The sequence below is a fragment of the Primulina tabacum genome, chromosome 12 (assembly GCF_025594145.1).
Source record: "Primulina tabacum isolate GXHZ01 chromosome 12, ASM2559414v2, whole genome shotgun sequence".
Taxonomy (NCBI): Eukaryota; Viridiplantae; Streptophyta; class Magnoliopsida; order Lamiales; family Gesneriaceae; genus Primulina; species Primulina tabacum.
Genome location: NC_134561.1, coordinates 11,279,387 through 11,423,565, shown reverse-complemented (window position 1 = coordinate 11,423,565; position 144,179 = coordinate 11,279,387). Strand labels below are relative to the sequence as shown.

Below are 144,179 nucleotides of genomic sequence, written 5' to 3'. Positions count from 1 at the left end.
TCATAAGTAAATTCTCATTTCGGTGGACAAGCATGACTGTTACGTCTAAGTTATGAAAAATTAAGTGCATGTAATCATGTTAGCATGTGCAGCAGTGTCCCCAAGCGGACCCAAATGAATCCCTCAACGCCATGTAAGTATGTTCGACGTGCAAAAGAAAATTTTTTATGTTTTTTAGGAATGCTAAATGTTTTGTGACCAATTATGAACGGGTTTGGAAGTCGGTGAATGTGGCCGAGGACCTCTCCACCTCGGTAAGCATGACCGAGTTTAGATCAGTATTGGAAAGCGGTAAAGCATGACCAGGGACCAATCCACCCGGTAAAGCATGACTGGGGATCTCAAGTATGTGGTAGTGGATTCTCCCTACCAGACCAGTACTGTAGTTTAGTCTGATCAAGCGCACTTATGTATGGGTTACTTGCTTTGAAACATATCTCTGCGCAAAATGATGAAGTTTATGCATGTTCATGAATGTATGATGCAATCATGTTTATGAAAAGTTTTATGATGATGGCATGTCTATGTTTATGTTATCACATTCAAGTTTTAGTATGTACGTTTTACTATAAAAATGCATGTGGTTTTATTATATATTACTTGTTATCTCCAGTTTATACATGTTGTGTCTTTAGACTCACTAGACTTGATCAATGCAGGTGAGGAAAAGTATGAGGAGACAAGGGGTGGTGACCAATGAGTCGGCTCGGTCTGCATAGGAGGCTAAACCCGAGGACCGCCTATGTTTTAAGAACTTTATGCATGTTGTTTCAAATACTCTGATTTTTTACGAGATCGTTTACGTCGTTTAAACGTTTATCTTTTTACAAACTTCGATTGTAATTGTTGTTATTACAAATATTTTTAGACGAGCGGTTTATTTTTACGCAATTTGAATGATTAGTATTTATTTAAGAAAATTTTTATTTTTTTGCAAATTTCAAGTAGTTTAAAAAGTACGGTATGTTACTGTTACTTCGGCACTAGCTTGATAGTTAAAGGATTTGAAGATTTTGTTAGTAATTCTATTAGAGATTTTATGATTTCATTCGAAGTTAATTTGGTTCATATTAAAGGTAGAAGTTAAATTTTGATAATTAATGATGTAGGGATTTTTTTATGCACTTGAGATTTTAAATTGTTAAATTAGGCGATTTATGGAAATATTAAGTTATTTTGATTAATGAAAATGTTAATTTAGTCGAATTGTGATTTTTGAAGTTTAAGTTAAAAATATGTACCAGAATTTTAAAGTTAAAAGCGAGGGACATTTCAATTAATACTAAAAGACATGTTGCATGTTTGGTTTAAAAAAATGATTTTTATATGCTTTAATTTTTATAAGTGATGGAAATATGAAAAGTTGAAGGAAGTGAAGTGATTGCGACTAATACGATGATTATGATTGTGGGTCCTTAGCTCATAATCGTTATTACAATGCAATTTGATTAGGGTTAATTAATTACAGCGAAAAACGAGTTTAAATTTTCTTTACAATTAACCAAAAACATATTATTTGAATACTAAAAATAGTATTTCATCTCACGTTATAAAACATTCCCGCACATAATCAAATCCAAATACAGACAAACAATTATATTCTCTGGACATGCTCCGGTATATAGATACATATACATATATACTGTGATAGACCACGAAACCTCAAATCAATCATGACTCCCTCCAGAAGTATCATCTCCGGTCTCTTGATAACCTGAAGTACCTGTAATTGTCAACATACAAAGACAACAACAGCCCCCTCTAGTGGACCAAAGCTCAGTCTGAAGCAACCACAATATATACCACAGATATATAAACAATGATATATGATATGCGATTCATGTATGTCGTGGATGTATCAGGTCAAATGCCCATCCACTGAGCACAAGTCTGAATCAGATGAATCGCTATCAAATCAATGCTCGATGGCACACCGACCTCAATCAGGGATACTCGTATAATAACGTCGACAAAGCGCTATCAAATCCCAAATCTCAATCAATCAGCGGGGCCACTAATGACTATGTTTTAGGGGCCACATAATGCCAAACATAGCATCGTGTTCACAAACCCCAGAATCAAATCCAATCATATCAGGGTATCCAAGGATCATAGCTCAACGTGCATGTCATGTATGCCACATAAACTCAACAAATAAGGCATATAGACATGTATTCTCAATCCAATCATTCAAACATATATCATATGATACAGATACCTGTCTTATGTTACCAAGTCGCAACATACCTCAATTCTTCATTAAAAGTCAATGTAGCTTGAAAATACCAGTATAATACTCTATCTACATCAATAACATATTAATTTCAATCAACGTCATTCAAATTCAATAATATAAGTTTCAAATATCTTTTGAAACTTTGAAAATTCATATCAAATCAAAATCATAACATAATTCAATTTCGACTTCAAAACTTAGTTTTTTATCGGTTAGTCTACCACATATATAATCAAAATTAATAATAACTAAGAAACAATTCTTCAATCTCAATCCAACGATAAAAATTTCCTAATTAAAATAAATTAGGAATAATTCAAAACAACATCACTATAATCTTCTCTATTTCGTTAAAATCATACACTACTCAACAATCTTCAATTTATGTATGATTTAGCAATTTATTGGATTTATTCCAAAAATCAATGAATTTCAAACATCACTAAAAATATAAAATTTATACCTCAAATCGAAGATCTCGTGTCAATGATCTCAGAACTGAAGTCGGTTCGTTGATTAGATAAACCTCTTAAGTCGCAACATCGAAAAAAAATTATCAACTTTATTTCTCCCTCTGTTCAAACTTTCGGTGAATGAACATTTGTTCACGGAAGTTTGAAATTTATCCTTTTCTTTTTTTTTTATTTTTTTTAATATTATATTAATATATATTATTTAACATTTTAACATTGGTATATCCCTTTGGACCAGTCAAACGATCAAATTTTCAAAAACTCAAAACATGTAACTTCTATATCTTTGAGTTTTCTACGTCATATCCAAATCTCAAATCATTTGGACTTCATATGACCAAGATATATCACTAATTACCATTTTGCCATTAAAATTAATTCATTATTTTTCCACTTATTTACGAAAATACCATCAAAATAAATTGAATATTTTTCAACTTATTTACAAAAATGCCATGAATACTATTTTATTTTCGGGGTTTCACATTTCTCCTCAACTTAAAAGATTTCATCCTCGAAATATCAAACATCTCTATATACATAACATTGGCAAACATATAATATGTCACCAGTCATAGTACATATCAAAACTAAAATCAGTAAATGGATCACTATACATTGAATACAATGGAACAGGTGGAATAAAATCAAACAAGTGCGGATATGATTCTCGCATCTTGCTTTCCAATTCCCACGTTGACTCCTCCACACCATGTTGTGTTCATTGCACTCGAACTAGCGGAATCAATTTATTACGCAATACTTTCTCCTTCCGATCCATAATACAAACAGGTTGTTCAAAATAGGAAAGAGAAGGATCAAGTTCAACCTCATCAGGTGCAAGTACATGTGATGGATCTGGTTCATACTTTCTCAACATAGAAACATGAAATACATCGTGAATGGAAGATAGAGCTGGTGGCAATGCCAACCGATACACAAGATCCCCAACTCGATCAAGGATTTCATATGGACCAACATATCGAGGAGATAATTTCCCTCGAATGCCGAATCGAACAGTGCATCTAAAGGGAGATATTTTCAATAACAATTTATCACCTTTCTGGAATTCTAAGAGTCGTCTTCGTTTATTCTCATAACTCGTTTGACGATCCTGAACAGCTTTCATCCGCTATCGAATTAACTGAACCTTATCATTCATTTCATGTGTCATTCCAGGTCCAGTCAATTGTCTTTCACCAATTTCATCCCAAAATAACGGTGACCTACATCGTCTCCCGTATAAGGCTTCAAACGATGTCATACCAATACTCGTTTGGAAGCTATTATTGTAAGAAAATTCCATCAATTGTAAAATATCTTGCCATCCCATTCTGAAATCCATCACAATCGCACGCAACATATCTTCTAACGTTTGAATTGTACGCTCAGTCTGGCCATCAGTTTGAGAATGATAAGCATTACTCACAGCCAACCGCGTACCCATAGCTTCTTGGAAACTACCCCAGAATTTAGAAGCAAACCTGGGATCACGATCAGATACAATTGAGAATGGAACACCGTGCAGTCTCACAATATTCTCGATGTATAAACGGGTCATTCTCTTATAAGGATAAGTCCGCTCATACAGAATGAAATGTGCAAATTTCGAAAGCCGATCAATAATAATCCAAATAGCATCGCAGCCCTTGGGCTAACGAGGTAAATGAGTCACAAAATCCATAGCAATATGTTCCCAGTTTAATTTCGTAATTTCAAGACGGTGGAGTAATCCTCCCGGTTTCATTCTATCGGCTTTCACTTGCTGGCAGACAAGACATTTCAAAATAAATTCAGCGATATCCTTCTTCATACGTCTCTACCAGAATTGAGGTCTCAATGTAAAATACATCTTTCGACCTCCAGGGTGAATACTGTATTTGCTACAATGTGCTTCACGAAAAAGGGAAGATTTCAAATCAGAATCATCAGGAACTAACAGCCGACCATTAAGTCATAAAGAACCATCAGAAGAAATCTGAAATCAAGACTGATGTCCTGCATATACAAGTTCTTTCGACTTTTGGATCTGAACATCGCTTCGTTGGGCCTTTCGTATTTTAGATATCAAATTCGGCTCAATTTGCAATGTTGAGACAGTGACAGAATTCCAATTTGAGTGACAAGTCCAACCATAAGTACATATATCCTCATGTACTTTGGCGACACTGATAGCAGCTAAAACAGAATCATGAACTTTTCGACTAAGGGCATCCGCAGTAACGTTCACCGATCCAGGGTGATACTGAATCTCACAATCAAAGTCCTTCAGGAGATCCATCCACCTGCGTTACCTCATATTCAAATCAAATTGAGAAAATAGATATTTCAGACTCTTATAGTCCGAATAAATAACAAACTTTTCTCCGTACAAATAATGGTGCCATATCTTCAAATCAAACACAATGGCGGCCAATTCCAGATCATGAACATGATAACGAGTTTTATGAGATTTCAATTGGCAAGACGCATAAGCAATCATCTTTTCATGTTGCATCAGAACACAGCCCAAACCTTTACCAAATGTGTAACGACCCGAAAATCAGACTACGTATAAGCCATGCATAATTATTACTATTTAAATTTAAAAATGATTTATATATATATATATGAAGGGTCTAATTCATTTTTATATTTGACAAGTCATAACTATTTATTTTAAATGCAAAAGTTTAGTTTTATCTTTTCAGTTAAATACGCGAGGAAGGACCGGAGTTTGAAGATTAGAGATAAGATTAATAATAAGAAAGACATTCCTAAATTTAATTTAAGTCAAGGAAAAAATTAATTTAAAGAAATAGAATGTTTTAGAATTCATTTAATTAATTAGAGCTAAGTTGGTAAATAAATTCTTTTAGGTTCAATATTTAATTAAAGCTTAAATTAAAATATGAAAACAAGAGAGAATGAATTAATCTAAGTATGAAGTATTCAAGAAATTAAACATAGTATTTAAATGCTTAAAGTTAAATCCATGCAATGCCATGCAAGAGGTCATTATAAATTAAGGTGTAAATTCATTAAAATGTAGAATGGGTATTTAAAACCTTAAGCAATTAACATACAAGATGTAAACAATAAAACACCATGCAAATAAGTAATAATTTTGGGTCCAACATTTAAAATATTCAAAGGTGGATAACTCTCCATTCCAACAATTTCTAATTACAATTCATGGGGTATTCATTTCTCATTTTAATTATCTAATGGGTAGTAAATTTAAATGCAATAACATACCTCATTTCTACTCAACCTATTAGACAACAAAACCGTGTAAATGCAGCAGGAAATAAGGAACAAACCAACGGCAATAAGGGGATTCAGAAACAATTCAAAACCCTTCACCTCCTTCACTTGTAACTCTCATTTTAATGTATATTATGGACCCTTTAACACCATTATTAACATTCCTCTTCCTTACCTACATGTCCTACATTCATATGCTCAAAAAATCAGTAAGAAACATTTGAGAAAAATCGTGAATTAGCTGACAAGACACTCTCTCGGCTTTCACTTGCTGGCAGACAAGACATTTCAAAATAAATTCGGCGATGTCCTTCTTCATACGTCTCCACCAGAATTGAGGTCTCAATGTCAAATACATCTTTCGGCCTCCAGGGTGAATACTATATTTGCTACAATGTGCTTCACGAAGAAAGTCAGATTTCAAATCATAATTATCAAGAACTATCATCCGACCATTAAGTCGTAAAGAACCATCAAAAGAAATCTGAAATCCAGACTGATGTACTACAGATACAAGTTCTTTCGACTTTTGGTCTGAGCATCGCTTCGTTGGGTCTTTCTTATTTTAGATATCAAGTTCGGCTCAATTTGCAATGCTGAGACAGTGAGAGAATTCAAATTCGAGTGAAAAGTCCAACCAAACATACATATATCCTCATGTACCTTGGCGACACAAACCGAAGCTAAAATAGAATCATGCACCTTACGACTAAGGGCATCCGCAGTAGCATTCACCGATCCAGGGTGATACTGAATCTCACAATCAAAATCCTTCAGGAAATCCATCCACCTGCATTGCCTCATATTCAAATCAAATTGAGAAAAGAGATATTTCAGACTTTTATGATCTGAATAAATAATAAACTTCTCTCTATACAAGTAATGGCGCCAAATCTTCTAAGCAAATACAATGGAGGCCAATTCAAGATCATGAACAGGATAACGTGTTTCATTAGATTTCAATTGACGAGACGCATAAGCAACCACTTTGCCATGTTGAATCAGAACACATCCCAAACCTTTACCAGACGCATCTGTACATACCACAAATCCTCCGGTACCTGAAGGAATAGTAAGCACAGGTGTTGTGGTCTATCTCGTCTTCAATTCAAGAAAACTAGCTTCACATTCATCTGACCAAACGAATCTCTGATTTTTCTGTGTCAGTTGAGTAATAGGTTTAGCTATTTTTGAAAATCCTTTAATAAAACGACGATGATAACCAGCTAAACCCATGAAACTACGGATCTCAGGAACATTCGTAGGTCTTGGCCAATTTAATACAACTTCAACCTTCGCAGGATCAACAGATATGCCATGTCTCGAAATGACGTGGCCCAAAAATACAACTCTATCCATCCAAAATTCACATTTAGACAATTTAGCATATAAATGCCTATTACGAAGAGTTTGAAGTACCAGTCTCAAATGTTCAGCATGCTATTTTTTCGATTTCGAATACACAAAAATATGATCAATAAATACAATAACGAATCGATCAAGATAATCTCGGAAGACACGATTCATTAAATCCATAAAAACAGCAGGAGCATTCGTGAGACCAAAAGGCATAACCAAGAACTCTTAGTGGCCATACCTTGTACAGAAAGCAGTTTTAGGAATATCTTCGTCTCGAACTCGTACTTGATGATATCCAGAACGAATATCAATCTTAGAGTAAAAAGAAGTACCCTAAAGCTGATCAAATAAATCATCAATACGAGGAAGTGGATACTTGTTTTTCACAGTAGCCCGATTTAATTGCCTATAATCAATACACGTTCGCATAGCACCATCTTTCTTTCGAATAAATAAAACTGGAGCTCTCCCAGTTGATACACTCGGTCGAATATATCCCTTATCGAGTAGTTCCTGTAATTGTTCTTTCAATTCTTTCAATTCCAGAGGTGTCATGCGATAAGGAGCTTTAGAAATAGGTGCAGTCCCTGGCACAAGATCAATACTAAACTCAACTTCTCGATGAGGAGGAAAATCAAGAATCTCATCGAGAAATACATCCAGGAATTATTTCGCAACAGGAATCTCAGATAAAAAAGGCTCCTTCTTAGAGATATCAATAACGTAGATAAGATAACCCTCATCGCCGCTAAATAAAAATCGGGACACTTCCAAAGAGGTTACCAATGGAATTTTGGCTTGGTAACCCTTGCCATAAAAATTTCATTTGGGTCCATCAATAGGTCGAAATCGAACCACTCCATGAAAACAATCAACAGTAGCTCGATTTGTCGTCAAGATATCCATGTCAACAATACAATCAAAGTCGTGCATTGGAAGGACAATCAAATTAAGAAATATCACATTGTCCTCATATATCATTACACAATTATGCACAACTTGCTCAGACAAAATAATCTTTCTTGCTGGCGTGGCGATCGACAAAGTATCATACAACGAAGTACACATAATATCATGGGATGCAACAAATGCATGAGATATGAATGAGTGAGATGCTCATGTATCAAATAAAACACGTGCAGGATAATCGAAAACCATGCAAATAACTGCAATCACACCACCAGGAGTTTCTTTCTCCTGATCCTCAGTCATAGCATACACTCGAACTTGAGGAGGGACTTGAGCAGTCTGACCACCTGGTCCTCGATATTGTGGATCATTCGACTGCTGAAAAGAGGGAATAGGAACAGAAGGACTCATCATATTGGGGCCACCTCTAAATCCTGGCTGGGATTGAGAAGAATTCATACCCCTATTCGGACATATTCGAGAGAAATGACATTCCTATCCACACTGATAACAAGTGACAAACATACCTCGACACTGCTCGATAGTATGTTTGCCTCCACAATAACTACAATAAGGAGCAATCACGGGACTCTTTCTCTGGGATCCACTCAAACTCAAAGAAGATGAAGAAGCAGAACCAGTCTTCTTGAACTTCTTACCTCTTGGACGCAAAGTAGGCTGCTGAGCTGACACTGGAGGTGAAGGAGCGTACTGAGGACCTCCTCGCCTTAGTCTAGCTTCGGCAGCCTTGGCTCTTTCTACTACCTCTGCGTAGCTCGTAGGCAAACCAGAAATGACAAAAGTATATATAGCAGGATGTAAACTATTTACAAACCTGTTATATTTTGCTTTTGCATTCGCAGTTACGTGAGGTGCATATTTCAATAAATAGAAAACTTCGAGGCATATTCTGCAACAGTCATCGTTCTCTGCTGCAGAATATTGAATTCATTCTCTTGGGCAGTATAATAAGAAAGAGGGGAATACTGCTTCAAAAACTGGGCCTTGAAGACATTCCATGTGACTTCAGTCACGGCTTCTTTCAATCCAATCTCAGCGGCTTCCCACCAAGATTTTGCTCGGTCTTTGAATTAATAAAGGGCAAGCTTCATTCGTCGAGCCTTGGAATATTCAACGATATTAAACAAGTGCTCGATATCTTTCAACCAGGCCTCTGCTCTTTCTACACTCTCAGTGCCAAAGAACCTCGGTGGTTTCAAGTCCTGGAATCGAGCCATCACTAATCCATGGACAATCCTTCAAATTGTCCAAATATCATCTCAATACTCCTACTCGCAGTTTCATTCATGGGATCCATCTACAAATCATTGGATGAAGATCACAAATCAATATCAATTTCACATCATCATCATCTCATATCATCTATCTCATCAATAACTTACTCAAACTAAATCAAGTAGAAGGAAGTAATACAAATAAATCAAAAACATACGCACAATTCATTTGTGCCTATTCAAGTGTACACAAGACTCAATCGAGCATTCCCAGCTATGCTCTGATACCACTCTGTGTGGGGCCCTTAGCTTCTAATCGTTATTACAATGCAATTTGATTATGGTTAATTAATTACAGCGGAAAACGAGTTTTCATTTTCTTTACAATGAGCCCAAAACATATTATTTGAATGCTAAAAATAGTATTTCATCTCACGTCATAAAACATGCCCACACATAATCAAACCCAAATACAGACAAACAATTATATCCTCGGGACATGCTCCGGTATACAGATACATATACATATATACTGTGATAGACAACGAAACTTCAAATCAATCATGAATCCCTCTATATGTACCATCTCCGGTCTCCTGATAACCTGAAGTACCAGTCATTGTCAACATACAAAGACAACAACAGCCCCCTCTAGGTGAGCAAAACTCAGTCTGAAGCAACCACAATATATGCCACAGATATCTAAACAATGATATATGATAAGCAATGCATGTATGTCGTGGAGGTATCAGGTCAAATGCCCATCCACTGAGCACATGTCTGAATCAGACGAATCGCTATCAAATCAATGCTCGAGCTGGCACACCGACCTCAATCAGGGATACTCGTATAATAATGTCAGCAAAGCGCTATCAAATTCCAAATCTCAATCAATCAGCGGGGCCACTAATGACTATGTTTTAAGGGCCACATAATGCCAAACATAGCATCGTGTTCACAAACCCCAGAATCAAATCCAATCATATCAGGGTATCCAAGGATCATAGCTCAACGTGCATGTCATGTATGCCACATAAACTCAACAAATAAGGCATATAGACATGTATTCTCAATCTAATCATTCAAACATATATCATATGATACAGATACCTGTCGTTTGTTACCCGGTCGCAACATACCTCAATTCTTCGTTTCCAGTCGAAATCATAACATAATTCAATTCCGACTTCAAAACTTAGTTTCTTGTCGGTTAGTCTACCACATATATAATCAGAATTAATAATAACTGAGAAACAATTCTTCAATCTCAATCCAACGATTAAAATCCCCTAATTATAATAAATTAGGAATAATTCAAAACAACATCACTATAATCTTCTCTATTTCGTTAAAATCATACACTACTCAACAATCTTCAATTTCTGTATAATTTAGCAATTTATCGAATTTCTTCCAAAAATCGATGAATTTCAAACTTCACCAAAAATATAAAATTTATATCTCAAATTGAAGATCTCGTGTTAACGATCTCAGAACTGAAGTCGGTTTGTCGATTGGATAAACCGATAAGTCGCAACATCGAAAAGAAATTAACAACTCTATTTCTCCCCCTGTTTAATCCTTTTCTTTTTTTATTTAATTTTTTTTAATATTATATTATAAATATAATATAATATATATTATTTAACATTTTAATATCGATATATCCTTTTGGACCGATCAAATTTTTCAAAACTCAAAACATGAAACTTCTATATCTTTTAGTTTTCTACGTCATATCCAAATCTCTAATCATTTAGACTTCATATGACCAAGATATGTCACTAATTACCATTTTACCCTTAAAATTAATTCATTATTTTTCAACCTATTTACGAAAATGCCATGAAAATATATTGAATATTTTTCAACTTATTTACAAAAATGCCATCAATACTATTTTATTTTCGGGGTCTCACAATGATGATACGATGATATATAAAGCCAAGGCTCAGTTGACAGGTTAGAGTATCGTTGATATCCCCGCCGTCCAGTACTGTAGTTACAGGTAGATAGATCCATCAACCTTCAGCTGATACGAAAGTCGCAATTAAAAATCCAAATTCAATAAAAAGAATACGTATACGTATATGATTAAAATTGAAAACATATATAATGGAAGGAAAAATTTTTAATCTATCACTAAACAAAAGGCTAAAGACAACGATGAAAAACCGTTGTCATATGTCTTGTAAAACCGTTGTTAAAAGCCATGTGGTTAAAGGGTGCGCTCAATTACAACGGTAAAAAACTATTGTCGTAGACATCTAAAGACGACGGTGAAAAATTGTTGTCATAGGTTTTGTAAAACCGTTGTTAAAGTCCCTGTGGTTAAAGACTGTGCTCGTGAAATGTCTACTCGTTTTTAAAAGTGCGGAATATTTTTTTTTAAAAAAAACTTAAACTCACCCAAAATCATACGTAAACATAAACGAAAAAAATATTAAAATCATCAGTTCTAAAAACATTCATCTCCTTTCAATTTCATAAATTATAATGCGGAAAACATGCGGTTATCGGGTCGTGTCGCCTCACCAGGCCTGCCTACTCAGAGTTCGGTACCTCCAGTCTCCTCATCATGAAGCTCACCAGCATCACACATGCCTAGTGAGTCTAAGGACTCAACACACCTGTACCAGTAATAACAAGTACATATACATAGCACACAGCAGTGAAAAATATCATACTCAACATATATTTCATGAACTTAAAATCATAACGTAAACGTGTTGTGTAAAATCATATCGTGTCAAAGCATGTCATCATATTCGTAAATGTGTCGTATAAAATCATGTCGTGTCAAATCATGTCATCTCATATCATCATATACGTGTCAAGACAGCTCATCGTGTCATCATAAACTTAAAACATTTTATTTTAATTAAATTCATTTCATTAGTTGTGAGTTTAATATCAGCTCTATCGTATCAGCTCTATTCGATGGATCCATCTCGTATAACCAATTCACATCCTTCAAAAATAACATCATTTTCATCACTTAATAAAAACATGCATAAATTTAATTTTTCCTTCAAATCAAGCATGCAACATATTTATCATAATTGCTTAAAAATTATAAAAATGATGCATGACCATTTAAAATATTATATATTTGTGCTCAGGGCGCTGCCATGACCAAAATCTCACCCTGGGTGCAAAATGACCATTTTGCCCCTAGAAACCCAAAAATTATCATTTCACCCCTGGACTTTTAAAATTGACCCGAAGCTTATCAAACTCCTTAAATCATCTCAAAACATAATTATAAGCATTCTTAGACATAAACTCGACTCAAATCACAACTTAATCGATTCGTTTTAAAACTTAGACCAGGGTCTCGATTTTTAACCCGAAACGAACCGAAACTTAACCAAAATTTTCCCAACTTTTACCATAACTTAACAAGTCATTCTAACCCATTTATCTAAAGGCCCGTATTTCGTACTCGTAATTTTGCGGAATTATTTAAAATTTTTCTCTTTAAATAAATAACATGCATCATTCATAAAATAAACTGGTAAATAGATTTAACTTTAAAGTAGCAGCGGAAGTAAATATTGTGTTTCAAAACAACCACTTAAAAATAATTCAACATAATAAAACTGAGTTTGAACATAAAAAGGTGAATAAACTGAAACATGAGGTCCTCGGGTTCCTACTACTGCTGACCCAAGCTAGCTCACTGGTCCCCGCCCTTAGTCTCGACCTCATCAGTACCTACAACAATCAAGTCTAGTGAGTCTAAAGACTCAGTATGCATACATCGTGAATAACAAGTAAATATATCATAAAACTTTATGTAATCGTAAAAATGTCGGATCGTAAAGCGTAAGGTGAAAATCGTGTCATTAGTAATTATAAATACGTGCATATCTTAAAATAGTACGTAAAAGATTTGCTCGATGGAGCCCTGTCATAAAATATCATAATGAGATTTTTCTGGTAGAGATAATGTTTCTACGCAAGTGGCCCATAACATAACGTGAGTGTCTGATCAGACTAAACCATAGTATACTGGGCGGTAGAGATCACCACAGCCCTTGGACTGGATGTCCGTACCCATACATAATCGTAAACCGGTCGTAAGTCACCGGTGGAAAGATCTCATAAGCGTGAGGTGGCCACAAGACATATCGCATATATCTAAAAAATAAATATTTTATATTTTATGCACGTAATATAATTATAACCCTGTTTTTACCGAATGAGTTTGATCGTTCCCAGGCTTGCTGCGACCTAATTCTAACATGAGAAACAAGCAAATAATTTCAACTTGGGAAAAAAACTTCGTAATCGAACCACAAATGAGACAAACGCGACCAACAAACTAATTTTTCAACCATGACTCCGTAACAACCCGAACCAACATCGACCCATCGTTTAGTCATGATTAAAATACACATAACACGATGGAATATTATTCATAAGGACTGTCCTAACTCATTGAGATACTTTCCAGTCCAAGGCCATAGGCTAAAAGTCGACCAAGAACTCGCACAAGACCCCTGCACCAAAACCGTGCTGCTGTCAATTGCGCGATGGCAGCAGCTGCGCTTGCTATGCTTCTTTTACGAGGCTAATGGCCATTGGGGCTTGAACCACCGACCACAGTCTCTTTCCAACATTCTAAGGTGAGGCTTGAACCATGGCTAAGGGCCTAGGCCAACCACAATCAAAGCAAACACCTGGGACAACACAAAGCTTCGACCGAGAGCATCAAAATTCTATGTTGTGCGATTATTTGAATTATCTTGCTGTCTTGCATCGTTCCAGTGGCCATATGATCGACCATGGCTCAATCTAGACTTGATGAAGTGTTGTGTGAACCATGGCTAAGGGCTAATATCCAGCAAAGATCCACCCAACACCCCCAAAGCCGAAACCATCCCATACAAAAAAATCAGAAAATGAAACCGTGGGGCACTTGTCTTGTTGTTTAAAAATCTTGATGGATTCGTGTACCAAGCCTTGAAAGGCTGTCTTGGTCACGTCCTAGACATGCTAAGGGAGGGTTCCAACTGTGGTTACAGGCCTTGGACCAACCATGATTCGAACACTCACCTTAGACAACAAACAATCAAAAACCGAGACTCAAAATTGCAACTATGGAAGAGTTGCTGTCAAGCCTTCCTCTGGCGTGCATGGACTAGAACTAATGAACCGACATTACTCTAACCCACTCTAGTACATGACTAGATGCAGCCTTGAGCACCTGGAACCGAGCCAACCTCCTGAAATCACAAAAACACCCAAACTGTGAAGCATAGATGAACGACCGAGAAGTTCTTGCACAGAATTTTTGAAAAATCTTGATGTCGAATTCATTGCTGCTTAAATCGTGAACATATGATGTTTTAAAATATCTATAGGACTTGATTGAAGAGAAAAGAACAGTATATACATGCCTGAAATTTGTTTTTGAAAGAAACAAATCACTACGACAAACACGGCGCGGCGGAGACAGAGTTGTATTTTTCTTCCTTGTTTTCTTACTGCTAGTTCCAATTTCTAGCTAGTGTTTTCTCTGAAATTTTCGAAGGTAAGATAAGAAAATGGCTAGGTAATGGAGGTGAAGTTTCCAATTAAATGGGGAGTTTGAATGGCAATTAAAAATCTTTCTATCCTTGTTGCTTGTGAGATATGGAATGATGTGTGATATGGTTGGATTGATCTAGGGAGGGGGCCGAAATTCTCTAACAAAAACAAGGTAAGAATATTTCTTAAATCATGAATTATAAATTCTTAAAGTCTTATATATCCATTATGTATTTTACTAATTTAATAAATTAAATTAGGGTAATAAATTTCTTGCATGGCATGGCTTGGTCCATAGAATTAATTATTAAAATGATTTCTTGAATATTTTAGGCCTAGATTAATTTATCCCCATTGGTTACACATTTTAATTTAGGCTTTTAATTAACTATTGAACATAGAAGAACTTATTTAATAACTTTTATCCAATTAATTTAAATAAATCTTAAAAACATTATTTAACATTAAAATAAATTATTCATTGGCTTAAATTAAATTTAGGAATATTTTCTTATTATAAATTTAATCTCAATTTTCCATCTCCAGTCCGGCCTCGCGTATTTATCCGAAATGGTAAAACTAAACTCCTGCGATTAAAATAATTAATCTTGACTTAGCAAATTTTAAAATGCCTTAAACACTCCATAAATATAAAAGAAATCATTTTTAATTTAAATAATAGTAATTATGCATGGCTATACGTAATCTGATTTATCGGGTTCTACAACTCTCCCCCCTTAAAAGAAATTTTGTCCTCGAAATTAAAACTTACCGAATAACTCGGGATATCGACTCTTCATCTCTGGCTCAAATTCCTACGTAACTTCCTCCTCCGAATAATTAAGCCATTTGACCTTCACTAGCTTAACCAGTTTGTTCCGAAGCTTCTTTTACTGTCTGTCTAAGATTTGCACTGGTCTTTCTTCAAAAGACAGGTTTGGAGTGAGCTGCAACGGCTCAAAGTTCAAGAAATGCGAAGGATTTGCCATATGAGCCATCACTGCGACTTTCCTGCACAATGCATCCGCAACTACAATAGCTTTGCCAGGGTGGTAGCTAATGTCACAGTCATAGTCCTTCACTAGCTCCAACCAACGCCTCTGACGCATATTCAACTCTTTCTGCATAAAGAAGTAATTGAGGCTCTTATGGTCGGTAAAGATCTGGCACTTCTCTCCATACAAATAATGCCTCCAAATCTTCAAGGCAAATACTACGGCTGCCAACTTTAGATCATGGGTAGGGTAATTCTTCTCATGGATCTTCAACTGACGAGAAGCATATGCTATCACCTTCCCATGCTGCATCAACACTGCGCCCAAACCGAGTTTCGAAGCATCAGTATACAAAACGAAATCTCCGGGTCCTAAAGGCATAGCCAATACTGGTGCTGAAATAAGAGCTTGTTTCAAAGTATCGAAGCTCTTCTGACACTCATCGCTCCACACATACTTAGCATTCTTCTTTGTCAACGACGTGAGTGGAACTGCGATAGAGGAGAATTCCGGAATAAACTTCCGATAATATCCTGCTAGCCCAAGGAAACTTCGGATCTCTGATGCATTCTGTGGCACAACCCAATATCTGACTGCTGCAACTTTCGCTAGGTCTACCTCAATACCGCTGCTAGAAACAATGTGGCCTAAGAACGCCACCTTCTCTAACCAGAACTCGCACTTACTGAACTTTGAGAATTACTTGTACTTTTGCAAGGTCTGCAATACTTAGGTGATCAGATGTCTGCTGTGCTCCTCATGATTCTTTGAGTAGACGAGAATATCGTCTATGAATACTATCACGAACGGATCAAGATACGGCTGAAATAGGCGATTCATGAGATCCATGAAGATCGCTGGCGCATTCGTCAAACCGAACGGCATCACAAGGAACTCGAAGTGGCCATAACGAGTCCTAAAAGCAGTCTTGAGAACATCGGAGTCTTTCACCCTCAACTGGTGATAACCAGAACGCAGATCAAACTTTGAGAATACTGAAGCTCCCTGCAACTGATCAAATAAATCTTCAATCCACGGAAGTGGGTAATTGTTCTTCACTGTAACTCTGTTCAATTCCCGGTAATCAATGCAGAGCCTCATCGAACCATCCTTCTTCTTCACAAATAAGACTGGCGCGCCCCATGGTGAAAAACTCGGGCGAATGAACTATTTGTCAAGAAGTTCCTGAATTTGCTTCTTGAATTCTGCCATCTCTGTCGGTGCTAGTCGGTACGGTGCTTTTGAGATCGGTGCGGTACCTGTCATAAGCTCAATAGAAAACTCCACCTCCCGCACATGTGGCATACCAGAGACGTTCTCAGGAAAAACGTCTAGAAAGTCCCTAACAATTGGGATATCAGAGGCTGACTGACGGGGTGCTTCGAGAACATATACAAAAGTTGCTATAAACGCTCGACACCCTTTATGTATGAGCTTCCTAACCTGGACACAAGATATCATACGCGGTAAAGGAAAGTACATGTCTGGTTCGAATAAGAACTGCTCTCTCCCAAGAGGTCGGACTAGAACAGATCTCCGCTGGAAGTCAATCAAAACTCTGTTCCTTAATAGCCAGTCCATACCCAGAATGATATCAAATTCTGGCATCGGCAATACGATAAGATCCACATAAACAAGATTACCATGAAGTTCGAGATCTATGTCCCGGATCACATTAGTAGCTGTCATCTTCTCTCCAGAAGGCAGTACTACTGAATACGCTATATCTAGCCCAATGGTCTTGACCTTGAGGAAATTCACAAAGGTCTCCGAAATGAACGAATGAGTAGCCCCTGAATCTATCAAGGCATTTGTAGCTGAACCAGCTATAAAAATTCTCCCTGAAAGTTTGAAACATCATGCTAAACCAATGATTTTGAAAGTTATAAACATGCGAAGGTCAAAGTTCTTCTACTCTAAATTCCCGAAAGTAACACTGATTAGAACATGCAATCCTATCACCAATTCTATGTTCAAGATCTTAACCCAGACTCCCAAAACATTAAATCTAAAATATGAACTTAAAGCTTTAAGATACCTGTCAAGAGCATCGTCTCCGGGTTTGTCTCAGCTGCATGGAGAGCAAAAACTCTGCCTTGGGTTGGCAGACTCCCCTGAGGGCAATTCTTCAGTAAGTGGTCAGGACTACCAAACTTGTAGCACTTCCTTGAGCCATACATACAAGCTCCATCATTACGACGTGTGCACTTAGCACAGACTGGATACTCTGAGGTCCTCGGGACTACCCGTCCCTGCTGCTGTTGTCCTCTGTTCCTGGATGGGCCGTGGAAAGGTTTCTTACTTTGATGCTGCTGGTGAGGAGGGCGGTGCGGCGCTTGGACTGGTCGCTTGCCCTGGCGATCTCTCTCAATATCATTCTGATCCTGCTCTGCAGCTAGAGCCCTGGAGACCGCGACATCATAGGTAGTAGGGCCAGCCACCCTAACATCGCGGCGCAAGATCGGCCGCAGACCTTCCATGAATTGCTTGAATTTGGCTCCAGCAACATTTGCAATCAGTGGTATGAAATGGCAACCCCTCGCAAACTTACGAATAAACTCCGTAACAGTCATGTCTCCCAGCGTCAGGGTCATAAATTCCCTGGTCAACCTGGAACGCACCTCGTCAGTAAAATATTTAGATTAGAATACCTCTGTAAAGCGCGTCCAGCTCAGAGTGGCCAAATTCAGGGCTACAGATGCTCCTTCCCACCACAAGCGAGCGTCTCCTCCAAACAGATAGGTCACACAACGAACCATATCCTCATCTCCAAGCTCCATGAATTCGAAGATAACGTCAAGGGACTTAATCCAGCCCTCGGCAATCATATGATATGTCGTCCCTGGGAACTCCTTCTGTAACGTCCCGAAAATCAGAAAGTCCACGTGAACTACATGCATGCAAATTATTAAATTTCTTTGGTATTTTATTAAATTCTTTTAAACCATAAAATGCATGTTTATTTTATTAATTTGTGTTTAATTATTTTTATGCATAATTCATTAATGATAGAATTTATTTAACGAAATTTTAAAGGATCATGCATTAAAGATTTTTAAGTTTCATTTCGTGTTCGAATGAGGAACGAAGACCGAAGAATTTTCAAGAAAATTATTTTTATTACATTATTCATTTTTTATTAATTAATATAAGATGTTTTAAAGGTAATTTTCAAGAAATGGATTTTTATTGGGTATTTTTACTCGCATGATTTTAATTTTTAACGGTACGTAAATTTTATCGAATCGGGGGACTTTTTGAGGTTTCGGCTAATATTTTCAAAATCTTTCCAACACGAAATATTTTTCTGAAGTATGTTTGGATTTAATGGACCTACTTTTAAGCTTATTGGACTTAAAACCCTTTTTATTTTAATTGAGGCCCATTAGTGTACATTTTAATTAACTTAAACTACACTTAAACTAAACTTAAACCTACCCTACACCTATTAAAACTTCTACCCAACCATCCGACAACCCCTCACCCCTTCATTATGTTGTGGGTTCAGCACACTTCTTCTCTTGAAAGCAGCTGGGTGCCTCGTTTTCTTTTGTTCTTGGAAATGAAAAGTTCTCTCGGGTTCCTCACATCGTTGTTGCTCTCCAAACATCTTAAGGCACGCATTGTACTTTCGTTTCTGCATCTCTCACGCTGTATACATGCTGTATGATGTCTGCTGATATGTGTGTCATTCATGTATTGCTCGGCTCATGCATAGTTTTTACGGGTATGCTTCGGTTGGTGCATGAAATTTGTATTTTCTTTACATCCAACTCACGTTTTTGTGGTCCTTATGTAAAGGGGGCTGTCCTGGGGTGTGTTGAGGTTTGGAATTATCAAGAAGCAGATGAACAGTAGGCTGGAACCGAAGGCTGCTTGTGATAAGAGGGCCGAGATTTGTAGCGGCTATGGTTTTCTCGTTTTCTTTGTCTAGATCGGTGGGTAGGTAAAGACCGGTGGTGCAAGGGCGACTCCAGACCTTGGACCAGACTCTGGTGGGTCTTAACCATGGTCTGGAAATCTGCAAACGCTGCTGGTTCTGTCCTAGAAGCCGCAAGGGAGAGTTGGGCGAGGTTGGTTCGACTTGTGTGTTTTTGGGAGAGTAGCGAGCGTGCGCGTCTTGTAGGTTGCATGAGGCTGTGACCACGGCTCAAGAGGCTCCAGTAGGGTCTGTTCTAGGTGTAGGACAAGCTGGTTAGTGACCGGTACCGTCGGCTGTAGGCTAGCATCAAAATTCTTGGATGGTGGCCACACTAGAGGTCGAGTAAGGAGATGTGCTGATTTCCAGCAACTTGTAAGGTTTGTTCGTAATGTTTAAGGGACGGGTACAGGTGCTTTAAGGGCTGTAATGTGTATATTAGGTGTGGACAAAAGTTGGGAGAAATTTGGTTAAGTGTTGGCTCGATTCGGGTTAAAATCGGGACACCGGTTTAAGTTTTAAAACAATTCGGTTAAGTTATGAAATGGGCTCAAGTTTATGTTTAGGGATGCTTTTAAATATGTTTTGGGACATTTTAAGGAGTTTGGTAAGCTTCAGATCAAAATAATGAGTTTTAGAATTATTCAGGATTTAATCGCCGCATTAATGTTAATTAAAGGATTAATTGAAACGCCTAGATTTAAGTTTAATAAAATTATGGAAAATTATATTTAAGCTCAAATAATTATTAGAAGTCTAAGTTTTTAATTTGGGAATTTTATGCTAAGATTTGGTTTAATTCGGAATTAAAACGCATTAATATGTTATATTTAAGGATTAATTTAAAAGTCATCGATTTAGGCTAAATAAAAATATGGGAAAATTCATGTAAGCTTAAATATTTATTTGGGATATGTTAGAGTAAATGGAATAAAGAAAAGATCAAAAACGTGAAATTTTACGTCTAGAAGCAAAACGGAAATTTTTGGGTTTATAGGGGCAAAAATGGACATTTTGCACCCGAGGTGAGATTTTGGTCTTGGCAGCGTCCTGAGCACAAATTTATGATATTTTAAATGTTTATGCATCATGTTTATGATTTTTATGAAATTATGATAAATACGATGTATGCTTGGTTTAAAAGAAAAGTTACATATATGCATGTTTTTATTAAGTGATGATTATGATGCTATTTTTGAAGGATGTTGTAATGCCCGAGATGTGAGCTGGTAATCAGCAATTATCAATGCATGATTTGATGTATTTATCAAAGACCGAACAAGAGACGTTGTGTGGGGACCCGGACGCTAATCCAATTCTTAATCATCATTAGGATCAATTTACTAATCAAGTAATTTGGGTCATAAAAAAAAATTTTCTTTAAATGCGGAACGTAATGGAATGAACTAATATACATATTCGTATAAAATAAAGTACAAGTCCTGCACAGTCTGCATTCAATAAAAACTAAGGTTTAACAACTAATTATCAGGTGTTCAAACCATATCTTTAATCCAAGTCCGTAGTCTCCACTCTAATCATGATCTCTCTCTCTTCTTGTCTTGACCCTGATCCTGTCCCACCTGTTGTCATGCACACATACAAACAAGACAACAGCCGGATAACTCCGCTGAGAATTATATTCCGAGTATAAATCATGTATACATGCTTTTCATATAAACAATATAAAAGCATGAAATAAATATTCATAACATGTATCAAAATCAGAACATGAATCAAATATTCATCACATGTATTATAATCCTAAACATGAATCAATATCAAGAATAAATTATATTCTAAACATGTACCATCATCAGGAACATAATTCCATATCAAGCAATGAATCACTCTCCGTGATTCTAAGACTCGGACTCGACTCAGTCCTAATCTAGGGATCCCGATCGGAATAAGAACATACACCCACATACACTCCCGATCGGGGTGGTGGTATGTTCTTATTCACGGACTTTGGCTCTTTCCATATCGAACACCAGTAATAGAAGAAACTGCAATTCTATCCACTCCGATATAGCCAAACGTCCGGTGTCTTGACCTAACCGTCACAGACTTTGGCATTTTCACCAATATCCTATCCTGTGACAATGTGCAATGTGCCAGTGACGATTCCATCACTATCTGGCACTACTGTCACAAGATTACTCGTTTACGACTAGGCGTATCCGCTAATGACTCAATTCATAAATCAATAAATCAGAGGTATCAACCTCATACAATTGCAAATATCGATGCAATAAAGTAAAATATGTGATTTTGGGAAACTCAAGTCAATTGGACTCGAGTTGTGCAATCCCACATCAACATAAACTTATACCATTGTCTTCGCAGTCTGACGAAGTCGAAGTCTCGAAGTCAAATCTGTCCATATCAATCTGAAATGCAGTATCGCATAGGCACAATCTCAATATGCAACTAAATTCAAAATCTATTCTGATCAATACTCAAATCAAACATAAGCTGATCAATATCGAATCAAGATACAATCTAATCCATATCGACGATATCACGATATTATCGAAGTCACTACTGAATCTGATCAATATCAACCCACTAATATTTCGACGGTATAACAATACAGTATCAATAACCCCGTCAATCTCAACATCACAGATATAATACCCGAATTCATAATCAATATCGGTACAACTTATAATCCATAACAATACAATCCTGATATCGAATCTCAATCAAATCAACTCCAAAAATCATAATAAATACATACACAGTCTGTTCTTCAATCTGACTTCAATTATACGATGTCTACGATATCAGAAACACCATATATGATTCATATTCAATTCTGACAATATCATAATTTCAAATCGTATCTAAACGTAACAACACTTACGTTCAGTTGTAGCTGTCGTCGCTAGGAACTCGATACTGAAGTCAGATTTCAAATCAGATGACCAGATCATAAATTAGAACTTGAGCTTTCCTCGGCAGCTCGTTTCTCTTCCTTTTTCATTCTTAAGGCTAAGGATTGATATGTATAAATATATATATACACACGTTGCATGCAAGGGCAAGTGGCTTATCTTTGGTGCAACACGTCTCGCGCATATGCGCGACATCACTCGGCGCATATGCGCGAGACACAATTTCTCAGCGTGTGTCTCGGCAGCTCGCGCATATGCGCGACTTCACCCCGCGCATGTGCGCCCAACTCTCTGCCTACCTCGCGCATGTGCGCGGCTCACGTCGCGCATGTGCGCGCAATGTTCTGTTATAGCTCCTTGGCTATTGGACACCTCGCGCATATGCGCGCCCTCACGCCGCGCATATGCGCGGGGTCTTCTGCCAAACCCGCGCATGTGTGCGCGCCAGATCGCGCATGTGCGCGGATGGCATCTCCCTCGCACATATTTCGCGTCTTTTCTCGTCTTTCCCGGTCTGATTCATTCCGTCTATAATCACATCAATTAATCACTAAATCATTTCAGATTAACAGGATAAATTTCTAGGGCCTTACATGTTGCGATTCGATTTTAGTTACAAAATATATTGTTGGGACAGCACAGACAGTGCACCCGCGGTTCAAAAGACAGGGCACCCGCGGTGGTTCATAGGAAATTTTGGAAGAGATACAGAACGGTCACCGCACCCGCGCCATAAAATCTACCGCACGCGCGGTGTTGATACAGTAGAGGCACCGCACCCGCGGTCGTTCTTTCTGAAATGTTTGTAGTGATCTAGTATGCTCAGCGCACCCGCAGTCCAAAGTGTAGCGCACCCGCGGTGAGACGTGTTTTATGAAAAATAAACCACTTGTCCGGAGCATTCAATATATATATATAAACAAACGTCATTCTCCTCAGAAGAAAGGAAAAGGGGGAAACGAAAATTCAGAGGAATGCTTTGATCCTTGATACTAGAATTCGATTCGCGAGAAATCCGCCCATTTGATTTTGAATCAGATTTCGGTGCTGTGTTCCTATCGACGCCGACTACAACTGGACGTAAGTAGTGTTATGTTTTGATAGGTTTTGAAATTTTGATGTTGTTGGAATCGAATACACTTCATATATGATGTTCTTGGCATGTTAGACATCATAGAATCGAAGTCAGATTGAGAAACAGATTGATTATGGAATTGTTATGATTTTCTGATCATATTGATTTGAAATCGGACATATTTGGATTATGAATGAATTATAGATTGTATCGGATATGAGTTATGATTTGTAATTAATGTCTGTTGATTTGGTATTGACGGGGATACTGAGATTGTGCCGTTATGCTGTTGATTTGACTTAAATCCAGATTAATCAGATTCAGTGTTGAATTGAGAATAGAACATTGATATTATGATTCTCGATATGTCGTTTCAGATTTACAGAGACAGTCTTGAGTTCAGAACTGATATTGCATCAGACCGATACTACAAACGGAAGGTATAAGTCAATGTGGTATTGGGACATCGACTCAAGTGGGATATACTTGAGTTTCCCTAAATCACATACTTCTTATTATTATGTTCATTGATTTGACTTGATATTCTTGTTCTATGGATGTATAGAAAGCAGGTATTAGTCGAGTAATCTTGTGACAGAAGTGCCTGATAGTGGTGGGATCGCCACAGGCACATTGCACGATGTCACAAGAGAGTGTAATGGCAATAGTGCCACATTCTGTGACGGATAGGTCAAGACACTGGATGTTTGGTTATATCGACGTGGATAGAATCGGAGTTTCTTCTATTACTGTTGGTCGATATAGGAACGCCAACGTTTGGAAACCGGGATCCCTAGACTAGGATTGAGTCTAGTCTGAGCCGTGGACTCACGAGTCAGATTTACGATTTCATCTTGATTATGTTTCAGATTTTGATATATGTTACTGATATTTGTTACATGCTTTTACATTGTTTATATGATTGCATGTTCGTTGATTTATACTGAGATTTTATTCTCACCGGAGTTATGCGGCTGTTGTCGTGTTTGTATGTGTGGATGACAACAGGTGGGACCGGTTCAGGGTCGAGGAGATGAAGATAGATCGTGATTAGAGTAGAGAATACGGACTTGGATTAGAGATAGGGTTTGGACACTTGACATTTAGTTGTTAAACCTTAGTTGAATGATTGTATATATAGTACAAGACTTGTACTTTAATACTGATATGTATATTAGATTGAATCCATTACATTCCGCATTTAAAAAAAAAAATTAGACCCTGTTTATTATAATTGATTAAATTGTCCTAATGATGATTAAGAGCATGATTAGCGTCCGGGTCCGCACAACAGGTGGTATCAGAGCGATAGATCCTTTAGATTGAGATAGGAGCTAATGAGCGGGGTAGAATGTGTGTTCTTTCCTGCTTTTGAATGCTAGCATGTCTTACTGCTTTAATACATGTTACTTGCTTATATGATTTGATATGGTAATATGTTTTATTGAGAATGAATCAGCACCGATTCTGGATCAGCAGTAAGATGATCGGAGGAGGACTGAAATAGAATTCTTGTTTGGGGTCACTAATCCTTTTGATTATCAGATATGCCTCCGAGAAGAATACCAGAACAGGGTAGTACTTCGAATCCTCCGATGGACGTTACAACCACTCCTATGGAGACATTATTGAAAAGGTTTCAGTCGTTCCATCCACCAACTCTGAAGGGTACTGAGAATTCAGTGGATTGCGAGAGTTGGCTAGACGATATTGAGATGCTGTTTGAGTCCCTAGATTATACTGATGAGAGGAGAGTGAAACTGATAGGGCACCAGTTGCATGATGTGGCAAAGAATTGGTGGATTACGATGAAGAGAGCACTGGAGCATCGAGGTACGACTATTACTTGGAATGTATTTAAAGCTGAGTTTTATCAAAGATTCTTTCTAGTGTTGTATAGAAAGGACAAGGGAGCGGAGTTTGCAAACTTGAGACAGGGCCAGCTGAATATTGATGAATATGTGACAAAGTTTTCTACTTTATTGCGATTTGCTCCACACGTGGCCGAGAATGAAGAAGCTATTGCTGATCAGTTCATCAATGGTTTGAATCCTGAGATTTTTACATTTGTTGAACACAGGGCGACCGAATAATTTTACTGATGCCCTGAGGGAGCCGAAGCAGGTCTGATGAGACAGAGAGGAGCTTCATTTGTGCCTCCAGCACCGAGACCAGAACAACCACCTCCTCGATTCGAGAGTGGCGGTGGTAGTGGAAAGAAAGACTTCCTGAAGGCTAGGGGAAAGCAGTTCAAGAAGTCTGCCAGCAGTTCTTCAAGTTCTAGTGGCTCGAGACAGACTGGTCAGAGCCAGAGTTATACAGGACCCTATTACAGCACCTATGGAGGGAAGCATTCCACTTAGCAGTGCCGAGGAGTGTTCGGCAGTTGCCGTATTTGTAGGCAGCAGGGACATTTTGCTCGAGTTTGTCCTCAGAGAGATTCTCAGAGATCACAGGGTGCAGAGTCATCTGGATCAATGGCTCAGACAGGGAGACGACCATCTGCTGTTCATTCTTTCCAGCAAGCACCGTCTACTCAATCACAGCAGAGGCCAGGAGGAAGCCAGACAGTGAGCCAGCCTCCGAGACAGCAGGCCAGAGTGTTCGTTTTGACTGAGGAGCAGGCTCAGGATGCACTTGATGATGTTGTTGCAGGTAACTGTTTTATTTCTGGGTATCCTGCATATGTATTGATTGATACTGGTGCATCACATACATTTATATCTGAACGATTTGCATTGAGTCATGCATTGCCTATTGAGTCATTATCTGCTGTAGTGTCTGTCTCTTCTCCGTTGGGGACATGTTTGATATCAGTGAAGTCTGTTAAATCTTGTATACTGCAGTATGATGGGCATGAGATTGAGTTAGACTGTATTGTGCTTGGGATATCTGACTTTGATTGTATTATCGGTATCGATATGTTAACCAAGTACAGGGCTACAGTCGATTGTTTCCACAAGATTGTGAGATTCAGTCGATTATTCTCACCGGAGTTATCCGGCTGTTGTCGTGTTTGTAAATGTGCATGACAACAGGTGGGACAGGTTCAGGGTCGAGGAGATGAAGATAGATCGTGATTAGAGTGGATACTACGGACGGGTTTGGAAACTTGACATTTAGTTGTTAAACCTTAGTTGAATGATTGTATATATAGTACAAGACTTGTACTTTAATACTGATATGTATATTAGATTGAATCCCATTACATTTCGCATTTAAAAAAAAAATTTAGACCCTGTTTATTATAATTGATTAAATTGTCCTAATGATGATTAAGAGCATGATTAGCGTCCGGGTCCCCACAGATGTGATTTGGTTGTGACTGACGATGTATATGTATACGATGATATGAGATTTGATGAGCTGAGGCCCGGGCTCAGTGAACGGGTAATGCTGTCGCTGATGTCCCTCGCCGCCGGGTGTTACGGTTACATGTAGATGGATCCATCGATAGAGCTGATACGAAAGTCACAACTAATGAACTGAATTCAATTAAAAAGAAAATGTATACGTATATGATGACATGAGATGACATGCTTTAATACTCTATGATTTAACACGACACGTTTACGTATATGATGACATGAGATGACATGCTTCGACATGATGAGTTGTTTTGACACGTATATGATGATATAAGATGACATGAATCGACACGACATGATTTTATACGACACGTTTATGTTCATGTTTTAAAGTTCATGAAAGGTATGTTGGCATTAAGTTTTTTTAAGTTCATGAAAGATATGTTGAGTATGATATTTTTCACTGCTGTGTGCTATGTATATGTACTTGTTATTCCTGGTACAGGTGTGTTGAGTCTTTAGACTCACTAGGCTTGTGTGATGCAGGTGAGCTTAATGATGAGGAGACTGGAGGTGTCGAACTCTGAGTAGGCACTGGTGCAGTGACACGACCCGAGGACCACATGTTTTCCGCATTACGATTTATGAGATTGAGAGGAGATAATATTTTCATACGTCTGTTCTTTCGAAAAGTGCGAGCTTTAATTTAAAAAAAAAATATTCCGCATTTTTTTAAAAATTAGTAGACGTTACAGTTGGTATCAGAGCAAGGGTCCTGTATAGGGTTGTGCCACCGCCAGCTTCTGCCGCTTAGTCTTCAAGCCTCAAGTCTGTAACCTTTTATGATTTAAATGATTTACTCTTATCACCTGTATGTTAACATGATTTACGCTTTATGACGAACTACTGTATATGTTTAACTGCTTTTATGATTTAAGGATTTACAGTTTAAAAAAAAAACAGATTAAATTGCATGTTGGTTACGTTTGGAATTGGACGTGTCTAAGAATTTGAATATTGGGCTTTAGGAGAGGTTGATAATGATTTGACTATATTGATTTGTAGATTAGTAGTATTGATGTGCTCCTTATGGGTCATAAGTTAATCTTGAAAATTATGAATTCTTTTGGGACTTGTAGAATTTCTAAGAAATTATTGATAGTTCGTAGTTGCTAGTTGAATTAATTTTTGAAGAATCCATATAAGGATTAATGATTCGAAAACTACGACGATCTTTGGAAGTATAAAAACGTAGAATTTATTTAGGATGCATGCTCTACCTAATGGGACCTAAGGATTGAATTGAATGGATTGAGAATTTAAAGGACCTAATTGTAATAACCAATAATTGAGGACCTAAGTGCAACAATAAAATTCTAAGGGACTATTTTGAATTTACCAAACTTTGGGATTAAATTTTTAGTTTTGAGAATTTTAAGGTTTAATTAGGCCAAGTCGAAAATTTTATGAAAAAAATGCAAATTTCAAGGAGTTATAAGGCCAAAATTGTAATCTTTGAGAATTTTAAGGACCAAATTGCAAATCTTGAAATTTTGAGGATTAAATTTCGAACTTTTGAGGAACACTTGGATAAAATCAGTAATTTTCGTGGTTATGAGAATTGATCTTGGGTGTAATAAAATTAAGATTATTGAATTTTATGTTACGAGAAACCTATAAAATGGGATTAGGAATGCCAAGAACTTATGGGTAATTGTTGGATTCTCGAGATTAAGGACAAATTCGGATAATATTCGAGGAAAGTAAGAACTAATTTTGAAATTTTTAAGAAATTTGGGGATTTGTTTAGCAGTAACTAAAAATTGAATGGTTTAAATGATAAGACTTTTCGGTGATATGAGCTTGAAGAGATAATTAGAACTTGGTTATATCTGGATTATAATGTAATAAGGAAGGACAATCAAGGACATTGTAGGATGATTCAATATTGGGCTTGAAAATCTAAATGTTAATGGAATAAGACAATGGAAAAAAAAATAAGAATTTAGAATGATAACAATTTAAGGTAAAGTGATCATTTAGTCAAGTTACAAGATTAGACATTAAGTTAACTTATTTTTGGGAACTTAAGTTTGATGTGTCATAAGTTTTAGTCATGATCTTAACAATTAAGATTATACATTTGTTGGAATTTAAATTTTTCTAGAAAGTTGGGTATGATTAATGGTTAGATTACTTGATAGACGCATGTAAAAAGTGAGGTAGACATCTTGTCTTGAGGAATTCTTGGAAGTCATTAAGAAACTTGGGAACAAGCGATTATGTGTATGAGAATTATGTTATCTATTATCATTTGAAATGCGTAAGTTTGAATTTTAAGTTTATGGAATACGTGTTCATACGGAAATTTTGGTTGAAAAAAAAAATAATAAAAAAAGAGAATTAGTTGTGTTCAACATAAGTTATCAATTAATGAATATTAAGATTTTTATCGAGTGAGAAAAATCTAAAAAGCTTGATATGAGTATTCTAGAACTCTATGGAGTATAAGTGAAGTTGATTTATTAGAGTTAGTCTAAGGCTCCCATGGGATGAATTAATAAGTTTTATATGCTAGTATGTATGAGGCATTGAGGATACATAGGAATGCAACATTCATTTCAATGAGGAAAGTCCAAGGGCCTTAAGCCTCAACTAAATTGTAATTGGGAAGAAAATAGTTTAAGCATGTGATTGATGAAAGAAGGGTTTTATTAATTAGGTAGAAGTTCGATAGTTTTATGGATTAACGCTACTCAAATTTAAAGATTTGCAACAATTTAATATTTGGAATGTACTTGTAAATAATTAAGTTACGTAAGTGTTATGCTATAAGATAAAGATTCGATCCAAGGATCTTAGGCTAATATTATTATGGGATTGAGATAAATTTTAACTTTTAAGTATTTTATCCACGATAGAAGTCGATTAGAAAAATTTGGTGCTAAGATCTACTAAGTCGAACTGCATGAATGTCAATACTTGTATTTGAAGCTTTAACATATCTTGAGTTCAATAAATTTAAGAAAGGATGATGTTAAAATTTCAATATTGGAATATAATAGGTCAATAAACATCTTGGGTATATTTTAAGGAAAGTAAGATGCGATAAGTTTGGACTGTCATTTCTAATATTGGGAATTGCGAAAAAAAAAGAGTCAAAATTCGAAGACATAGTAGAATAAAACTAAGTCACTATAAATCGTCTTAAGTTGTGATTCACAAACGAAGATTTTTACAGGCAAAATAATTAGGATCGAGGAGACATAAGGACATCTTAAGATTTATTATTTTATCAGAGTAGCGCCGCGGAAGCGTGAACCATTGGGATGTTAGAACTAAGTCTAAATTTTTTGATTTTCAAGGATAAGCGAATTTCGGGGACGAAATTCAATTTAAGGGGGGGAGATTGTAACGTCCCGAAAATCAGAAAGTCCACGTGAACTACATGCATACAAATTATTAAATTTCTTTAGTATTTTATTAAATTCTTTTAAACCATAAAATGCATGTTTATTTTATTAATTTGTGTTTAATTATTTTTATGCATAATTCATGCATGATAGAATTTATTTAACGAAATTATAAAGGGTCATGCATTAAAGATTTTAAAGTTTCATTTCGTGTTCGAACGAGGAACGGAGACCGGAAAATTTTCAAGAAAATTATTTTTATTACATGATTCATTTTTTATTAATTAATATAAGATGTTTTAAAGTTATTTTTCAAGAAATGGATTTTTATTGGGTATTTTTACTCGCATGATTTTAATTTTTAACGGTACGTAAATTTTATCGAATCGGGGGACTTTTTGAGGGTTCGGCTAATATTTTCAAAATCTTTCCAACACGAAATATTTTTCAGGAGTATGTTTGGATTTGATGGGCCTACTTTTAAGCTTATTGGACTTAAAACCCTTTTTATTTTAATTGAGGCTCATTAGTGTACATTTTAATTAACTTAAACTACACTTAAACTAAACTTAAACCTACCCTACACCTATTAAAACTTCTACCCAACCATCCGACAACCCCTCACCCCTTCATTATGTTGTGGGTTCAGCACACTTCTTCTCTTGAAAGCAGCTGGGTGCCTCGTTTTCTTTTGTTCTTGGAAATGAAAAGTTCTCTCGGGTTCCTCACATCGTTGTTGCTCTCCAAACATCTTAAGGCACGCATTGTACTTTCGTTTCTGCATCTCTCACGCTGTATACATGCTGTATGATGTCTGCTGATATGTGTGTCATTCATGTATTGCTCGGCTCATGCATAGTTTTTACTGGTATGCTTCGGTTGGTGCATGAAATTTGTATTTTCTTTACATCCAACTCACGTTTTTGTGGTCCTTATGTAAAGGGGGCTGTCCTGGGGTGTGTTGAGGTTTGGAATTATCAAGAAGCAGATGAACAGTAGGCTGGAACCGAAGGCTGCTTGTGATAAGAGGGCCGAGATTTGTAGCGGCTATGGTTTTCTCGTTTTCTTTGTCTAGATCGGTGGGTAGGTAAAGACCGGTGGTGCAAGGGCGACTCCAGACCTTGGACCAGACTCTGGTGGGTCTTAACCATGGTCTGGAAATCTGCAAACGCTGCTGGTTCTGTCCTAGAAGCCGCAAGGGAGAGTTGGGCGAGGTTGGTTCGACTTGTGTGTTTTTGGGAGAGTAGCGAGCGTGCGCGTCTTGTAGGTTGCATGAGGCTGTGACCACGGCTCAAGAGGCTCCAGTAGGGTCTGTTCTAGGTGTAGGACAAGCTGGTTAGTGACCGGTACCGTCGGCTGTAGGCTAGCATCAAAATTCTTGGATGGTGGCCACACTAGAGGTCGAGTAAGGAGATGTGCTGATTTCCAGCAACTTGTAAGGTTTGTTCTTAATGTTTAAGGGACGGGTACAGGTGCTTTAAGGGCTGTAATGTGTATATTAGGTGTGGACAAAAGTTGGGAGAAATTTGGTTAAGTGTTGCTCGATTCGGGTTAAAATCGGGACACCGGTTTAAGTTTTAAAACAATTCGGTTAAGTTATGAAATGGGCTCAAGTTTATGTTTAGGGATGCTTTTAAATATGTTTTGGGACATTTTAAGGAGTTTGGTAAGCTTCGGATCAAAATAATGAGTTTTAGAATTATTCAGGATTTAATCGCCGCATTAATGTTAATTAAAGGATTAATTGAAACGCCTAGATTTAAGTTTAATAAAATTATGAAAAATTATATTTAAGCTCAAATAATTATTAGAAGTCTAAGTTTTTAATTTGGGAATTTTATGCTAAGATTTGGTTTAATTCGGGATTAAAACGCATTAATATGTTATATTTAAGGATTAATTTAAAAGTCATCGATTTAAGCCAAATAAAAATATGGGAAAATTCATGTAGGCTTAAATAATTATTTTGGATATGTTAGAGTAAATGGAATTAAGAAAAGCTCAAAAACGTGAAATTTTATGTCTAGAAGCAAAACAGAAATTTTTGGGTTTATAGGGGCAAAAATGGACATTTTGCACCCGAGGTGAGATTTTGGTCTTGGCAGCGCCCTGAACACAAATTTATGATATTTTAAATGTTTATGCATCATGTTTATGATTTTTGTGAAATTATGATAAATACGATGTATGCTTGGTTTAAAAGAAAAGTTACGTATATGCATGTTTTTATTAAGTGATGATTATGATACTATTTTTGAAGGATGTGATTTGGTTGTGACTGACGATGTATATTTATACGATGATATGAGATATGATGAGCTGAGGCCCGGGCTCAGTGGACGGGTAATGCTGTCGCTGATGTCCCTCGCCGCCGGGTACCACGGATACATGTAGATGGATCCATCGATAGAGCTGATACGATAGAGCTGATACGAAAGTCACAACTAATGAATTGAATTCAATTAAAAAGAAAATGTATACGTATATGATGACATGAGATGACATGCTTTAATACGCTATGATTTTACACGACACGTTTACGTATATGATGACATGAGATGACATGCTTCGACATGATGAGCTGTTTTGACACGTATATGATGATATAAGATGACATGATTCGACACGACATGATTTTATACGACACGTTTATGTTCATGTTTTAAAGTTCATGAAAGGTATGTTGGCATTAAGTTTTTTTAAGTTTATGAAAGATATGTTGAGTATGATATTTTTCACTGCTGTGTGCTATGTATATGTACTTGTTATTCCTGGTACTGGTGTGTTGAGTCTTTAGACTCACTAGGCGTGTGTGATGCAGGTGAGCTTAATGATGTGGAGACTGGAGGTGCTGAACTCTGAGTAGGCACTGGTGCGGTGACACGACCCGAGGACCACATGTTTTCCGCATTACGATTTATGAGATTGAGAGGAGATAATATTTTCATACGTCTGTTCTTTCGAAAAGCGCAAGTTTTAATTTTAAAAAAAATATTCCGCATTTTTTTTAAAATTAGTAGACGTTACACCTTCGGTCTCATCTTCATGAACCGCTCATAGGTAGCCTCAGGCCCCGTCTGCCTGGCTACCTCAACATTGTTTCCCGCAAACTATGCGAAGAACTGTGTCATTCCGACTAACATCTGGGCGTTCATGTCCGGTGGAGAGGGTGGCGGTAGATCTCTCTCCTGCCTATGATCCTCACCGTCCTCATGACGATGCTCCTCATCTCTCGTGCGATCGTTAATGCGTCTAGGAGGCATATTGTTCCATGCATAATCCACACGTAACCAACATGCATAATTCTATTATTTCTTTAAATTTAAATAAACACTGTATAATCATAATCTGAACATAAAATATTTCATGAAAACATGCCGTTAAAATATTTCATGCTTTAAACGAAATGCGTAAACGTAAAACTTACAGACTGAAGACGTGACTTCATGAGCTTCTCGAGATCAGTAGTAGTACAACCCTTTACAAGAACATAGGCTCTGATACCAAATGTAAAGTCCCGTTTTCGTACTCGTAATTTTGCGGAATTATTTAAAATTTTTCACTTTAAATAAATAACATGCATCATTCATAAAATAAACGGGTAAATAGATTTAACTTTAAAGTAGCAACGGAAGTAAATATTGTGTTTCAAAACAACCACTTAAAAATAATTCAACATAATAAAACTGAGTTTGAACATAAAAAGATGAATAAACTGAAACATGAGGTCCTCGGGTTCCTACTACTGCTGACCCAAGCTAGCTCACTGGTCCCCGCCCTCAATCTCGACCTCATCAGTATCTACAACAATCAAGTCTAATGAGTCTAAAGACTCAGCATACATACATCGTGAATAACAAGTAAATATATCATAAAATTTTGTGTAATCGTAAAATTGTCGGATCGTAAAGCATAAGGTGAAAATCGTGTCATGAGTAATTATAAATACGTGCATATCTGAAAATCGTACGTAAAAGATTTGCTCGATGGAGCCCTGTCATAAAATATCATAATGAGATTTTTCTGGTAGAGATAATGTTTCTACGCAAGTGGCCATTAACATAACGTGAGCGCCTGATCAGACTAAACCACAGTATACTGGGCGGTAGAGATCACCACAGCCCTTGGACTGGATGTCCGTACCCATACATAATCGTAAACTTGTCGTAAGTCACCGGTAGAAAGATCCCATAAGCGTGAGGTGGCCACAAAACATATCGCATATATCTCAAAAATAAACATTTTATATTTTATGCACGTAATATAATTATAACCCTGTTTTTCCCGAATGAGTTGGATCATTCCAAGGCTTGCTGCGACCTAATCCTAACATGAGAAACATGCAAATGATTTCAACTTGGCAAAAAAACTTCGTATCCGAACCACAAATGAGACAAACGCGACCAACAAACTAATTTTTCAACCATGACTCCGTACCAACCCGAACCAACATCGACCCATCGTTTAGTCATGAATAAAATACACCTAACACAATGGAATATTATTCATAAGGACTGTAATACATGAACATAATGAATGGAGGCCAAAATTGTAAAACGCTCCTTCGAGAATCACTTTGGCACATTGCACCGTAAATTCTCGTACGACCTCTAAACTTAACCAAATCACGAACGGCCAAAAACATGACCTTCCTAACTCATTGAGGTACTGTCCAGTCCAAGGCAATAGGCTAAAAGCCGACCAAGAACTCGCACGAGACCCCTGCACCGAAACTGTGCTGCTGTCAATTGCAAGATGGCAGCAGCTGCGCTTTCTATGCTTCTTTTACGAGGCTAATGGCCATTGGAGCTTGAACTACCAACCAGAGTCTCTTACCAACATCCTAAGGTGTGGCTTGAACCATGGCTAAGGGCACTAGGCCAACCACAATCCAAGCAAACACCTAGGACAACACAAAGCTTCGACCGAGAGCATCGAAATTCTGTGTTGTGCTATTATTTGAATTATTTGCTGTCTTGCATCGTTCCAGTGTCCATACGATCGACCATGGCTCGATCTAGACTTCATAAAGTGTTGTATGAACCATGGCTAGGGGCTAAAATACATCCAAGATCCACCCAACACCCCCAAAGCCGAAACCATCTCATACAAAAAAATCAGAAAATGAAACCGTGGGGCACTTGTCTTGTTGTTTAAAAATCTTGATGGATTCGTGTACCAAGCCTTGAAAGGGTGTCTTGGTCACGTCCTGGACATGCTAAGGGAGAGTTCCAACCATGGTTACAGGCCTTGGACCAACCATGATTCGAACACTCACCTTAGACAACCAACAATAAAAAACCGAGACTAAAATTGCAACTATGGAAGAGTTGCTGTCAAGCCTTCCTCTAGCGTGCATGGACTTGAACTAATGAACCGACATGACTCTAACCCACTCTAGTACATGCCTAGATGCAGTCTTGAGCGTCTGGAACCGACCCAACCTCCTGAAATCACAAAAACACCCAAACTGTGAAGCATAGAGGAACGGCCGAGAAGTGCTTGCACAGAATTTTCGAAAAATCTTGCTGTCAAATTCATTGCTGCTTAAATCGTGAACATATGATGTTTTAAAATATCTATAGGACTTGATTGAAGAGAAAAAAAGAGTATATACATGCCTGAAATTTGTTTTTGAAAGAAACAAATCAATACGACGAACACGGCGCGGCGGAGACTGAATTGTATTTTTCTTCCTTGTTTTCTTACTGCTAGTTCACGATTTCTAGCTAGTGTTTTCTCTGAAATTTTCGAAGGTAGGGTGAAGAAAAATGGCTAGGTAATGGAGGTGAAGGTTGCCAATTAAATGGGGAGTTTGAATGGCAATTAAAAATCTTTCTATCCTTGTTGCTTGTGAGATATGGAATGATGTGTGATATGGTTGGATTGATCTAGGGAGGGGGCCGAAATTCTCTAACAAAAACAAGGTAAGAATATTTCTTAAATCATGAATTTTAAATTCTTAAAGTCTTAGATATCCATTATGTATTTTACGAATTTAATAAATTAAATTAGGGTAATAATTTTCTTGCATGGCATGGCTTGGTCCATAGAATTAATTATTAAAATGATTTCTTGAATATTTTAGGCCTAGATTAATTTATCCCCATTGGTTACACATTTTAATTTAGGCTTTTAATTAACTATTGAACATAGAAGAACTTATTTAATAACTTTTATCCAATTAATTTAAATAAATCTTAAAAACATTATTTAACATTAAAATAAATTATTCATTGGCTTAAATTATATTTAGGAATATTTTCTTATTATAAATTTAATCTCAATTCTCCATCTCCAGTCCGGCCTCGCGTATTTATCTGAAAAGGTAAAACTAAACTCATGCGATTAAAATAAATAATCATGACTTAACAAATTTTAAAATGCCTTAAACACTCCAAAAATATAAAAGAAATTATATTTAATTTAAATAATAGTAATTATGCATGGCTATACGTAATCTGATTTACAGGGTTCTACAATTTACCACTTAAATTATGCCCTCAAATTTCAGACTGTTTCAGCCAGCACCCTACAACTTCAATAAAACTCTCGGCCCACCCTCCCCCTTTAACACTTATATTCCAACACTTGTCTCAAATCCCTTAACCATTCGGTGCACCTTCTACCACAACGTGTCCAGCTTGTAAGGCTCACCGTTTAGACCTTAATGAAGGTCCTAAACCATGCCTAACCGAGTCTTAAAGCTTCTGCACCAACCAAAACCCCAAACGACAAATACTAGCATCTTGTCTCTCGATCAAACTAAACTCCCAAGTATCGAGCTTCTCCCTCAAGACACCCGTGACTCAATCCTAACATCTTTCTAGACTTTAAAAGGTCTGAAACATAGCTTAGTTCAAGCCCATGCACCGCCGTCCCTACCCCTTTCACTCGATGAACTCAAACCCGAAGCAACTTTAGCAACACCTCACGGTTTCTAGCTTACCGACCACCATCTCACTTCTTCTTATTGACAGTAAATCTCTCGCTGAAAGAGACCCTTCAGCAACATCACTCGACAGCCCCTTTGCAACCATGATCAAAGAAACGTGAGGAATGCACAAGTGGAACACTAAAACATATGATTACTACCACCGATGAACAAACGAGCATGGATCGAAACATCTACATGATTTTACGTATGCTACACACATATTATCAGCGTACATGATGCATTAAAAAAAAAAGAACAAGTGTGCCTGGGGATGATTTGGTGAACAAAGCAAGAAGAGGGAGACCCGGAAGAAGATTTTCTTTAGCAATCCAAGAGAGAACCGACGCCTTCAATTGTTGAGCTCTGAAACCGTGGGAAATCTGAAGGGAATGGGACGTATATCGGCTTTGGGTTGGGGGTTACGGGAGGTTAAGGGTTTAATATATAATAATTAGATAGTTAATCAAATAATTAATGGGTCCTGAGATGATAATTAAGGGTTTGAAAATGGTTTTAAGCCTAATAAGCTTAAAATAGGCCCATTAAATCCAAACGCTCTCCCGAAAATATTTCATGTTGGAAAGGTTTTGAAAATATTAGCCGAACCAATAAAAAGTCATCCGATTCGATAAAATTCACGTACCATTAAAAATAAAGTCATGCGGATAAGAATACCAGGTAAAATCCCATTATTTGAAAAATCCACTTAAAACACCATATATTAATTTATAATAATTAATCATGTATTAAAATAATTTTCCTGAAAATTATCCGGTCTTCGATCCTTGTTCGAGCGTGAAATGCATCTAAAAACTCTAATGCATGAACTTCTAAAATTTCGTGAATTAAATCCTATCTTGCATGAATTACGCATAAAATGCATAAAAATAATTAAACATAAATTAATGAAAGAAACATGCCTTTTAGGCTTTAAAAAAATTTAATAAAATACAAAAGAAAATTAATAACTTGCATGCATGTGGTTCACGTGGACTTTCAAATTTTTGGGACGTTACAATCTTCCCCCCTTAAATTGAATTTCGTCCTCGAAATTTGCTTACCCTCGACAAACAAAAAGTTTAGACTCTTAATTCTAGAATCCCAATAGTCCACGCTTCCGTTGCGCTACTCTGACAGAGTAAGTGTTGAGTTGTCCTGACGTCTCCTCAATCCTAATTAGTTTGCCTACTGAATCCTTGATTGTGAATCGCAACTTAAAACGACTTGGGTGACTTAGTTCTATTCTACTATGACCTCGAATTTGACTTCACCCGCAATTCCTCAGACTAGAGATGGATGTCCAAACTTATCGCACCTTACTTTTCTTATATTATGCCCGCGATGTTCATCGACCTATTACATTAGCATTTATACAGTTCGATTTAAGAAACCTTAGCACCAAAATTTTCTAATCGACTTCTATCCTCGCGAATACACTTAAAAGTTAAACATTATCTCAACTCCATAATAATATTAGCCTAAGATCCTTGAATCGAATTTTATCTTACGGCCCCTAACTTACGTAACTTACTATTTACAAGTACATACCGGATGTAAAATTGTTGCAAATCTTAAACCTCGAATAACGTTAATCCATAAAACGCAACTATACAATAATGATCTTCTACTTAATTAGTAAAACCCTTCTCGCATCAGTTGCATGCTTAAATTATTCTCTTCCCAATTATAATATAGTTGAGGCCTAAGACCCTTGGACCTTCCTCCTTGAAACGAATATTGCATTCTAACGTATCCTCAATGCTTAATACATACTAGCGTATAAAACTTATTAAGTCATCCCATGGGAGTCTTAGACTAACTCTAATAATTCAACTTCACATATACCCCATAGAGTTACAGGATCTCCATATCAAAGTTTTAGATTTCTTATTCGATAAAAATCTTAATATTCGTTCAATGATAACTTATGTTGGAACACCACTAATTCTCTTTTGTTTTTATTTCACCCAAAACTTACGTACGAACATCTATTCCATAAATTTAAAATTCAAGCTTACGCGACCTAAATAGTATTAGATAACATAATTCCAACACACATAATCACTTATTCTTGAGTTTCTTAATGACTTACCAACAATTCCTCAAGACGAAGTGTCTACCTCAATTCTTACATGCGTCTACCAAATACCTTAACCATCAGTCATGCCCAATTTTGTAGAAAAATTTAACCGTAGTGAAGATATAATTTTTAACTCATAAGATCATGATTAAAACTTATGCTACATCAAACCTTAAGTTCCTACAAATAAGTTAACTTAATGTCTAATATTATAACTTAACTAGATGATGACTTTACCTTAAATTGTTATCACTCTAAATTCTTATTTTTTTCCACTGTATTATTCCATTAACACTTAGATTTTCAAGCCCAATATTGAATCATCCTACAATGCCTTTGATTGTCATTCCTTATTACATTATAACCCAGATATAACCAAGTTCTAATTATCTCTTCAAGCTCAAATCACCGAAAAGTCATATCAGTTAAACCATTCAATTTTCACTTACTGCTAAACAAATCCCCAAATTTCTTAAAAATTGCAAAATTAGTTCTTACTTTCCTCGAATATTATCCGAATTTGTCCTTAATCTCGAGAATCCAACAATTACCCATAAGTTCTTGACGTTCCTAATCCCATTTTATAGGTTTCTCGTAACATAAAGTTCAATAATCTTAAGATTATTAGACACAAGATCAATTCTAATAACCTCGATAATATTTGGGTTTTTTTTATAATTAATGTAAAAAAAAATTTAATTTCAAAAATAATTTTAAAAAAAAATATTTGCAAAACTAATTTAATCCGCGCTTTGTAAGCGCGGACGCTCCACGTGGACGAGAGCGCGGAAGCGCGGACGCTTGTCCACGTAGATATAATATTATTTATTATTATTATTTAATATTATTTATTATTATATTATTATTTTATTATTATTATTTAATATTATTGTAAACACAAGGTTTGAGTTTAACCAGGAAAAATAAATTCATGTTGTAGCCCTTCAGCCTGCTTAGCCGAGAAATGGCGTTTAAGGCATTTATGGGTGATTTTTATGAATTTATGATTCTATGGGATCTCAGTAAAATCCTTTGTTGTTTAATTTTTTTGGTGTATCTTTTATAAATCCTTTTATGTTTTGTAAATGTTCCAAATATGAATCTTATATTCATTATTATTCTGGGATTTAAATTCTTCCTTTTCTTAGCTCAGTAAGAGTTGAAGATGGTATATAGGCTGGAAACCAATAACCTCTATGTGTGCGAAAGCCACTAAGGAAAAGTTTGGTAAAACAAAGCCACATATCAGATTCCTCATTTTGATCCCAAACCTCAGATGGTATCAGAGCCATGGAAATAGTCTGGATAATAATTTAGCACTTTTTATTCAAATGAATATTTTCGGTTTTAAAGAAACTGTTCAAAACAGTTTGAATGAAGAATATGATTTACCTGAGAATTTAGATTTATTGAATAAATGGACTATTCCTAAGATAGAATCTAAAATGATCTATAAGTTAGGAACCTTTGAAAGAATTGGTTTTAAACAGGTAGTTAAAACTACAAAATCATCAGTACCCCTTCATAATAATGAAATGGTTATTAGATTATTAAATAATAAAGATATTTTGCCTTATAGGAAAAATTATAGATTCATACATATAGGTTTAATTCAAATTACTTTTAGACCTTTAACATTAGAAGGACTACCAGAAAGCTTCATAGTAGCTTTAAGAGATGGTAGAAATTTGAATTGAAAACAATCCCTTATGGGAATAATTCAATCTAGTCTGGCTCATGGTCCAGTATATTTTGATGTTTATCCTAATTTATCTTTATCTTTGTCTGATATTAATATATTAGATTTTTTAACATTAAATGTTAAAATTCATGGTTATAATTATACTCCTGGCACAGAGGTAATATGTATCTGTTAACGTATTTATTACAAACAATTATTTACACTAAATCCTATGTGTAAAAGAATAGATAAAAAATTAAATGAAACTATTCTTATAGAAACTAATTTTAATAGATCGAATATTATAACCCGTAGATCTATAAAATGGGAAGAAATTGAATTTCCAGAAAAATGGATAATTGAACAAGCTGTTCCTAGAAATCCTATAATAAATAGGGATTTACAACAAGTTATACAGAATAATGAAGGATCTGTTCAAATACAGTTCAATAATGAACAAAGAAGATTATTACCATCTTCTATCTATACTAGATCAAGATCTAGTCATTCTTATATTTCGCCTTTAGATTATTTGGTGGATATTCCTCAGACTTCTAGAACTTCTACTTCTCAGATAAGAGAAGATGTTGAGTCTTCTGTACAAGATACAGTAGATGAGTTAATAATTAATCAAAACAATATTGTGCATAAAAGTAACTTTCAAAAAGTTAGAGAAACTGATACAGTTTCAGAAATGAATTTTAGTATTTAATGGATAGTAAATCAAAAATAGATTTTACTAAAGGATCTCTTGCTAGATCAAGGATTAATGCAGAATTTTATTTACCCAAATGGGAATCTTTCAGAGATTGGTATTTTAAAAGTTTCTCTGAAGAAGAATTTGAGTATATTGTTGCGGAATTTTTTAAATATTTTGAAAACCAGAATAAATTGATTCATTTTGTTCCTTGGTTTTTTAAAACTTTTATCATAGATTATATTTCTATTCTTGAAAGAAATTATAAACTTTCTTCTGGACAGATTCAAAAATCTGTTTATCCTGCTCAACAATCTTTTATTATAGAAAAGAATAATAAAATTTTAAATTTTACTGTTTTTTCTAAATTATTTGAGAATGATATGTTACAAATAACTGTTAAACATATTAATCAGATAATTGAAAAACAGAATTATACTAATTTGTATCTTACTATAATAGGAGAAGAGATAGTTTCTCTTAAAGATCGTATTGATAAAATTATTCTAGCTATAAATCAAATTAAACCAGATGTTCATATTCAAACAAAAGAAGAATAAACTAATATTGTTACTATTGCTACTTATTCTATTCAATCCCCTCCAGATATAAAGGATTTTAAATTCAAATCTTCTGTTTCTGATGTAGAAAAATTATTAGAAGAAAAATTTAAAAATCTTAATTTGAATACTCTTAATGAAGAGTTCGATAATGATGAGAATCATTCTGAAGAAGAAATTAATAAAATTAAATGGGCAGATAGACCTACCCAAAATAAATATTATTATAATAGACCTACTCCCATGGATGTTCTTATTGAAGAACAAGAATATATATTTGCTAATAGTTATAATGGGAAAAGTATTTATGAATGGAATATTGATGGTTTTAGTGATAAGCAAATTTATAATACTGCTCACAGAATGCTTATGTATAATACTGTGTGTAAAACTTCAGGCAATACTGTAATGCCCGGAAATTTATTCCTAATAATCTGTAATTATTGATTTGTAATTTGATATGATTATGAAAGGATTAACCGAGACACGATTTGAAGTAACGTGTGAAAATGTATGTGCGAGGACAGTACCATCGGCGCACATGCGCGACATGAGACGCGCACATGCGCGAATTGGACAGAAGGTCTCGCGCATGTGCGCGACAGGAAGGCGCGCATATGCGCGAGCTGTGTGAAAGTTCAATCACAACTCCAGAGAGTCTCGCGCATATGCGCGGAAGGTGTCGCGCATATGCGCGAGCTGCCGAGAAGAAATGTGCGAAGACCAGAAGGTCTCGCGCATATGCGCCGATTTAGGTCGCGCATATGCGCGAGACGTGTTGCACGTAGAGTGAGCCATTTGCCTTGTTGCATGTACGTGTATGAATATATATATATATATATATATTATATATATATATATATATATATATATCAACATATACGTTTTAAGCATCAGAAAAGGGAAAGCGAAGGAAACGTTGTCAAAATTGTTTTGAAATCGTGGAGTCGCGATTGTGTACAATCCGTCCGTCTGATTTTGAATCTGACTACGGTACTGTGTTCCTATCAACGCAGGCTACAACTGGACGTAAGTTTTACTACGTTTTGACATGTTTTGAAATTATGATGTTGTTGGAATTGAATACACGTCATATATGATGTTCTGGATATGTTAGACATCATAGAATCGAAGTCAGATTAAGAAACAGACTGATTATGGAGTTGTTATGATTTTCCGATTATATTGATCTGAAATCGGACAGATTTGGATTATGGATGGAGTATAGATTGTATCGGATATGAGTTATGATTTGTAATTGATGTCTGTTTATATGGTATAGACGGAGATACTGAGATTGTGCCGTTATACTGTGATTTGAATTAAATCCGGATTAATCAGATTCAATGTTGAATTGAGAATGGAATATTGATATTATGATTCTCAATATGTCAATTCAAATCTACAAAGACAGTCTTGAGTTCAGAACTGAGATTGCTTCAGACCTTGACTACGAACGAAAGGTATAAGTCAATGTGGTATCGGGAGATCGACTTAAGTCGGTTTAGACTTGAGTTTTCCTAAATCACATACTTTACTTTATTGCATTGATATTTGCGTTGATTTGATCGATGTACTTGTTTTCTTGATTAAAAGATAACAGGTATTAGACAAGTAATCTTGTGACAGAAGTGCGTGATAGTGGCGGGATCGCCACGGGCACATTGCACGATGTCACAAGATAGTGTATTGGCGATAGTGCCAAAGTCTGTCACCGGATGATTGGCCATCGATGTGGATAGAATTTGGGTTTCTTCTATTACTGTTGATCGATGTCGTATCGGTGTGGATAGAATTGGAAGCTTCTTCTATTACTGGTGATCGATATTATATCGGTGTGGATAGAATTAGAGTTCCTTCTATTACTGGTGATCGATACCATATCGGTGTGGATAGAATCAGACCTTTTTCTATTTCAAGTGATCGATACCTTATCGACGTGGATAGAACTGGAGTCTTTACTATTACTGTTGTCGATATAGGAATGCCAACTTCTAGAAACCGGGATCCCTAGACTAGGATTGAGTCTAGTCTAAATTGTGTAGCTACGAGTATTGTCGACAGTTTGATATTAGTTATGTTTCAGATTTTGATACATATTGCTGTTACCTGTTACATGCTTTATATTTGTTTATATGATTGCATGTTTCGTTGATTTATACTGGGATTATATTCTCACCGGAATTATCCGGCTGTTGTCTTGTCTGTATGTGTACATGACAACAGGTGGGACAGGTTCAGGGTCACGGAGATAAAGAGAGAGATCATGATTAGAGTGGCGGCTCCGGACTTGGATTAGAGATAGGGTTGGACACTTGATATTAGCTGTTAAACCTTAATTAAATAAATGTGTGTGGTACATAATTGGTACTTTTATATACTGAGATGTATATATGTTTTTATGTCACTACGTTCCGCATTATTTTAAAAAAAAAAATTTTTAGACCCTGTTTATTATAATTGATTAATTAGTCCTAATGATGATTAAGAACATGATTAGCGTCCGGGTCCCCACAAATACTGATAAAAATATTGCTAAGATGATTATATCAGGATTTACTGGACAACTTAAAGGTTGGTGGGATAATTATTTAAATCAATTCCAAAAAGAAGATATTATTAATTCAATAAAAATTGAGAATAATATTCAATCAGAAAATGTAGTCTATTCTTTAATAATGACTATGATTGAACACTTTACTGGTAAATTTAATGATGATAGTGAAAAAGATTCGTACTTTATTAAGTAATCTAAAATGTAAAACACTTACTGATTTTAGATGGTATAAAGATACCTTTTTATCTCGTATATATGAGATACCAGATTGTAATAATAGTTTCTGGAAAGCCAAATTTATAGATGGTTTACATTTTCTATTTGCTGAAAGAATTAGAAAAGTATTAAGAAAAGATGATATTAATATTCCATATGATAATTATACTTATGGAAATTTAATTAATACTTGCATTAAAGAGGGTTTAGCTCTCTGTAATGAATTAAAATTAAATAATCAAATTAAAAGACAGAATTTACTTGAGAAAAAACAATTAGGTAAATTTTATGATCAATTTGGTATGGACTTACCTAATAAAGGTAAGAAGAAAATTAAAGAAAAAGATGAAAAACTTTATAGAAAGAAAAAACATTTGTCTGATAGACAAAGAGATAAAAAGAAGAAAAGAAAAGAAAGCCGTGATTTACGGAAAGAAGAAAAATAAAAAAATAAATTAATAATTTGTAGAAAATGTAAAAAACCAGGACATTATGCTAATCAATGTTGGGCTAAAAACAAAATTAATAATTTAGACATAGATGATAATCTAAAAGAAAAATTATTAAAAATAATAATGGATTCAAATAATAATTCTGACAGTGAAACTGAGAATTCTTCAGAATCTTATATTTCAGATGAAATTATAGATAGTGAATCAGAAATATCTGATTTAAATGAATGTAATAATTGTATACAAGGAAAATTTTGTTTAAATCATATAGAGGATAATAAAAATCAAAATGATTATTTTTATAAACTCATGTCTCAATTTAATAATTTAAATATTAATGTGTTAACTAACAATAATATTCTAGAATTCCTTAAAATGATTAAGGATCCAATATTAAAATCTACAATTATAGATCAAATGAAAAATACTGCTTCAACTAGCAATAATAATAATATTTTTGTTAAACAAGAACAAGCTTATTCTATGAAAGAAGTAAAAAATCTTTTACAACATAAATATAGTAAACAAAATCCAGTTACTATACATGATTTAGTTAAAGAAATAGAAAATCTTAAAAACAAGTAAAAATTTTACAACATAATAATAATAGTTTAAATTATCGTATTTCAATTATTGAAACTAATAATAATAATTCAGTTAATAATTATGATAATTTTGATAATCTTCAAGATATTTCCTTTCCTGATCCAAATAAAAAACATTTATCTGTTTTCAGTATGATCATATCTCAAAAATGGTATACTAATATTACTTTATTAATTGAAAATTCTTATAAGAAGAATTTTATTGCTATGATTGATAGTGGTGCAGATTTAAATGTTATACAGGAAGGATTAATTCCTACGAAATATTTTCATAAAACTACTCATGCAGGAGGAGAACCATTAGAAATAAATTATAAATTACCAAAAGTTTATATTTGCAAAGATAAAAACTGTATTCAAACCAGTTTTAATTAGTTAAAGATATTTTTAGCCAACTTATACTTGATCTTCCTTTCATTTATTAAATTTATCCTTTAACTTATGTTGATGAAACATGTATTATAGGAACTTTTCAAGGTAATCCTATTTCTTTTAAGTTTATAACTAAACCTGTTCATAGAATTCTTAATGAATTACAAGAACAGATTGATAGAAAATTTTTTCAAATTAATTCTTTAAAAGAAGAAATTAATATATTAACTATAGATGATAAATTACAAAATCCGAAATTACAGTAAAAAATTAAACTTATTTATAATAAGTTCTCATTAGAAATATGTAATGATCTTCCAAATGCTTTTTGGAATAGAAAAAAGCATATTATATCTTTTCTATATGAAGAGAATTTTGATGAAAAAAATATTCCAACCAAGGCTCGTCCTTGTCAAATGAATTCTGAATATTTAGAATTATGTAAGAATGAAATTCATTCTTTATTATAAAAAGGTTTGATAAAGCCTTCTCAATCTCCTTGGTCATGTACTGCTTTTTATGTTAATAAACATTCTGAACAGAAAAGAGGTGTTCCAAGATTAGTCATAAATTATAAACCCCTTAATAAGGTTTTAAAATGGATTAGGCATCCTATTCCCAATAAAAATGATTTATTAGATAGACTTGTTCATGCTATCATATTTTCAAAATTTGATTTAAAATCAGGATTTTGGCAGATTCAAATAAAAGAATCTGACAGATATAAAACAGTTTTTAATGTTCCAATAGGACATTATGAATGGACAGTAATGCCATTTGGCCTTAAAAATGCCCCTTCAGAATTTCAACAAATTATGAATAATATTTTTTTATAATTATAGCAATTTTATAATTGTTTATATTGATGATATCTTAGTATTTTCTAATGATATTGAAACACATTTTAAACATTTAGATATGTTTAAAAATATCGTTATTCAAAATGGTCTTGTTATATCAAAATCTAAAATGATTTTATTTCAAACTAATATTAGATTTCTCGGTCATATGATTGAAAAAGGAAAAAGTTAAAAACCTTCCTTGTCTTATGCTTGCTAATCCCCAATGGGATAAAATAGTTGAAACTGATGCCTCAGATATAGGTTTTGGAGGAATTCTAAAACATAAAGATCCTCAAACAAAACAAGAATATCTTATTAGATTTTATTCTGGTAAATGGAATAATGCCCAGAAAAATTACTCCACAGTACCAAAAGAAATCTTAGCTATTGTCAGATGTATTTTGAAATTTCAAGATGATTTATATAATCAAAAGTTTATTATAAAAACTGACTGCAAATCTGCAAAATTTATGTTTAATAAAGATTTTAAACATGATGTTTCTAAGCAAATGTTTGCAAGATGGCAGGCTCATTTAGCTCCTTTTGATTTTGAAATCATTTATAAGAAAGGTGAAGATAATCTCTTGCCAGATTTCTTAACTCGAGAATATTTATCCTAATGTTTTTATCTACAGATATGAATTCTCGAGGAAGAGGAGAGTCCTCTTATAGAGGGCGAGGTGGTAGGGGAAAACCCTCTAATATCATTGCACAGCATGGTAAACAGAGGCTTATAGCCCAGAACTTATCTAGTTCATCAGCCAGTAATACTGAGCAAAATAATGAGTTATACAATGAGTTTCAAGAATTTTTGAAACAAAAACAGAGAAGTAATACAGATTCCCAATCTTCAGCATCATATGCTAATATCATCAAAGAAGATGATAATGATTCAGCTCTATATACAGAGACAAAACATCGTGAATTGATTCTTCTTATAGAAGAAAAAGATACCCAATGGGAAAAAATTCCATGGACTATCATGGAAAGATATTTAATGTGGGGACCCGGATGCTAATCATCTTCTTAATCCTCTTTGGGATTTAATTATCAATTAAGATAAACAGGGTCTCAAAAAAATTTTCTTTTTAAACATAAGTGCGGAACGTAATGGAATTTAACTATTATACATCTCAGTATAAAAGTACAATAATGTACAACAATTATTCAAACTAGTCTAAGGTTCAACTACTAATTTCTAGTATTAAACCAAGTCTACATCCAAGTCCGGAATGACCACTCTAATCTCGATCTCTCATCATCCTCTTGACCCTGATCCTGTCCCAGCTGTTGTCATGCACACATACAAAACAAGACAACAGCCGGATAACTCCGGTGAGAATAAATCCCAGTATAAATAATGTATACATGCAGTTAAGTGAAGTAACATAAAAGCATGAATTATATCTTATCACATGTAGCATAATCAAACAACATGTATCAATACCAGTCTGTAACTAAAACATGAATCGTAATCTACGAACCATAAATCAATACGGATCTGTAAATCAAGTTCTAGTCTCGATATCTAAGACTCAACTCATCTCTTATTCTAATCTAGGGATCCCGATCTAATTTAAACTTTGGTATGCTGTATCGAATGTCTACAATAGACGTCGATCTACATCTAAGCTCATCGATACACCGTAAGTCTAGAGTCTACGCGGTTCTGACAAAGACTCGGCGGTTCTGCCCTAGCTAGGCTGATCTGCCCTAGACTCAAACTCTGGCTCTGCTATAATTCAATAGACTAAACATATCAATCTGATAATCTGCAAATATCAATGCAATAAAATAAAGTATGTGATTTTGGGAAACTCAAGTCAAACCTAACTCGAGTTGTGCAATCCCGAATCAACATCTATTTATACCTTTCTCTTCACGATCTGATGAAGACGAAGTCTCGTATCCCAATCTGTCCATATCCAAATCTGATAATGACAAACATATAAATACCATATCAGTATATAACTCAATTCAAGACCTGTTCTGATCAATACTCAAATCGGTATATAATTTGATCCATATCTGAACAAGGTACAATCGAATTCATATCAATGATATCACGATACAATCGAAATCATTACTGAATCTGATCAATCTCAATCAATACTGAATCTGATCAATATCAATCTACTGATGTTTCGACGGCATAACAATATTGTCACAATAACCCCGTCTATCTCAACATCACATATATAATACCAGAATTCATAACCAGTATCAGTACAACTCATAATCTGAATAATAACACAATTCTGATATAGAATCTCAACTAAATCAACTCTGAAATTCATAACAATTTCATAAACAGTCATATATGAATTCCATTTAATTCTGATAATATCATAATTTCAGAACATGTCTAAACGTAACAAAACTTACATCCAGTTGTAGCCTGCGTCGCTAGGAACTCGGTACCGAAGTCAGATTCAAAATCAGACGGACGGATCTTTCACAAAAGGCATAAGGATTTTTGGCAATTTCCTCGCTTCTCTCTCGATTTCTTCTGAAGATTAACATTTGTATGTATATATATATATATATATATATACACGTTCATGCAATAAGCCAAGTGGCAATCTTACGTTTTGCATTCCACGCGCATATGCGCGCCCAAAATCCGCGCATATGCGCCGGAAGCACTGTCCGGCTCCTGGACTACTCGCGCATATGCGCGCACTGACATCGCGCATATGCGCGAGACCTACTGTCTCCGCATATATCCTGCACATCACCTCGCGCATATGCGCGACTCATCTCCGCGCATATGCGTGAGACTCTCTGGAGTCACTCGCATAGGCTTCGCGCATATGCGCGACTCATCTCCGCGCATATGCGTGAGACTCTCTGGAGTCACTCGCATAGGCTTCGCGCATATGCGCGACATCTTCCACGCATATGCGCGAGGTCTTCTGCCTGTTTGGCGCATGTGCGCGCATCCGGTCGCGCATGTGCGCCGATGCTACGGTCCTCGCATATCCATTTTCACACGCTATCTCATTTCGTGTCTCGGTTAGCCCTTTCGTAATTATCACGATTAAAAATCAATAATCGTATTAATTATTACCAAATCATTTAAGATTAATCTCAGATTACGGTAATCAAATTCTCGGGCCTTACATTTCTCCCCCTCTAAGATATGATTTCGTCCTCGAAATCACAAGCAAGCAATTCAGATTAGGAAGGAATGTATAATAGAGGTTACTCAGAAAATTCATTCTATCAAATCATTCTGATAAAATTACTTGCAAATACTGGCTATACAACATCCGTATATACCAATCAACAGCTCACACCAAATCAATATCATCAGCTGTGATCAAATTCAAACTCAAATGTCACCGTAATATCATTCCCATTCAAAGGAAATCTACAGTAATTACTGTACAATGTTTCGTCTGTAGCTATCTCGATACTCATCTAATAGCTATTATTGTACAATAATTCATAAAGTGACAAGACATCAAGTCACTAGTGCTAAAATCCAGCACTACAGTTCCCGGATATCCTCCAGTATCTAGATAGTTCACTCCAACTATCCGTTAATCTATGATCCATAGATAAAATTATGCTATACATTCTGACAAAAGCACAAAATCAAGCAAAATCAAGATCTGATATATTCTACTTCGGCATTCTAGTTATTTTGACCACTTTTCTGACATCGATCTGTGTCATTTGGTCATGTTTGTACGTTATCTGGTACAAACTAATAGATATAGATTGAACAATCTGTCAATCACAATCATATTACATCACAATCTGGAAAGTATTGCAGTGATCTCATTACGAAATTCATCGAAGTATACTCCCCATGTCTAGTCAGAAATATACAAATTCTGTAATAAATCTTCTGATTTCTATCTTTCTATCTTCATTTATTGGTGGTTCAGACATTTCAGTACAATTCTGCCAACATTTCAGCATAAATTCTGCCAATTCGAACTATTTGGTATAAACAATCAGTTAATAATATAAATTAAAGAAAAATACCTACCTGGTATTCGGTTCTGATTATCGATATCAAATTCTGTTGCACAATTCTGAAACATTTGACATTACAAGATAATCATTCTCATACAGTACGAATCACATATATGTCACTCTGATCGATGCTCTGTTCTGATTATCGAAATCTAATTCTGAACCTTCTGATCACATTTCTGACTCACTGAAATTCTCGAATTCAATTTTGATTCGAATTGAACTTATATAATCTCAACGGTTCACCATGCTCTGTATCAAATACGGCTGTAGAAATATAACAATACTCAGGCAGACACAAAAAAACAATCGTATAAGATAATTTGCCAACTCAGACCAAAATAAATTTCTGACAATTCTGACATTTTTGAAATTTTCTGGTCTTTCTGATCTTTCTGATATCGGTATCATTCTAAGTCACTGATTCTGATCTCAGTGTCAAATTCAATCAGTATACTAACTTCAGATATCATATACTCTGAATACAATCTGTTTCAAACAGGATTCATATCTGAAAATTTCTGTATACAATAATCATAGTTCTCAGAGTATTCAATACAATCTTTAGATATTCGATTCAATCAATCAGATGCTGCAAATATATCAAAACATCATAGATACAACGAGCATGAAATCATCAGAATATCTCTGAACATACTGAAACATGCAAAAGAGAAACACTAAATCATATGTAACTCTTGGTCGTACTCTTCTACTGATCTTTTAATTCTTCCAATTCATTTTGTATCATTCTGTACATTCAATATCATTCTGTACTGAATTCTAAAACAATAAACAATACCTGGTCTCAATTCAATTCTGAAATCTATCTTTCTGATATAAAGCAAATCTGAAATCTTATATGGGCAAACATCAGCCAACTCATACATCATTGGCAAATTTGCCAATGCTAGACTCGACTTCAGTACATCTACTGAATACATAAGGATACCATCTGTCACTTTCTGTATTGATCGAGTCATAGTCAACACAGATATCAAAGGAATTCTGAATCTAGAATCCTTACCGTGAAATCTTTACTCATCAGCCATATCTGTTCTGAATCTTATACTCTCCTGAAAGGAATCTATAATAGTTCTGTACTTGTTCAGCATATTAATATCAATAATGCCATCAAATCAGAAAACACAAGTACATCATAATCTAACTCGATCTCATTCTCATCTTACTGTAGTATACGATATTTCACAGAAATCTCTGATATCAATTTTTCTTTCCCAGAAAGGTACAAAAATTAATACTACAGCAATACAGACCCAACAGGTACCGTATATATCAATGCAACTCAATCAAAGACAATCGTAAGAAATGCATTAATATATATCAATACATATGCAATATAGTCATAAAAAAAAAACAGTACCTGCCACTATATCATCAAGTGCTTCTTGGGTCTGTTCCTCGGTCACTACCACAAGATGGTCCTGATCCTTGAAATCTTCGGGAATCTCTCTGGGGACAAACTCTAGCAAAATGACCCGGCTGTCGGCAGATACGACGACTACCAGTCACTCCCTGGCACTGCTCTGTGGAATGTCTCCCTCCGCAAATCCTGCAATACATTCCAGTATAACTTGGGCTGGAACCAATGGAGATAGTTGAACCGCTCAGTCCGCTCCTTAACTTCTTGAATGGTTTCTTTCGAGCTTTCAGCAAATCTTGTTTTCCACTCGTGCTGTCGCGATCAAATCGGAGAGGGGACTGCTGTGTCTGGGGTTGCATCGCACACACCCTTTTTAGTTGTCTAATCAGACTCACCTCCGCTCTCTTCGCTTTACTCAAGGCATCAGCAAAATGATAAGGTCGCTGCATATTCATCAATGCAACTATCTCCGAGTTCAATCCTCTGATGAATTGATCCGCTACAGCTTCATCATTCCCAATTACATTAGGAGCGAAACGCAGCAGAGTAGAGAATTTCGCAACATATTCTTCAATATTCAGTTGGCCTTGTCTCAAATTCTCAAACTCTGCTTTCTTGTCCTCCCGGTACGAAACTGAGAAAAATCTTCGATAAATTCAGTTCTGAATATTTCCCACGAAATCACTGTACCTCTCTGTTCTAGCATTCTTTTACTTGTAATCCACCAACTCCTGGCAGTATCTCGTAACTGGTGGAACATCAGTTTAATTCTCTGCTCATCTGAATAATAAAATAAAATAAACAGTATTTCTATATCATCAAACTAGTTCTCACAATCTTCAGACTTCTAGGTACCACTCAGAATCGACGGCTGAAATAACTGAAATTCTTTCAACTGTATTTCTATCTGAGTTTCTGATACATCTATCTGTTCAGTCGAAGTACTACCCCTTTCTGGAATTCTCCGTGGAGGTATATCTGCTTATCAAAATATTAGTACTCAAATACTACAAATCTGTTCCGATCTTTCTCTGATCATCTTACTGCTGATCATGAATCAGATCTGATTCATACTCAATAATACATAATACCAACTCAAATCAGATAATCAGGTAACCATGTATTTCAAAGCAGTAAAACATAATCTCATGCTAGCATACGCAATGTCAATCAACATTAAAATAAATCTCATGCTAGCAATCACATGCAAGGAAAGAAAACTCAATCTACCCCGCTCATTCTCTTCTATCTCAATCTAAAGGATCTATCGCTCTGATACCACCTGTTGTGGGGACCCGGACGCTAATCATCTTCTTAATCCTCTTTGGGATTTAATTATCAATTAAGATAAACAAGGTCTCAAAAAAATTTTCTTTTTAAACATAAGTGCGGAACGTAATGAAATTTAACTATTATACATCTCAGTATAAAAGTACAATAATGTACAACAATTATTCAAACTAGTCTAAGGTTCAACTACTAATTTCTAGTATTAAACCAAGTCTACATCCAAGTCCGGAATCACCACTCTAATCTCGATCTCTCATCATCCTCTTGACCATGATCCTGTCCCACCTGTTGTCATGCACACATACAAAACAAGACAACAGCCGGATAACTCCGGTGAGAATAAATCCCAGTATAAATAATGTATACACGCAGTTAACTGAAGTAACATAAAAGCATGAATTATATCTTATCACATGTAGCATAATCAAACAACATGTATCAATAACAGTCTGTAACTAAAACATGAATCGTAATCTACGAACCATAAATCAATACGGATCTGTAAATCAAGTTCTAGTCTCGATATCTAAGACTCAACTCATCTCTTATTCTAATCTAGGGATCCCGATCTAATTTAGACTTTGGTATGATGTATCGAATGTCTACAATAGACGTCGATCTACATCTAAGCTCATCGATACACCGTAAGTCTAGAGTCTACGCGGTTCTGACAAAGACTCGGCGGTTCTGCCCTAGCTAGGCTGATCTGCCCTAGACTCAAACTCTGGCTCTGCTATAATTCAATAGACTAAACATATCAATCTGATAATCTGCAAATATCAATGCAATAAAATAAAGTATGTGATTTTGGGAAACTCAAGTCAAACCTAACTCGAGTTGTGCAATCCCGAATCAACATCTATTTATACCTTTCTCTTCACGATCTGATGAAGACGAAGTCTCGTATCCCAATCTGTCCATATCCAAATCTGATAATGACAATCATATAAATACCATATCAGTATATAACTCAATTAAAGACCTGTTCTGATCAGTACTCAAATCGGTATATAATCTGATCCATATCTGAACAAGGTACAATCTAATTCATATCAATGATATCACGATACAATCGAAATCATTACTGAATCTGATCAATCTCAATCAATACTGAATCTGATCAATATCAATCTACTGATGTTTCGACGGCATAACAATACAGTCACGATAACTCTGTCTATCTCAACATCACATATATAATACCAGAATTCATAACCAGTATCAGTACAACTCATAATCTGAATAATAACACAATTCTGATATAGAATTTTTACTAAATCAACTCTGAAATTCATAACAATTTCATAAACAGTCTATTCTTTAATCTGATTTCGATTTTATGATGTCTAACATGTCAAGAACATCATATATGAATTCCATTTAATTCTGACAACATCATAATTTCAGAACATGTCTAAACGTAACAAAACTTACGTCCAGTTGTAGCCTGCGTCGCTAGGAACTCGGTACCGAAGTCGGATTCAAAATCAGACGGACGGATCTTTCACAAAAGGCATAAGGATTTTTGGCAATTTCCTTGCTTCTCTCTCGATTTCTTCTGAAGATTAACGTTTGTATGTATATATATATATATATATACATGTTCATGCAATAAGCCAAGTGGCAATCTTACGTTTTGCATGCCACGCGCATATGCGCGCCCGAAATCCGCGCATATGCGCCGGAAGCACTGTCCGGCTCCTGGACTACTCGCGCATATGCGCGCACTGACATCGCGCATATGCGCGAGACCTACTGTCTCCGCATATATCCTGCACATCACCTCGCGCATATGCGCGACTCATCTCCGCGCATATGCGCGAGACTCTCTGGAGTCACTCGCATAGGCTTCGCGCATATGCGCGACATCTTCCGCGCATATGCGCGAGGTCTTCTGCCTGTTTGGCGCATGTGCGCGCATCCGGTCGCGCATGTGCGCCGATGCTACGGTCCTCGCACATCCATTTTCACACGCTATCTCATTTCGTGTCTCGGTTAGCCCTTTCGTAATTATCTCGATTAAAAATCAATAATCGTATTAATTATTGCCAAATCATTTCAGATTAATCTCAGATTACGGTAATCAAATTCTCGGGCCTTACATTTAACCAATACATCATATGTATATTGTTCCTACAAGCAGAGAGGATATTATGAAAATTTTCTTTTATCTACAAAAAATGTTGATATAACTTACTTTTTCAGTAATACTCAGCAGAAAGGAAGTTATAACTTCTCAAAGTTCATTATCAAAAAGATAATATCTATTGAAGAATGAGGTATATCTCCATTGGTTGAAAAAGAATTTTTTTCTGAAAGTCATAAAATGAGTTTATATTTCTATTTTTGGGATTATACTGAAAGTTTTAATAAAACTCTGTTTTAGGAAAATGAAAAGAGGAAACATACATGGTTTCTAAAGATTTGTGAAAATGTTTTTCATCATCCAGTTCCAAATTGGTTTTTAATATAGTGGAAGATATTTGGTCCATCTGCAAAGATTTTGCCAGAAGTTTTTATAAAACCCATGAATACTTGATTAAATGTTTCCCCAAGTATTAAAAAATCATTTTCTGAACATTGGATAGATGGAAAGACTTTATGTCTATTTTTCATGGAATTTGGAATTCCTTGGATCTGGAAATGGCAACCAGAATTTGGATACACTGATGAAGGAATCCCTTGCATATGGCGAGTTAGTTCCACAAAATTTTGGGACAAATTATTACGTGATGATCGAGAAACTGGAAAGCCTTATGGCTATGAAACTCTTCATCAAATGGAGGAAAAAATTTTATTATATCAGACAGAATTTCACAATCAACAAGAAAAGGAAAAAGCCTCTATGAGTTCATTCAAGATTCTCACTCAGAAATATTCTGAGATCTATTCAAAAGAAAAAATGATTGAGGTTTATATTGAAGAAATGAAAAAGGATCTTTTTCAGAATATTGGATGTTCTGATTCAAAGTCAGTTAAATCTATGGCGTCTGAATCCATCGAAAATCAATTCATACATCTAATGCAAATGCAGGATGCACAGGATCCAGAGGATGATACTCCTCAATTATCTCAAATAGAGGACATCTTTGAAAATCTGAAGAAATCTTTAAAGGATAATATCAAATATGATTAAATTCTTTGCAAGTGGTATCTCACTATTAAAAGTTAGTGGAATAACACATCATGGCATATCGTGACAAAAAGTGGGTGGCATATCACTCTTACTTTTTGAATTTTGTAACCATGTTACTGTTTGCTTTAATAAAGCATTTACTATTTTTATTTTAAGATGGAATCCGGGGTTTGATGTCCGGCTCTTCTATCTATATATAGGTTATTTCTGTGTTCTTAGGAGGACACGGTTGAGTTTGCTTCTATAATGCCCCAGAATTTGACTATTGTAATCTGAGATGATTTATTGATTATGAACTGAGGTGATTATAGCCGGGCAATTCCGAGACCAGATTGGAAAAAAAAAAGATGAGTACAATGTTTGGACAGAACTGTTGGCGCCCGAGCGGTAGGAAATGACCGCCCGAGCGCCAGTGTTCAATAAGAATACCATTCGGGCAGAACCTGTGGCGCCCGAGCGGTAGAAAATTAACGCCCGAGTGCCAATGGATAACAAGCCGAGTACCGGGCAGAGTGTTCGGCGTCCGAGCGGTAGTTTATAACCGCCCGAGCGCCGACTGAAAATCAAGGAGAAGGGGACACATATCTTTACATGCATGAGATATATATATAAGTTTCCTTCTTCAGAATTTATCAGGAAGAGTCGAGGATTTTCTCTAAGAAATCCTTACGCCTTTTAGTGTATAGATTTGTGATTTGTGAACGATCCGCCTGTCTGATTTTGAATCCGACTTCAGTACTGTGTTCCTAACGACGCAGGCTTCAATTGGGCGTAAGTTTTACTACGTTTTGATATGTCTTGAAGTTATGATACTGCCAGAATCAGATATAATCCATAAATGTTGTTATTGCGATATCAGACATTGTATAATCGAAGTCAGATCGAAGAACAGATCGTGTATATAATTGTTATGATTTTCTGAAATGATATGACTGAGATTGTACAGATTTGAGATTATAATCTGTTATTGCTGGGATTATGCGTTGTATCGATATCGATCATGTCTCGTGGTATTATATCTGTGGTGTTGGAATTGACGGGGTTATCGAGACTGTATTGTTATACCGTCGAAACATCCGTAAATTGATATTTATCAGATTCGGTATTGGTTGAGATTGTATTGTGGTATCGTATGTCGATTGGCATTGATCCGATTATGTTTTGATTTGAGTATTGATCAGAACAGGTTTTGAACTGAGTTATGTACTGATATTGTATCTATTCGATTGTCATTATCAGATTGGGTATGGACAGAGTTGACTTCGATACTTCGTCTTCGTCGGACTGAGAAAATAAAGGTATAAATTAATGTTGAGTTGGGATTGCACAACTCGAGTGAGGTTTGGCTCGAGTTTCCTTAAATCACATACTTTACCTTATTGTATTGATTTGATTGATGTACTTGTTCTCTTGATTTATAGACAGCAGGTATTAGACGAGTAATCTCGTGACAAAAGTGCCTGATAGTGGTGGGATCGCCACGGGCACATTGCACGATGTCACAAGATCGTGTAGTGGCGATAGTGCCAAAGTCTGTCACCGGATGATTGGCTATCGATGTGGATAGAAATGTGGCTTCTTCTATTACTGGTGATCGGTACTGTATCGATGTGGATAGAATCGTAACTCTTCTATTACTGATGATCGATATCATATCGATGTGGATAGAATCGAAGTTTCTTCTATTACTGGTGATCGATACTATATCGATGTGGATAGAATCAGAGCCTCTTCTATTACTGGTGATCGATACCCTATCGACGTGGATAGAACTGGAGTCTTTTCTATTAATGTTGGTCGATATGGGAATGCTAACTTCTGGAAACCGGGATCCCTAGACTAGGATTGAGTCTAGTCTTAAATGTGGAATCATGAGTCTAATTGACAGTTTATATTGAGTTATGTTGATTATGTTCCTGAATATGGTACATGATGAGTTATGTTCCTGACGATGGTACATGTTTAGAATAGGATTTATTCTTGATATGGATTTATATTCTGATTTGAATACATGTTAGACATATCTGTTATATACTTTTATATTGTTTTTATGATTGCATGTATACATGATTTATACTGAGAATATAATTCTCACCGAAGTTATCCGGCTGTTGTCTTGTTTGTATGTGTTCATGGCAACAGGTGGGATATGATCAGGGTCAAGAAGAGAAGGAGGCTGGACTAGATAGCGTGGAGATCCGGGCTTCAAAGCAACTTAGGATTCAGCACTTATTTACAGTTGAACCTAGTTGAATTCTTGTAGATAATACAAGATTTGTATGTTTATGTTTAATATATAATTTGAATTTAATTACATTACGTTTTCGCTTTGTATTTTAAAAAAAAAAATTTAGACCCTGTTTATTATAATTGTTTGAATTATTCCTAAGGACGATTAGGGAATGAATTAGCGTCCGGGTCCCCACCCCTCTATTCTCTCTTGTGAAAAACCCTTCTGAAGTATATCAATAAAATTTTGCAGTCCTAGTAACAACTTTGTAAGTTCTTACTGTTATTATTATTTTATATTATTATTTTATTATTATTATTTATTATTATTATTTAAATATTATATTAAATATTTTGTATTATTTGGTTGGGTGATTGAAAAATTAGAGATATGAGAAGATTGAAAGAAAACGTACATAAAATCATTATTTTTAAAATTTGAGATGATTGAAAAATATTTTTTATTTTTAAATTATTATTTCAAGAAAACGTACATAAAATCAATTGGTAAAAAGGATATTTTAGGAAGACCCATTTCGAATTCTCTCAAAATTAAATAAACATATATTTCATAAAAAAATTAATTGTAAATCATATAATTATATATAATCGGTTTATTATTATTAATAGATTTATTAAATAAATCAATCTATAAAAATAAGAAGGCCAAAAGTGAAGGAAGCAAGCAAGCATTATTAATTACTTGTATAATATATTAATATTGTATTTTTATGTTGTGATTAATATTTTATTTTAATGTTTTGATTGAAATTCAATTAATAATAAGAGCTTAAATAGAAAATAAACAATGTACATTTACAAACATTGTAATTCAATTTAAGTTTTATCGATAATATATGCTAAAATTAAACATCTTATTGGTGTATTGATGAAAGACTACTATTTTTATTCTCCTTAATTTTCTCCCTTCAATCCTCTCATAACTCTAATTTTTAAATCACCAAACCAAATAATACAAAATATTTAATAATCAACATATATTATAAATATTTATATATATTTTTTTCATTCAAATTAAATTTATTAATAATAATAATAATAATAATAATAATAATAATATATTTATAAATATACTATCACGTCGTTTAAGTTTTTATTAATAATAATAACTTACATAGAAAATAAACAATGTAAATTTAATAATAGAATGAAAATATTATAATACATCGTAAGTTTCATCGATACTGTGGGGACCCGGACGCTAATCATTTTCTTAATCGTCATTGGGATAAATGGTTCAATTAATTAATCTGGGTCTAACTTTTTTTTTAAATTGCGGAACGTAATGTAATTAAATCTAATATACATATCAGTATAAAAGTACAAGTTTTGTACAACAAACGTCGAACTTAAACTAAGGTTCAACAACTAAATGTCAAGTGCTGAATCCTATCTACCGCAACGTCAAAGTCCGTAGTCTCCACTCTAATCACGATCACTCTATCACTGTCTGGCCCTTCTGTCAGTGACTCTCGCTCAATAGCTATCGCCTTTTCTCTACTTTCTATAAATCAATAGATTAATCATAACAATGTCAAACAATAGCAATAAAATAAAGTATGTGGTTTTTGGGAAACTAGAGTCCAATCTGACTCAAGTTAATCTCCCGGTTAACATCGACTTACACCTTTCGTTCGTAGTCTCGGTCTGAAGAATTGGAAATTATGAATTCAAGACTGTCTCTGTCAATCTGAAATGACATATCGAGAATAGTAATATCAACATTCCATTCCCAATTCAATACTAAATCCGATCAATTTGAATCTAATTCAAAATTAACAGCATAACGGCACAATCCCGATATCCCCGTCAATACAATATCAACAGATATCAATTACAAATCATAACCAATATCCTATACAATCCAGAATCAGTCAATAATCCAAGTCTGTTCAATTTCCAATTAATATAATCAGAAAATCATAACAATTCCATAATCAATCTGTTCTTCAATCTGACTTCGATTCTACGATGTCTAACATATCCAGAATACCATATAATGATCAAATAATAATTCCTCCAATATCATAATTTCAAATGATAACAGAACTCAATAAAACTTATGTCAAGTTGTAGCTGTTGACAAGAGGAGTACAGAACCGTGCTCGGATTGAAATTCTGACGGGCGGATCTCGCACAAAATTCAAATTTCTAAAATATTTTTTTTGAGCATTTCTATGGGGTTTCTCGGTGATCTTGCTGAATTCTCAAGTGGAAATGAAGAAGTTTATCACTTTATATGCATGGCCAAGACAAGTGTCCCACTCAAATCCCTAATTGCACTTTAGCCCGTGAAATCTTCACTATTTGCAATTTGGTCCTCACAACTCTTTTTAATTCAATTTCAGTTCTATGGAATTGTAAAACCATAGAATATAACTCAACATTCCATAATTCATAAATTAAATAATCTCGAATTAAAATCATAAAAGACTCACATCAGTGAAATAACTCTGGGAATTCCTGTCTCATATATGATTCAGTCTCCCAAGTACCTTCCTTAATGCCATGACGAGTCCACTGGACTTTCACAAGAGGAATAATCTTCGTTCTGAGTTGTTTTTCTTTACGATCAATAATCTGGATTGGTTTCTCGATGTAACTCAGAGATTCATCAAGTTCTGCCTCGTTTGGCTGAATAATGTGAGAATCATCAGGGAGATACTTCCGCAACATAGATACATGAAAGACATCATGTATTCCAGATAGAGAAGGCGGTAATGCGAGTCGATAGGCACGATCTCCTATCCTCTCGAGAATCTCGTACGGCCCAATATATCGTGGAAAAAGCTTCCCTTTCTTGCCAAATCTGACAACTCCTCTGAAAGGTCAAATCTTTAAAAATATTCGGTCTCCTGCCTCAAATACTAACGGTCTACGTCGATCATTGGCATATTTGGCTTGTCTGTCTTGAGCTGTCTTCATTATCTTCTGAATCAGCTGCACTTTTTCTGTGATATCTCTAATCATATCAGGTCCAAAATCAGGTACCTCAGAGATATCATCCCAATACAGAGGGGATATGCACTTCTTACCGTACAATGCTTCAAACGGAGTGTAGAACCCGTAAATCAGTAGACGTATAAGCCATGCATAATTCTAGATTTTTAAATTTAATTGACTTCATTGCATGATTATTTTAAATGCATTTGTTTGAAGTTAATTATTTATTATTTCAGTTCAGCAGTTTGATTTTTAGCATTTCAGTATTTTCAGTGAGGCCGGACCGGAGTTGGAGTTTTGAGATAGAATTTAAGATTTGAGAAATATTTCCAGAAGTTAATTTAGCTAGTAACTAAGTTCATTTAAGTTAGAAAGGAAGGTTTGAAGATTTAATTTAATTATTTGAGGTGATTAAGAAATGAACTCATTTAAGTTATTAAATTAAGGGGTTAGCTCACTAAATTATTTAAAGGATTAGTAAGACTTTCAAGGATTATTAGTTGACTAGATAATCAACATTTCCCTTTATTTTATCATGCATTTTTCGGCCACCCTTAGTGCTAGAAGATTCATTTTCCAACTCACCAACTTTCACCAATTCTTTGCATGTAATTAGTAGGATAATTCTAGGATTTTTGGGAGCACAATTTAATTAAATAAATGGACATATCCTAGTCTAGAATCAAGCTAAATTTCGGCCACCACCTCCTAGAAGCATCCACCAACTCATTTGATATCAATTCAAAATTCAAATTCAAAAGGGGAGTGGACTTGGTCTTGATATGATCCTATTTTTGTGCACCCTTCTCCTCACCTTCATAACCATCACTCCCCCCTCCACCTCCACCGAAAATAAGACCCCTTTTCAGTAGAAAAAACGTGGATAGCAGCTAGGGAGAAAGGGAGAAAAATCGAGAGCCAAGAAATGTAGAGAAGCAAGCCACTCCGTCTCCTCCGCGCCGTCTCGTCTCTTCTTTTCGTTTTCTTTCGAAACGAAACCAGGCATGTCTAGATTTCTTTCAAACCTCAATCAAGTCATATTATCATTTATTTTTCAGTACATGATCATGTTTTAGCAAGCAAAAACCGAGATACATGTCAAAATATTTTTGGAACACACATGCAGAATTTCGGCCCTTTCATGACAAGCTTCACGTTTTTCTGAGTTTTGTGGTTTCAGGTGATTGGTTCGATTCCAGGCTCCCAAGGCGTCTTGTATACATGTAGTAGGATGCATTAGGACCATGTTGGTCCATTCAAACCAGCCCCATGCTTGCTGGAAATTCAGAATGACAGCAAGTCCCTTAGGTGCAGAAAAATGTGGTTCGAAAATTCAGTTTCTTGTCTAGGGGTTGGATCTGATCTTGGCTGCCCCAAGGGCCTATAGCCATGGTTGGATCACTTCCCTAGCATGTCTAAGACGTGACTAAGTTGCCCTTTTGGTGGCTTGGTCCATGGCTCATCGGTTTTTAAATAATCAACAAGAACAGCCCCTTTCCCCATTCGGCCCTTCCATTTTTCAGCATATGGTTCGTTTCTTTTGTGGCTTGGTGTGGATCTTGGTTGGCCTATGGCCCTTAGCCACGGTTCATATCATGCTCCTAGATGTCTAGATCGTGTCATGGTCAATCAAATGGCCACTGGAACGACGCAAGACATCGATCATAGCATAAACACTACACACGCATACACGTTGCTCTCGGTTGGACCCTTCGGTTAAGATTTGGTGTGATGCGGATTGTGGCTGGCCTAGGGCCCTTAGCCATGGTTCAAATCATTCCTTGGGATGTTGGTAAGAGTCTGTGGTCGGTGGTTCACGCCCCTAATGGCCGATAGTCTCGAAACCAATGCAAGTCTTGTAGTGCGCAGCTGCTGTATTTTTTTTTGACAGCAAGTATGCTGATGTTCAGAAGCGTCGTTTGAGTTCTTGGTTGGCTTTTAGCCCATGGCCTTGGACTGGACAGTGCCTCATTGAGTTAGGAAGGTCATGTTTTTGACCGTTCGTCATTTGGATCATTTTTGAGGTCGTACGAGAATTTACGGTGCAATGTGCCAAATTGACTCTCGAAAGAGCGTTTCGTGTTTTGGCCTCCATTCCACCTAGATTTCGACCCTATCATTTTAGGAACATTATTTTATGATTTTTCAGCGTATTTTAATCATGACTATACGTCGGTTCAGTGTCGGTTCAGGTTGGCTCGGAGTCATGATTAAATGCGAAGTCATTAGGCGTCATAGTCGCATCTTTTGAACGTAAATTGCATAGTTGGTCATGTTTAAGCTATTGCATATTTTTCATGGCACAGTTAGGTTGCAGCGAGCCTGGGAACGATCCAATCCAATCCAGTTGGTAAAATTACAGGAATTTTCATTATGCCAGTTAATTATTTTACGTGCATTAAATAGAAAATGATTATTTTTGAGATTTATGCGATATGGCTTGTGGTTCATTCACTATGTGGGAGTGTTATTTTATACGGTCGCCAGTGACCGATCAGTTCAGTATGGTACCACCCGGTCGCCAGTGACCGGCCAGCTCAGATCAGTTTCAGCCTCCCCGGTAGCCAGTTACCGATCAGTTCAGCTTAGTGCAGTGGCCACAGGCGTAAAACATAATCTCAACAGAAAATTTTACCAGATATTTCAGTACAGGCTCCAAGGAGCAAATATTTTTACAGTGACTTCCAGTTCAGTTATGCACGTATTATAATTGCTCAGTACATATTATTTTCAGTATGCCTCAGGACAGGATATTTTATCTCATGCATATTTTAAATTCAGATTTTTACTCGTTACCTGCGATTTATGCATGCTGAGTCTTTAGGCTCACTAGACTTGATTGTTGTAGGTACTGATGAGGCCAGGGCCGAGGGCGGGGACCAGTGAGCCAGCTTGGGTCGGCAGTAGTGGCACCCGAGGACCTCAGAGCAGCAGTTGTTATTTTCTTCGCAAACAATTTTTATCAGTTGTTGGATATTTTTAAATCGTTGTTGTTGGAAAAACTTTGATTTTCTTCCGCTGCAATATTTTGAAATATTGAACTTGATTCACCAGTGATTTTATGAATGAGGCCATTTAAGTTCTTTTAAAAAGAAAATTTTTAATTTTCCGCAAAATTTCCAAGCAAGTAGTTCGAGGGCCTTCACAGTTGGTATCAGAGCCAGGTTCTGTATAGGGTTTCACTACTACTGACCGCGAGAAGCTCACGAAGCCATGCCTTTGGTCTGTAAGTTTTTTTTTCAGTTCAGCATTTTGTTCAGCATTTCAGTTATAGCATGAATTATTTTGTCAGCATGCTTCCAGATTTTCAGTATTTCAGAGTTCATTTAAAATAAATTATGGAATTATGCATGTTAGTTACGTATGGGTTATGTTGGAACAGTATGCCCCCTAGACGCATTTTAGAGCGCAACAGAGAAGTGGAGCCTCGCCGAGAGGACAGAGAGGAGCATAGACCGGAGGGAGACCTACCACCTCCTCCACCGCCCCCACCGGACATGAGTGCCCAGATGTTAGCTGGGATGGCACAGTTCTTCGCACAGTTTGCGGGGGGCAATGCCGCAGCCGTAGCCGCAGCCGCAGCCAGGCCGACAGGGCCCGAGGCTATGTATGAGCGATTCATGAAGATGCGCCCGAAGGAATTCTCTGGGGCATCTGACCCCATGGTTGCCGAGGGATGGATCAAATCCCTCGAGGTTATCTTTGATTTTATGGAGCTGGGAGACGCGGACCGAGTCCGATGTGCCACCTACCTGTTCAATGGAGACGCCCGCTTATGGTGGGAAGGAGCTTCGGTAGCCCTTACATTGGCTACACTTTCTTGGACCCATTTTACGGAGGTTTTCTACTCCAAGTATTTTGCTGAGGAGGTTCGCACCAGGCTGACCACCGAGTTCATGAGCCTGAGACAGGGGGATATGTCGGTTACGGAGTTTATCCGTAAGTTCGAGAGGGGCTGTCACTTTGTGCCCCTGATAGCGAATGATGCCAAAGCCAAGCTGATGCACTTCCTGGTGGGTTTACGGCCGATCTTGCGCCGGGATGTTAGGGTATCTGACCCTGCTACTTATGAGGTTGCCGTCTCCAAGGCCTTAGCCGCAGAGCAGGATCTGCGGGATATCGAGAGGGATCGCCAGGGCAAGCGCCCAGTCCAGGCACCGCACCGCCCTCCTCCTCTTCAGCATCAGCAGCAGAATAAGAGGCCTTTTCATGGACCGCCCAGGAACAGAGGCCAGCAGCAGCAGCAGCAGCAGCAGCGGGGACGCCCAGCCCCGAGGACTCAGGAGCACCCAGTCTGTCCCAGGTGCTCACGTCGCCATCCTGGAGCATGTATGGCTGGCTCAGGAAAGTGTTTTAAGTGTGGCAGTCCAGACCACATGTTGCTGCAGTGCCCTCAGAGGAATCTGCCTACCCAAGGCAGAGTTTTTGCTCTCCATGCCGCGGAAGCCAACCCGGAGACTATGTTGTTGACAGGTACCTTTAAACTTTAAGTTATTCTTCGAATTTCAACATTTTGGGAATCGGGATTTAGATTTTGAACTTAGAACTGTTATAGGATTGCATGCTCTACTCAGATTTATTTCGGGGAAATTAAGCTAGAGGAACCTAGACCTTTGCATGTCTATAAGCTTAGATCTTGTAGTGGGATTCAACTTAAAGCTCCGCTCTTTCAGGGAGAATTTTTATATCTGGTTCCGCTACCAAGGCCTTGATAGATTCAGGGGCCACTCACTCGTTTATTTCGGAAGTCTTTGCAAACTTTCTCAAGATCCAGACCATTGGGCTAGATACAGCCTTTTCAGTAGTGTTGCCGTCAGGCGAGGAGATGGCAACCACCAATGTTATCCGAGATATAGACCTTGAGCTGCACGGTAATCTTGTTTATGCGGATCTGATTGTGCTACCGATGCCGGAATTTGACATCATCCTAGGGATGGACTGGCTATTGAGGAACAGAGTGTTGATAGACTTCCAGCGGAGATCCGTTCTTGTCCGACCGCCTGGAATGGAGCAGTTCTTATTTGAGCCGGACAGGTACTTTCCTTTACCGCGCATTATTCCTTATGTTCAGGCTAGGAAGCTCATGCATAGAGGGTGTCGGGCATTTCTAGCAACCTTTTTATCTGTCCCCGAGGAACCCAGCCAGTCAGCCTCAGATGTTTCGATTGTTAGAGATTTCTTAGACGTTTTTCCCGAAGACGTCTCTGGTATGCCACCAGAGAGAGAGGTGGAGTTTTCCGTTGAGCTTATGCCAGGTACGGCTCCGATATCCAAAGCACCGTACCGTCTAGCACCGACAGAGATGGCAGAGCTTAAGAAGCAGATCCAGGAACTTCTCGACAAGGAGTTCATTCGCCCGAGCTTTTCTCCATGGGGCGCGTCGGTCTTATTTGTGAAAAAGAAGGATGGCTCGATGAGGCTTTGCATTGACTACCGGGAGTTGAACAGGGTTACAGTGAAGAATAAATACCCACTGCCGAGGATTGAGGATCTGTTTGACCAGTTGCAGGGAGCTTCGATTTTCTCCAAGATAGATTTGCGTTCCGGTTATCACCAGTTGAGGGTGAGAGATGCTGATGTCTCGAAGACAGCTTTCAGGACTCGTTATGGCCACTACGAGTTCCTAGTGATGCCGTTCGGTCTGACGAATGCGCCAGCGATCTTCATGGATCTAATGAATCGCGTATTTCAGCCGTACCTCGACCAGTTTGTGATAGTGTTCATAGATGACATTCTTGTCTACTCCAAGAATCGGGAGGAGCACAGCAGGCATCTGACCACAGTGTTGCAGACATTGCAGAAACATAAACTATTCGCAAAGTTCAGTAAGTGCGAATTCTGGTTAGAGAAGGTGGCGTTCTTGGGCCACATTGTTTCTAGCAGTGGTATTGAGGTAGACCCCGCAAAAGTTGCAGCAGTCAGAGATTGGGTTGTGCCTCAGAATGCATCAGAGATCCGCAGTTTTCTTGGGCTAGCAGGATATTACAGGAAATTCATTCAGGGATTCTCATCCATTGCCGTTCCACTCACAGCACTGACCAAGAAAAATGTGAAGTTTGTGTGGAGCGAGGAGTGTCAGAAGAGCTTCGATACTTTGAAGCAAGCTCTTATCTCAGCACCCGTTTTGGCTGTACCGTCAGGATCTGGTGAGTTTGTCCTTTATACCGATGCTTCAAAGCTTGGTTTAGGTGCAGTTTTGATGCAGCATGGGAGAGTGATAGCGTATGCTTCTCGACAGCTGAAAATCCATGAGAAGAATTACCCTACCCATGATCTGGAGTTAGCGGCCGTAGTTTTTGCTTTGAAGATTTGGAGGCACTATCTGTATGGAGAGAAGTGTCAGATCTTTACCGACCATAAGAGCCTCAAGTATTTCTTTACGCAGAAGGAGCTGAACATGCGTCAGAGACATTGGTTGGAGCTTGTGAAAGACTACGATTGTGACATTAGCTACCACCCGGGTAAAGCTAATGTAGTTGCGGATGCTTTGAGCAGGAAAGTCGCAGTGATGGCTCATTTGACGATGCAGAAACCTCTTCAGATCGAGATGCAGAGGTTTGATCTTGAGACTTACCCTCGAGGTAGAGTTTCTCGTTTATCTACCTTGACTATCCAGTCCTCTCTTATTGACCGTATTCGCAGCGGTCAGGCAGCAGATGAGCAGTTGGCACAGTGGAAGAAGAGAGATGAAGCTAAGGGCAGTGTTTTGTATTCAGTCAGCGACGGTATTGTGAGATACCGAGATAGGATATGGGTTCCTAGCAGTGATTCTATCCGAGCAGACATCTTATCAGAGGCCCATACGTCCCCGTACTCTATTCACCCTGGGAGTACGAAGATGTACAAAAATCTGCAGCTATTGTATTGGTGGCCAGGAATGAAGAAGGACATCAGGCGTTTTGTATCCGAGTGCCTGACTTGCCAGTTAGTGAAGGCCGAGCATCAGAGACCAGCAGGTTTGCTCAAGCCTCTTCCTATTCCCGAGTGGAAGTGGGAGAACATTACCATGGACTTTGTGACCGGATTGCCGAGGTCAGCCAGAGGATCGAATGCTATCTGGGTGATTGTAGATCGTCTTACCAAATCAGCGCACTTCTTGCCTATTAAGACGACTTTCACCATGGTTCAGTATGCAGAGCTGTATATCCGAGAGATAGTTCGACTCCACGGTATTCCAGTTTCTATCGTATCCGACAGAGATCCCAGATTCACTTCCTCGTTTTGGAAGAGTTTGCATTCGACTTTGGGTACGAAGTTGCTGTTTAGCACAGCTTTCCATCCGCAGACAGATGGACAGTCGGAGCGAGTTATTCAGATCTTAGAGGATCTTCTCCGTGCTTGCGTCATTGATTTCTCTGGGAGTTGGGAGTCGAACTTACCATTGGTAGAGTTCACCTATAACAACAGTTTCCAGTCGTCCATAGGTATGGCTCCGTATGAAGCGCTGTATGGTCGCAAGTGTAGATCTCCTGTTCATTGGGATGAAGTAGGAGAGAGAGCAGAGTTGGGTCCAGAGATTGTTCAGCAGGCAGCAGATGTAGTAGTCAAGATCCGTGATAGGATGAGGACTGCCCAGAGCCGACAGAAGAGTTATGCCGATCAGCGGAGGAGAGAGTTAGAGTTTGCAGTGGGCGATCATGTCTTCATGAAAGTGGCACCTATGAAGGGTGTCATGAGATTTGGCAAGAAAGGGAAGCTCAGTCCGAGATTCATTGGACCATTTGAGATCCTCGACAGAGTTGGGACGCTAGCGTATCGTGTGGCTCTTCCGCCAAATCTGGCCGGAGTACACAATGTCTTTCACGTCTCCATGCTGAGGAAGTATATGGCAAATCCTTCGCATGTGCTGAATTTCGAGCCGTTGCAGCTTACTCCGAACTTATCTTATGAGGAGAGACCCGTGCAGATCCTAGACAGACAGGAGAAGAAACTTCGGAACAAGTTGGTTAAGCGAGTCAAAGTCAAATGGCTCAACCATTCAGAGGAGGAAGCTACGTGGGAGTCTGAGCCGGAGATTAGAAGTCGATACCCTGAGTTATTCGGTGAGTTCTAATTTCGAGGACGAAATTTATTTAAGGGGGGAAGGATTGTAGAACCCGTAAATCAGTAGACGTATAAGCCATGCATAATTCTAGATTTTTAAATTTAATTGACTTCATTGCATGATTATTTTAAATGCATTTGTTTGAAGTTAATTATTTATTATTTCAGTTCAGCAGTTTGATTTTTAGCATTTCAGTATTTTCAGTGAGGCCGGACCGGAGTTGGAGTTTTGAGATAGAATTTAAGATTTGAGAAATATTTCCAGAAGTTAATTTAGCTAGTAACTAAGTTCATTTAAGTTAGAAAGGAAGGTTTGAAGATTTAATTTAATTATTTGAGGTGATTAAGAAATGAACTCATTTAAGTTATTAAATTAAGGGGTTAGCTCACTAAATTATTTAAAGGATTAGTAAGGCTTTCAAGGATTATTAGTTGACTAGATAATCAACATTTCCCTTTATTTTATCATGCATTTTTCGGCCACCCTTAGTGCTAGAAGATTCATTTTCCAACTCACCAACTTTGACCAATTCTTTGCATGTAATTAGTAGGATAATTCTAGGATTTTTGGGAGAACAATTTAATTAAATAAATGGACATATCCTAGTCTAGAATCAAGCTAAATTTCGGCCACCACCTCCTAGAAGCATCCACCAACTCATTTGATATCAATTCAAAATTCAAATTCAAAAGGGGAGTGGACTTGGTCTTGATATGATCCTATTTTTGTGCACCCTTCTCCTCACCTTCATAACCATCACTCCCCCCTCCACCTCCACCGAAAATAAGACCCCTTTTCAGTAGAAAAAACGTGGATAGCAGCTAGGGAGAAAGGGAGAAAAATCGAGAGCCAAGAAAGGTAGAGAAGCAAGCCACTCCGTCTCCTCCGCGCCGTCTCGTCTCTTCTTTTCGTTTTCTTTCGAAACGAAACCAGGCATGTCTAGATTTCTTTCAAACCTCAATCAAGTCATATTATCATTTATTTTTCAGTACATGATCATGTTTTAGCAAGCAAAAACCGAGATACATGTCAAAATATTTTTGGAACACACATGCAGAATTTCGGCCCTTTCATGACAAGCTTCACGTTTTTCTGAGTTTTGTGGTTTCAGGTGATTGGTTCGATTCCAGGCTCCCAAGGCGTCTTGTATACATGTAGTAGGATGCATTAGGACCATGTTGGTCCATTCAAACCAGCCCCATGCTTGCTGGAAATTCAGAATGACAGCAAGTCCCTTAGGTGCAGAAAAATGTGGTTCGAAAATTCAGTTTCTTGTCTAGGGGTTGGATCTGATCTTGGCTGCCCCAAGGGCCTATAGCCATGGTTGGATCACTTCCCTAGCATGTCTAAGACGTGACTAAGTTGCCCTTTTGGTGGCTTGGTCCATGGCTCATCGGTTTTTAAATAATCAACAAGAACAGCCCCTTTCCCCATTCGGCCCTTCCATTTTTCAGCATATGGTTCGTTTCTTTTGTGGCTTGGTGTGGATCTTGGTTGGCCTATGGCCCTTAGCCACGGTTCATATCATGATCCTAGATGTCTAGATCGTGCCATGGTCAATCAAATGGCCACTGGAACGACGCAAGACATCGATCATAGCATAAACACTACACACGCATACACGTTGCTCTCGGTTGGACCCTTCGGTTAAGATTTGGTGTGATGCGGATTGTGGCTGGCCTAGGGCCCTTAGCCATGGTTCAAATCATTCCTTGGGATGTTGGTAAGAGTCTGTGGTCGGTGGTTCACGCCCCTAATGGCCGATAGTCTCGAAACCAATGCAAGTCTTGTAGTGCGCAGCTGCTGTATTTTTTTTTGACAGCAAGTATGCTGCTGTTCAGAAGCGTCGTTTGAGTTCTTGGTTGGCTTTTAGCCCATGGCCTTGGACTGGACAGTGCCTCATTGAGTTAGGAAGGTCATGTTTTCGACCGTTCGTCATTTGGATCATTTTTGAGGTCGTACGAGAATTTACGGTGCAATGTGCCAAATTGACTCTCGAAAGAGCGTTTCGTGTTTTGGCCTCCATTCCACCTAGATTTCGACCCTATCATTTTAGGACCATTATTTTATGATTTTTCAGCGTATTTTAATCATGACTATACGTCGGTTCAGTGTCGGTTCAGGTTGGCTCGGAGTCATGATTAAATGCGAAGTCATTAGGCGTCATAGTCGCATCTTTTGAACGTAAATTGCATAGTTGGTCATGTTTAAGCTATTGCATATTTTTCATGGCACAGTTAGGTTGCAGCGAGCCTGGGAACGATCCAATCCAATCCAGTTGGTAAAATTACAGGAATTTTCATTATGCCAGTTAATTATTTTACGTGCATTAAATAGAAAATGATTATTTTTGAGATTTATGCGATATGGCTTGTGGTTCATTCACTATGTGGGAGTGTTATTTTATACGGTCGCCAGTGACCGATCAGTTCAGTATGGTACCACCCGGTCGCCAGTGACCGGCCAGCTCAGATCAGTTTCAGCCTCCCCGGTAGCCAGTTACCGATCAGTTCAGCTTAGTGCAGTGGCCACAGGCGTAAAACATAATCTCAACAGAAAATTTTACCAGATATTTCAGTACAGGCTCCAAGGAGCAAATATTTTTACAGTGACTTCCAGTTCAGTTATGCACGTATTATAATTGCTCAGTACAGATTATTTTCAGTATGCCTCAGGACAGGATATTTTATCTCATGCATATTTTAAATTCAGATTTTTACTCGTTACCTGCGATTTATGCATGCTGAGTCTTTAGGCTCACTAGACTTGATTGTTGTAGGTACTGATGAGGCCAGGGCCGAGGGCGGGGACCAGTGAGCCAGCTTGGGTCGGCAGTAGTGGCACCCGAGGACCTCAGAGCAGCAGTTGTTATTTTCTTCGCAAACAATTTTTATCAGTTGTTGGATATTTTTAAATCGTTGTTGTTGGCAAAACTTTGATTTTCTTCCGCTGCAATATTTTGAAATATTGAACTTGATTCACCAGTGATTTTATGAATGAGGCCATTTAAGTTCTTTTAAAAAGAAAATTTTTAATTTTCCGCAAAATTTCCAAGCAAGTAGTTCGAGGGCCTTCACACGGAGCCATCTCAATACTCGTCTTATAGATGTTATTGTACGAAAAATCACAAAGTGGCAATGCATCTTGCCACCTAGTGTTAAAATCAAACACTACAGCTCTCAGCATATCTTTCAGTGTCTGGATAGTCCGCTCTGACTGTCCGTCGGTCTGTGGATGATATGCGGTACTCAGATGTAACTTCGTACCTAGAGCCTGCTGCAACCTCTGCCAAAAGTGAGAAGTAAACCGAGGATCACGGTCTGATACAATCGACTTCGGCACTCCGTGCAATCTGACCACTTCTCTGACATAGATTTCTGCCATTTGGTCATATCTGTACGTCATCTGATACGGAATGAAGCATGCTGATTTGGTTATTCTGTCAAGCACGACCCAAATTGCATCACAACCTCTGGAGGAACGTGGTAACTGCGTCACAAAATCCATGGAAATGTGATCCCATTTCTATTCAGGAATAGATAAACTCTGCAGTAGACCTCCTGGTTTCTTTCTCTCGGCTTTCACCTGTTGGCAATTCAGACATTTGGATACAAATGTAGCAATATCATCTTTCATCTGTTTCCACCAGTATTGTGTCTTCAAATCATTGTACATCTTCCTGCCACCATCCGCTATCTCAAATCTAAAACATTCAGCACAACAATACGGTTATTCACATACAAAACACTGTCATGAACCTGATATTCCGATTGATGTCCAGCTCTTACCATATCAATCGAATTATGTACATTCTGATCAATTTTCTGTGCTTCTTTGATTCTCAGTATCAGTTCTGGTTCAACCCGAATAGCACATATTCTCAGAGGCTGACAATCTGTTTGAAAGGCTAATCCAGACAAACAGCAATTTTTAATCAAATTTGAAACCCCAATCGTCGATAAGGATAACGAACATACCTTTCGACTCAGTGCATCAGCTGCTGCATTAACTTTTTTGGATAATATTTGATTTCACAATCGAAATCCTTCAATAAATCAAGCCATCTTCGTTGCCTCATATTCAACTCGGACTATGAAAACAGATACTTCAGGCTCTTATGATCAGAATATATTTCAAACTTCTCACTGTACAAGTAATGTCGCCATATCTTCAACAAAAAGACAATGACCGCCAATTCAAGATCATGAATTGGGTAACGAGTCTCATGTGGCTTCAGCTGTCTCGAAGCATATGCAATAACTTGCCCTCGCTGCATCAGAATACAACCCAATCCTCGGTGAGATGCATCACAATAAACCACAAAATCACCAGTACCTGAGGGAATAGTTAGTATCGGTGCACTGGTCAGACTTTTCTTCAATTCAAGAAAGCTGGTCTCACATTCTTCAGAACAAACAAATGGAGTATTGTTCAGAGTCAGCTGAGTAATCGGCTTGGCAATGCTAGAAAAATCTTTAATAAATCGCCGGTAATATCCTGCCAAACCCATAAAACTGCGAATCTCTGGTACAGATGTCGATCTCGGCCAAGAAATCACGGCTTCAACCTTACTGGGATCAACTGATATACCATCTCCGGATATGATGTGTCCCAGAAATACAACCTGTTTCAACCAAAACTCGCATTTTGACAGTTTAGCATATAATTTCTCAGCCCTCAGAATTTTTAATACAGTTCTCAGATGCTCAGCATGTTTAATCATATTCTTCGAATCAATCAAAATGTCATCAATAAAAATAATCACGAAATCATCGATATATCTCTGGAATATACGGTTCATCAGACCCATAAACACAGCCGGAGCATTAGTCAAACCGAACGGCATGACAATAAACTCATAATGTCCATACCTGGTTCTGAATGCTGTCTTCGAGATATCAGAATCCTTGACTCTCAGCTGATGATATCCAGATCTCATATCGATCTTGGAATATACTGAAGAACCCTGCAACTGATCAAACAAATCATCAATGCGAGGCAAGGGATATTTATTCTTTACCGTTGCTTTGCTCAGTTGCCGGTAGTCGATACAGAGTCTCATAGAACCATCTTTCTTTCTAACAAACAGTACTGGAGCACCCCAAGGAGACACACTCGGTCTGATATACCCCTTGGCCAATAATTCTTCCAATTGTTCTTTCAACTCTTTTCAATTCAATCGGTGTCATTCTGTACGGAGCCCTCGAAATCGGAACTGTACCTGGCATCAACTCAATACTGAAGTATATCTCTCGAATCGAAGGCAAACCAGGAATCTCATCTGGGAAGACATCAACGAACTCACACACCACTGGCAAATCAGCCAATGATGGACTCGATTTCAGTAAATCAACTGAATAGACAAGGAATCCCTCCGCTCCTTTCTGTAACAATCGAGTCATAGACAATACGGATATCAAAGAAATTCTAGATCGAGAACCCTTACCGTAGAATTACCACTCATCAGCCATATCTGGTCTGAATCTCACAATCTTGTGGAAACAATCAACATTAGCTCTGTACTTGTTCAGCATATCGATACCGATAATACAAACAAAATCAGATAACCCAAGCACAATACAGTCTAACTCGATCTCATGCCCATCATACTACAGTATACAAGATCTAACATATGTCACTGATATCAAACCTGTCCCGAAAGGAGAAGAGACAGATACTACAGCAGCTAGGGACTCAACAGGCAATGCATGCATTAATGCAAATCTCTCAGAAATAAATGTATGTGATGCACCACTATCAATCAATACATAAGCAGGATAACCAGAAATAAAACAGTTACCTGCAACAACATCATCAGGTGCGTCCTGAGCCTGCTCCTCTGTCAAGGCAAATACTCTGGCCTGCTGTCTAGAAGGCTGGCTAACAGTCTGGCTTCCTCCTGGCCTCTGCTGTGGCTGGGTCGATGGTGCTAGCTGAAAAGAGTGAACAGCTGATGGTCGTCTCCTGTCTGAGCCACTGATCCAGATGACTCTGCTCCCTGGGATCCCTGGGAACCTCTCTGGGGACAAACTCTGGCAAAATGTCCCTGCTGTCTGCATATACGGCAACTACCAAACACTTCTCGGCACTGCTCTGTGGAATGTCTCCCTCCACAAGTGCTGCAATAAGCTCCTGTATAACTCTGGCCCTGCCCGGGCTGTCTCGAGCCACTAGAACTGGATGAACTGCTTCCAGATCCCTTGAACTGTTTCCCTCTAGCTTTCAACTGATCTTTCCTTCCACTGCCATTGCCACTCTCATATCTGGGAGGAGGTTGTGGAAACTGAGCTGAGGATGGTTGCTGTGGTCTCGGTGCTGGTGCGACAAACGAAACTCCTTTCTGTCTAATCAGACCAGCTTCGGCTCCCTTTCCTCTATTCAAGGCATCAGCAAAGTTGTTAAGTCGTCCAATGTTCACCAATGTAAAAATGTCAGGATTCAGACCATTGATAAACTGATCAGCAACAGCTTCTTCATTCTCAGCCACATGCGGAGCAAATCTCAACAAGATAGAGAACTTGGACACATACTCTTCAATGTTCAGCTGACCCTGTCTCAAATTTGCAAACTCTGCTCCCTTGTCCTTTCTATACAACACTGGAAAGAATCTTTGATAAAACTCAGCTTTAAATACATTCCAAGTAATAGTCGTACCTCGATGCTCCAGTGCTCTCTTCGTCATAATCCACCAATTCTTTGCGACGTCATGCAATTGGAGCCCAATCAGTTTCACTCTCCGCTCATCCGTGTAATCCAAGGACTCAAACAACATCTCAATGTCATCTAGCCAACTCTCACAATCCACTAAAGTCTCAGTACCTTTCAGAGTCGGTGGATGGAATGACTGAAATCTCTTCAGCAATGTTTCCATTGGTGTTGCTGTCACATCCATTGTAGGATTCGAAGTGCTACCCTGTTCTGGTATTCTTCGATGAGGCATATCTGATTATCAAAAGGGTTAGGTGTTAGAGTAGGTGCACGTCGAGCCAAGTGTTGGCCGAGTGTTCACAATGAAACTCTATGTATAAACAATCTTTATTTTAATAATATTTGAAATTATTATTGGCACATCTTTATCTGAATACCCATGCTAGTTGCATAGATAAAGCCCTTGAATATACAAATAGTAGAAAGAATATGAGATGCTCATATGATGAGTATCATGAAACTCATATTTGGAATACTCTATATTCTAAATAGTTCCTAGTCGATTCAGCCGCCGCTAAGAAGGATATAGACCGCTCGAGTTCGAGACTAGTATCTGCGATGTGAGTACCATGTTTCATTGGTAGGGGACATTGTGATGTCCGAGCATGCAAATAGGTGCTCCTGGTAGAGTGCACTGAACAACCCTCCATAAAGGACTTTCCATGTGGTTCTCACTTATCGAGTGGAAACGTCCTAGTTTATGGTTGTACACTATTAGTCCTTATTACCCGGGACAAGATTGAGACTCTATGTGCTAGAATTACACTTTGACTTGTTTACCGACTCTCATGGGGTCATCAGGTGGCAAGGTTGGGTGTTCTGTCGAAACATATAGGAGTCGATGCATTGCAGTCGGGGATTCACCGCTTACCTTCGGGTATGGATATCCTATGTGTTCTCATGTGTATGTAGGTTGAAATATCTGATCAGAGTATGGTGGTAATTATGAAAAGGGTTTCATAGATTACACCATCGATGCAACTACGACATGACACATAGTATCGATTCATTGACACTCTCGATAAAAATGGTTGTCGAATCGGTCGGGATATATGAGTTGAAGGGACCGTACTGTACTCTAACCATAATTGAATGGTTCTTGCATAAGAATGGAGCAATTGGGGTATGCTCATATAAGGACATGTTTAGTCCGAATCACATGAAGATGTGAACCCACGGCTAGTTTTATCAATGAACCATTGAGGGCCACACAAGTACTAGCTTTCTAGATCCCGTTGGGAAGTAAAATAGTTCAATGTGTTGAACGGCTTATAAATGAGTTTATAAGCGTAAGATAGAAGTATGACTTCTATGAGGGAAATGTAACTTTTAATTTGTGGAAGTGTTCATAAATTAAAAGTTGGCCAAATAAATAATGTATTTGAAAATTGTGATTTTCATAAACATTATTATGGACTAAATTAATTCAAGTGTTGAATTGATTAAACACTAGTGGACCTAGTAGAGTCCAAATAATTAAATTAATTCAAGTGTTGAATTATTTAAACTACATTGGGCCTTGTAGAGCTCAATTAGAAATAATTATTAAACTAGTGGGCTTGAGTAAAATCAAGTAATGTTTAATTGGGCTCAAATGTGTGGGGCCCTTAGCTCCTAATCGTTATTACAATGCAATCTGATTAGGGTTAACTAAATTAAGCGAAAAACGAGTTTAAATTTTCTTTACAATGAGCCCAAATCATTTTATTTGAATACTAAAAATAGTATTTAATCTCACGTCATAAACATGCCCACACGTAATCAAAGCCAATCACATACAAACAACTCATATCCTCGGGACATGCCCCGGTATATAGATACATATACATATATACTGGGAACAAGACATAAACATAAAACCTCAGCCCAAGCTGTGGCTCCCTCCAGAAGTACCCTCTCCGGTCTCCTGATATCCTTGAGTACCTGCCATTGTCCACACACAAAGACAACAACAGCCCCCCCTTGGGGGTGAGCAAAGCTCCGTATGGAACAACCAATCATATATACCACAGATATCTAAACAATGATATATGGTATGCAATGCATGTATGTCGTGGAGGTATCAGGTCGAATGCCCATCCACTGAGCACATGTCAGAATCAATCGAATCGCTATCAAATCAATGCTCGAGCTGGCACACCGGCCAATATGGGATACTCGTATGATAGCGTCGGCAAAGCGCCATCAAATCCCAAATCTCATATCCAATCATATGGGGCCACAATTGTCTATGCTTTACGGGTCATATAATACCGGCATAGCGATTGTGTTCACAAACCCCGGAATCCAATCAAATCATATCAGGGTATCCAAGGATCATAGCTCAACGTGCATGTCATGTATCGATGTATGCATCAAATGATGTGTGTTAACAAAACATTTATTTTATACATCGATATATCAATCTCAATGTCATGTATGCCACATCAATAAACAAATAAGGCATATAGACATGTATTCTCATTCCAATCAATCAAATCAATCCGACATATATCATATAATACAGATACCTGTCGTATGTTACCCGGTCGCAACATACCTCAATTCTTCGTTTCCAGTTGATGTAGCCTGAAGATATTGATATTACACTTTATCTACATCAATAACATACTCATTCCAATCAATAACATATTCAAAAATCATTAATATGAGTTCAAATATCATTTGAAACTTCAAAAATTCATATCAAATCAAATTCATATCATAATTCAATTCCGACTTCGAATACAAGTTTCTTGTCGGTTATTCTACTACATATTAGAAATTAAACTTCAAATACATGCTATTCCAGCACTTTGATATTTAGAGCTGCTGGAACTAGAAGAAAATTACCTCAGTCAGAAGCCCTCGACGCGACGATCACAAATATATAATTTGTTTCGCGTTTAGACAGCGTTTTGAAGTCGATTCGGACGAAAGAAAATGAAGATATCTCGTTTCTCTCGAAGCTACGTAAATTAAATGAAGAATTCAAACTGCAGAAATCATTCTTATCTTTCCACCGCCTACGCGCTCGAGCGGTAGAATTCTCGCGCCCGAGCGCGAGAGGTTCTGCCCCCGAGTTGTATTTGTGCCGCGCTTGGGCGGTCAAAAGTTACCGCTCGGGCGCGGAACATTCTGCCCGAACACAAATCTCATATATCCTGGCGCTCGAGCGGTCACTTTCTACCGCCCGGGCGCCACACGTTGTGTACATTTATTTGATTTTTGTACTTATTGGCGTCCGGCTTCTCCACTCGAGCTCTTACAACGTCAATTCATATTCAATATTCATTTTCTCAATTTCATTGTCATAATATACATCAAATACATAATCACATGACAATTTCATACATTATCAATAATCCCATAAGATTTACGATAATACGATACACGGTCCTTACAAAATGTGTTTGAGACATTTAAATAAAGTCCATGGGCTTTGTAAATGTTACAAGCCACTTAAAAATGATGCAAGGGAGATGAAGAGTTGGGTGGCAACTTTTTCAATAATCTATGCATGGCATGCACATGTTGTTTACTACTTTTCCACAAACCAAGACAACTCATCCTCCTCCCATTCCATCACTAGTTGGCCGAAATTTAAGAGGAATTCTCCTTAAAATTTTTCTCCTTTTTGTTCTTCAATTGTTGGAGAAACAATTCTCTTCTCAAAGAAAAATCCTCATATTTTTCTAGTGCAAAATATGAGGGGATCTTCCTAGTTGGTGATGGGCTTGATTTTTGAACAAGGAGTGTTCAAAGGAAGCTTGTAGAAATTCATCCTTTCAAGAGCCAAGTTGTTTACAACTTGGTTGGAGCCATCATCAACCTCAAGAGGTTGATAGGTATAATTTATTAACACCCTATGTATGACAAAGGTGTTTAGTATATGTTACACACTAGTACTAAGGTGCTCGATTTTTCTCTTGCAAAAACTGAAAATTTTGTACCTTCCGTTGCGCATTCGGGCACCTAAAATCGATCCCTTTCATTAGCAACCAAATACAACAAATCTGTTTCAGTCCTCCTCCGATCATCTTACTGCTGATCAAGAATCGGTTCTGATTCATTCTCAATAACACATGTTTCCAAATCAAGTCAGATAAACAGATAAACATGCATTATAAAGCAGTAGAACATAATAGATTGCTAGTATGTAAGAGCAAGGAAGAAAACTCAATCTACCCCGCTCACTAGCTCTTATCTCAATCTAAAGGATCTATCGCTCTGATACCACCTATTGTGGGGACCCGGACGCTAATCATCTTCTTAATCGTCATTAGGATAAATGGATTAATTAATTAATCTGGGTATAAAATTTTTTTTTAAATTGCGGAACGTAATGTAATTCAATCTAATATACATATCAGTATAAAAATACAAGTTTTGTACAACAAACATCGAACTTAAACTAAGGTTCAACAACAAAATGTCAAGTGCTGAATCCTATCTACAGTAACGTCAAAGTCCGTAGTCTCCACTCTAATCACGATCTCTCATCATCTCCTCGACCCTGATCCTGTCCCACCTGTTGCCATGCACACATACAAACACGACAACAGCCGGATAACTCCGGTGAGAATAAAATCCTAGTATAAGCAATGTATACATGCGATGCATAAAATCATATACAAAAGCATAAACCATGTATTAAGAACATGAATCATAATTTATGACACATTAGTGAATATAGATAAAACTCTCTAATTCGTCATCTCCGACTCGACTCATCTCTAATCTAGGGATCCCGGTCCTGGACATTAACACATATATCGAATCTCACCGATAGGAGTCGAATCGCCCCTAAGCAATATCGATATAAGTCAATAATCCAGTGTCTTGAAATATCCGCCACAGACTTGGCATATCCGCCAAAGCTATCCTATGACAATGTGCAATGGTCCAATGACCACTCTATCACTGTCTGGCCCTTCTGTCAATGACTCTCGCTCAATAGCTATCGCCTTTTCTCTACTTTCTATAAATCAATAGATTAATCATAACAATGTCAAAAAATTGCAATAAAATAAAGTATGTGGTTTTAGGGAAACTAGAGTCCAATCTGACTCAAGTTAATCTCCTGGTTAACATCGACTTATACCTTTCGTTCGTAGTCTCGGTCTGAAGAATTGGAAATTATGAATTCAAGACTGTTTTTGTCAATCTGAAATGACATATTGAGAATAGTAATATCAACATTCCATTCCCAATTCAATACTAAATCCGATCAATTTGAATCTAATTCAAAATTAACAGCATAACGGCACAATCCCGATATCCCCGTCAATACAATATCAACAGATATCAATTACAAATCATAACCAATATCCGATACAATCCAGAATCAGTCAATAATCCAAGTCTGTTCAATTTCCAATTAATATAATCAGAAAATCATAACAATTCCATAATCAATCTGTTCTTCAATCTGACTTTGATTCTACGATGTCTAACATATCCAGAACACCATATAATGATCAAATAATAATTCCTCCAATATCATAATTTCAAATGATAACAGAACTCAAAAAAACTTACGTCCAGTTGTAGATGTTGACAAGAGGAGTACAGAACCGTGCTTATGAAAGGATTAACCGAGACCCGATTTGAGATAACGCGTAAAAAGATATATGTGCGAGGATGAGATCTCGCGCATATGCGCGACCAGCCGGGCGCATATGCGCGAAATGTCCAGAGGACCTCGCGCATATGCGCGACCTGAACCCGCGCATGTGCGCGAGGGTGGCAGAGAGTTGGGCAGAAATTTGAGTACCTCGCGCATATGCGCCGAATGAGGGCGCGCATATGCGCGAGGCACTGTGCACATCACGCGCCGAGACATATGGTCTCGCGCATATGCGCCGGTAGATGTCGCGCATATGCGCGAGACGTGTTGTACGTAGAGTGAGCCATTTGCCTTATTGCATGTACGTGTATGAATATATATATATATATATATATATATCAACATATACGTTTTAAGCATCAGAAAAGGGAAAGCGAAGGAAACATTGTCAAAATTGTTTTGAAATCGTGGAGTCGCGATTGTGTACAATCCGTCCGTCTGATTTTGAATCTGACTACGGTACTGTGTTCCTATCAACGCAGGCTACAACTGGACGTAAGTTTTACTACGTTTTGACATGTTTTGAAATTATGATGTTGTTGGAATTGAATACACGTCATATATGATGTTCTGGATATGTTAGACATCATAGAATCGAAGTCAGATTAAGAAACTGACTGATTATGGAGTTGTTATGATTTTCTGATTATATTGATCTGAAATCGGACGGATTTGGATTATGGATGGAGTATAGATTGTATCGGATATGAGTTATGATTTGTAATTGATGTCTGTTTATATGGTATTGACGAAGATACTGAGATTGTGCCGTTATACTGTGATTTGAATTAAATCCGGATTAATCAGATTCAATGTTGAATTGAGAATGGAATATTGATATTATGATTCTCAATATGTCATTTCAGATCTACAAAGACAGTCTTGAGTTCAGAACTGAGATTGCTTCAGACCGTGACTACGAACGAAAGGTATAAGTCAATGTGGTATCGGGAGATCGACTTAAGTCGGATTAGACTTGAGTTTCCCTAAATCACATACTTTACTTTATTGCATTGATATTTGCGTTGATTTGATCGATGTACTTGTTTTCTTGATTAATAGATAACAGGTATTAGACGAGTAATCTTGTGACAGAAGTGTCTGATAGTGGCGGGATCGCCACGGGCACATTGCACGATGTTACAAGATGGTGTATTGGCGATAGTGCCAAAGTCTGTCACCGGATGATTGGCTATTGATGTGGATAGAATTTGGGTTTCTTCTATTACTGTTGATCGATGTCGTATCGGTGTGGATAGAATTGGAGTTCCTTCTATTACTGGTATCGGTGTGGATAGAATTAGAGTTCCTTCTATTACTGGTGATCGATACCATATCGGTGTGGATAGAATCAGACCTTTTTCTATTTCTGGTGATCGATACCTTATCGACGTGGATAGAACTGGAGTCTTTTCTATTACTGTTGGTCGATATAGGAATGCCAACTTCTGGAAACCGGGATCCCTAGACTAGGATTGAGTCTAGTCTAAATTGTGTAGCTACCAGTATTGTCGACAGTTTGATATTAGTTATGTTTCAGATTTTGATACATATTGCTGTTACCTGTTACATGCTTTATATTTGTTTATATGATTGCATGTTTCGTTGATTTATACTGGGATTATATTCTCACCGGAATTATCCGGCTGTTGTCTTGTCTGTATGTGTACATGACAACAGGTGGGACAGGTTCAGGGTCACGGAGATGATGATAGAGATCGTGATTAGAGTGGCGGCTCCGGACTTGGATTAGAGATAGGGTTGGACACTTGATATTAGCTGTTAAACCTTAATTAAATAAATGTATGTGGTACAGAATTGGTACTTTTATATACTGAGATGTATATATGTTTTTATGTCACTACGTTCCGCATTATTTTAAAAAAAAAATTTAGACCCTGTTTATTATAATTGATTAATTAGTCCCAATGATGATTAAGAACATGATTAGCGTCCAGGTCCCCACAACAGGTGGTATTAGAGCGATAGATCCTTTAGATTGAGATATGAGCTAGTGAGCGGGGTAGATTGAGGTTTTCTTTCCTGCTTTTGATTGCTAGCATGAATTCCTGTTTTAATACATGTTTGCCTGAATATCTGATTTTGATATGGTATTGTGTATTATTTGGAATGGATCAGCTGTAAGATGATCCGAGGAGGATAGAAACTGATATGTGGTAGTTGGAATTACTAACCTCCTTGATTATCAGATATGCCTCCGAGAAGAGTACCAAAACAGGGTAGTACTTCAAATCCTCCCATGGATGTGACAGCTACTCCTATGGAGAAATTGCTGAAAAGGTTTCAGTCATTCCATCCACCGACGTTGAAGGGTACGGAGAATTCCGTGGAATATGAGAGTTGGTTGGACGATATTGAAATGATGTTCGAATATTTGGAGTATACTGATGAGAAGAGGGTGAAACTGATCGGACATCAGTTGCATGACGTTGCCAAAAACTGGTGGATTACAACGAAACGGGCATTGGAACAACGAGGTACGGCCATTACCTGGAATGTGTTTAAGGCTGAATTTTATCAACGGTTCTTTCCAGTTTCATATAGGAAGGAAAAGGGAGCCGAGTTCGCCAACTTGAGACAGAGCCAATTAAATATCGAGGAATACGTGGCTAAGTTCTCTACACTGCTCCGGTTTGCTCCCCACGTAGCTGAACATGATGAGGCCGTTGCGGACCAGTTCATAAATGGCCTAAATCCTGAAATCTTTACCTTGGTGAATACCGGGAGGCCAAACAATTTCACCGATGCCTTGAACCGAGCCAAGGGAGCCGAAGCCGGTTTAATGAGACAGAGAGAGGCTTCGTTTGTGCCTTCAGCACCGAGATCACAGATGCCTCCACCAGTTCCCCGATTTGAGAGCGGCAGTAGTAGTGGGAAGAAAGACTTCCTGAAAGCTAAGGGGAAGAAATTCAAGAAAGCTGGAAGTAGCTCATCCAGTTCGAGTGGCTCTAGACAGACTAGTCAGGGCCAGAGTTATACAGGACCCTACTGTAGCACTTGTGGAGGGAAGCATTCCACAGAACAGTGCCGAGGAGTGTTCGGCAACTGCCGCATTTGTAAGCAACATGGACACTTTGCCCGAGTATGTCCCCAGAGAGTTGCCCAGGTATCCCATGCAGCTGAGTCATCTGGATCAGCGGCTCAGACAGGTAGACGACCATCTGCTGTTCATTCTTTTCAGTCAGCACCGTCTACTAAGTCATAGCAGAGGCAAGGAGGAAGCCAGACAGCGAGCCAGCCTCCTAGACAGCAGGCCCGACTGTTTGCTTTGATCGAGGAGCAGGCACAGGATGCACCTGATGATGTTGTGGCAGGTAACTGTTTTATTTTTGGTTATCCTGCATACGTATTGATTGATACTGGTGCATCGCATACTTTTATTTCTGAGAGGTTTGCATTGAGTCATGCGTTACCTATTGAGTCATTGTCTGCAGTAGTGTCTGTTTCTTCTCCGTTAGGGACAGGTTTGATGTCAGTGAAATCTGTGAAATCTTGTATACTGCAGTACAATGGGCATACGATTGAATTAGACTGTATCGTGCTTGGTTTATCTGATTTTGATTGTATTATCGGTATCGATATGTTGACTAAGTACCGAGCTACAGTTGATTGTTTCCACAAGATAGTGAGATTCAGACCTGAGATGGCTGAGGAGTGGAAATTTTACGGTAAGGTTTCTCGAGCTAGAATTCCTTTGATATCTGCAATAAATATGACACGATTATTGCAGAAAGGAGCGGAAGGATTCCTGGTATATTCAGTTGATTTACTGAAGTCGAGCCCATCATTGGAGGACTTGCCAGTGGTGTGTGAGTTTGCTGATGTCTTTCCAGATGAGATTCCTGGATTGCCTCCGATTCGAGAGATAGACTTCAGCATTGAGTTGATGCCAGGAACAGTTCCGATTTCGAGGACTGCGTGCCGAATGGCACCTATCGAGTTGAAAGAATTGAAAGAACAGCTGGAGGATTTACTGGCCAAGGTATATATCTGACCGAGTGTTTCTTCTTGGGGTGCTCCAGTACTGTTCGTGAGGAAGGAGGATGGGTCGATGAGACTTTGTATTGACTACCGGCAACTGAACAAGGCAACGGTAAAGAATAAATATCCATTGCCTCGTATTGATGATTTATTTGATCAGTTACAAGGTTCTTCGGTGTATTCGAAGATCGATCTGATATCTGGATACCATCAACTGAGAGTCAGGGATTCTGATATCTCAAAGACAGCATTCAGAACCAGGTATGGAAACTATGAATTTATTGTCATGCCATTTGGTTTGACGAATGCACCGGCATTATTTATGGGATTGATGAATCGAGTCTTTCAGAAATATCTCGATGATTTTGTGATTATTTTCATCGATGATATTTTGATCTATTCAAAGAATGTGATGGAGCATGCTGAACATTTAAGAACTGTGTTGCGAATTTTGAGGGCGGAGAAATTATATGCCAAACTATCGAAATGCGAGTTCTGGTTGAAACAGGTGGTATTTCTGGGGCATATTATATCCGGAGACGGTATATCAGTTGATCCCAGCAAGGTTGAGGCAGTGATTTCTTGGCCGAGACCGACATCTGTACCAGAGATACGCAGCTTTATGGGTTTGGCAGGATATTATCGCCGATTTATTAAAGATTTTTCGAGTATTGCCAAACCGATTACACAGTTGACTCAGAAAAATGCTCCGTTTGTTTGGTCTGAGGAATGTGAGACCAGTTTTCTTGAACTGAAGAAGAGATTGACCAGTGCTCCTGTGTTGATAATTACTTCAGGTACTGGTGGATTTGTTGTTTACTGTGATGCATCTCACCGAGGATTGGGTTGTGTTTTGATGCAGCAAGGGCATGTGATCGCCTATGCCTCAAGATAGCTGAAGCCGCACGAATCTCGTTACCCAATTCATGATCTTGAATTGGCAGCAATAGTCTTTGCCTTGAAGATATGGCGACATTACCTCTACGGTGAGAAATTCGAAATCTATTCTGATCACAAAAGCTTGAAATATCTCTTTTCACAGTCAGAATTGAATATGAGACAACGGAGATGGCTGGATTTATTGAAGGATTTTGATTGTGAAATCAAATACTATCCGGGGAAATCTAATGCAGCAGCAGATGCACTAAGTCGAAAAGTATGTTCTCTATCCTTATCGACTATGGGAGTCTCAAATTTGATAGAAGACTGCTGTTTGTCTGGATTAGTATTTGAGACAGATCAGAGACCAATAAGATTATATACTATTCAAGCGGAACCAGAGCTGATTTTGAAAATTAAAGCAGCTCGGAAAGTTGATCAGAATATACAGAAGTCGATTGCTATGGTTAAAGCTGGACATCGATCGGAATATCAGGTTCAAAATGATATTTTATATGTGAATAATCGTCTTGTTGTGCCGAATGTTTCGGAATTAAGACAGCGAATACTAGCAGAAGCGCACAACAGTCGTTTTAGCATTCATCGTGGTGGCAGGAAAATGTATAATGATTTGAAGACACAGTATTGGTGGAAACAAATGAAGTCTGATGTGATTGAATTTGTATCCAAGTGTCTGAATTGCCAACAGGTGAAAGCTGAGAGGAAGAAACCAGGAGGATTGTTGCAGAGTTTGTCGATTCCTGAATGGAAATAGCATCACATTTCCATGGATTTTGTGACGCAGTTACCGAGATCCTCCCGAGGTTGTGATGCGATTTGGGTCGTGATTGATCGATTGACCAAATCCGCATGCTTTATTCCATACAAGATGACCTATAGATATGATCAGATGGCCGATATCTACGTCAAGGAAGTGGTCAGACTCCACGGAGTGCCGAAGTCGATTGTTTCAGATCGAGATCCTCGATTTACTTCGCACTTCTGGCAGAGTTTGCAGCAAGCTCTCGGTACTAAGTTACATCTGAGTACCGCATATCATCCACATACTGACGGACAGTCAGAGCGTACGATCCAGACATTGGAAGATATGCTGAGAGCTGTAGTGCTTGACTTTAGAACTAACTGGCAAGATGCATTGCCTCTTTGCGAGTTTTCGTACAAAAATAGCTATCAAACGAGTATTGAGATGGCACCATTTGAAGCATTGTACGGAAAGAAGTTTCGATCCCCTCTTTATTGGGATGATATCTCTGAAGTTCCGGAGACTGGACCTGATATGATCAGATATATGACTGAAAAATTGAAATTGATTCAGAAGAAAATGAAGGCAGCCCAGGACAGACAAGCTAAATATGCCAACCTTCGGCGACGACCGTTGGTATTTGAAGCAGGAGAGCGAGTGCTCCTGAAGATCTCTCCTTTCAGAGGTGTGTTCCGATTTGCTAAGAAAGGGAAATTGTCTCCACGATACGACGGTCCTTATGAGATTCTTGAAAAGATAGGAGATCGTGCCTATCGACTAGCATTGCCGCCTTCATTATCTGGAATACATGATGTCTTTCATGTATCAATGCTACGGAAGTATCTCCCTGATGATTCACACGTTATTCAACCCGACGAGACCGAGCTGGATGAGACATTGAGTTATGTCGAGAAACCGATTCGGATTATCGATCGTAAATAAAAACTGCTCAGAACGAAGATGATTCCGTTGGTGAAAGTACAATGGACTCGTCATGGCGTTGAAGAAGCCACTTGGGAGAAAAAATCAGATATGAGACAAGAATTCCCAGCATTATTTCACTGATGTAAATTTCTGTTCAGTTTTATTACATACCTTCTTATTGATACGATGAATTGCCTGTGATTTCGGGGACGAAATCATATCTTAGGGGGGGAGAAATGTAATGCCCGAGAATTAATCACTGTAATTAACGATGATTTATTTACAATTTTATGTGATTATGAAAGGATTAACCGAGACCCGATTTGAGATAACGCGTAAAAAGATGTATGTGCGAGGATGAGCTCTCGCGCATATGCGCGACCAGCCGGGCGCATATGCGCGAAATGTCCAGAGGACCTCGCGCATATGCGCGACCTGAACCCGCGCATGTGCGCGAGGGTGGCAGAGAGTTGGGCAGAAATTTGAGTACCTCGCGCATATGCGCCGAATGAAGGCGCGCATATGCGCGAGGCACTGTGCACATCACGCGCCGAGACATATGGTCTCGCGCATATGCGCCGGTAGATGTCGCGCATATGCGCAAGACGTGTTGCACGTAGAGTGAGCCATTTGCCTTGTTGCATGTACGTGTATGAATATATATATATATATATATATATATATATATATATATATATATCAACATATACGTTTTAAGCATCAGAAAAGGGAAAGCGAAGGAAACGTTGTCAAAATTGTTTTGAAATCGTGGAGTCGCGATTGTGTACAATACGTCAATCTGATTTTGAATCTGACTACGGTACTGTGTTCCTATCAACGCAGGCTACAACTGGACGTAAGTTTTACTACGTTTTGACATGTTTTGAAATTATGATGTTGTTGGAATTGAATACACGTCATATATGATGTTCTGGATATGTTAGACATCATAGAATCGAAGTCAGATTAAGAAACGGACTGATTATGGAGTTGTTATGATTTTCTGATTATATTGATCTGAAATCGGACAGATTTGGATTATTGATGGAGTATAGATTGTATCGGATATGAGTTATGATTTGTATTTGATGTCTGTTTATATGGTATTGACGGAGATACTGAGATTGTGCCGTTATACTGTGATTTTAATTAAATCCGGATTAATCAAATTCAATGTTGAATTGAGAATGCAATATTGATATTATGATTCTCAATATGTCATTTCAGATCTACAAAGACAGTCTTGTGTTCAGAACTGAGATTGCTTCAGATCGTGACTACGAACGAAATGTATAAGTCAATGTGGTATCGGGAGATCGACTTAAGTCGGTTTAGACTTGAGTTTCCCTAAATCACATACTTTACTTTATTGCATTGATATTTGCGTTGATTTGATCGATGTACTTGTTTTCAAGATTAATAGATAACAGGTATTAGACGAGTAATCTTGTGACAGAAGTGCCTGATAGTGGCGGGATCGCCAAGGGCACATTTCACGTTGTCACAAGATAGTGTATTGGCGATAGTGCCAAAGTCTGTCACCGGATGATTGGCTATCGATGTGGATAGAATTTGGGTTTCTTCTATTACTGTTGATCGATGTCGTATCGGTGTGGATAGAATTGGAGTTCCTTCTATTACTGGTATCGGTGTGGATAGAATTAGAGTTCCTTCTATTACTGGTGATCGATACCATATCGGTGTGGATAGAATCAGACCTTTTTCTATTTCTTGTGATCGATACCTTATCCACGTGGATAAAACTGGAGTCTTTTCTATTACTGTTGGTCGATATAGGAATGCCAACTTCTGGAATTCGGGATCCCTAGACTAGGATTGAGTCTAGTCTAAATTGTGTAGCTACGAGTATTGTCGACTGTTTGATATTAGTTATGTTTCAGATTTTGATACATATTGCTGTTACCTGTTACATGCTTTATATTTGTTTATATGATTGCATGTTTCGTTGATTTATACTGGGATTATATTCTCACCGGAATTATCCGGCTGTTGTCTTGTCTGTATGTGTACATGACAACAGGTGGGACAGGTTCAGGGTCACGGAGATAAAGAGAGAGATCGTGATTAGAGTGGCGGCTCCGGACTTGGATTAGAGATAGGGTTGGACACTTGATATTAGCTGTTAAACCTTAATTAAATAAATGTATGTGGTACATAATTGGTACTTTTATATACTGAGATGTATATATGTTTTTATGTTACTACGTTCCGCATTATTTAAAAAAAAAAATTTAGACCCTGTTTATTATAATTGATTAATTAGTCCCAATGACGATTAAAAAGATGATTAGCGTCCGGGTCCCCACACCTTGAAATTCTCAAAATCCAAAATTTGATCCTAAAATTCGATAAATTCGAAAATTGTCCATTAGAATTTTATTTTTGCACTTAGATCCTCAAATTATTGGTTATTGCAATTAAGTCCTTAAAGTTCTTAATTCGTGCAATTCAATCCTTAAACCCAACTAGGTAAAGCATGCATCCTAAATAAACTCTACGCTTTATACTTCCAAAAACCATCGTAGTCTTCGAATCATTAATCCTTACATAGAATCCTAAAAATTAACTCAATTAGCACCCACGAACCATCGGTATTTTTTTTTAGAAAATATACAATCCCCAAAAGCATTCATAATTGTCAAGTTTAACTTATGACCCATAAGTAGAACATCAGTACTACTAACCAAAAAATTAACATAGTCAATTCATTCACAACCTTTCCCTACGCCCAATTAGCCATAATCTTAATCATGTCAAATTCCACCACAAAACCAACATGCATGAAAATCATATAATTTCTCATTTCATGTCGTAACATACATAAAAATTTTAAAGCATTTAATCTAAAAAATTAACGACAGATAAATATGTCCCGTAAAACGTATATTATGTAAACATGCAGGTGATAGCATTAAAAACATTTAAAACATTTAAACTTACGGACTTGAGGCTTGAAGATTGAGCGGCAGAAGCTGGCGGTGACACAACCCTATACAGGACCCATGCTCTGATACAACTGAAACCTCTACATTTTTTTAAAAGTGCGGAATATTTTAAAAAAAAAAAACTTAAACTCATCCAAAATCATACGTAAACTTAATGAATAAAAATATTAATATCATCACGTATAAAAACATTCATCTCCTTTCAATTTCATAAATTATAATGCGGAAAACATGTGGTCCTCGGGTCGTGTCGCCGCACCAGGCATGCCTACTCAGAGTTCGGTACCTCCAGTCTCCTCATCATGAATCTCACCTGCATCATACACGCCTAGTGAGTCTAAGGACTCAACACACCTGTACCAGGAATAACAAGTACATATACATAGCACACAACAGTGAAAAATATCATACTCAACATATATTTCATGAACTTAAAATCATAACGTAAACGTGTTGTGTAAAATCATATCGTGTCAAATCATGTCATCATATTCGTAAATGTGTCGTATAAAATCATGTCGTGTCAAATCATGTCACCTCATATCATCATATACGTGTCTAGACAGCTCATCGTGTCATCATAAACATAAAACATTTTCTTTTAATTGAATTCAGTTCATTAGTTGTGACTTTCGTATCAGCTCTATCGTATCAGCTCTATTCGATGGATCCATCTACGTATAACTACAGTACCGGGCGGCGAGGGACATCAGCGACAGCATTACCCGCCCACTGAGCCCGGGCCTTAGCCCATCATATCTCATGTCATCGTATACACATACATCGTCAGTCACAACCAATTCCCATCCTTCAAAAATAATATCATTTTCATCACTTAATAAAAACATGCATATACTTAACTTTTCCTTTAAACCAAGCATGCAACATATTTATCATAATTGCTTAAAAATCATAAAATGATGCATGACCATTTAAAATATCATATATTTGTGCTCAGGGCGCTGCCATGACAAAAATCTCACCCTGGGTGCAAAATGACCAATTTGCCCCTAGAAACCCAAAAATTATCATTTCACCTCTGGAGCTCTAAATTGACCCGAAGCTTACCAAACTTCTTAAATCACCCCAAAACATAATTATAAGCATTCTTAGACATAAACTCGACCCAAATCATAATTTAATCGATTCGTTTTAAAACTTAGACCAGGGTCTCGATTTATAACCCGAAACGGACCGAAACTTAACCAAAATTTTCTACTTTTACCATAACTTAACAAGTCATTCTAACCCATTTACCACTTAAATTATGCCCTCAAATTTCAGAATGTTTCAGCCAGCACCCTACCCCTTCAATAAAACTCTCGGCCCACCCTCCCCCTTTAACACTTATATTCCAACACTTGTCTCAAATCCCTTAACCATTCGGTGCACCTTCTACCACAACGTGTCCAGCTTGTAAGGCTCACCGTTTAGACCTTAATGAAGGTCCTAAACCATGCCTAACCGAGTCTTAAAGCTTCTGCACCAACCAAAACCCCAAACGATAAATACTAGCATGTTTTCTCTCGATCAAACTAAACTCCCAAGTATCGAGCTTCTCCCTCAACCAGACACCCGTTGTAAGGACCGTGTATCGTATTATCGTAAATCTTATATGATTATCGATAATTCAGGAATTTGATATGTGATTATACATTTGATGTATATTATGACAATGAAATTGAGAAAATGAATATTGAATATGAATTGACGTTGTAAGAGCTCGAGTGGAGAGGCCGGACGCTAATTAGTACAAACATAAATATTTTGTACAGAATGTGTGGTGCCCGGGCGGCAGAAAATGACCGCCTGAGCGCCAAGGTAGAAATTTTGAGTATTCGGGCAGAACACTTCGCGCCCGAGCGGTATGTTGCAACCGCCCGAGCGCGATGCAAGTGATAATCGAACAGGACATGCCGCGCCCGAGCGGTAGTTTTTGACCGCCCGAGCGTGGTGCATTTGAAAGCCGGGGGCAGAATGTCTCGCGCTCGGGCGCGAGAATTCTACCGCCCAAGCGCGTAGGCGGTGAGGATAAAGATTAGATTTTTGTTCTTTCTTCCTTCATTTCACCTACCGAGAGTTCGAGAGAGTACGAGGGAATTTAAATTTCTTTCGTCCGAATCGACTTTGAAACTCTGTCTAAACGCGAAACAAATTATATATTTGTGATCGTCGCGTTGAGGGCTTCTGACTGAGGTAATTTTCTTCTAGTTCCAGCAGCTCGAAATATCAAAGTGCTGGAATAGCATGTATTTGAAGTTGAATTTCCTATATGTAGTAGAATAACCGACAAGAAACTTATATTCGAAGTCGGAATTGAATTATGATATGAATTTGATTTGATATGAATTTTTGAAATTTCAAATGATATTTGAAACTCATATCAATAATTTTGGAGTATGTTATTGATTGGAATGAGTATGTTATTGATGCAGATAAAGTGTAATATCAATATCTTCAAGCTACATCGACTGGAACGAAGAATTGAGGTATGTTGCGACCGGGTAACATACGACAGGTATCTGTATTATATGATATATGTCGGATTGATTTGATTGATTGGAATGAGATTATGTGTCTATATGCCTTATTTGTTGATTGATGTGGCTTACATGACATTGAGATTGAGATATCGATGTATAAAATAAATGTTTTGTTAACACACATCATTTTATGCATACATCGATACATGACATGCACGTTGAGCTATGATTCTTGGATACATTGATATGATTGGATTGGATTCCGGGGTTGTGAACACAATCGCTATGCCGGTATTATATAACCCGTAAAGCATGGACAATTGTGGCCCCATATGATTGGATGTGAGATTTGGGATTTGATGGCGCTTTGCCGACGCTATCATACGAGTATCCCATATTGGCCGGTGTGCCAGTTCGAGCATTGATTTGATAGCGATTCGATTGATTCTGACATGTGCTCAGTGGATGGGCATTTGACCTGATACCTCCATGACATACATGCATTGCATACCATATATCATTGTTTAGATATCTGTGGTATATATGATTGGTTGTTCCATACAGAGCTTTGCTCACCCCCAAGGGGGGCTGTTGTTGTCTTTGTGTGTGGACAATGGCAGGTACTCCAGGATATCAGGAGACCGGAGAGGGTACTTCTGGAGGGAGCCACAGCTTGGGCTAAGGTTTTATGTTTATGTCTTGTTCCCAGTATATATGTATATGTATCTATATACAGGGGCATGTCTCGTGGATATGTGTTGTTTGTATATGATTGGTTTTGAGTTCGTGTGGGCATGTTTATAATGTGTGACTAAATACTATTTTTAGTATTCAAATAAGATGCTTTGGGCTCATCGTAAAGAAATTTTAAACTCGTTTTCCGCTGTAATTAGTTATCCCTAATCAGATTGTGTTGTAATAACGATTAGGAGCTAAGGGCCTCACACTAGATGGTATCAGAGCATAGCTGGGAATGCTCGATTGAGTCTTGTGTACACTTGAATAGGCACAAATGAATTATGCGTATGTGTTTGAATTATTTGTATTACTTGCTCCTACTTGATTTGATTCGAGTAAGTATTTGATGAGATTGAAGATATGAGATGATGAGATTATGAGATCGATATTGATTTGTGATATTCATCATTTGATTTGTAGATGGATCCCACAAATGAAACTGCGAATAGCAGTACTGAGAGGATTGTTGGAAAATTTGAAGGATTGTCCATGGATGTAGTGATGGCTCGATTCCAGGATCTAAAACCACCGAGGTTCTTTTGCACTGAGAGTGCTGAAAGAGCTGAAGCCTGGTTGAAGGATATTGAGCATTTGTTTAATATTGTTGAATATTCCATGGCTTGGAGATTAAAACTTGCTCTTTATCAGTTAAAAGACCGAGCTAAATATTGGTGGGAAGCCGCTGAGATTGGATTGAAAGAAGCCGGGATTGAAGTCACATGGGATGTCTTCAAGGCCCAGTTTTTGGAGCAGTATTCCCCTCCATCGTATTATACTGCTCAGGAGAATGAATTCAATAGTCTGCAGCAGGGAACGATGTCTGTTGCAGAGTATGCTTCGAAATTTTCTACTCTGTTGAAGTATGCACCTCACGTAGCGGCAAATGCAAAAGCGAAATATAACAGGTTTGTAAATGGATTGCATCCTGCTATATATACTTATGTTGTTTTTGTATTGCCTACCAGCTACGCAGAGGCAGAACGAGCCAAGGCAGCCGAGGCTGGACTTAGGAGAGGAGGTCCACAGTATACTCCTCCACCTCCGGTGTCAGCTCAGCAGCCTACTTTGCGGCCGAGGGTTAAGAAGTTCAAGAAGACTAGCTCTGTTTCTTCGTCTTCTTCGAGTTCGAGTGGATCACAGAGAGGGAGTCCTGTGATTGCTCCCTATTGTAGCCATTGTGGAGGCAAACATACTATCGAGCAGTGTCGAGGTATGTTTGGTACTTGTTATCAATGTGGGCAGGAAGACCATTTCTCTCGAGTATGTCCGAACAGGGGTACAACTTCTGCTCAACCCCAGCCAGGATTTACAGGTGGCCCTAGTACTATGATGAGACCTGCTGTTTCTGTTCCATCTTTTCAGCAGTCGAGTGTCCCACGATATCGAGGACCGTGTGGTCAGAGTGCCCAAGTTCCTCCTCAAGTGAGAGTGTATGCAATTACTGAGGATCAGGCGAGAGAAGCTCCTGAGGCGTGATTGCAGGTATTTGCACGCTTTGCGATTATCCTGCATGTGTTTTATTTGATACAGGAGCATCTCATTCATTCATATCTCATGCATTTGTTGCATCTCACGATATTGAGTGTACCCCGTTGTATGATACCCTATCGATAGCAACGCCAGCAGGGAAGATTATTTTGTCTGAGCATGTTGTGCATAATTGTGTATTAATATATGAGGATAATGTGATGTATTTGAATTTGATTGTCCTCCCAATGCACGACTTTGATTGTATTGTTGGCATGGATATCTTGACGACAAATCGAGCTATTGTTGATTGTTGTCATGAAGTGGTTCGATTTCGACCGATTGATGGACCCAAGTGGAATTTTTATGGCAAGGGTTCTCAAGCCAAAATTCCATTGGTATCTTCCTTGGAAATGTCTCGACTTTTGACTAGCGGAGATGAGGGTTATCTTATCTACGCTATTGATATTTCGAAGAAGGAGTCTTCTTTATCTGAGATTCCTGTTGCGAAAGAATTCACAGATGTATTTCCCGATGAGATTCCTGATTTTCCTCCTCATCGAGAAGTTGAGTTTAGTATTGATCTTATGCCAGAGACTGCTCCCATATCTAAAGCTCCCTATCGCATGGCAGCTCTTGAATTGAAAGAATTGAAAGAACAATTACAGGATCTTCTCGATAAGGGATATATTCGACCGAGTGTATCACCTTGGGGAGCTCCAGTTTTATTTGTTCGGAAGAAAGATGGTACGATGCGAATGTGTATTGATTATAGGAAATTGAATCGGGCTACTGTGAAAAACAAGTACCCACTTCCTCGTATTGATGATTTATTTGATCAGCTTCAGGGTTCTTCTGTATACTCGAAGATTGATCTTCGTTCTGGGTATCATCAAGTACGAGTTCGAGACGAAAATGTGCCCAAAACTGCTTTTCGCACGAGGTATGGCCACTATGAATTCTTGGTTATGTCTTTTGGTCTCACGAATGCTCCTGCTGTTTTTATGGACTTAATGAATTGTGTCTTTCGAGATTATCTTGACCGATTCGTTATCGTCTTTATTGATGATATTCTGGTATATTCGAAATCGAAAAAGGAGCATACTGAACATTTGAGACTGATACTTCAAACTCTTCGTACTAGTCATTTGTATGCTAAATTGTCCAAATGTGAATTCTGGATGGACAAGGTAGTATTTTTGGGCCACGTCATTTCGAGACATGGCATATCTGTTGATCCTACGAAGGTCGAAGCTGTATTGAATTGGTCGAGACCTACGAATGTTCCTGAGATCCGTAGCTTCATGGGTTTAGCGGGATATTATCGACGTTTTATCGAGGGATTTTCGAAAATAGCTAAACCTATTACTCAACTGACATAGAAGAATCAGCGATTCATTTGGTCAGATGAATGTGAAGCTAGTTTTCTTGAATTGAAGACGATATTGACCACAGCACCTGTGCTTACTATTCCCTCAGGTACCGGAGGATTTGTGGTGTGTACAGATGCGTCTGGTAAAGATTTGGGCTGTGTTCTGTTGCAACATGGCAAAGTGGTTGCTTACGCGTCTCGTCAATTGAAATCTCATGAAACACGTTATCCTGTTCATGATCTTGAATTGGCCGCCATTGTGTTTGCCTTGAAGATCTGGCGCCATTATTTGTACGGAGAAAAGTTTGTTATTTATTCGGACCATAAAAGTCTGAAATACCTCTTTTCACAATCTGATTTGAATATGAGGCAACGCAGGTGGATGGATCTCCTGAAGGATTTTGATTGTGAGATTCAATATCACCCTGGATCGGTGAATGTTACTGCGGATGCCCTGAGCCGTAAAGTTTATGATTCTGTTTTAGCATCTGTTTGTGTCGCCAAGGTACATGAAGATATATGTACTTCTGGTTGGACTTTTCACTCGAATTGGAATTTTGTCGCTGTCTCAGCATTGCAAATTGAGCGGAATTTGATATCGAAGATACGAAAGGCCCAACGAAGCGATGCTCAGATCCAAAAGTCGAAAGAACTGGTATCGGCAGGACATCAATGTGGATTCCAGATTTCTTCTTATGGTTCTTTACGACTTAATGGTCGGCTGGTAGTTCCTGATGATTCTGATTTGAAATCTGCCCTTCTTCGTGAAGCACGTTGTAGCAAATACAGTATTCACCCTGGTGGTCGAAAGATGTATTTGACATTGAGACATCAATTCTGGTGGAAACGTATGAAGAAGGACATTGCTGAGTTTATTTCTAAATGTCTGGTCTGCCAGCAAGTGATAGCCGAGAGAATGAAACCTGGAGGATTGCTCCATAGTCTTGAAATCCCGAAATGGAATTGGGAACATATTGCTATGGATTTCGTGACTCATTTACCTCGTTCGCCCAAGGGCTGTGATGCTATTTGGGTTATTATTGATCGGCTTTTGAAATCTGCGCATTTTATTCCGTATGAGCGGACTTATCACTATAAGAGAATGGCCCGTTTATACATCGAGAATGTAGTGAGACTGCATGGTGTGCCAGTCTCGATTGTATCTGATCGTGATCCTAGATTTGCTTCTAAATTCTGGGGTAGTTTTCATGAGGCGATGGGTACGCATTTGGCTATGAGTACTGCTTATCATCCTCAAACTGATGGCCAGACCGAGCGTACGATTCAAACGTTAGAGGATATGTTGCGTGCTGTTGTGATGGACTTCAGAATGGGATTGCAAGATGCCTTACCATTGGTCGAATTTTCTTATAATAATAGCTTTCAGACGAGTATCGGTATGGCACCGTTTGAAGCTCTATATGGGAGACGATGTAGATCACCGTTATTCTGGGATAAGATTGGTGAGAGACAATTGACTGGACCTGAAATGATACAGGAAATGAATGATAAGGTTCAGTTAATTCGGCAGCGGATGAAAGCTGCCCAGGATTGTCAAACGAGTTATGCGAATAAACGAAGACGACCCTTGGAATTCCAGAAAGGTGACAGAGTATTTTTGAAAATATCTCCCTTTAGAGGCACTGTTCGTTTTGGCATGCGAGGGAAATTATCTCCTCGTTATGTTGGTCCATACGAGATTCTGGATCGAGTTGGTGATCTTGCGTATCGATTGGCATTGCCACCAGCTCTATCTGCTATTAATGATGTGTTTCATGTTTCTATGCTGAGGAAATATGAACTAGATCCATCACATGTGCTTGCACCTGATGAGGTTGAACTGGATCATTCTCTTTCCTATGTTGAACAACATGTTCGCATTATGGACCGAAAGGAAAAGATACTGAGAAATAAATCGATTCCTCTAGTTCGAGTGCAATGGACACGACATGGTGTTGAAGAGTCGACGTGGGAATTGGAAAGCAAAATGCGAGAATCATATCCGCATTTATTTGATGCTAGTCCATCTGTTCCATTGTATTCGATGTATTCTGATCCTTTTACTGATTTTAGTTTTGATATGTACTATAACTGGTGACATATGTATGTTTGCCAATGTTATATATATAGAGATGTTTGAGATTTCGAGGACGAAATCTTTTAAGAGGGGGAGAAATGTAAGGACCGTATATCGTATTATCGTAAATCTTATACGATTATCGATAATTCAGGAATTTGATATGTGATTATACATTTGATGTATATTATGAAAATGAAATTGAGAAAATGAACATTGAATATGAATTGATGTTGTAAGAGCTCGAGTGGAGAGGCCGGACGCCAATTTAGTACAAACATAAATATTTTGTACAGAATGAGTGGTGCCCGGGCGGTAGAAAATGACCGCCTGATCGCCAAGGTAGAAATTTTGAGTATTCGGGTAGAACACTTCGCGCCCGAGCGGTATGTTGCAACCGCCCGAGCGCGATTCAAGTGATAATCGAACAGGACATGCCGCGCCTGAGCGGTAGTTTTTGACCGCCCGAGCGCGGTGCATTTGAAAGCCGGGGGTAGAATGTTTCGCGCTCGGGCACGAGAATTCTACCGCTCGAGCGTGTAGGCGGAGCGCGAGAATTCTACCGCTCGAGCGTGTAGGCGGTGAGGATAAAGATTAGATTTTTGTTCTTTCATCCTTCATTTCACCTACTGAGAGTTCGAGAGAATACGAGGGAATTTAAATTTCTTTCGTCCGAATCGACTTCGAAACGCTGTCTAAACGCGAATCAAATTATATATTTGTGATCGTCGCGTTGAGGGCTTCTGACTGAGGTAATTTTCTTCTAGTTCCAGCAGCTCGAAATATCAAAGTGCTGGAATAGCATGTATTTGAAGTTGAATTTCCTATATGTAGTAGAACAACCGACAAGAAACTTATATTCGAAGTCGGAATTGAATTATGATATGAATTTGATTTGATATGAATTTTTGAAGTTTCAAATGATATTCGAAACTAATATCAATGATTTTGGAGTATGTTATTGATTGGAATGAGTATGTTATTGATGTAGATAAAGTGTAATATCAATATCTACAAGCTACATCGACTGGAACGAAGAATTGAGGTATGTTGCGACCGGGTAACATACGATAGGTATCTGTATTATATGATATATGTCAGATTGATTTGATTGATTGGAATGAGATTATGTGTCTATATGCCTTATTTGTTGATTGATGTGGCATACATGACATTGAGATTGAGATATCGATGTATAAAATAAATGTTTTGTTAACACACATCATTTTATGCATACATCGATACATGACATGCACGTTGAGCTATGATCCTTGGATACCTTGATATGATTGGATTGGATTCCGGGGTTTTGAACACAATCGCTATGCCGGTATTATATGACCCGTAAAGCATAGAAAATTGTGGCCCCATATGATTGGATATGAGATTTAGGATTTGATGGCGCTTTGCCGACGCTATCATACGAGTATCCCATATTGGCCGGTGTGCCAACTCGAGCATTGATTTGATAGCGATTCGATTAATTCTGACATGTGCTCAGTGGATAGGAATTTGACCTGATATCTCCACGACATACATGCATTGCATACCATATATCATTGTTTAGATATCTGTGGTATATATGATTGGTTGTTCCATACAGAGCTTTGCTCACCCCCAAAGAAGGCTGTTGTTGTCTTTGTGTGTGGACAATGGCAGGTACTCCAGGATATCAGGAGACCGGAGAGGGTACTTCTGGAGGGAGCCACAGCTTGGGCTGAGGTTTTATGTTTATGTCTTGTTCCCAGTATATATGTATATGTATCTATATACCGGGGCATGTCCCGAGGATATGAGTTGTTTGTATATGATTGGTTTTGAGTTCGTGTGGGCATGTTTATGATGTGAGACTAAATACTATTTTTAGTATTCAAATACGATGTTTTGGGCTCATCGTAAAGAAATTTTAAACTCATTTTCCGCTGTAATTAGTTAACCCTAATCAGATTGTGTTGTAATAACGATTAGGAGCTAACGATTAGGTCTGAAACATAGCTTAGTTCAAGCCCATGCACCGCCGTCCCTACCCCTTTCACTCGATGAACTCAAACCCGAAGCAACTTTAGCAACACCTCACGGTTTCTAGCTTACCGACCACCATCTCACTTCTTCTAATTGACAGTATATCTCTCGGTGAAAGAGACCCTTCAGCAACATCACTCGACAGCCCCTTTGCAACAATGATCAAAAAAATGTGAGGAATTCACAATTGGAACAATAAAACATATGCTTACTACCACCGATGAACAAACGAGCATGGATCGAAACATCTACATGATTTTACGTATGCTACACACATATTATCAGCGTATATGATGCATTAAAAAAAAAGAACAAGCGTGCCTGGGGATGATTTGGTGAACAAAGGAAGAAGAAGGAGACCCGGAAGAAGATTTTCTTTAGCAATCCAAGAGAGAACCAACGCCTTCAATTGTCGAGCTCTGAAACCTCAGGAAATCTGAAGGGAATGGGACGTATATCGGCTTTGGGTTGGGGGTTACGGGAGGTTAAGGGTTTAATATATAATAATTAGATAGTTAATCAAATAATTAATGGGTCCTGAGATGATAATTAAGGGTTTGAAAATGGTTTTAAGCCTAATAAGCTTAAAATAGGCCCATTAAATCCAAACGCTCTCCCGAAAATATTTCATGTTGGAAAGGTTTTGAAAATATTAGCCGAACCAATAAAAAGTCATCCGATTCGATAAAATTCACGTACCATTAAAAATAAAGTCATGCGGATAAGAATACCAGGTAAAATCCCATTATTTGAAAATTCCACTTAAAACACCATATATTAATTTATAAAAATTAATCATGTATTAAAATAATTTTTCTGAAAATTATCCGGTCTCCGATCCTCGTTCGAGCGTGAAATGCATCTAAAAACCCTAATGCATGAACTTTTAAAATTTCGTGAATTAAATCCTATCATGCATGAATTACGCATAAAATGCATAAAAATAACTAAACATAAATTAATGAAAGAAACATGCATTTTAGGCTTTGAAATAATTTAATAAAATACAAAATAAATTTAATAACTTGCATGCACGTGGTTCACGTGGACCTTCAAATTTTTGGGACGTTACAGCTCGAATACAACGGTGAAAAACCTTTGTCATAGGCGTCTAAAGAAGACGGAGAAAAACCGTTGTTGTAGCACTGAAAAATCGTTGTTAAAGGTCAATTAGCGACGATTTATGTAATGCCCGAGATTTTATGCCGTGTTAAATTACGATTATTGATTTTTAATCGAGATAATTACGAAAGGGCTAACCGAGACACGAAATGAGATAGCGTGTGACAATGGATGTGCGAGGACAGTAGCATCAGCGCACATGTGCGACCGGATGCGCGCACATGCGCCAAACAGGCAGAAGACCTCGCGCATATGCGCGGAAGATGTCGCGCATATGCGCGAAGCCTATGCGAGTAACTCCAGAGAGTCTCGCGCATATGCGCGGAGATGAGTCGCGCATATGCGCGAGGCGATGTACAGGATATGCGCGGAGACCGAGTCTCTCGCGCATATGCGCCGATTGGGGTCGCGCATATGCGCGAGACGTGTTTTATGAAGGAGTGAGCCACTTGCCATGCATGCACGGAATATGTATGTATATATACATACAACAACCGTCTTCTTCAGCAAAAAGAAAAAAGAAAGAAATGCTCTGAGGAATGCTTCACGTGAGATTTTAGAATTCGATTTACGAGAAATCCGTCCGTCTGTTTTTGAACCCGACTTCGGTACTGTGTTCCTATCGACGCAGGCTACAACTGGACGTAAGTTTTGTTACGTTTAGACATGTTCCGAAATTATGATGTTGTCAGAATTAAATGAAATTCATATATGATGTTCTTGACATGTTAGACATCATAGAATCAAAGTCAGATTAAAGAATAGACTGTTTATGAAATTGTTATAAATTTCAGAGTTGATGTAGTTGAGATTCTATATTAGAGTTGTGTTATTATTCAGATTATGAGTTGTACTGATACTGGTTATGAATTCTGGTGTTATATCTGTGATGTTGAGATAGGCGAGGTTATCGTGACTGTATTGTTATGCCGTCGAAACATCAGTAGATTGATATTGATCAGATTCAGTATTGATTGAGATTGATCAGATTCAGTAATGATTTCGATTGTATCGTGATATCATTGATATGAATTAGATTGTACCTTGTTCAGATATGGATCAGATTATATACTGATTTGAGTATTGATCAGAACAGATTTTGAATTGAGTTATATACTGATATTGTAATTGTGCAATTGTTATTGCCAGACTGGGTATGGAAAGACTTGACTTCGAGACTTCGTCTTCATCAGATCGTGAAGATAAAGGTATAAATAAATGTTTATTCGGGATTGCACAACTCGAGTTAGGTTTGACTTGAGTTTCCCAAAATCACATACTTTATGTTATTGCATTGATGTTTGCAGATTATCAGATTGATCTGTTTAGTCTATTGAATTATAACAGAGCCAGAGTTTGAGTCTAGGGCAGATCAGCCTAGCTAGGGCAGAACCGCCAAATCTCTGTCAGAACCGCGTAGACTCTAGACTTACGGTGTATCGATGAGCTTAGATGTAGATCGACGTCTATTGTAGACATTCGATACAGAATATCAAAGTCTAAATTAGATCGGGATCCATAGATTAGAATGAGAGATGAGTCGAGTCTTAGATATCGAGACTAGAATTTGATTTACAGATCCGTATTGATTTATGTTTCGTAGATTACGATTCATGTTTTATTTATAGACTGGTATTGATACATGTTGTTTGATTATGCTACATGTGATAAGATATAATTCATGCTTTTATGTTAATTCAGTTAACTGCATGTATACATTATTTATACTGGGATTTGTTCTCACCGGAGTATCCGGCTGTTGCCTTGTTTTGTATGTGTGCATGACAACATGTGGGACAGGATCGGGGTCAAGAAGATGATGAGAGAAGATGAGTTAGAGTGGTGATTCCAGACTTATTGTAGACTTGGTTTAATACTTGAAATTTAGTAGTTGAACCTTAGACTAGTTTGAACTAGAAGCATGTTGTACAAGATTTGTATTATTATACTGGTTTGTATAATAGATTGATTCCATTACCTTACGCATTTTAAAGAAAAAAAATTTTAGACCCTGTTTATCTTAATTGATAATTAAATCCCAAAGATGATTAAGAAGATGATTAGCGTCCGGGTCCCCACAACAGGTGGTATCAGAGCGATAGATCCTTTAGATTGAGATAGAAGAGAATGAGCGGGGTAGATTGAGTTTTCTTTCCTTGCATGTGATTGCTAGCATGAGATTTATTTTAATGTTGATTTACATTATGTATGCTAGCATGACATTATGCTTTACTGCTTTGAAATACATGTTTACCTGATTATTCGATTTGAGTTGGTATTATGTATTATTGAGTAAGAATCAGATTTGATTCTTGATCAGCAGTAAGATGATCAGAGAAAGATTAGAACAGATTTGTAGTATTGGAGTACTAATGTTTTGATAAGCAGATGTACCTCCACGGAGAATTCCAGAAAGGAGTAGTACTTCGACTGAACAGATATATGTATCAGAAACTCAGATAGAAATACAGTTGAAAGAATTTCAGTTATTTCAGCCGCCGATTCTGAGTGGTACCGAGACGTCTGAAGATTATGAGTACTGGTTTGATGACATAGAAATACTGTTTGATTTACTTGATTATTCAGATGAGCAGAGAATTAAACTGATATTCCACCAGTTACAAGAGACTGCCAGGAGTTGGTGGATTACAAGTAAAAGAATGCTAGAACAGAGAGGTACAGTGATTTCGTGGGAAATATTCAGAACTGAATTTTATCGAAGATTTTTATCAATTTCATACCGAGAGGACAAGAAAGCAGAGTTTGAGAATTTGAGACAAGGTCAACTGGATATTGAAGAATATGTTGCTAAATTCTCTACTCTACTGCGTTTTGCTCCTAATGTAATTGGGAATGATGAAGCTGTAGCGGATCAGTTCATCAGAGGATTGAACTCGGAGATAGTTGCATTGATGAATATGCAGCGACCTTATCATTTTGCTGATGCCTTGAGTAAAGCGAAGAGAGCGGAGGCGAGTCTGATTAGACAACTAAAAAGGGTGTGTGCGATGCAACCCAGACACAGTAATCCCCTCTCCGATTTGATTGCGGCAGCACGAGTGGAAAGCAAGATTTGCTGAAAACTCGAAAGAAACCATTCAAGAAGTTAGGGAGCGGACTGAGCGGTTCAACTAGCTCCAGTGGTTCCAGCCCAAGTTATGCGGGAATGTATTGCAGGATTTCCAGAGGGAGACATTCCACAGAACAATGCCAGGGAGTGACTGGTAGTTGTCGTATCTGCCGACAGCCGGGACACTTCGCTAGAGTTTGTCCTTAGAGAGATTCCCGAAGATTTCAGGGATCAGGACCATCTGGTGGTAGTGACCGAGGAACAGATCCAAGAGGCACTTGATGATATAGTGACATGTACTGTTCTTTTATGATTAGATTGCATATGTATTGATATATACTAATGCATTCTCTTCGATTATTTTTGACTGAGTTGCATTGATATATATATGGTATCTGTAGGGTCTGTATTGCTGTAGTATTAAATTTTGTACCTTTTGGGAAAGAAAAATTGATATCAGAGATTTCTGTGATATATTGTATACTACAGTCAGATGAGAATGAGACCGAGTTAGATTATGATGTACTTGTGTTTTCTGATTTGATTGCATTATTGACACTAATATGCTGAACAAGTACAGAATTAGTATAGATTCCTTTCAGGAGAGTATAAGATTCAGACCAGATATGGCTGATGAGTAAAGATTTCACGGTAAGGATTCTAGATTCAGAATTCCTTTTATATCTGTGTGTTGTCTATGACTCGATCGATACAGAAAGGAGCAGATGGTATCCTTAAGTATTCAGTAGATGTACTGAAATTGAGCCTAACATTGGCAGATTTGCCAATGATATACGAGTTGGCTGATGTTGCCAGATAAGATTTCAGATTTGGTTTATATCAGAAAGATAGATTCCAGAATTGAATTAAGATCAGGTAGTGTTTGTACTTTAGAATTCAGTACAGAATGATATTAAATGTACAGAATGACACTGAATGAATTGAAAGAATTGAAAGATCAGTAGAAGAGTACCGACCAGGAGTTACATCTGATTTAGTGTTTCTCTTTGGCATGTTTCAGTATGTTCCGAGATATTCTGTTGAGCTCATGTTTGTTGTATCTATGATAGCTTAATATACTTACATCATCTGATTGATTGAATCGAATAACTGAAGATTGAATGGGATATTCTGAAAAATGTGATTATTGTATACAGAAATTTTTCAGATATGAATTCTGCTTGAAACAGGTTGTATTCAGAGTATGCGATATCTGAAGTTAGTATACCGATTGTTCTTGACACAGTTAGAATTGTAATCAGTGACTGAGAATGATACAGATATCAGAGAGATCAGAAATAGAAGAAATATCAAAAAATTTCAGAAATGTCAGAATTGTCAGAAATTTATTTTGGTCTGAATTGACAGATTATCGTATACGATTGTTGTTTTGTGTCTGCCTGAGTATTGTTATATTTCTACAGCCGTATTTGATACCGAGCATTGTGAACCGTTGAGATTATATACAGTTCAATTCGAATCAGAGTTGAATTCGAGAATTTCACTGAGTCAGAAATGTGATCAGAAGGTTTAGAATTAGATTTCGATAATCAGAGCAGAGTATCGATCAGAGTGACAGATATGTGATTCGTATTGTATAAGAATGATTATCTTATAATTTCAAATGTTTCAGAATTGTACAGCAGAATTTGATATCGATAGTCAGAACCGAATACCAGGTAGGTATTTTTCTTTCATTTATATTATTAACTCATTGGTTTATATCAAATAGTTCGAATCTGAAATGACAGATGGTGTCAGAAACACACAGTAGTAGATTCAGTTTTCAGTTGGTGACTGTAAATGTATGATATTCGAACAGATAGTTTTGATATAGATAGATTAAATCAGTTATGATAGATTTATACTGAAATGTTGGCAGAACTTGTACTGAAATGTCTGAATTGCCAATAAATGAAGACAGAAAGATAGAAATCAAAAGATTTATTACAGAATTTGTATATTTCTGACTAGACATGGGGAGTATATTTCGATGAATTTCGTAATGAGATCAATGTAATACTTTCCAGATTGTGATGTAATATGATTGTGATTGACAGATTGTTCAATCTAGATTTATTAGTTTGTACCAGATAACGTACAAACATGACCAAATGACACAGATCGATGTCAGAAAAATGGTCAGAATAACTAGAATGCCGAAGTAGAGTATATCAGATTGTGATTTTGCTTGATTTTGTGCTTTTGGCAGAATGTATAGCATGATTTTATCTATGGTTTATAGATTGACGGATAGTTGGAGTGAACTATCTAGATACTGGAGGATATCCGAGAACTGTAGTGCTGAATTTTAGCACTAGTGACCTGATGTCTTGTCACTTTATGAATTACTGTATGAAGATAGCTATCAAACGAGTATTGGGATAGCCACAGATAAGACATTGTACAGTGAGTACTGCAGATCTCCGCTGAATGGGAATGATATTACGGTGACATTTGAGATTGAATTTGATAACAGTTGATTATATTGATTTGGTATGAGCTGCTGATTGGTATATACGTGTGTTGTAGCCAATATTTATAATTAATTTTATCAGAATGGTTTGATAGAATGAATTTTCCGAAGTAACCTCTATTATACATTTCTTCCTTACCTGATTTGATTGTCTGTGATTTCAAGGACGAAATCATATCTTAGAGGGGGAGAAATGTAATGCCCGAGATTTTATACCATGTTAAATTACGATTATTGATTTTTAATCGAGATAATTACGAAAGTGCTAACCGAGACACGAAATGAGATAGCGTGTGAAAATGGATGTGCGAGGACAGTAGCATCGGCGTACATGCGCGACCTGATGCGCGCACATGCACCAAACAACCAGAAGACCTCGCGCATATGCGCGGAAGATGTCGCGCATATGCGCGAAGCCTATGCGAGTAACTCCAGAGAGTCTCGCGCATATGCGCGGAGATGAGTCGCGCATATGCGCGAGGCGATGTACAGGATATGTGCGGAGACCGAGTGTCTCGCGCATATGAGCCGATTGGGGTCGCGCATATGCGCGAGACGTGTTTTATGAAGGAGTGAGCCACTTGCCTTGCATGCACGGAATATGTATGTATATATATATACAACAACCGTCTTCTTCAGCAAAAAGGAAAAAGAAAGAAAGGCTCCGAGGAATGCTTCACGTGAGATTTTAGAATTCGATTTACGAGAAATCCGTCCGTTTGTTTTTGAACCCGACTTCGGTACTGTGTTCCTATCGACGCAGGCTACAACTGGCATAAGTTTTGTTACGTTTAGACATGTTCTGAAATTATGATGTTGTCAGAATCAAATGGAATTCATATATGATGTTCTTGACATGTTAGACATCATAGAATCAAAGTCAGATTAAAGAATAGACTGTTTATGAAATTGTTATGAGTTTCAGAGTTGATGTAGTTGAGATTCTATATTAGAGTTGTGTTATTATTCAGATTATGAGTTGTACTGATACTGGTTATGAATTCTGGTATTATATCTATGATGTTGAGATAGACGAGGTTATCGTGACTGTATTGTTATGCCGTCGAAACATCAGTAGATTGATATTGATCAGATTCAGTATTGATTGAGATTGATCAAATTCAGTAATGATTTCGATTGTATCGTGATATCATTGATATGAATTAGATTGTACCTTGTTCAGATATGGATCAGATTATATACTGATTTGAGTATTGATCAGAACAAATTTTGAATTGAGTTATATACTGATATTGTAATTGTGCAATTGTTATTGCCAGACTGGGTATGGACAGACTTGACTTCGAGACTTCGTCTTCATCAGATCGTGAAGATAAATGTATAAATAAATGTTGATTCGGGATTGCACAACTCGAGTTAGGTTTGACTTGAGTTTCCAAAAATTACATACTTTATTTTATTGCATTGATATTTGCAGATTATCAGATTGATATGTTAGTCTATTGAATTATAGCAGAGCCAGAGTTTGAGTCTAGGGCAGATCAGCCTAGCTAGGGCAGAACCGCCAAATCTCTGTCAGAACCGCGTAGACTCTAGACTTACGGTGTATCGATGAGCTTAGATGTAGATCGACGTCTATTGTAGACATTCGATACAGCATACCAAAGTCTAAATTAGATCGGGATCCTTAGATTAGAATGAGAGATGAGTCGAGTCTTAGATATCGAGACTAGAATTTGATTTACAGATCTGTATTGATTTATGTTTCGTAGATTACGATTCATGTTTTATTTACAGACTGGTATTGATACATGTTGTTTGATTATGCTACATGTGATAAGATATAATTCATGCTTTTATGTTAATTCAGTTAACTGCATGTATACATTATTTATACTGGGATTTGTTCTCACCGGAGTATCCGGCTGTTGTCTTGTTTTGTATGTGTGCATGACAACAGGTGGGACATGATCGGGGTCAAGAAGATGATGAGAGAAGATGAGTTAGAGTGGTGATTTCGGACTTATTGTAGACTTGGTTTAATACTTGAAATTTAGTAGTTGAACCTTACACTAGTTTGAACTAGAAGCATGTTGTACAAGATTTGTATTATTATACTGGTTTGTATAATAGATTGATTCCATTACCTTCCGCATTTTAAAGAAAAAAAATTTTAGACCCTGTTTATCTTAATTGAAAATTAAATCCCAAAGATGATTAAGAAGATGATTAGCGTCCGGGTCCCCACAGTTTTGCATAGTTGTTCATATGATTCTGTCCCTATTGTTTTACGTAAAATAAAAAAAATTAATTTTATAATTTAAATATCTAACAAAAAACACTTACAATCTTAATTAACTAATAATATTTATAATCTTAACTAACACTTAAAAATTTATCAAGAATTGAAGAGAAATTAAAATCGTTGAAGAGAGAAAAATTTATTTTATGAAGAAAATGAACTGAGCACGCGGATATTTAAAACATCGCTATTAGCTCCAGCTCCTAGTAAACTGTCGCTATTAGCGACGGTTGTTTAAACAACAGTCGCAATTTTTGATAAACCGTCGCTAATTTGAAAATGCGACGGTTTTATGAAACCATCGCTATATTCAGTGACGGTTGAAGAAAAACCATCGCTAAATGAACAGTTCCGCTTACTTCTTCTAGTAATACGACAAGGTTTTTTTAAACCGTTGTTTTAGACCCTAAAAATGTACATAGACAACGATTTTATAAACCGTTGTCGTAGATACTAAAAAAATCGTTGTCTTTCACTGACGTTAATAGACAACGATTTTTAAAACTGTTGTCTTAGCTACACAAAAACGCGCTCATAGATCCTTTGTCATAGCTACTAAAAAACCCGCTCATAGACAACGGTATAAAAACTGTTGTCGTAACCCATAAAAAACAACGGTTTTAACAAAAACCGTTGTCTTAGCTAAATAAAAAACAAGCACAAAGACAATGGTTTTGAAAACCGTTGTCTTAACAACCAAAGACAACAGTTTTTAAAAAACAGTTTTTAAAAAACTATTGTCTTTGACAAGGAATAAATTCACAAAGACAACGGTTTTTGTTAAAAGGAAAAAAGACAATGGTTTCTGATAAAACCGTTGTCTTTTGAGTGTGGTTGAATTTGGAATATCTTGTAATGTATGCATGTTCATGAAAAGATATTTTAAGCAAAAATATTTTCACTATTGCATCTAGATGTATATGTATTACTTCTTATCATGGTTAAGGTTTGTTGAGTCAATAAACTCACTAGGTGTGATCGATGTAGATGAGCATGAGATCGATGTTAATGGAGGTCTTGATGGTTTATCTAGATGAACTGAAGGTGCATACAACCCGAGGACCGTCGCTAGTTTTCCGCACTTATGTTTATGAGTTATGCTAATGATTTAAGTTACTTTTAAGACTTTATGGCTTATGATGCTTTTGAGAGGTTTTGAGAAGATATTAGAGTTAAGTTTATATTCTAAAAAAAGTTACTTTAGGTTGGTTGACGTTTTACGATTTATGTTTTGAATTAGTTTTTTTTTTTTTTTTCAAATAAGAGTTGGTGGGTTGATTTTAAATGGTGCAACATATTCATATTTAAATGTTTATTGTTTTGGTCGAATGAATTAGAAAGAAAAATAATTTTCTAGTACATTTTAAACAAAAACGAGTAGTGTCAGTTTCATCTGAAACCATATCAAAAAAGGACTTGAGCAAAATTTTCTTTTCCAGATATGGATCCATATAATATCCAAAACTTTAAACAATCTCAATGATTCAAGCATGAGTGACTCTGATACCACTTGTTGGTAAAACGCATAAACCGCAGAATCTATTACATTAACTTATTAAGAATTTAACTGGAAAACTTAAGTGGAAGCGTATCTGAAGCCATATTTCTTAATTCTTTATAACGTGCCGTGATTTTCCAGATCTACGCGCTCTTTTCTTGAGAGAAACTTTAGTTTCTCTTCTAAACTATTTTTTTAATGGAGAAGAGAATATGAAACATGATAAACCGAGATCAAGGGACCATAACCTATATATATAGATAATATTTATCATTATTTTCTGATATTTCTGTTTTAGCCCATAATGAAACCAGAAATTACACTTATTTCTCTACACATTAAAGGCCACAACCTATTAGATACATTAAAGCCCAATAATCTGGAACCCTTAGTTGATCATTTTATTCTTGTTTTAACTTAATAGACAACTCACGACACGTAATTACTCACATATAAGCCCGTATAAATAAAATTGTGTTGGAGTAGATGCCCTGCAAGTCAACGGTTGGCTAGGGAATTTATTGACTCAAGTGAAATAAGCAATCTTTATTTTAATAAAATTTAACTTTTTATGGTCTTGTTATACTTTATCTGTATACCCATGCAAACAGCATAGATAAAGTCCTTGATTATACTTTAATACAAATGAATCGTAATTCGATGTTGAAACTCGTTTGTAAACACTGTATGATCTAAATTCGTTCCTAGTCGATTCAGCCGCCTAACACATGGATAAAGGTCGCTTGAGCTCGAGACTAGCATCTGTGATGTTGTGTACTGCGTTTCTTGGTAAGGGCATGGAGATGTCCAAACATGCAGATGGGTAGTCATATGATGATTATACCGAACAACCCTCCCTCGGACTTTCCAAGTGGTTATCATTCATCGAGAGAATAAGTCTGTTGTTATGATTGTACACCATTAGTCCTTACGACCCGGGACAACACTGAGGCTCTATATGCTAGGGTTGTGCTTTGACTCGTTTACCGGCTCCAGGAGAGTCATCAGGTGGCGAGGTTGGATACAGTTGCGACACATATAGGAGCCAGTGCATTGTAGTCGGGGATTCACCGCTCACCTACGTGTGTGGATATCCTATGTGATCTAATGAAATAATAGTGCATGGAATCTCTGGCCAGAGTACGAGATGTACGTTGGAGAAGGAGTTCTCCAATAGTACATGCGATGCCATTATTATAGTTATCACATAGTTATCGAATTAATATGAAACCCTCGATGAACCAATAGTTGTAGATTCGATCGGGATATATGAGATGAAGGGACCGTACTGTACGTTAATCATAATCGGCTGGTTCTTGCAGGCACTATCAGTGATACCTAGGGGATCATGGGGCGATGCTACTAGACGCTCTTACCATGATCCGATGGGTGCAATCAGAAATGAGTTCTGACATTCTTGATCAAGGCGTTGATGAAAAGAATGGGGCTAACTAGGGTAAGCCCAGATAAAGGATTATGTCTTGAATCACAAAGAGTTGTGAACCCACGACTAGCTGTATCCCTGAACCATTGAGGGTCACACAAGCACTGGATCGTTTGTTCCCGTTGAGAAAATAAATTCAAGGAGTTGAATTTATATTATGATATAGTAAATTCAAGGAGTTGAATTTATGATTATTAAATTTTGAGAAAATAAATTCAAGGAGTTGAATTTATGATATAGTAAATTCAAGAAGTTGAATTTATGAAATTTGGAGAGCATAAATTCAAGGAGTTGAATTTATAAAATTTGATAATTTAATTTATTAAACTCAAAAGTTGGGTTTATTAAATATTAAATTTTGGAGGTGATAAAATTCAAGGAGTTGAATTTACAATTTATATAATAAATTCAAATGTTGAATTTATAATGGATTTAATTTATTAAACTCAAAAGTTGAGTTTATTAAATATTAAATTAAAATTGGTGGTAAGTATGTTCAAATGGGTTTGTAGGAGTACAAGTCCAACATACTAAATAATTAAAGTTTAATGGACTTTGATTAATTAATTAAACTAGTTGGACTAGTCTAATTAATTAACCAAGCCCATTAATATTAATTAAATAGGTCCAATTATTTTTTATGATAATTAGGCCAAAGATGTTTTATAAAATGGGAGACCTAAAAACCTAGCCTCCATAATATATGCATCGAGATTGCATTTGATAAGGCATGCATTATAGAATCTTAAATTTACTTAATTAATTGGATTAATTAAGTAAACAATGGATTAGATATATAATTAGAATATTTTATTCTAAAGGAATGCAATTTTGAGAATAACAAGGAGGAGGCATCCGAAAGTTGAAAAAAAAAAAAATTTCGGCTCTTCCAATTCAAAAAGGTGGTTGCTCTCAAAATCTCTTTTTTTTTGCGAGAAAAATTCGGCTTATAGTATTGAGTCGATTCTTTTTCGTGTTCTATCTTTACACAAAATATTTTCTAAATTTCTAGTGCAATTTAGAAGAGGAAAAAATATTCCAGTTGTGGGGACCCGGACGCTAATCAGTTCTTAATCGTCATCTGGATCAATTTACTAATCAAGTAATTAGGGTCATAAAATTTTTTTCTTTTTAATGCGGAATGTAGTGAAATCAAACTAATATACAACTCAGTATAAAATAAAGAACAAGTCCCGTACCGTCTACAAATCAGTAAAAACTAAGGTTCAAAATCTAATTATCAAGTGCCAAAACCCTATATACATCAAAGTCCGTAGTCTCCACTCTATCACGATCTCTCCTCATCTCCTGGACCCTGATCCTGTCCCACCTGTTGTCATTTACACATACAAACAAGACAACAGCCGGATAATTCCGCTGAGAATATAATCCCAGTATAAATCAACGAAACATGCAATCATATAAACAAATATAAAGCATGTAACAGATAACAGCAATAGGTATCAAAATCTGAAACATAATCAATATCTGACTGTCGACAATACTCGTAGCTACACAATTTAGACTAGACTCAATCCTAGTCTAGGGATCCCGGTTTCCAGATGTTGGCATTCCTATATCGACCAAAAGTAATAGAAAAGAATCCAGTTCTATCCACGTCGATAAGGTATCGATCACCAGAAATAGAAAAAGGCCTGATTCTATCCACACCGATATAGTATCGATCACCAGTAATAGAAGAAACTCTAATTCTATCCACACCGATATAATATCGATCACTAGTAATAGAAGAAACTCCAATTCTATCCACACCGATACGACATCGATCAACAGTAATAGAAGAAACCCAAATTCTATCCACATCGATAGCCAATCATCAGGTGACAGACTTTGACACTATCGCCAATACACTATCTTGTGACATCGTGCAATGTGCCCGTGGCGATCCCGCCACTATCAGGTACTTATGTCACAAGATTACTCGTGTGGCGTCCTAAACTTCGCCACGTAATCATACAACATGTGACGTCATATGCATAAAAATTTTCTTTTCGACGAGGTAATAATATAATGCATATACAACAAAATTGTGCAATCACCACACTATCTACGTCAATGCAGCAGAAACAGTATAATAAATACATACACACATAACTCAAATAAGACAATAAGCTATACTGTTTCTATCTACTATCAACTACAGGATTGTTTGACTAGACACACGTAGTCCTTCACCACTATCCTGTCTCATGGCATAGTTCTGTAACCTGTCCAACAGAAACAGCCCCCAAAAAGTGATCATATATAACAATCATCATCGCAATACATAACAGTTATATTAACAACATAATATATAACTTAAATGATAACAGAAATACCCCCTTTGCCGTTTCTGGACAATCAGCCATCAACAACCTCAACAACATTACACTGCAACAAGAACATCGACGATACGTCGCACCCCAACTCCGGCGACAGCAATATCATCGAACGAACAACAACATCGACGATACGTCGCACCCCAACACCGGCGACAGCAATATCGTCGAACGAATAACATCAACGATACGTCGCACCCCAACACCGGCGACAGCAATATCGTTGAACGAACAACATCAACGAGACGTCTCCCAACAACGATACTCAACAATATCAACAATAATAAACAACAACAAATATAATACCAAATCACCCAATTCCGGTGATTTATCATCGTTCAACACAATAGTATTCATCAATACTAAACAATAACAACATATGCTCGTACGTCAACACGTACCTGATAATCGAGTATATATACAATCTGGCTATTTCTTTGATCATGATGCTTGTGATGTATCTAAATAATTCAACAATAATTATCAGATCATTGTCACCGTATCAACACAGTTATAACAGCCTCAATATATAACATCAAATAGCCCAACAACAATTAATTCAATAAAATATAAAACTCGATTATAAATTCGTATTGTTCAAAAATTTAATATTCTGGTGTATTTAATTCACAATACTATCATCAAATACACCCTGATTAATTAACTTCAAATAATAGGCTATTTTACAACATCCGTCAATTTACGAAAACTTTATATCAACGTGTAGCCTATACTTCGTAGACTCCGAATATATAATCAGAATTAATAACAACTGATAAACTACTCTCCAATCTCAGTCCAACAATTAAAAATCCCAAATTAAAACAAATTAGGAATAATTCAAAATAACACCACTATAATCTTCTCTACTTCATTAAAATCATACACTATTCAACAATCTTCCATTTCAGTATGATTTAATAATTTATCGGATTTATTCCAGAAATCGACGAATTTCAAACATCACCAAAACTACAAAATTTATACCTCAAATTGAAGACCTCGTGTCAACGATCCCAGAACTGAAGTTGGTTCGTCGATTGGATAAACCGATAAGCCGCAAAATCAAAAAAGAAAATCAAAACACAATATCACCTCGTATCTGCTCTCACCTCTTTGTCTCGTTTATCACATATGAGTTTGGTGGAATTCAATATGAATTCCACCGACTCAAATAATTAATTAATTTTTTTAATATTATATTATATTATATTTAACATTTCAACAACGGTACATCCCTTTGGACCACTCAAACGATCAAATTTTTCAAAACTCAAAACATGAAACTTCTATATCTTTGAGTTTTCTACGTTATATCAGAATCTCAAATCAATTGGACTTCATATGACCAACATATGTCATATTTCATTCTTTAAAAATCATTAATTATTTAGTAATCTCATATTACTAAATCAACAACTTGTGATATTATTTCAGGCATTACAACTCGTCTAATACCTGCTATCTATAAATCAATAGAACAAGTACATCAATCAAATCAATGCAAATATCAATGCAATAAAGTAAAGTATGTGATTTAGGGAAACTCAAGTCTAAACCGACTCAAGTCGATCTCCCAGTACCACATTGACTTATACCTTTCGTTCGTAGTTTCGGTCTGGAATTCAAACTCTGTCAATCCCTCGATCTGGTAATGGCAATATCAATAATATCATATTAATATACCGCTCAAACCAACTCCAATCTGATCAATAATTCAAAATCAACGGTATAACCGCACAATCCCGATATCCCGGTCAATATAACATCACCAGATAATAATTCTCTCAACTAATAATCGATACCAATACAATCTGATATCATATCTCAGTCAATTAACTTCAGAAAATCATAATAATTCCATAATCATTCCGTTTCTTAATCTGACTTCGATTCTATGATGTCTAACATGTCAAGAACATCATATATGACGTGTATTCAATTCCAACAACATCATAATTTTAAAACATGTCAAAATGTAGTAAAACTTACGTCCAGTTGTAGCCTACATTGCTAGGAACTCGGTACCGAAGTCTGACTTCAAAATTAGCCTACGTCCAGTTGTAGCCTTTGTTACATATATATATATTGCATTCACGCATGGAAAGCAAATGGCCGATCCTACATGCAACACGTCTCGCGCATATGCGCGACCTAAATCGGCGCATATGCGCGTGACCTTCTGTCCAATCCGCGCATGTGCGCGTCTCATGTCGCGCATGTGCGCCGATGGTACTGTCCTCGCACATACATTTTCACAAGTTACTTCAAATCGTGTCCCGAATTATCCTTTCATAATCATATCAAATTATAAATCAATAATTACAGATTACTAGGGTTAAATTTTCCGGGCATTACATTTCTCCCCCCCTAAGATATGACTTCGTCCCCGAAATCACAGGCAATCCATTATATCAATAAGAAGGTATGATATAAAACTGAACATAAATTTACATCAGTGAAATAATGCTGGGAATTCTTATCTCAGATCCGATTCAGTCTCCCAAGTGGCTTCTTCAACGCCATGACGAGTCCATTGTACTTTCACCAACGGAATCATCTTCGTTCTGAGCTGTTTTTCGTTACGATCGATAATCCTGATCGGTTTCTCAACATAACTCAAAGTCTCATCCAGCTCGGTCTCGTCGGGTTGAATAACATGTGAATCATCATGGAGATACTTCCGCAGCATTGATACATGAAAGACATCACGTATTGCAGATAATGAAGGTGGCAATGCTAGTCGATAGGCACGATCTCCTATCTTTTCAAGAATCTCATAAGGACCGACGTATCGTGGAGACAACTTCCCTTTCTTCCCAAATCGGACCACACCTCTGAAAGGAGAGATCTTCAGGAACACTCGGTCTCCTGCTTCAAATACCAACGGTCGTTGCCGAATGTTGGCATATTTAGCTTGTCTGTCCTGGGCTGCCTTCATTTTCTTCTGAATCAATTTCACTTTTTCAGTCATATCTCTGATCATATCAGGTCCAGTCTCCGGAACTTCAGAGATATCATCCCAATAAAGAGGGGATCGACACTTCTTTCCGTACAACGCTTCAAATGGTGCCATCTCAATACTCGTTTGATAGCTATTGTTGTACGAAAACTCGCAAAGAGGCAACGCATCTTGACATTTAGTGCTAAAATCAAGCACCACAGCTCTCAGCATATCTTCCAATGTCTGAATCGTTCGTTCTGACTGTCCGTCAGTCTGCGGATGATATGCGGTACTCAGATGTAACTTTGTACCAAGGGCTTGCTGCAAACTCTGCCAGAAGTGCGAAGTAAATCGAGGATCTCGGTCTGAAACAATCGACTTCGGCACTCCGTGCAGTCTAACCACTTCCTTGACGTAGATATCGGCCATCTGATCATATCTATAGGTCATCTTGTATGGAATAAAGCATGCGGATTTGGTCAATCGATCAATCACGACTCAAATCGCATCACAACCTCGGGAGGAACGGGGCAACTGTGTCACAAAATCCATGGAAATATGCTCCCATTTCCATTCAGAATCGACAAACTTTGCAACAATCCTTCGGTTTTCTTCTTCTCAGCTTTCACCTGTTGGCAATTCAGACACTTGGCTACAAATTCAGTAACATCAGATTTCATTTGCTTCCACCAATACTGTGTCTTTAAATCATTATACATTTTCCTGCCACCCTGATGAATGCTAAAACGACTGTTGTGCGCTTCTGTCAGTATTTGCTGTCTCAATTCTGAAACATTTGGCACAACAATACGATTATTCACATACAAAACACTATCTCGAACCTGATATTCCGATTGATGACCAGCTCTGACCATTGCAATCGAATTCAGTATGTTCTGATCAACTTTTTGTGCCTCTTTGATTCTCAATATCAATTATGGTTCAGCTCGAATTGCGTATAATCTCAGAGGCTGACTATCTGTTTCAAAAGCTAATCGAGACATACAGCAGTCTTCTATTAAATTCAAGACACCTATCGTCGATAAGGATAAAGAACATATCTTTCGACTCAGTGCATCGGCTGCTGCATTGGACTTTCCTGGGTAGTATTTGATTTCACAATCGAAATCCTTTAGCAAATCAAGCCATCTCCTCTGTCTCATATTCAACTCTGACTGTGAAAACAGATATTTCAAGCTTTTATGATCAGAATAGATTTCGAATTTCTCACCGTAAAGGTAATGTCGCCATATCTTCAAAGCAAAGACTATGGCCGCCAATTCAAGATCATGAATTGGGTAACGAGATTCATGGGCTTCAGTTGTCTCGAGGCATAAGCAATAACATGTCCTCGCTGCATAAACACACAGCCCAATCCTCGGTGAGATGCATCACAATAAACTACAAAGTCACCAGTACCTGAAGGAATCGTCAACACATGCGCACTGGTTAATCTCTTCTTCAATTCGAGAAAACTGGTCTCACATTCCTCAGACCAAACAAACGGAGCATTTTTCTGAGTCAAATGTGTAATTGGTTTGGCAATACTCGAAAAATCTTTAATAAATCGACGATAATATCCTGCCAAACCCATAAAGCTGCGTATCTCTGGTACAGATGTCGGTCTCGGCCAAGAAATCACTGCCTCAACCTTACTGGGATCAACGGATATCCCGTCTCCGGATATAATATGCCCCAGAAATACCACCTGTTTCAACCAGAACTCGCATTTCGACAGTTTAGCATATAGTTTCTCCGCCCTCAAAATTCGCAACGCAGTTCTTAAATGTTCAGCATGCTCCATCACATTCTTTGAATAGATCAAAATATCATCGATGAAAATAATCACAAAATCATCGAGATATTTCTGAAAGACACGGTTCATTAATCCCATAAATACCGCTGGTGCATTCGTCAAACCAAATGGCATGACAATAAATTCATAGTTTCCTTTCCTGGTTCTTAATGCTGTCTTTGAGATATCAGAATCCCTCACTCTCAGCTGATGGTATCCAGATCTCAGATCAATCTTTGAATACACCGAAGAACCTTGCAACTGATCAAATAAATCAGGCAATGGATATTTATTCTTTATCGTTGCCTTATTCAGTTGCCGGTAGTCGATACAAAGTCTCATCGACCCATCCTTCTTCCTCACGAACAGTACTGGAGCGCCCCAAGGAGAAACACTCGGTCTGATATATCCCTTGGCCAGTCAATCCTCCAGCTGTTCTTTCAATTCCTTCAACTCGATAGGTGCCATCCGGTACGGAGTCCTCGAAATCGGAACTGTTCCTGGCATCAACTCAATGCTGAAGTCTATCTCTCGAATCGGAAGCAATCCAGGAATATCATCTGGAAAGACATCAGCAAACTCACACACCACTGGCAAGTCCGACAATGATGGGCTCGACTTCAGTAAATCAACTGAATATACCAGGAATCCATCCGCTCCTTTCTGCAATAATCGAGTCATATTTATTGCAGATATCAAAGGAATTCTAGCTCGAGAACCCTTACCGTAAAATTTCCACTCCTCAGCCATTTCAGGTCCGAATCGAACAATCTTGTGGAAACAATCGACTGTAGCCCTGTACTTGGTCAACGTATCGATACCGATAATACAATCAAAGTCAGATATCCCAAGCACAATACAGTCTAACTCAATTCCATGCCTACATACAACAGTATACACGATCTAACAGATTTCACTGATATCAAACCCGTCCCCAAAGGAGAAGAGACAGACACTACCGCAGATAATGACTCAATAGGCAAAGAATGCATCAAAGCAAATTGCTCAGATATAAATGTATGTGATGCACAAGTATCAATCAATACATAAGCAGGATAACTAGAAATAAAACAGTTACCTGCAACAACATCATCAGATGCATCTTGTGCCTGCTCCTCAGTCAAGGCGAACACTCGAGCCTGCTGTCTAGGAGGCTGGCTCGCTGTCTGGCTCCCTCCTGGCCTCGGCTGTGACTGAGTAGGCGGTGCTGGCTGGAAGGAATGAACGGCAGCAGATCGTCTCCCTGTCTTAGCCTATGATCTACATGACTCAACGGCCTGGGATCCCTGGACACTTCGCTGTGGACACACTCGGGCAAAGTGTCCATGCTGTTTACAAATGCGGCAGTTGCCGAACACTCCTCGGCACTGTTCTGTGGAATGCTTCCCTCCACAAGTGCTACAGTAAGGTCCTGTATAACTCTGGCCCTGACCAGTCTGTCTAGAGCCACTCGAACTGGATGAGCTACTTCCAGGTTTCTTGAATTGCTTTCTCTTAGCTTTCAGGAAATCTTTCTTCCCACTACCACTGCCACTTTCATATCGAGAAGATGGTGGAAACATCTGTGATCTTGGTGCTGCAGACACAAAAGAAGCCTCTTTCTGTCTCATCAGACCAGCTTCAGCTCCCTTGGCTTGGTTCAAGGCATCAGTAAAGTTGTTTGGCCTCCCGGTATTCACCAAGGTAAAGATTTCAGGATTTAGGCCATTTATGAACTGGTCCGCTTACGTGGGGAGCAAATCGGAGCAGTGCAGAGAATTTGGCCACATATTCCTCAATGTTTAGCTGGCCGTGCATCAAGTTTGCAAACTCGGCTCCCTTGTCCTTTCTATACGACACTGGAAAGAACCTTTGATAAAATTCAGTTCTAAAGACATTCCAGGTGATAGTCGTACCTTGTTGTTCCAAGGCCCGTTTTGTGGTAATCCACCAGTTCTTTGCCACATCGTGTAACTGGTGCCCTATCAGTTTCACCCTCTTCTCATCAGTATAATCCAAGGATTCAAACAACATCTCGATATCATCTAACCAACTCTCGCATTCCACTAAATTCTCCGTACCCTTCAGAGTTGGTGGATGGAACGACTGAAATCTCTTTAACAAGGTCTCCATGGGAGTAGCTGTCACATCCATGGGAGGATTTGAAGTACTACCCTGTTCAGGTACTCTTCTCGGAGGCATATCTGATAATCAAAAGGATTAGTAATCCCAATACACAAATATGTTTCAGTCCTCCTCCGATCATCTTACTGCTGATCAAGAATCGGTGCTGATCCATTCTCAATAACACATGTTTTCAAATCAAGTCAGATAAACAGATAAACATGCATTATAAAGCAGTAAATCATGCTAGCAATCAAAAGCAGGAAAGAAACCCTCAATCAACCCCGCTCACTAGCTCCTATCTCAACCTCAAGAATCTATCGCTCTGATACCACCTGTTGTGGGGACCCGGACGCTAATCACTTCTTAATCGTCATCAGGATCAATTTACTAATCAAGTAATTAGGGTCATAAAATTTTTTTCTTTTCAATGCGGAATGTAGTGAAATCAAACTAATATACAACTCAGTATAAAATAAAGAACAAGTCCTGTACTGTGGGGACCCGGACGCTAATCATCATCTTAATCATCTTTGGGATTTAATTATCAATTAAGATAAACAGGGTCTAAAAATTTTTCTTTAAAATGCGGAAGGTAATGGAATCAATCTATTATACAACCCAGTATAATAATACAAATCTTGTACAACATGCTTCTAGTTCAAACTAGTCTAAGGTTTAACTACTAAATTTCAAGTATTAAACCAAATCTACAATAAGTCCGTAATCACCACTCTAAACTCGTTTTCTCTCATCATCTTCTTAACCCCGATCCTGTCCCACCTGTTGTCATGCACACATACAAAACAAGACAACAGCAGGATATTCCGGTGAGAATAAATCCCAGTATAATAATGTATACATGCAGTTAATTGAAGTAACATAAAAGCGTGAATTATATCTTATCACATGTAGTATAATCGAACAACATGTATCAATACCAGTATATAAATAAAACATGAATCGTAATCTACGAAAAATAAATCAATACGGATCTGTAAGTCGAATTCTAGTCTCAATATCTATGACTCGGCTCATCTCTCATTCTATTCTAGGGATCCCGATCTAATTTAGACTTTGGTATGCTGTATCGAATGTCTACAATAGACGTCGATCTACATCCAAGCTCATCGATAAACCGTAAGTCTAGAGTCTACGCGGTTCTGACAAAGACTCAGCGATTCTGCCCTAGCTAGGCTGATCTGCCCTAGACTCAACTCTGGCTCTGCTATAATTCAATAGACTAACATATCAATCTGATAATCTGCAAATATCAATGCAATAAAATAAAGTATGTGATTTTGGGAAACTCAAGTCAAACCTAACTCGAGTTGTGCAATCCCGAATCAACATTTAATTATACCTTTATCCTCACGATCTGATGAAGACGAAGTCTCGAAGTCAAGTCTGTCCATTTCAATCTGATAATGACAATTGCATAATTACAATATCAGTATATAACTCAATTCTAGACCTGTTCTGATCAATACTCAAATCGGTATATAATCTGATCTATATCTGAACAAGGTACAATCTAATTCATATCAATAATATCACGATACAATCGAAATCATTACTGAATTTGATCAATCTAAATCAATACTGAATCTGATCAATATCAATCTACTGATGTTTCGACAGCATAACAATACAGTCTTGATACCCCGTCAATCTCAACATCACAGATATAATACCAGAACTCATAATCAGTATCCGTACAATTCAGAATCTGAATAATAACACAACTCTGATATAGAATTTCAACTAAATCAACTTTGAAATTCATAACAATTTCATACACAGTCTATTCTTTAATCTGACTTCGATTCTATGATGTCTAAAATTTCAAAAACATCATATATGAATTCCATTTAATTCTGACAACATCATAATTTCAGAACATGTCTAAACGTAACAAAACTTACGTCTAGTTGTAGCCTGCGTTGATTGGAACACAGTACTGAAGTCGGATTCAAAAACAGACGGACGGATTTTTCGTAAATCTCGATCAAAAGCAGAAGCTGCTTCTTCCGTTCCTTTCTTTCTTTTTCCTTCTGAGGATTAACGTTTGTATGTTTATATATATATACATACATATTTCGTGCATGCAAGGCAAGTGGCTCACTCCTTCATAAAACACGTCTCGCGCATATGCGCGACCCCAATCGGCGCATATGCGCGAGACACTCGATCTCCGCGCATATCCTGAACATCGCCTCGCGCATATGCGCGACACATCTCCGCGCATATGCGCGAGACTCTCTGGAGTTACTCGCATAGGCTTTGCGCATATGCGCGACATCTTCCGCGCATATGCGCGAGGTCTTCTGCCTGATTGCCAAATGTGCGCGCATCCGGTCGCGCATGTGCGCCGATGCTACTGTCCTCGCACATCCATTTTCACACGCTATCTCATTTCGTGTCTCGGTTAGCCCTTTCGTAATTATCTCGATTAAAAATCAATAATCGTATGAATTATTGCCAAATCATTTCAGATTAATCTCAGATTACGGTAATCAAATTCTCGGGCCTTACATGTACCGTCTACAAATCAGTAAATACTAAGGTTCAACATCTAATTATCAAGTGCCAAAACCCTATATACATCAAAGTCCGTAGTCTCCACTCTTTCACGATCTCTCCTCAACTCCTGGACCTTGATCCTGTCCCACCTGTTGTCATGTACACATACAAACAAGACAACAGCCGGATAATTTCGGTGAGAATATAATCCCAGTATAAATCAACGAAACATGCAATCATATAAACAAATATAAAGCATGTAACAGATAACAGCAATAGATATCAAAATCTGAAACATAATCAATATCAGACTGTCGACAATACTCGTAGCTACACAATTTAGACTAGACTCAATCCTAGTCTAAGGATCCCGGTTTCCAGAAGTTGGCATTCCTATATCGACCAACAGTAATAGAAAAGACTCCAGTTCTATCCACGTCGATAAGGTATCGATCACCAGAAATAGAAAAAGGTCTGATTCTATCCACACCGATATGGTATCGATCACCAGTAATAGAAGGAACTCTAATTCTATCCACACCGATAAAATATCGATCACCAGTAATAGAAGAAGCTCCAATTCTATCCACACCGATACGACATCGATCAATAGTAATAGGAGAAACCCAAATTCCTTCCACATCGATAGCCAATCATCCAGTGACAGACTTTGGCACTATCGCCAATACACTATCTTGTGACATCGTGCAATGTGCCCGTGGCGATCCCGCCACTATCAGGTACTTATGTCACAAGATTACTCGTCTAATACCTGCTATCTATAAATCAAGAGAATAAGTACATCAATCAAATCAATGCAAATATCAATGCAATAAAGTAAAGTATGTGATTTAGGGAAACTCAAGTCTAAACCGACTCAAGTCGATCTCCCAGTACCACATTGACTTATACCTTTCGTTCGTAGTTTCGGTCTGGAATTCAAACTCTGTCAATCCCTCGATCTGGTAATGGCGATATCAATAATATCATATTAATATACCGCTCAAACCAACTCCAATCTGATCAATAATTCAAAATCAACGGTATAACCGCAAAATCCCGATATCTCGGTCAATATAACATCACCAGATAATAATTCTCTCAACTAATAATCAATACCAATACAATCTGATATCATATCTCAGTCAATTAACTTCAGAAAATCATAATAATTCCATAATAAGTCCGTTTCTTAATCTGACTTCGATTCTATGATGTATAACATGTCAAGAACATCATATATGACGTGTATTCAATTCCAACAACATCATAATTTCAAAACATGTCAAAACGTAGTAAAACTTACGTCCAGTTGTAGCCTACGTTGCTAGGAACTCGGTACCGAAGTCGGATTCAAAATCAGACGGACGGATTTTGCACAGAGACTTTTCTCGACTCTTTTCTCGGAAAATAATGAAGGAGGAACGAAGCTTTGTTACATATATATATATTGCATTCACGCATGGAAAGCAAATGGCCGATCCTACATGCAACACGTCTCGCGCATATGTGCGACCTAAATCAGTGCATATGCGCGAGACCTTCTGGTCTTCGCACATTTCTTCTCGGCAGCTCGCGCATATGCGCGACACCTTCCGCGTATGCAGAGGCCCTGTAACTTCTTGCTTGAAAAGTTGCGGAAAAATTAAAAATTTTCTTTTTAAAAGAACTTAAATGGCCTCATTCATAAAATCACTGGTGAATCAAGTTCAATTTTTCAAAATATTGCAGCGGAAAAAATAAAGTTTGCCAAAAATCACAATTTAAAAATATCCAACGACTGATAAAATGTTTGCGGAATAAAATAACAACTGCTGCTCTGAGGTCCTCGGGTGCCACTACTGCCGACCCAAGCTGGCTCACTGGTCCCCGCCCTCGGCCCTGGCCTCATCAGTACCTACAATAATCAAGTCTAGTGAGCCTAAAGACTCAGCATACATATATCGCAGGTAACGAGTAAAAATCTGAATTAAAATATGCATGAGTTAACATATCCTGTCCTGAGGCATGCTGAAAATAATCTGTACTGAGCAATTATAATACGTGCATAACTGAACTGATAATCACAGTAAAAAAATGTTTGCTCCTTGGAGCCTGTACTGAAATAACTGATAAAATTTTCCGTTGAGATTATGTTTTACGCCTGTGGCCACTGCACTAAGCTGAACTGATCGGTAACTGGCTACCGGGGAGGCTGAAACTGAACTGAGCTGGCCGGTCACTGGCGACCGGGTGTTACCCTACTGAACTGATCGGTCACTGACGACCGTATAAAATAACACTCCCACATAGTGAATGAACCACAAGCCATATCGCATAAATCTCAAAAATAATCATTTTCTGTTTTCATGCACGTAATATAATTAACTGACGTAATGAAAAATCCTGTAATTTTACCAACTGGATTGGATTGGATCGTCCCCAGGCTCGCTGCAACCTAACTGTGCTATGAAAAATATGCAATACCTTAAACATGACGAACTACGCAATTTACGTTCAAAAGATGCGACTATGATGCCTAATGACTTCGCATTTAATCATGACTCCGAGCCAACCTGAACCGACACCAAACCGACGTATAGTCATGATTAAAATACGCTGAAAAATCATAAAATAATGCTCTTAAAATGATAGGGTCGAAATCTAGATGAAATGGAGGCCAAAACATGAAATGCTCTTTCGAGAGTCAATTTGGCACATCGCACCGTAAATTCTCGTACGACCTCAAAAATGATCCAAATGACAAACGGTTGAAAACATGACCTTCCTAACTCAAAGGGGCACTGTCCAGTCCAAGGCCATAGGCTGAAAGCCAACCAAGAACTCGAACGAGCCACCGAACCGACACAGCAACTTGCTGTAATTTTCCAGCAACTGTACAATCGTGTAACTTGTGTTGTTATCGAGACTACCGGCCATTTGGGCGTGAACCACCGACCATAGACTCTTACAAACATCCCAAGGAATGATTCAAACCATGGCTAAGGGCCTTAGGCCAGCCACAATCCGCATCACACCATAACTCAATCGAAACTCCAACCGAGAACCCACGTACATGCGTGTGTGGTGTTTTGCTTAGATCGATGTCTTGCGTCGTTCTAGTGGCCATTTGATTGACCATGGCACGATCTAGACATCTAGGAGCATGGTATGAACCGTGGCTATGGGCCATAGGCCAACCAAGATCCATACCAAGCAACAAAAACCGAAACCGTATATGCTGAAATTGTAAGGGCCGAAGGGACATAAGGGCGGTTGTGATGTTTTTATTAAAAATCGATGAGCCATGGACCAAGCCACCAAAAAAGCGACTTAGTCATGTCTTAGAAATGATAGGGGAGTGATCTAACCATGGATAAGAGACCTTAGGGCAGCCAAGATCAGTTCCTTCCTCCTTGCCAACAAGCTGAATTTCGAAACTCAAATGGACCAAATGAGAAGTTGCTGTCCATTTCTGAATTTCCAGCAACCAGGGGCTTGAACGAATGGACCAATCTGATCCTAATGCATCTTATTACATGTATTGAGGTCGCCTTGGGAGCCTGGAGTCGAACCAATCACCTGAAACTCACAAACCAAGAAAAACGTGAAGCTTGCCAAGAAATATCAAAAATTCTGCATGTGTTGTTTTCAAAAGTTTTGACATGGATCTCGATTTTTTCTTGAATAAACATGATCATGTACTGAAAAATAAATGATAATATGACTTGATTGAGGTTTAGAAAGAATCTAGACATGCCTGGTTATCGTTTGAAACGAAAACAAAAAGAAGAGACGAGACGGCGCGGAGGAGACGGAGCGCTTCCTTTCCTACCTTACCTTGCTCTCGATTTTTCTCTCTTCTTTTTGGCTATGTACCTCACGATTTTTACCTCTGAAAATGAGTCTGAATTCACTCTGAATTTTCGAAAAGGAGAGGGGGGAAAAGATGGTTAGGAGGGTGAGGGAAGTGGGTGCAAGATATAAGGAAGATCCAAGACCAAGTCTTCTCATTTTAAATTTTGAATTCTAGTTTGATATCAAATGAGTTGGTGGATGTTTCTAGAGGTAGTGGCCGATTTTTTACATGCTAGACTTGGATAGGATAATGCTAATTAGATCATTAAATGGTACTAGAAAGATGAAAGAATTATCTTCCTAATTAAATACAAGAAAGGGTCAAAGGTGGCAAGGCAAATGAATTGTTTAATAGTCTAAGGGGTGGCCGAAATTCACTAAATAAAAGGAAGGGAAAAATAATTATCTAGTGAATTAATAACCCTTAAAAAAACTTTACTAATCCTTTAATTAATTTGGTGAGCTAACCCCTTAATTATGCAACTTAAATGAGCTTATTTCTTAATCACCTCAAATAATTAAATTAAATCCTCAAACCTCCCTTTCTAACTTAAATGAACTTACTTGCTAGCTAAATTAACTTCTGGAAATATTTTCTGGATCTTAAATTCTATCTCAAAACTCCAACTCCAGTCCGGCCTCACTGAAATAACTGAAATGCTAAAAATCAAACTACTGAACTGAAATAATAAAATAATTAACTTCAAAGAAATGCATTTAAATAATCATGCAATGAAGTCAATTAAATTTAAAAATCTAGAATTATGCATGGCTTATACGTAGACTGATTTACGGGTTCTACAATCCTTCCCCCTTAAAAATAATTTCGTCCTCGAAATTAGAACTCACCGAATAACTCGGGGTATCGATCTCTCATCTCCGGCTCAGACTCCCACGTAGCTTCCTCCTCAGAATGGTTGAGCCATTTGACTTTGACTCGCTTAACCAGCTTGTTCCGAAGCTTCTTCTCCTGCCTGTCTAGGATCTGCACGGGTCTCTCCTCATAAGATAAGTTCGGAGTAAGCTGCAACGGCTCGAAATTCAGCACATGCGAAAGATTTGCCATATACTTTCTCAGCATGGAGACGTGAAAGACATTGTGTACTCCGGCCAGATTCGGCTGAAGAGCCACACGATAAGCAAGCGTCCCAACTCTGTCAAGGATCTCAAACGGTCCAATGAATCTCGGACTTAGCTTCCCTTTCTTGCCAAATCTCATGACACCCTTCATAGGTGCCACTTTCACGAAGACATGATCGCCCAATGCAAACTCTAACTCTCTCCTCCGCTAATCGGCATAACTCTTCTGTCGGCTCTGAGCAGTCCTCATCCTATCACGGATCTTGACTACTACCTCTGCTGCCTGCTGGACAATCTCTGGACCCAACTCTGCTCTCTCTCCTACTTCATCCCAATGAACAGGAGATCTGCACTTGCGGCCATACAGTGCTTCATACGGAGCCATACCAATAGAAGACTAGAAGTTGTTGTTGTAGGTGAACTCAACCAGTGGCAAGTTTGACTCCCAACTCCATGAGAAATCGATGACGCAAGCGCGAAGAAGATCCTCCAAAATCTGAATAACTCGCTCCGACTGTCCATCTGTCTGCGGATGGAAAGCTGTGCTAAACAGAAACTTCGTACCCAAAGTCGAATGCAAACTCTTCCAAAATGAGAAAGTGAATCTGGGATCTCTGTCGGATACGATCGAAACTGGAACACCATGGAGTCCGACTATCTCTCGGATATACAGCTCTACATACTGAATCATGGTGAAAGTCGTCTTAATAGGCATGAAGTGCGCTGATTTGGTAAGACGATCTACAATCACCCAGAAAGCATTCGATCCTTTGGCTGACCTCGGCAATCCGGTCACAAAGTCCATGGTAATGTTCTGCCACTTCCACTCGGGAATAGGAAGAGGCTTGAGCAAATCTGCTGGTCTCTGATGCTCGGCCTTCACTAACTGGCAAGTCAGGCACTCGGATATAAAATGCCTGATGTCCTTCTTCATCCCTGGCCACCAATACAACAGCTGCAGATCTTTGTACATCTTCGTACTCCCAGGGTGAATAGAGTACGGGGACGTATGGGCCTCTGATAAGATGTCTGCTCGGATAGAATCACTGCTAGGAACCCATATCCTATCTCGGTATCTCACAATACCGTCGCTGACTGAATACAAAACACTGCCCTTGGCTTCATCTCTCTTCTTCCACTGTGCCAACTGCTCATCTGCGGCCTGACCACTGCGAATACAGTCCAAAAGGGAAGACTGAATGGTCAAGGTATATAGACGAGGAACTCTACCTCGAGGGTAAGTCTCAAGATCAAACCTCTGCATCTCGATCTGAAGAGGTTTCTGAATCGTCAAATGAGCCATCACTGCGACTTTCCTGCTCAAAGCATCTGTAACTACATTAGCTTTACCCGGGTGGTAGCTAATGTCACAATCGTAGTCTTTCACAAGCTCCAACCAACGCCTTTGACGCATGTTCAGCTCCTTCTGCGTAAAGAAATACTTGAGGCTCTTGTGGTCGGTAAAGATCTGGCACTTCTCTCCATACAGATAGTGCCTCCAAATCTTCAAGGCAAAAACTACGGCCGCTAACTCCAGATCATGGGTAGGGTAATTCTTCTCATGGATTTTCAGCTGTCGAGAAGCATACGCTATCACTCTCCTATGCTGCATCAAAACTGCACCTAAACCAAGCTTCGAAGCATCGGTATAAAGGACAAACTCACCGGATCCCGACGGTACAGCCAAAACGGGTGCTGAGATAAGAGCTTGCTTCAAAGTATCGAAGCTCTTCTGACACTCCTCGCTCCACACAAACTTCACATTTTTCTTGGTCAGTGCTGTGAGTGGAACGGCAATGGATGAGAATCCCTAAATGAACTTCCTGTAATATCCTGCTAGCCCAAGAAAACTGCGGATCTCGGATGCATTCTGAGGCACAACCCAATCTCTGACTGCAGCGACTTTTGCCGGGTCTACCTCAATACCACTGCTGGAGACAATGTGGCCCAAGAACGCCACCTTATCTAACCAGAATTCGCATTTACTGAACTTTGCGAAAATTTGTGCTTCTGCAATGTCTGCAACACTGTGGTCAGATGCCTGCTGTGCTCCTCTCGACTCTTGGAGTAGAAGAGTATGTCATCTATGAACACTATCACAAAATGGTCGAGATACGGCTGAAATACGCGATTCATGAGATCCATGAAGATCGCTGGCGCATTCGTCAGACCGAACGGCATCACAAGGAACTCGTAGTGACCATAACGAGTCCTGAAAGCTGTCTTCGAAACATCAGCACCTCTCACCCTCAACTGGTGATAATCGGAACGCAGATCTATCTTGGAGAAAATCGAAGCTCCCTGCAACTGGTCAAACAGATCCTCAATCCTCGGCAGTGGGTATTTATTATTCACTGTAACCCTGTTCAACTCCCGGTAGTCAATGCAAAGCCTCTTATTCGTCTGCTGATGCTGATGAGGAGGAGGGCGGTGCGGTGCCTGGACTGGGCGCTTGCCCTGGCGATCCCTCTCGATATCCCGCAGATCCTGCTCTGCGGCTAAGGCCTTGGAGACGGCAATCTCATAAGTAGCAGGGTCAGATACCCTAACATCCCGGCGCAAGATCGGCCGTAAACCCACCAGGAAGTGCATCAGCTTGGCTCTGGCATCATTCGCGATCAGGGGCACAAAGTGACAGCCCCTCTCGAACTTACGGGTAAACTCAGTAACCGTCATATCCCCCTGTCTCAGACTCATGAACTCGGTGGTCAGCCTGGTGCGAACCTCCTCAGAAAAATACTTGGAGTAGAAAGCTTCCGTAAAGCGGGTCCATGAAAGTGTAGCCAAAGTCAAGGCTACCGAAGCTCCTTCCCACCATAAGCGGGCGTCTCCAGTGAACAGGTAGGTGGCACATCGGACTCGGTCTGCGTCTCCCAGCTCCATAAACTCAAAGATGACCTCGAGGGATTTGATCCATCCCTCGGCAACCATGGGGTCAGATGTCCCAGAGAATTCCCTCGGGCGCATCTTCATGAATCGCTCGTAAATAGCCTCTGGCCCTGTCGGCCTGGCTGCGGCTGCGGCTACGGCTGCGGCATTGCCCCCCGCAAACTGTGCGAAGAACTGTGCCATCACAGCTAACATCTGGGCACTCATGTCCGGTGGGGGCGGTGGAGGAGGTGGTAGGTCTCCCTCCGGTCTACGCTCCTCCCTGTCCTCTCGGCGAGGCTCCTCCTCTCTGTTGCGCTCTAAAATGCGTCTAGGGGCATACTGTTCCAACATAACCCATACGTAACTAACATGCATAATTCCATAATTTATTTTAAATGAACACTGAAATACTGAAAATCTGGAAGCATGCTGAAAAAATAATTCATGCTTTAACTGAAATGCTGAACTGAAAAACTTACAGACCGAAGACGTGGCTTCGTGAGCTTCTCGCAGTCAGTAGTAGTGAAACCCTATACAGAACCACCGCTCTGATACCAATTGCAGAGGCCCTGTAACTTCTTGCTTGAAAATTTGCGGAAAAATTAAAAATTTTCTTTTTAAAAGAACTTAAATGGCCTAATTCATAAAATCACTGGTGAATCAAGTTCAATATTTCAAAATATTGCAGCGGAAGAAAATAAAGTTTACCAAAAATAACAATTTAAAAATATCCAACGACTGATAAAATGTTTGCGGAATAAAATAACAACTGCTGTTCTGAGGTCCTCGGGTGCCACTACTGCCGACCCAAGCTGGCTCACTGGTCCCCGCCCTCGGCCCTGGCCTCATCAGTACCTACAACAATCAAGTCTAATGAGCCTAAAGACTCAGCATGCATATATCGCAGGTAACGAGTAAAAATCTGAATTAAAATATGCATGAGTTAACATATCCTGTCCTGAGGCATGCTGAAAATAATCTGTACTGAGCAATTATAATACGTGCATAACTGAACTGATAATCACAGTAAAAAATTGTTTGCTCCTTGGAGCATGTACTGAAATAACTGATAAAATTTTCTTTTGAGATTATGCTTTACGCCTGTGGCCACTGCACTAAGCTGAACTGATCGGTAACTGGCTACCGGGGAGGCTGAAACTGAACTGAGCTGGCCGGTCACTGGCGACCGAGTGGTACCATACTGAATTGATCGGTCACTGGCGACCGTAAAAAATAACACTCCCACATAGTGAATGAACCACAAGCCATATCGCATAAATCTCAAAAATAATCATTTTCTGTTTTCATGCACGTAATATAATTAACTGACGTAATGAAAAATCCTGTAATTTTACCAACTGGATTGGATTGGATCATCCCCAGGCTTGCTGCAACCTAACTGTGCTATGAAAAATATGCAATAGCTTAAACATGACCAACTACGGAATTTACGTTCAAAAGATGCGACTATGATGCCTAATGACTTCGCATTTAATCATGACTCCGAGCCAACCTGAACCGACACCGAACCGACGTATAGTCATGATTAAAATACGCTGAAAAATCATAAAATAATGCTCCTAAAATGATAGGGTCGAAATCTAGGTGAAATGGAGGCCAAAACATAAAACGCTCTTTCGAGAGTCAATTTGGCACATCGCACCGTAAATTCTCGTACGACCTCAAAAATGATCCAAATGACAAACGGTAAAAAACATGACCTTCCTAACTCAAATGGGCACTGTCCAGTCCAAGGACATAGGCTAAAAGCCAACCAAGAACTCAAACGAGCCACCGAACCGACACAGCAACTTGCTGTAATTTTCCAGCAACTGTACAATCGTGTAACTTGTGTTGTTATCGAGCCTACCGGCCATTTGGGCGTGAACCACCGACCATAGACTCTTACAAACATCCCAAGGAATGATTCAAACCATGGCTAAGGGCCTTAGGCCAGCCACAATCCGCATCACACCATAACTCAATCGAAACTCCAACCGAGAACCCACGTACATGCGTGTGTGGTGTTTTGCTTAGATCGATGTCTTGCGTCGTTCTAGTGGCCATTTGATTGACCATGGCACGATCTAGACATCTAGGAGCATTGTATGAACCGTGGCTATGGGCCATAGGCCAACCAAGATCCATACCAAGCAACAAAAACCGAAACCGTATATGCTGAAATTGTAAGGGCCGAAGGGACATAAGGGCGGTTGTGATGTTTTTATTAAAAATCGATGAGACATGGACCAAGCCACCAAAAGGGCGACTTAGTCATGTCTTAGAAATGCTAGGGGAGTGATCTAACCATGGATAAGAGACCTTAGGGCAGCCAAGATCAGCTCCTTCCTCCTTGCCAACAAGCTGAATTTCGAAACTCAAATGGACCAAATGAGAAGTTGCTGTCCATTTCTGTATTTCCAGCAACCAGGGGCTTGAACGAATGGACCAATCTGATCCTAATGCATCTTATTACATGTATTGAGGTCGCCTTGGGAGCCTGGAGTCGAACCAATCACCTGAAACTCACAAACCAAGAAAAACGTGAAGCTTGCCAAGAAATATCAAAAATTCTGCATGTGTTGTTTTCAAAAGTTTTGACATGGATCTCGATTTTTTCTTGAATAAACATGATCATGTACTGAAAAATAAATGATAATATGACTTGATTGAGGTATAGAAAGAATCTAGACATGCCTGGTTATCGTTTGAAATGAAAACGAAAAGAAGAGACGAGACGGCGCGGAGGAGACGGAGCGCTTCCTTTTCTACCTTACCTTGCTCTCGATTTTTCTCTCTTCTTTTTGGCTATGTACCTCACGATTTTTACCTCTGAAAATGAGTCTGAATTCACTCTGAATTTTTGAAAAGGAGAGGGGGGAAAAGATGGTTAGGAGGGTGAGGGAAGTGGGTGCAAGATATAAGGAAGATCCAAGACCAAGTCTTCTCATTTTAAATTTTGAATTCTAGTTTGATATCAAATGAGTTGGTGGATGTTTCTAGAGGTAGTGGCCGATTTTTTACATGCTAGAATAGGATAGGATAATGCTAATTAGATCATTAAATGGTGCTAGAAAGATCAAAGAATTATCTTCCTAATTAAATACAAGAAAGGGTCAAAGGTGGCAAGGCAAATGAATTGTTTAATAGTCTAAGGGGTGGCCGAAATTCACTAAATAAAAGGAAGGGAAAAATAATTATCTAGTGAATTAATAACCCTTAAAAAAACTTTACTAATCCTTTAATTAATTTGGTGAGCTAACCCCTTAATTATGCAACTTAAATGAGCTTATTTCTTAATCACCTCAAATAATTAAATTAAATCCTCAAACCTCCCTTTCTAACTTAAATGAACTTACTTGCTAGCTAAATTAACTTCTGGAAATATTTTCTGGATCTTAAATTCTATCTCAAAACTCCAACTCCAGTCCGGCCTCACTGAAATAACTGAAATGCTAAAAATAAAACTACTGAACTGAAATAATAAAATAATTAACTTCAAAGAAATGCATTTAAATAATCATGCAATGAAGTCAATTAAATTTAAAAATCTTGAATTATGCATGGCTTATACGTAGACTGATTTACGGGTTCTACAATCCTCCCCCCTTAAAAATAATTTCGTCCTCGAAACTAGAACTCACCGAATAACTAGGGGTATCGATCTCTCATCTCCGGCTCAGACTCCCACGTAGCTTATTCCTCAGAATGGTTGAGCCATTTGACTTTGACTCGCTTAACCAGCTTGTTCCGAAGCTTCTTCTCCTGCCTGTCTAGGAGCTGCACGGGTCTCTCCCCATAAGATAAGTTCGTAGTAAGCTGCAACGGCTCGAAATTCAGCACATGCGAAGGATTTGCCATATACTTTCTCAGCATGGAGACGTGAAAGACATTGTGTACTCCGGCCAGATTCGGCGGAAGAGCCACACGATAAGCAAGCGTCCTAACTCTGTCAAGGATCTCAAACGGTCCAATGAATCTCGGACTTAGCTTCCCTTTCTTGCCAAATCTCATGACACCCTTCATAGGTGCCACTTTCACGAAGACATGATCGCCCACTGCAAACTGTAACTCTCTCCTCTGCTGATCGGCATAACTCTTATGTCGGCTCTGAGCAGTCCTCATCCTATCACGGATCTTGACTACTACCTCTGCTGCCTGCTGGACAATCTCTGGACCCAACTCTGCTCTCTCTCCTACTTCATCCCAATGAACAGAAGATCTGCACTTGCGGCCATACAGTGCTTCATACGGAGCCATACCAATAGAAGACTAGAAGTTGTTGTTGTAGGTGAACTCAACCAGTGGCAAGTTCGACTCCCAACTCCCTGAGAAATCGATGACGCAAACGCGAAGAAGATCCTCCAAAATCTGAATAACTCGCTCCGACTGTCCATCTGTCTGCGGATGGAAAGCTGTGCTAAACAGCAACTTCGTACCCAAAGTCGAATGCAAACTCTTCCAAAATGAGAAAGTGAATCTGGGATCTCTGTCGGATACGATCGAAACTGGAATACCATGGAGTCCGACTATCTCACGGATATACAGCTCTGCATACTGAATCATGGTGAAAGTCGTCTTAATAGGCAAGAAGTGCGCTGATTTGGTAAGACGATCTGCAATCACCCAGATAGCATTCGATCCTTTGGCTGACCTCGGCAATCCGGTCACAAAGTCCATGGTCATATGCGCGAGACCTTCTGTCCAATTCGCGCATGTGCGCGTCTCATGTCGCGCATGTGCGCCGATGGTACTGTCCTCGCATATACATTTTCACTCGTTACTTCAAATCGTGTCCCGATTAATCCTTTCATAATCATATCAAATTATAAATCAATAATTACAGATTACTAGGTTTAAATTTTCCGGGCATTACACCAGTCGTGGACCGGATTAGGAGATCGAAGAATGTTCGTAGGGATTTACAACAAGAGCTACGTCCGCTAATACCGGAGTAGTTGGAGCCAAGTGAAATTATTCACCAAAGGTATAATACTAAACTCCCTATGAATGTTTTTGTTAAATCATACGAGCACCCAAAGCAAAACATATTTTGATTTTCAAAATAAAATAAAAGTTTTTAAACTTCCGCTGCGTTTGGGCGTGTAGAAAACCGAAATCCAACAGTGGTATCAGAGCCAAGGTTTTTCTAAATCGTATGGTTTTGATATTGAATAATTTATTTCTAACCACACAAGAAAATTTAGCACCACGAAAATTTATTTTTTTCCAGATTTTCGAAATAAAAAAAAATTAAATCTGCTCGGAACTGTTCCGGGCAGTCCGTGCGCGCAAGGCCGCGCACGACAGCGCGAAGCGTGCGCAGGCGCCGGACGCCTGCGCGCACCGCTCTCGCGCAGGCGCCGGACGCCTGCGCGCCCTGCGCTAGCGGAGGCGTCCGGCGCCTGCGCGCGGCGTCGGCGCTCCTGTGCGCGTTCTGCGCGCAAAGGGCCGCTGCCCGCTGCCCGAACGTTCGGGCAGCGGGCGGGCAGTGGGCGGGCAGATGCCCAGGAGCGTCTCGGGAAGCGCGCTGTATAATGGGCTTGAATTGTTTGGGCCAATGGTGCAATTTTCTGATTTTTCAAAATTTTGGGTAAAATTGATATTTTTGAAAATTGGTTCAATTTTTATTTTGGAAAATTAATTTTTGAAAAATTTATAATTTTCTTGTAGAATAAATAATTAGAATATGATTTTAATTATTTCTGGTAAAAATGAGTTTTTACAAGAAATCAATTATTATTGATTTAATTGAAAATTAAATAAAAGAGTTTATTTAATTTATTAAATCCTTTAATAATTGTGGTGGTTAGTGATAAATTATTAGATATATGATTTATCAATTAATAAAATTGTTTAATTAAATTGATGTTAATTGTGGGGACCCGGACGCTAATCATGTTCTTAATCATCATTGGGACTAATTAATCCATTATAAAACAGGGTCTAATATTTTTTTTAAACTGCGGAAGGTAGTGAAATTAAACGTATATACATCTCAGTATAAAAGTACAAGTCCTGTACCACGTACATTTATTTAACCAAGGTTTAACAGCTAATATCATGTGTCTAACCATATCTCTAATCCAAGTCCGGAGCCTCCACTCTAATCACGATCTCTCTTCATCTTCTCAACCCTGAACCTGTCCCACTTGTTGTCATGCACACATACAAAACAAGACAACAGCCGGATAACTCCGGTGAGAATAACTCCCAGTATAAACTATGTAAACACGCAATCATATAAAAACATATACAAAAGCATATAACAAATATCATTCACATGCAGCAATCAATAAACATGTATGATATCAAAACTATAAATCAACTAGTCGTATCAGACTTGACTCAAACAACGCGTCATCTCAGACTCGACTCAGTCCTAACTTAGGGATCTCGGTTTTGAATATTGAAAATTATATCGAATCTCAGTCGATAGGAATGACTCAACCCTAAACGGCATCGATATAATTCCTATATCCAGTGTCTGGGCGAAACAGCCACAGAATTGACGAATCAGTCATGGATTAAGCGAATCAGCCAGTAACTAGGTGAATCAGCCAGTAATTAAGCGAATCAGCCAAAGTTTAGACGAATCAGTCGATAACTTGGCGAATCAGCAGTCAATACATGCATACAGTAACTAGGCGAATCAGCCGATGACTAGCGAATCAGTAGTCAATACATGCAGTGGCTATAAATCAATATACTACAAACATCAATCTCATCAACTACAAATATCAATGCAATAGACTAAGTATGTGATTTAGGGAAACTCGAGTCAAACCTCACTCGAGTTGTGCAATCCCAACTCAACATTAATTTATACCTTTCTTTCTGATATTCTGACTCTGTCGAAGTCTCGAACTCCCAAGCCTATCAATACTCAGTCTGACAATAACAATATCAAGGGTACGATATCAATACACCACTCAATCAATACTGGATATAATCAGAATTCAATCAAAATCTGTTTCAACAATATAATGTCATAATTTCAATATATCCAGCACTACCATATCAGTCATATATCAATTCCAACACCTCATAATCGATAACAATTCAATTCTGATATCAAATCGACTCCAAAACTACTCCGAAAATCATAACAATTTCATATGGTATTTGTTCTCCAGTCCGGTTTCGATTATACGATGTCTAACATGACAAGAACATCTTATATGAATCATATCAGATTCTGACAATACCATAATTTAAAATAATATCCAAACGTAGTAAAACTTACGTCCAGTTGTAGCCTACGTCGATAGGAACCCAGTACTGAAATCGGATTCAAAATCAGATAGACGGATTTCTCACAAAAGGCGTAAGGATTTTCAACCCTTTTTCAGAAACCTCTTTCTCGATTCCTTTCTTCTGAGGTGGAAGGATTCGTGTATATATATATATATATACATCGACATACATGCAAGAGGACGAATGGCTCATTCCGCCTATTACACGTCTCGTGCATATGCGCGACATCAACCGGCGCATATGCGCGAGACCTAAGTCTCGGCGCGTGTCTTCCCAACTGTTGGCGCATACGCGCGACACATTTCCGCGCATATGCGCCCAATTCTCTGGACTCGGCATTCCTGAATACACCTGCTCGCGCATATGCGTGTCATGTCTCGCGCATATGCGCGAGACTTACTGTCTCGGCAATCACCCCAAATACTTGCCTCGCGCATATGCGCGCCCCTTCTCGCGCATATGCGCGAGGTGTTCTGTCCTCGCGAAGGATCTTTCGCTTGTAGAGGCTCGCGCATATGCGCGACTCACTTCGGGCATATGCGCGAGGTCCTCTGCCCACGTCGTGCATATGCGCGCATCTGTGCCGCGCATATGCGCGAGGGCTACTGTTCCTCGCACATTTTCATGCATTATCTCGTCTTTCCCGGTCCGATCCTTTCCGTCTAAAATCATATCAATTATCCCCAAATCATTTCAGATTAATAGGATAAAATTCTCGGGCCTTACAAATTTACTAATCAAGTAATTAGGGTCATAAAATTTTTTTTCTTTTTAATGCGGAATGTAATGAAATCAAACTAATATACAATTCAGTATAAAATAAAGTACAAGTCCTGTACCGTCTACAAATCAGTAAAAACTGAAAGGGGATCGGTTACGGTGACCGGAAGCGCAACGGAAGTTTAAAATCGAATTTTTCATGAGGAAATTTGGGCCACCATGATATTGTGTGTAGCAAATACAATAAACACCAAAATGTCATACATAGGGTGTTGAGAAAATCGTTACCTATCAACCTCTTGAGGTTGATGATGGCTCCAACAAAAGTGTAAACACTTTAGCTCTTGAATGGATGAGTTGATCTACAAGCTTCCTCCTTTCCTTCAAAATCAAGCCCACCACTTGCAAGCTAGAGTCCTTCTTATTTTGCACTAGAAAAATAAGAAGATTTTTCAAAGAGAAGTGTGTATTTTTCTTCAACAATTGAAGAACACAATGAGAGAAAAATTTGAGAGAATTCACTTGCTCATTTTCGGCCCTTGCATCTCAAAAATTTGGAGAGGAAGACTTGTCTTGGTCTTGTAAAAAGAAAAAGACAAAAGTAGCATGCCAAGCCTTGATATTTGAAAAAGTTGTCTCCAACTCTTCACCTCCCATGCATGCAATATTATATGGTGTTTTTAACAATTAAAAAACCATGGACTAAATTTAATTATCTCAAACATTTTGAGATTAATTAAACATTACTTGAATTTACTCAAGTCCACTAGTTAAATAATTAATTTAAATTGAGCTCTATAAGACTCAATATAATTTAATTAATTCAACACTTGAATTAATTTAATTATTTGGACTCTACTAGGTCCACTAGTGTTTAATTAATTCAACACTTGAATTAATTTAATTTAGTCCGTAATAATGTTTATGAAAATCACAATTTTCAAATACATTATTCACTTGGCCAACTTTTAATTTAGGAACACTACCATAAATTAAAATTTACATTTCTCTAATAGAAGTCATACTTTTATTTTTCTTTACGCTTATAAACTCATTTATAAGCCGTTCAACACATTGAACTAATTTCTCCTTTATAGAAGTCATACTTCTAATTTTCCTTACGCTTATAAACTCCTTTATAAGCCGTTCAACACATTGAACTATTTTTACTTCTCAAGGGGATCTAGAAAGCTAGTACTTGTGTGGCCCTCAATGGTTCATTGATACAACTAGCCGTGGGTTCAAATCTCCATGTGATTCGGACTAAACATGTCCTTATATGAGCATACCCCAATTGCTCCATTCTTACTTATCAACTCCTTGATAACAAGAACGTCAGAACTCAAATCTGATAGTACCCAACCAATCATGTTAAACGCCTAGCAGCATCGCTTACATGATTCCCTAGGTATCAAATGATAGTGCCTGCAAGAACCATTCAATTATGGTTAGCGTACAGTACGGTATCTTCAACTCATATATCCCGATCGATTCGACAACCATTGGTTTATCGAGAGTTGTCAATGAATCGATACTATGTGTCATGTCGTAGTTGCATCGATGGTGTAATCTATGAAACCCCTTTCATAATTACCACCATACTCTGATCAGAGATTTCAACCTACAAACACATGAGAACACATAGGATATCCATACCCGAAGGTAAGCGGTGAATCCCCGACTACAATGCATCGACTCCTATATGTTTCGACAAAACACCCAACCTTGCCACCTGATGACCCCATGAGAGTCGGTAAACAAGTCAAAGTGTAATTCTAGCACATAGAGTCTCAATGTTGTCCCGGGTCATAAGGACTAATGGTGTACAACCATAAACCAGGACTTTTCCACTCGATAAGTGAGAACCATTTGGAAAGTCCTTTATGGAGGGTTGTTCAGTGCACTCTACCAGGAGCACCTATCTGCATGCTCGGACATCACAATGTCCCCTACCAATGAAACATGGTACTCACATCGCAGATACTAGTCTCGAACTCTAGCGGTCTATATCCTTCTTAGCGGCGGCTGAATCGACTAGGAACTGTTTAGAATATACAGTATTCCAAATATGAGTTTCATGATACTCATTATATGAGCATCTCATATTCTTTCTACTATTTGTATATTCAAGGGCTTTATCTATGCAACTAGCATGGGTATACAGATAAAGATTTGCCAAAACAATAATTTCA

The 144,179-nt window shown here is 38.0% G+C and overlaps 1 long non-coding RNA gene across 1 annotated transcript; it reads right to left on the bottom strand.

The window, feature by feature from the left end:
- Nucleotides 1–79,100: 79,100 nt before the first annotated feature.
- Nucleotides 79,101–117,945, bottom strand: LOC142521343 (uncharacterized). The gene is made up of 3 exons (XR_012814134.1): nt 117,845–117,945; nt 79,884–79,938; nt 79,101–79,267 (listed from the first exon to the last, which is right to left on the bottom strand). It is a non-coding gene; the product is annotated as an uncharacterized LOC142521343 (long non-coding RNA).
- Between the last annotated feature and the right edge of the window lie 26,234 nt (nt 117,946–144,179).